Below are 144,179 nucleotides of genomic sequence, written 5' to 3' on the forward strand. Positions count from 1 at the left end.
TTCTACGGTTACTATTCAGGAAATTCATTCTCACACTGTGGCAGCAAAAGTAATTTTCAACTTTAAGGAACAGGCAGAGTGGAGATCTAGGAAAGGGTGATAAAACAACAAATCCTCGTTATCAAGTAAATGGTCTTTTAAAGACCTGTGAAATACTTGGCTGCGGCTGTGATAAGACGCCAGACTCAGAGGCGCAACTAGAGCCACATTTCGGGGGGGGGGGGGCTAAGAAAAAATTTCGGGGTGGGGCTGAAACTTTAAGCAGTAGGTAGAGTGGTGCTGCAGGGGCTCTTACAAGAGGTGAAACATCAACAAAGCCTCTTTAACATGCACATGGTCTTTTAAAGACCTGTGAAGTGCTCGGGTGTGGCTGTGTGTGTGCCCGGGAGCTGTCTGAGCCCGGGCTGCCACACACAACGGGGGGGGCTGAAGCCCTTTGATTACAATGGGTGTTGCGCGCCTGGCCAGACCAGCCAGCTCAAAGCAGCTCAAGAACTGTCTGTGTGCAGGGGAAGCTGTCTCAACCCGGGCTGACACAGACGACGGAGGTGGGGGCTGAAGTCCTTTGAGCCCTATGGGCGTTGCCCGTCTGGCCTCGAGTACAAGCACTAGATATCTCTGGCATGCATGCCTACCATAGAACAACGCTAAGCAACAAGTTCAACGGCCTCACTTTTACTGTAATCTCCACCAATGCTGGAGAAAGTAGGTATGAGCGTATGAGCAGGGGCGTAGCTTAATCAGTAAGATTGGGGGGAAGCAACAGATTTCCCGACCTTCACGCTGGTATATAATGATATAATACATTATATGACAAGCAGGGTGCATGAGAGCAGCTTAAGAGGCAGTAGAAAAGGAGAGCAATACAGATTAATAGGAGTACTAAATGAGAGAAACACAATATTTTGTCAAATAACATTTTTTAGGACTTTCAAAACAGAGATGAGAGAGAGTGTGTGTGTGTTTTTGTCAGTGTGTCTATGCAAACATCCCAGGTGAAATCTGACAGATACCTCACCATACCCGACTTAGAGCACCTGTACCCAACTATTCATCTGAAAATGCATTTCTTAGAAGGAGTGTAACACCCCAACCCCCCCCGAAGTTACACCCCTGGGCAGGGCCGGCTTTAGCCCGGTGCAATAATGTTCTTTGCCCCACTCCCCATTTGTGGTGTAGGCACGGATTCCCTCACCACCACCCTTTAACAGTGCCACTCAAGGTTTCATAACCACACTCTTTCAGATGCTTTTAAGTAGTATATGTGTTACAGCAAACAAATGATGGATGGAATGCTGACAATGCAAACATTCTCCCCAGTCAAAAGATCTGGGTTGAATCCATTGTTCTTTTGCCCGCCACCCCAGTTTGGACCCAGCCATATGTAAATCAGTCTTGACCCTGTGCCCTATGGGAACGGTCCAGACTGAACTGGCAGGCCAGGTCCTCCCTGGACCGGAAACAAGCATCCTGGGACGGGTTTCAGGGTATGTCACCCTTCATCAACCAGTCTAGCTTGAATCCAGTGACACAGTGAGCAAGGGTCCCACGTCTGGGCATACCCATCCCACTTAGGGTGAAAGTGTTACAGCCAACAAATGATGGACAGAATGCTGACAATGCAAACATTCTCTCCCAGTCAAAAGATCTGGGTTGAATACGTTGTTCTTTTGCCCACTACGCCACCCCAGTTTGGATCCAGCCATATGCAAATCAGTCTTGACCCTGTGCCCCAAGGGAACAGTCCAGACTGCACTGCCAGGCCAGGTCCTCCCTGGACCGGAAACAGGCATCCTGGGACCTGTTTCAGGATATGTCATCCTTCATCGGCTAGGCTAGCTTGAATTCAGTGACACAGTGAGCAAGGGACCCATGTCTGGGCATACCCATCCCACTTAGGGTGAAAAGTGTTACAGCAAACAAATGATGGACGGAATGCTGACAATGCAAACATTCTTCCCCACTCAAAAGATCTGCGTTGAATCCATCATTCTTTTGCCCACTACCCCACCCCGGTTGGGACCAAGCCATATGCAAATCAGTCTTGACCCTGTGCTCCATGGAAACAGTCCACACTGAATTGCCAGGCCAGGTCCGGAGCGGACCGTGCACAACTAGGCACCCGGCGAGATCCTGTCTTGTGGGAAAACTCCCAGACGGGCCCCGGTTTCAGCTCCATGGAGCATTTTCCTTGTTTACCACAAGTTTTGACTGATTAAAGAACTATCAACATGGTAAAACCGTGAGTTCCCATCTTTTAGAATTGACCATAGGTTAGGGTACGCCTTAGCGCGCGTATACCGCCATGGTCCCACTTTACACTTAGGTCCTGATGAATGCTTAGCAGACATTGCTATTGATAAGCAGAAACATGTTCATGTTGACCATTTCTTTTACTTTACCAGATCTCCTAACCCCATTGTCCAGTTAGTATTGGTCCGTCACCTGTTTTTACTAGTACCCAAATCACCTAGAAATAAAGTTTTGAAGGGAGTATTTGGCTACTTGTACTTTTAACTTGCACTTATTCACTTGCACAAATTTCACAACCCGCTCCGCTGCAATTGCAGGCGTCGTAGCACACCGGAACGGCATTAGGCTGATCCGGTGGGGACCCAATGATGAAGCATGTCACCAACCAGGTTGGTGAGTGAGGGTCCTTTTAACAACTTCTGAGTGTTTCTTTCATTGTGTATTTTGCTTATGTAGTCACTCTTTTGTTGCTATTGTTCAGGGAGTAAGGGACCCACGTCTGGGCATACCCATCCCACTTAGGGCAAAAGTATTACAGCAAGCAAATGATGGACGGAATGCCGACAATGCAAACATTCTCCCCAGTCAAAAGATCTGGGATTAATCTATTGTTCTTTTGCCCACTACGCCACCGCAGTTTAGACCCAGCCATCTGCAAATCAGTCTTGACCCTGTGCCTCATGGGAACAGTCCAGACCGAACTGCCAAATCCAGGTCCGCCCTGGACCGGAAACAAGCATCCTGGGACCGGGTTCTGTGTATTACCCTTCATCAGCCAGGCTAGCGTGAATCCAGTGGCACAGTGCTATGTGTGTAAATCAGTGTATATATAATGTTACATAAGCCACAGGACCACAAGGTGTAGGGGTGACATGTCATTCATACTGGTAGGCAGTGTAGTTTAGGAGTGCTTGCTCTAGAAAAGCACAAACTCTGAACTGAAAATGGAACACCATAGTTGGGGGTATTCTTTAATTTTTTGTTTTTTTATTTGCAGATTTCTATAGAGTGAGCTGGACCCGAAGGTATTGGAGCACTTTACATGAGCACGGTTACGTTACACAAGGACACATTTGTATTATTTATTTTTTTGGGTAGGCACGGGGAGATTACGTGATTTGCCCAGAATCACAGGATGTGGACGCGACCCTAAGCTCGAACCTTGGTTTCCCAGCTCTAAAGTCGGCAGTCTAGCCGTCAGACCACATCCAAGAATCGAGTCCTACCCAAACGAATCCTTTTTGCAACATTGATCTATGCTCTAATCAATACTTTGCACTGCGCATGCAGTTCTTTGATGACAGTTAATAATTCATTGTTCTATATTAGGATTTTAATTTATAAACTGCAAGCAACATAAGGATGTCTCTTAGAAAAGCAGAAACCCACTGACCAATTTACATTATATGCACTTTGTAATCTGCATTGTGCACATTCATTGCAGCAGGCATATTAACCCTCTGTGTTATTTTATGATCAGGCAAAACCTCAACTAGACAAAACTCTGATCTCTCTCTAGGATAAACAGTAATCACAGGAGTTAGCTTGACATTTTTATTGTGTCTGGTAATTGCTGGAGGCAAGGAACACGGCAGCAGGTGCTTTGAAAACCAAAACAAACTTTCAAACTCGGCGCCCCCTGAAGTCACGCCCCGGTGCGGTGGCACACCTCGCACCGCACTAGAGCACCTGGGAATAGGCAACGGAAAAGGCGAAATCAACAAATTTCGCAGTACGAGATTTTCACTCTCTTTCGCATGGACTACACACACCGAATCATACACTCTCAGCAGGGCTCTCTCTTTCGTGTTCACACACTCGTCACTTTCAAGGCGGAAGGCCAGGGAGAGGCGACTCGCCACTGTGGGATTCAAGCAACCCTCTGTCTCTCACTCCACGCGCACAAGGTTTATTTATGCGTTTTTATATAGCGCGGACTTTACCCGAAGGCATCAGAGCGCTTCACAAAAGGAACAGAAAATTACAAGTGAACAAATTACAAAAGCAGATGATAAGTTACATGAGGTAAAAGTCACAATTGTGAGCAAACAAAATACATGAGGTAGCAAACAGTGCAATACAGGAGTAGAGAGTGACAAGTGTGCAGGTTACAAGAGAAAACAAAGTACATTTAGAGGTAATATACTGCAATATATGCTAGACACAGAGGTCACTCGCGTTCTCTCTCTATTTTTTTCTATCCCTTTCTGTGAGTCTGTGTCGCTCTTTCTCCGTTTATTTCCCTTTCGTTATTTCTCTCACTCTCTTTTTTTCACACTCACCGGTCTTTCCGCGCTAGAAGCAGGGAACGGGGCGTCCAATCCGCTGATGGCGCCCTCCACTCAGGGCCGGCTCTAGGATCACGGAAGCCCTGAGCAGGGAGTGTAGGTAGGGGGCCCGAGGCCGCCAAATCGCTGCCAGGGGCCGCCACGCAAATATGTATCTAAGGATATATATTGGCATGGCGGCCCCTGGGTTTTGGTCGGCCCTGTGCAGGTGCACAGCTTGCACATGCCTTAGGCCAGCCCTGCTCCACTCTCAGTGGGCAAGAAAGTGACGACCAGCTAGATACCAGTGCTCAAGGGGGCTGCGGGGCCCCACAGCCTTATATTCCTGCTGCTGGAGTACCTGGGATTTTTTCACTGTTTCTTGGCCACATCAGCACTTCTGTGGAACAGATGTGGGGGCCCCTGCTCCCTCCCCGGATAACATGGTCTTGGACTGCCGGCCACCTCCCCCTTGAACACTGACCGAATTACCCAATTCAACCAGTCAACACATGGGGGTCTTTGGAAGTCAAGGGGGGGTACGGGGCCCCCCCCCTGGCCGTATTTATTAAAATATAAAACAAATCAAAAATTTTAATCAAATAAACATTTCTGATAATTATTAAAATGCACACTTTTCAGAATATTAGATTGACATCCGTTTCGACATGGTATGATGGGCTAACCTTAACAAATAGCTAATACAGCGTGTCTCCTAACGTAATCTAATCATCCTGAAAATTAAACTGCATTCTAATATTTCCAATACTTTTTAATAACTTTTTAATAACTTTAATAAAGGCCTACGGCAAGGTCGCCAACCGGTGTCAGATCCTTTTACAGCTGCGCTCTCGCGTTGAAGATGCGCATGCGCAACCCAGGGCACGTTACACCCACGTGCGCTCCCCGAACTCCATTTAACCATAACAGGAGGGCCCAGACACTCGCGCACCTTAATGACGTCATAGTGTTGTGAGGGGTGGCTACCAGCCTGAGGAAAGCGTAGACTCCCTCCCCCGCACCCTTTAAATTAATGGAGACCATCTCCTGCCCCTGAAGTTCTGAGAGAGACCAAATGGCCCCTCCCGCGGGCGGCCCCTTTCGTGAATGGGTCCGCCCCCCCCGTAAGGACCTTAAAATGCTGCCCACGGTGGGGCGAGGAGCGAGCCCGGGGAGCGCGGGCACAAAGAGGCCGCTTCCCGCGCTCCCCAGGCTCTTAACCCCTTCGCCGCCGCGACCCCGCCCCCTCGCCCCGGAAGCACACCAGTACTTCCGGGGCGAGGGGGCGGGGAACGCGGCCCCGAAGGGGACGGGTTGTGGGAGGGACCGGGCCCCGCCATGCTTGCGTGGGGGCCTATTGGCCCCCCCTTGTATCTCTCCGCCTGCACGAGTCTGTGAGGAGGCCCTGGGTATTGTTACATTTCCAGTTCTCTTCTCTGTTTGAAACTCAAGCAGCAAAATTGTCGTGGTGTCTCCAGGGCTTTAAGTGGAAGCTTTTTCAATATTATATACAAGCCAAAGTTGCCGCTTATTTATCTTATGCAACTAATTATCATTGACAAAACAAAACCAATAGTCCTGACTTGTTGCAGTTATGATGTTACTTGTTGTATCATGTATCTGGATGCAATGACAGAACCAGCAAAATACAAGACGGGCGATACACTATGCTAAGTACAGAATTTTAGCTTATGTGTTTCACGCCACGCCCCCAGTTAAATTGGCCACATCCCCCAATTAAATTGGGGGTGGTGTGGCCGACCTTTGCTCTTCATGCCAGATCACACTCGGCTTTAGGAGAATTGGGGTACTTCCATGACGCTGGAGTGATTACAAGTATTTCTATAAACACTTTTCCAGGAACCCTCAACCGCTCTATACAGATCCTAAAGAAACGTACTATTAGCTTATGGATCAATTTTTTTTTTCGTGAAGACAACTAATGGGTAGCCTAACTTTAGCCCTGAAGAAGTCTGTGGTCGATACCACTATAGACGAAACACGTGTTGGTGGCTAGACTGTTTGAGAAGATCTATATTTGAATAAATGAAGAGACGAAGACTACTCGACTTGTGATTGATTTAACAAACTTTATGTGTTGTTTTTAGCTCAGGATATATTTTGATTTTGCATTATACATGGTACTGATTCTTCATTACCAGTTTGGTTGTTGGTGGATGGCCATCACCTTATCCTTTGAGCTTACCATACTGTACTTATAGATTTTTGTCACAACTCAGCGCAACTATCACCCAGCCATCCGACTTGTTGTGTACTGGCATTATCTAGTAATACTGGTGACAAGCACTGCTGGGAAATGTAGCAGAATTCCGAATTGGGTTCATGCCTTCCATACCCAATGAGTCACAGGTCCCTCTGCTGAAACAGCTCCTGTCCCAGAAGTATTTTCAGCAGTGACTGAGGGGTCACTGGAGAGGACAAGCCATGCTGTGGAGGTTGCTGAAGAGACTGGATACACACCAGATCCATCTGAGGGGGTCACACTACACAAGACCCCGGTATAGACCCTGAGAGAGGCGTTAATGTTACGAGTGGAATAGTGTCTGACTCAGCAGAAGAGACTGCTATGACAAATGGTCATATGCAGTTAAGAAAGAAAGATGCTTCTGGGAAAGCCAAACACCTGTCGCAACACACGCTCACAGTTATAAAGGCATGGAACACGGCCCAAAAGTATGTAGGGTGGAAAGGGGAACTAATGGAGATGACACCACTTTGATAAAGCAAACAACTTGAGGGGTTAGGCAGCCTACAGAGCTTCCACAAATGGAGGTTGCTGGGCTTAGAAAGACTGGGGGACGTGTGGAGAGGTAGAGCCTACATAACATTTGCAGACTTGCAAAGAGATTACGAACTAAGACATGGAGAGTGGCTGAGATATTTACAGCTGGGACATGCCGTAAAAACCCATATACAGCAGCGGATTGCCCTGGCAGAGTAATCTCCATTTAAAGACAGGCTGCTGACAGATCCACTGACCAATAAAGCCATATAGTGCATATATCGAAAACTCAATAATAACCCTTTGGTGACACTGAAAGCTCAATGGGAGAATGATATAGGGCAAATAGATGAGGAGGAATGATGGAGGTGATACAGGGACCACGATAGGTAGCGATCCATGCTCGATTCCGACTCATCCAATTAAAAACTCTGCTCATGCATGGCTATACACCATATGGAACATGCAGAGAATGATCAGTGCCCGAGGCGGTGTAGGGAAGTGGGATTGTTTTTCACATGTTGTGGTATTGCCCAGTGTTACAAACATACTGGCAAAACGTGGAGAGCATTATGACAGAAGTGATGGGGTCAGAGGTTTTATTAGACCCCAGATGGTTCCTACTGCTTATATCAAATGAACAGTCATGGCCCAGCTACACGGAAACATGGTTAAAATTAGCGGCAGTGGTTGCTAAACGGAATATTGCTAAACACTGGAGAGCAGCGGCTCCATAAGGGGGATCAAAGTGGATCGCAGACCTCTACTGGTGTCAGCAAGCAGAAAATACGGGCTATCAGCGCAGGGGGGGGGGCCTGAAGAAATGGGAAAAAATATGGGAGTCCTGGCGTGCATACCGAGGCAGGTGATGACCAACACATGTAATAGGGATAGGTAGGGGGGTGGGCTGAAACTGATGTTGTATGTCTAAATGTATGTTTTTAATAACATTTGTAAAAAAAGAAGACATGTAACTAGTACTATTCTGCAATGTAACATAAGTGAATTGCAGAATACTGAGCATGTTTATAATAAAGATTTAAAAAAGAAAAAAGATGCTGTGGGTGAGATGTGGCCTGTGAGACAGATGAGGAGAAACCTGAGACTTGCATCCGAAAGAGAACTTGCATCGCTAAGTGTATCTTCAGAGTCTGATCTGAGTGAACCTGAGCAAGCCACAGGAAGTGCTAGGAGGTCTGGGAGAGCTTGAGTGCCGTGTTGGAGATATTCCTCTCCCAAGTCGACTTATATGGTTACAAATGCCAGGGAGAGTGAGGTCTGAGATTTCAAAACTGATTGTCGAGATCTTGCTGAGAGTTCCTGGAATCTAGGCTCATGAACTTCTGTCATTGACAATGCATTTCCCACCAAAGCTGAGTGGCTTATCGATTCGGATTCTGGAAGACATCGAAATACCAAGCCTCGGCGCTCCACAGTCTCCTTAAGAGATTGCATCATTGAGAGCTGAACTGTTACAGAGAGTCATTGAGGAGATTGGCCCTGATCTCATAACAGATGTAAATCAAACTGTTTGAACTGTAAATATATTGCTTAAAAGAAGATTACCTAGGCCCAAGTGGAAGAAGAATAAAAATAGGGGGTTTCTTATAGAAGAGGAAAGAGGGATAGGGAAGTCTTCAAAGCAGTGTAAAGTCTAAGGTTTCAAGGAAAAGTTGCTCAAACACTCTGTTGCATGTGAATAAGAGGCAGATAAAAAGAGACTGTATGTTGATCCTCTTACAACCTAAAATCTGAGCTACTTTGAAAATGGAGTCTGGAAACTGGAACTGTAGGCACAAATATATGATAGGTATACTCATTGTAGGAGTCATTACTTAGTCCATTTTGAGCGCATGCCAAAGTGAGGTACATGGAGTGGGGGTACAGGGGACATCCTCACCCACCACTGTCACTTCAAAAGAGGGTACACTAGGATCCGCCAAAGGCTTGATAGAGCAAACTAGTCATTTTCTACATGTAGATTTATCTAAAGGTGATTACATGCTGAATTCGTATGCTAAGCTGCTGCATGAGTCTGTTTATACTATGGAAGTGAGAGACTGCTATGTGTGTATGCAATTGCCTGCTTTGGTTGACTGAATACCATCACCTACCCTTGACATATGGCATTAGTTGTACTTTACTTCTTAGAATGTTTATGGAAAGAGGCATTACAAGTACTGCTTCTCAAATTAGGATGTGGTACTCCCAGTAATACCATTCCATAAACATTTGAACAAATATGATTACTATAAGCAAATAGAGAGAATGGAAAAACAGTTCGCACCCACAGTAACATTAGATACTGCTTACGCACATAAACGTAATCTAACATGCATATTAACAGACATAGAAAAGAAAATTATAGATGAAGTAGAGGATAGAAGTAGGGGATTCGTTGTTAAATCTAACAATAAGGATAATAATCTTGAATGGACCAAGGAGGAGTTAGCTCACAAGGCTAAAAGAAGTTCTGATCCTACAGATTTGAATTGGGAACAAGGAGGCAATGCTTAAGTAGGGAAGCCTCTTCATTCTGTCCTCAGTGGTCTATTAAATTGCCTCTTTTGCCTGTCCTGCATGGTTGGTTTGTTGCCCTTACCTTCCATAGTTCGTTTTGCTGCCACTGTCCCTCCCACATGCCCAGCACGGTTTACTTGTGCATCTGCATCCCTCTCCCTGCCCTCCATTATCCAAGCCCGTGCCCCTGACCCCAGCGTCCCAATAGTATTCTAATGAACAACTAGATTGCTAACATTGTATGTTTATTACAAATGTGTGCCACGCCTGACATAATCTCAATTTAATCAAAACTATAATTCCTAAAGGATTTCCTTTAGAAATTTAAAAAATGACAGGGTCTATTCCCATAGAAATTTTTGTTAGTGCTCTAAAAAACTAAAATGAGGACATATTTTCTTAGTTCCTAAATAGCGACAAAGCACTTTTACATTAGTTGCCATCTTTATGTTGTTTTTGTATCCAGGTAATCACTTGATTATATGTTACACTTAGGGGATCAATCAATCAATCAAGGCATTTGTATAGCGCGCTACTCACCCGGAGGGTCTCAAGGCGCTTGGGGGGGGGGTCCGCTACTGCTCTAACAGCCATGTCTTGAGTTGCTTCCTGAAGGAGAGGTGGTCTTGGGTCAGGCGGAGGTGGATGTGGAGGGAGTTCCACGTCTTGGCCGCCAGGTAGGGGAGTGGATGTGGCGTTACAGCCAGAGCTGCAGACTTTGAGTTTTGGTGTCAGCTTGACATCCTGTAATTCTGGGCAAATCACTTAATCTCTCCATTCCTAAACCAAAATGAATGTATTGTAATGTAACTGATGCTCATGTAAAGCACTCCAATACCTTCGGGTCACGTATGCCCTACATGCAACTGCTAAAAAACGAACAAATTAGGGGCCTGATTACATCATTACAGGGGCTTTTTCTTTTTTTTTTTACCTCAGAGACTGCTGCAGCTGAACGTTGCTTCGTTATATAAATCTAATCAGTTGGATATCTCCTTCATCCGAAGGCTGTCTGCGGAAATTTGAGACAGTGTTTGGTTTGCACAGTATCACAGGAACGCTGGAGGTGCGGGTGCGGGGAGCAGACGTGTGATACACATCGCTCCAGAGACCGCACTGGTGCGAATCATGAGGCAAAAGACGCTGAGGTGGGCGCATCCTGCACCGGCTGGCGAGACCTGCCTCAGGTGAAGAGCCAAACGCTTAGAAGATGTAATGGGGGAGAGCGGTCTTTCACTGATGAGCAGGAGTGGCAGAGGGGAGCAGTGGGAGGAATCAGTGTTGCGGAGAGAGCGGGCACCCACGTGGGGCCTCGCGGCCGGCTGGAGTTTTGGGTTTGCCAGCGTGAGCGGCCCCCTTGCAGTGAGGAGGTCAGCCCTGGGGGACTGAGATTTGTACCGGAGGAGCCCTGGCGGGACTTGACTGACTTCAATATGGTGTCCAGACAGGACTTGCCTGGCCTTAACATGGTGCCCACTGCGTACGGAGGCAGCATGCAGGATTGAGACTGACTGCCACACTGGGAATCTTCATACAGGATTGCTCGGATTTGTTGACCAGCGGCAAGTTGAAGCTTTGAGTTCTCCACCCCCAACGGTGGAAATGGGTGCCGGCTTTGGATTTTGCTAGTGCTAAAGCTCGTCCCCAGTGTTGGGGAAGGGCACAGGATTATTTCTTTTGAAGAAGTAAGAACACCCCCTGGGAAGCAGTTGAGCGGCATCACTATGGAGGTGCCTGGGGTCTCCCTACACACTTTATTGTCAGCCATAATATTCCTTACAGAGCCCTCTCAGGACAGTGCCTGACCTCAAGATGGCGTCTGGATTTTGTTCGGACTGCGGTATCTCATCTCTCCAACTCCCCCACTTTATTATGACATTCTCTGATTGCACCTGATCATTATCCTGACAGCAGAGTCCGAGCACTTTGTCCGATGCCCGGTGGAGCTGCTCGGTTCAGCTATAGAGGAGATCGGCCCTGGTTCATCCCCTCAGCCGTCACCTATCCAGCCGGACAATGGGCACGATTTCTTCCAGTCTCCCTGTTTTTCTCCCATTCCTCCCCCTCCCCTGACAAATTTCCATAACTTTGCTTTCTTTTTTCCTATGTTTGATTTTTGCTCTTTGAACAAATGTAACTTGTAACCTTTAACTCTGATCCTCATGTAAAGCGCTCCGATACCTCCGGGTCTACCCAGCGCTATATAAAACTCAAATAAAAAAAGAAATGTTGATTGGAAAGCATTTCGACCAAGGATTCTCCACGAGTGGAGGAGGTAAGATGGCGGCCGCTAGGCGAGTGGTGTGAGCTGCTCTCTCCCCTACTCCCGACTTGGGGGAAGGAAAGGCATGGCAGTAACCGTTTAATCATCGCGATTTTGATTTGGGTTTGGCTTTGATTCCCACCTGAAAAACAGACTGCAATGTAAACAATTCTCCTGCGCTGGATGTTCTCACCGTTATTCTTACTGACTGCATGATTTACGGCATTTCATTTCTGCCGGCTGCCGTTTGAGATTTTCTCCGCGTCTCCAGCATTGGGCTCTGTGACTGATTAACAACCGATGCTGCTGCTCCTCCTGCTTTGCCCCCGGCAGTTTCCCCGGCACGTATACCAATCCTGGCGTTTTCTATCTCGGCGTTTTGATCGTTCACTCCAGGGCATTTTCTTTCGTTCAGTAGCTATGCCGCCAAAGAACGCCAACGCTAACGCTCAGGTGAGGCTCCCTAACACTAGGAGCGGTAAATTGAAACCTGCAGCAACCGACGTAGATGGAGCCGAGGAAACGGCAGCCGCTGGCTCAGCGCGGGGTGCTTCAAAAACCGGTGAGTTGGCAGCCGCTTCATTAACAAAAAAGGGAGTAGAGCATTCCAGCAAGAATTTAGCACAAACTTTGCCTGTTTTATTTGAAAAACAAGCGGCTAGAAATGCTTTGGTGCAGTGCTCACCGGTAATCTCATCAGCAACTTCGTCGGTTCATTCTCAACCTGATTTAGAATGCCCTTCTCAGATCAGTGGCGTGAATAACCTATTATTGTCAGCTTCAGAGGGCTCAGAAGGTCTAGCTGGGCCGCTTCAAGCTACTGGGGATACCGGGGATAATGAATTTGGAACTGAAACTATATTAGAATCAGAAACAGCCCCAGTTCAAATTCTGGAATCAGAGTCCCGGCCAGAATCTGATGCATCAACAAGTGGCATTCTGGGACATGTAGTGCCCATCGAGCTTACTGGAGTTGCTGGAACAGAAATTCCCTCCAAAAACTTTCCTATATCTGAGGGGAATTTAACTAATCCAACGCTAGAACCTAGTGAACTTAATGAACCTAATGAAACCTCTAACCAAGATACCATACTGGAGGCTAACGAGAAATTCTTTTCCATGTCTGATTTACCATCTGATGGGAGCTTGGATAAAGACTGGGCTGATTATCCTGTAGAAGATAGTAGTCTGGAAGAGGAAGATGAAGGGGCCAGTGGATCTCGCCTGGTTCAATTATTACAGTCAAGAAACACCGGTTGAGAAAATCACTGGCTTCTAGGAATAAATCTAGCAGTTTGGAGGACCACCAACCGGGACGACCATGCTCTACAAATGAACAAGTATTCCCCGAAACAACTGATTCTAATTCCGGCCCTGAGGTGACCCTTTCTATGATATACCAAACCATGCTTATACATCGGTCTGACACTAAAACTGAGATCGCACGTGCCCAAGCTACCTGTCAAAAAGTAAAAAATGCTGTTCGACGTGTCACTAAAATATGCACTGATATGTCGGTAAGGGTCTTAGAGGCTGAAACCAGGATATCCACCCTAGAAGATGAAGTTGCTGCTCAAAAAAACAAACTTTCGCAAGTCAAAGCACAACGAGATGACATCAGCTTTAAACTCATTGAACTTGAAAATCAATTGCGGAGGAATAATTTATGAGTTTTAGGGGTACCAGAAAATCTAGGTGGATCAGATGTTCGGAAATTTGTTTGTGAACTCTTTTCTACAGCATTTCCTGAACTCACTTCCTAGGACTGGCCCTTGGTAATTGAACGTGCTCATCGTTTTCCTTTTTCTATTAAATCAAGACCAAAAGAAGGAGATTACCCGTGAGTGATTTTGGTCAGATTTAATAACTTTTTGGCTAGAGAAGCTCTCTTTGATTTAGCTAGACCTGATAAAAAACGTTCCGCTAAAGGATGCAGCTTTTTTGTTAGACCCGATTTTTGTCAGGCAACTGTGTCCAAACGATGGCATCTTAGGCAGCTGATTGCTGGATTTCAAGAAAAGGGTGCTAAAGTCTATCTTCAGAACCCAGCCAAACTTAAAGTTACAGTGAAAGGTCAAACGAGATTTTTTGTATCGGAAATTGTTGCTAAAGAATACCTAGCTTCTTTATGATTATATGTAAAAAAATGTATAAGCTTTATTTCTAGTGTAACTAAGTATACTTAAATTGTTAGTTGGCTGGTTTAGGCTGTAAAGTCTTTCCTTTTCTTATCGTTTCTTTTCTTCAAGTCATTTGGGAGGCGGGGGGAGACACTCGGTGTTCCCAGGGACTGTCTGTCCCTGTGCCTCATAAGGTGGGTTGGGGTGTGGGTGGGGAAGTAGGGAGGGGGGGGTGGGGTGTGGGGGTGGTGGTGGGGGTATAAATCAACAACAGCCGGAACTGAGCAAAATGTGTATATTATGGCATCTACTTGTACGTTTTTTTTTCTCTAGTTAGTCTAGATTGCCTTATCAAAGGTTTTGATTAGAATAAGGCAAGGAGATTCTTATTGAATAAATTTACACATTGCAGGAATAAGAAATGCCTGGACCTTGGTTATAATTCTCCGATGTTTAACCTTTATTTTCTCTGATGGGTAGAGAAATTAGAATTTGTACCTTTAATGTTAACGGTCTTAATGATGGCAAGAAAAGAGGAATTTTGGCCAACATGATATATTTGTTACAAATTGATATTATTTGTCTTCAAGAAACGCATGTTTCCTGGGAAAAAAGAGACCTTTTAAAGAATCTGGGATTAGATGTATTAATTTGTTCTAAACAGACAGGAATTAAACGAGGAGTAGCTATACTTATGAGGCGGAATTTAGGTAGCGCCCTTAAGACATCAGCTGATAAGTGGGGCAGGTGGGCCTTGGCCGAAATTCTAGTATCTCAGAACAAGATTATGATTTATTCTGTCTATGGCCCTAATCTGGATGATTCTGAGCGGTTTAATTCTTTAAATCAGGAGCTTGCATTATGTAATATTCCTATTATCTTTAGTGGTGATTTAAATATTCATATGGAACCTAGCTTTGATATTAGAAAAAATGAAAGATACATAGGCCTCAAACCACGGACGTTTAAGGCCCTGAGGTCCTTGGTAATAGATAATGGCCTGTTGGATGCCTGGCATATTTTACATTCTGCGGTTCCTGGTTATAGTTTTTTCTCTGCCCCACACAGGAAATGTGTCCGCCTTGATTATTTTTTTCTATCCCAGTTCTTCTCTGATAAAATAAAAATACAAGTTCTTCTTAAACTGTTATCAGATCATAACCCTGTTCTTTTAAATCTCAACCTGCCATCTATTGGGTTACGCCCGCAGTCAACTTGGTCGTTTCAGAGGAACCTGTTATCACAACAAGATTATATACTTCTCATGACTAATATCATCCAAGATTTTTTTCAGATTAATAATGAGACGGCATCGGTCCCAATAGTTTGGGATACATTTAAATCTATTATAAGAGGAGAAACGCTAAAGTATTTGAATTATCAACAGAAAAGTAATCGTGATAAATTTAAAAAAGACTGTGATATGGTTTTAAAAGCAGAAATAAGATTAGCTGAAAATATTAAAATTAATAAAAATATAGAAGAATCTCAAATCGATTTATCTATTAAACGTAGTATAGTTTATTCTCATATTGCTGATCAGGTAGCTTTACGGTTCTCTCAATATCGGACAGAAAGTTATGAGCTGAGTGAACAAACCGGGAAAGTGCTGGCCCAAAGACTTCGTCAGCGTGCAATGACCAACAAGATTTTTAAAATTCTTGATCTCAATGGAGAAGGGAAAACTTCTAAGGGTGATATACTGGTAGCATTTAATGAATTCTATAAAACATTATATCAGCAAGTCGATCAACCATTAGATTCAGATATAAAACAATACTTTGAAGATATTCATAAAACTGAATTGTCGATAGAACAAAAAGAGCTACTTAGGGCCCCAGTTATTTGGGAAGAAATTGAAACAGCTATTGTTGGCCTAGCTGCCGGTAAAGCAATGGGACCGGATCAAATTCCTCTAGAATTTTATCGTGTCTTTATGAAAGTCTTGAAGCCTGAACATATTAAGATCTTTCAGTCTGCCTGTGCGGGCCACCCACCAGCCTCATGGTCACTGGCCACAATAGTCATCTTTAAAAAGAAAGGCAAAAACAGTGAAGAGTTAGGTTCATATAGACCTATTTCTCTCATAACGGCAGACAGCAAAATCTTCTCTAAGATTCTGGCTAATAGATTAAATACATTAATGCCATCACTTGTTTCTATTAGACAACATGGTTTCATTTTTAAAAGAGACACTACTGATCATGTTAAGAAAATAATAGCTCTGTTGGATTGGGCACAGGCCTCGGAATTTCCTGTTGCGGTGGACGCAGAAAAAGCGTTCGACAGGGTCACCTGGGGGTTTCTATGGTCGGTACTAGTCTGGATGGGATTTCCACATTTATATATTAACGCAGTAAAAGCTCTTTACTTTCATCCAAAAGCTGTTATTAGGATAACAGATTCTCATTCTGAAGGATGTTCGATAACGAGGGAGACAAGGCAAGGCTGTCCTTGCTCCCCCCTATTGTTTGCCCTATATCTAGAACCTCATCTCCGTAAATTATCTATCGCAGCTGACATTACTCCTGTAATAATTGGTACGAACCATTTTAAAGTATTCGCCTATGCAGACGATGTCGCTATTACGACCACAGATATAAGACGGGCACTCCCAAAAATAATATGTTTAGCTGAAGAATTGGGAGTACTTTCCGGCTACAAATTAAATATATCCAAAACTCAATTGATCCACTCTAAATGGGGGCGACCTAATGAAATAGCTTTTGTTCCAGAAGCCCAATATCTCGGGATAACTATATCCTCTAGGATTGATGACATTATATGTTTGAATGTTGAGCCCGTCTTAAAATCTTCGAATAAGGTTCTAGAAAGGTTAAATAATCTACACCTTTCTTTGTATGGCCGTGTCAATATTATTAAAATGCTAATCTTTCCAAAGTTTTTATATTTATTTCGAACAATACCTCTTCTATTTTCTTCATTTCATTTTATCAAAATCGATAGAATGGTATCTAGGTTCCTCTGGGGCTATCACCATTCCAGGCGTGCCTTAAAATGGTGCACCTTGCCAAGAACAAAAGGCGGTTGGGGAGTCCCTAATTTCCGGTTGTATTACTGGCTTATCTTTTTAAGACATATGGGTATATTACTTTTTAGGGATGTCATCATTGAAGAATCAGTATATCCGACAGTCTATGAATTACTGCTAGGTGAAGAAGCAACCCAATGTTTAGTAAAAATCATAGAACCCAGGTATTATAAAAAAACTACATTTAAAATTGTAATAGTGGCATTTGCCGTTTGGCGGCAAATAAAAAAAAAATAGTATGTTTAAAGGAAATTCATTATTATTCTCCTGTTCTAAACAATCATATGTTACCAGCAATTTTTCATGACTAAATTATTAAAAGATGGTATCATTCTGGAATTTACGTACTAGGAGACTTATACCAAGATACTCAATTTGCCTCATTTTCTGACCTTCAAATAAGATATGGTTTATTCAAAAATGACTTTTTTAAATACCTTCAGATACGGAGCTTTTTAGAATCTAAAGGCCTTCTAGATCATAGCTGTATGAGTAAAAATTATATTCTAGAAATTAGCAGGAAAGTTAAAAAAATAGGCTTAGTTTATGTTACTGCTATTAATCAAATTGAAGACGATCTTTTGCTAGTAGAGAGCAAATGGCAAAGGAAATATTCGAACTCAAGAATGTTGATATGGGAAGATCTATCGAATTATCAATCAAGATTTTGTTTAATGGCTCACTTCAAAGTCAACACTACATGTCAATCTTTGACCTTTATTATTCCCCTATTAAAATAGCGAAATGGAAAACAGGTAATGGAGATAGATGTAACCGATGTGATTGATGCTGATTCTATTCACATGTTTTTCAAATGTATGAAACTATCCCGTTTTATTGCTGATATAGAATCATTTATAAATAATAGTTTAGGGATTGTTGTAAATCTAACTCCTGAATTAGTCATTTTAGGCATTCAAAGGGATCACATCGGAATTAGATCTACAGCCGTAGAAGCCTTTTTGTTTATTTGCATGTCAGTCTTTCGTTTCTGCATTACTTCTCGGTGGATTGATATTGAGCCCCCAGTTTTTCACCACTAGCAACTTAAATTGCTCTCTATATATCAATTAGAAATGGCAATGTACAAACTCAAAGGGACTAAAGAAAAGACACAAGGACAAAAAATATGGGATCCGATATCTAAATGGATTTTATATGATTTATTTATTTTATGGGATGTCATTTGCTCTCTAGGAAGGATTATATATCTGTTACTTTGATCTTTTTTTTCTCTTTCTTTTTGTGATTTTGATATGTATTTTGCTCTTTGTTTGGCTGATTGTTGAAATAAAAGCTAAATAAAATAAAAAAAATTAAAAAGGAAATCATTTCGACCAACGCGGCGACACAATGGTTTCCGACTGACTCGGATTCGGGGAGTCCAACTAACCGATTACGATGCTTCCGACTACTGTTCAATCGGACTCCCTTTGGCTGCAATTGGAGCCTGTGTTCCAACCGACAACACAGGCTCCCATCGAAGAAAGAAAGGGATGGTTGCGGAAAACCTTGCACCCTGTGTCGGGCGCCTCTTGGTGCCTGCCACAGCATGCATGGTTCAAAAGAGGGGACCCATGGGTACTCCCACGGGCCCCAATTGGAGGACCTCGGGTGAAGTGGGGCCTATTATGGGTGCCCCAAATCGGTTTCTGACAGCCGATCTGTGTCGGAACAACCGATTCGGAAAGGCTGTCCTAATCGAACATCATAATACATCGGTCAGAAACGTGGTCCGTAGACCTGTATGAGTCGCTCTGACCGACTCAGTTTCTCTGAATGCCGTTTGGAAGCGAGTTGTTACCGAGTCGGAAAGTCAGAACGGTTTCCGACCATCGCAATCGGTCAGTCGGATATGTTTCAGAGTCGGTCGGAAATGCGGGTTCTGACATTGATTCGGTCAAACCGAATGCCGTTCGGAGTCTTTCCCACAAACATCGTAATGAGGCCCTAAGTGTTTTGCACACTTCTGTCATTGGGCAATACTTGGGCTACATTTAGGTGATATTTGTGATATATGGTGGCTATCTTGGGAGACTTATTTGTTATGCAGGTCCCTAATGTCCTCATTTACTGCAGTATCCTCAGTAAAAAATGCTTTCAATTTTCCACTTTGATTACATCAAGATGACGTTTAGACGTGCTTCACTTTTTTCATAAATTCAGAATGCTAGCACTGTAGTTGCAGATTAGAACACTGCAGTAAAGCTGCTGATCACCAGGGAGTTAACAGGCAGTCTGCTGCTGGTGTTGAAAGTGCATGTTTCACTCTGCATTGTTGGAATGTTTTAATGAAATAGAAGAGGAAGATATTTGAGGACTCACTTAAAATGTGTCCCAATTTCATTCTTCGGCACTAACCATAATTTCTATGACAATGTGAAACCCCTCATTCTGTTCCTTTCTAAAGTACATGTTTTAAGTTTTGCCAGTTTCATTCAATCAAGATGGCTTCAGGTGTGCCATACTTTTGTCATAAGTTAGACTGTTAGCCCTCTAGTTGTGCTTTAGAATACTCTGATAAGCTGCAGTAGAACAGAACGAATTCAACTGATAGGCTGCTCTTGTTGGAAGTACATGTTTTACTGAGACTGTCGGACTTCATATTCATATGCCCGAGAAAGCTGGTGGGAACTTACAGAAAATATGCTCTCATTTTAGCTTCTGGAGCATCTTCCACAACCTCTATAGGAAAATCATGAGAAAACAGTAATCTCTCAAACTTGATTAATGAAATCCCAGCAGAAGGCTTTTTCACAGGGGGGAATCACCTTGGAACACACCACAAGCCCTAAAATTAGTATGGTAATATCAACAAATGATTTATATTGTAACTAAAATCTGTTATCACGCTTATATGTTCTCCTTTTTGTAACCCTCAAACTTGCCATTTCACTGCAATGCATTTAAATTGGCTGCTATCATGTATATTGGTCCCAAGATGACTGCCAGAAATATCTGGTTGAAATGCTGACAGACAATCATGTCTCATCATGAGATCTGTGCTTAGGCTCTGCCCAGCTATACAAATTTATTTTTCCTTGAATAGCTCAAAAACTACCGAACGGATTTACACCAATTAAAAATAAAGGCTTTTTCTGGTCCAAGAACTAGCTTTCTTCCAAATTGTATTTAATTCTGTTTTGAAGTTCGGACTGTTCAAAATCCCTATGCGAATTAACATGAGAAACAGACTTTTTTTTACCTCGCCTTTTTTTCCGCCCCCCTCTTGACAGATCACTCCGAAACTTTCCATGGACAGCTAGAATTAGGAGAGCACTTTTTTGGGACAATTTCGTGAAGATTCGTCAAACGACACCAAAGTGATAAGCAAGCCAAAAAAAGGTTTTTCCTATGAAAAAAAGTCTTATACATATATAAAAGGGTGCCAGCATTAAATTACAGTGCAAGGAGTGTATAATGCATTTTCGGCCCATTCACAAAATTCTGTGGGATCTCCATGAGTTTCTTTTGCAACTCCGCAGAATTCCACTGAGTAAAATTCCTTAAGTTCTTCCCAGGCCTAATCAAAACTACTAGTTTCACCCAGAAAGCCATTTGAGGCATCCAGGTTCAAATCCTTTTTGCCTTCAAGGACCTCTACATTGAAATGCACTTCCACCAGCTGCTTGTGCTGTAAATCAGTCCTGAAGACGGGTGCTCGAGGATAAACACCGAAGACCTCATCACAAATTTGCAAAATTTGTTAATATGGAAATCAGTGTGTCTTTATGTTTAGGTAGTGAATTGTATTGTCTGTCTTCATTGTCAATTTTGCATCATTTCCCTACACTCACTTGTAAAGCGCCACCATACTCCCCACTTAAATTTGTAGTGCATAATGAACATACTTAGGTTATCAATCCCATGTGTCAGTTACGATAGTTGGTACATTTATTGTTCTTATATTCAGTTCTGCTCAAAATGTTATAATCCCCAAGCAAATAAAGAAGCTTCAACAGATCTATACACAGACAGATGAGACGAGCCAAAGATGCACTGTATTCATCTTGTGAAACCGGAAACAGTTGTGTAGAGCAAAATGAGAGACAACCCCTGCAGAATGCGAATACTCCCTTCCCTCCCCTCGGAGTCTCCCATATCTCACAGACATTACTGAGGGGCCCTGGAGAGTTGGGGACCCCAATGCTTCGAACTGGGAATTGAGTTGACAATATCATCAAGCTTCTCCTAGAATCATTCAAAATACATCATGGCCAGCTATGGACAGAAGCCTCTCTGTTTGTCACCTCATATACAGCCATGAACTTATAAAAAACAATAAATGCAGCATCTGTGCCGCGTATGCCTGTCTTCCATCTGTACCCCAATTGGTAGAAGCAAACAAAATTACCTAGGTTTTAGGATATGCTTTTAAGTAATTTTTCCCAATAATTCCTGATCAAAAACAAATTCAGCAGGGTTTTATGAGTTTTCAATTGTTCTGAAGTACCTAGGGCTTGTGGTGCGCCAACAAACTACATCCAGCTTTCAGTGTATTTCCTGAGTGGTGTTTGGGGCCATTGTAGTTGGGGCGAAAAGAACAAGAAATATGGAAAATAGGTTTTAAGGCTAAGCAAGAAGGTGACATGCCTTGTGCTTGTAGCATAAGCATTTTACATCTCACTTGTATGTCAGGTACACATTCAAAAGGACACTTTATTGGTACAGCCACTTGTTTGATTATCACTAGCAGGCATAATTGAAAGTCAGGCTCATTATGTTCTCAAGTACGTGCGTCGGTGGGTGAATACTCTCAGTGGCCAGGGCGCAAGTCATGTCCAATGCATCCACAAAACCAGCATCCATGTTCTTAAAAACCTCTCTCGACACTAGATAATGACAATAGCCATGAAATTCACTAAATTTTTCCACCGCTTTGTTGGTGTCCCTGGTGTTCTCAGTCTTTATGATGACTTTGGTGTCAGGGCTCCGGGTCAGCAGTCGCTCGATGGCCTTGCGTATGTTGAGTGCTCGGCGGATGTACAGCTGGAGAGGGAATTGTCGGAAGTGCTGACCCATCGTGATGGCGAAGATGGTGTTGCGACCTCCGCCAATTTTGTCAATTTGTCGACTGGTGTATTTGTCTTCTTTAAAAAAATAGAACCTAAAGCTTTCAAGTGGAAATCCATGCCTTTTGTATGATACCATAATGTCCTTGTACATGTGGATGGCTAGGAGTGTCTTCTGCCAGGAAGACCAACCGGATTCATGGTGGTCGAAGTAGGTCATTACTGAGAAGAAAAATACAGAATGTAACAAACATCAGAAGGTTAGTCATGAAATAAATTAGCATTATCATAACACAATGCATGTAATACTTTCTCAACATATGCTTTTAATTTGTTTTGTTGTGTGTTTTAGATTTTAAGGAATCAAAAACTTTCAGCTTTCCCTACATACCGAGGGTTGTCAAAATGTTCTTTTCCAAAACGACATTTTTCAGATTGCACACATATTACATATGTTACAATGGCAAGCAAAAAATAGCTGAATTCTTTTATTATGTAAATAAATATGTTTCACCATAAAAGCCCCTATTAAAACCTATTGCCACACTAGGATTCAGAGACACAAGGTCAGGTAGACTACTGTTCTGAATGCCGGAAGAATTTGAGTTCCCTAAAGAAGCCAGACCACACAGCTACTTCCAGATCTAAATAACGATCATGCCACTCTGCTAAAAAGGCAACTCTCAGCTCAGCCGAAGATCTACACAAGGTCTTGTATCAAATGTACCTTTCCAATCTATCCCCAGAGCCATAAGAAACTAAGAGCAGCAGTAACAAATATATGCAGTATTTGAACCAGTGAGACCCCAATGGCTACACTATACATCTGACTCTGGTTGGGCGTAGCGCCAGGAAATCCATGCCCTCTCAGCAACATATCCCACAGTGACAACACAATCCTTTATCCAATGCACATGGTTTTGAAAAGAAGGAATTTTAAAAGGGGGCCTCCCATTTCAACTTTTCTATCATACACTTCTATTACGAAAAAACCTTCACTCACTCCACACTTACTCATTAAGCCAGCGAATAAAAACATGGAACCTATGATTCAAAATGAAATCTACATTAGAAGGCAGTCTGTTTGTCATTAATTACTTTACCACTACTGTAGCAGGTAGCAGATGTCTGAGGGAAAGTGTTTGCATTACATTTGAGTCTTTACTTTCAGCAAAGTAGGATTTTGTTGGGCATCTGCCCTTTCTGCAGGCTCACCATGAATTTATTTTGTTGCTTTTTTGCTAAACCCTATTTTTACTGTGTTGTGTTCCTTCATTCCAGGAAACAAACAGCCGTTCTGCCACAACACACTTTTCAAAGCAAAGTAACTTCAAAGTTTTTATCCTGTTCTACGCTGGGATATCAGTAAATGTTATACATATCTGTCTAAACACATACTGGACTAAACACATACTGGACTGAATGTAGTTACACATGTTACTAGATCTTTTACTGGTTCCTTCATTGTGGTTTTGAGTAGGCATTCCCTTGGTTGGTACTTTGCTCTTTTTTGGCATTTTCGTATTGATTTGATTGGGTAATCTCTACTTTGTAGTTTTAGACTCAGCTCTCTAGCTTGCTCTGTATAATCTTGGGTCTTACTACAGTTCCTTTTCAGCCTTAAAAATTGGCTATAAGGAAGAATGTCTTTCAAGGGCTTTGGGTGAAAACTTTTATAGGACAGCAGGCTATTTTTAGATGTAGGTTTGTAGTAAGTTTTTGTTTCTATCTGTCCATTCTCCACAAAGATTGTAATATCCAAGTAATCCAGCTTGTTTTTGTTTGATGTGAAAGTAAACTTTGGTCTCTCAGATTAAGCCACTCAATGAATTTGTCTAGGTTTGTACTGTTCTCTTCCCAGAGCATTATGACATCGTCAATATATCGTTTCCCAAAAATTATTTTGGAGATGAATGGATTGGATCATTGAGGAAGTGTCAGGACTCGAATTCGCTCACATATAGTCCTGCCAGCGAAGGAGCAAACGCACTGCCCATCGATGTCCCATGACAATGTACGTAGAGGGCACCGTTGTTTTCGAAAAAAATTCTGTCAGCGCTAATCAGCAACATTCTAAAAAAAAGTGGCGTGGAGTTCGGTAATTCCATTGTTCTGCAAAGAGGATGTTTTCCAATGTTTGTAACATTCCTTTTTGGGGGAGACTGGTGTAGAGGGACTCTACATCTAGTCCCACCAGATGCATTGAGTCTTCATTGAATACCATGTCTGTCAGTTGGTTCAGTAAATCCCTGGTATCTTTTAAATAAGTAGGCGTCTTTTGTATCAAAGGTTTTAAAAACTGGTCTGGGAACTTGGACAAAGGTTCGAGTACTGAACCTAAACCCGATACTATCGGGCGTCCTTTTGGGGGCGATCTATTTTTGTGCGTCTTTGGGAGTGAATAAAAGTATTGTATCTTAGGTTCACGTGCCACTAAAAAATCTGCTTCATGTTTAGTTATCCATGCATTCATTTCTGCTTCATGCACCATTATTTTTATAGTGTTCTGCAGTCTTGAGGTTGGGTCAATAACGATCCTTTTGTAAAATTTGGTATCAGAGAGGAGGGCGAGGCATTGTTGATTGGAGGCTTCTTTTTCTAAAATCACAATGCCCCCCCTTTATCTGCTGGCTTTATGATGACATTATCATTCTTTTGTAGTGTGCCTAGGGCCTTTTGTTCTTTCTTCGTTATGTTTTGAAAGGTTTTCTTGTTAGTATGTCTTAATTCGTCTGCTTCTTTCATTATCGCCTGTTCAAAAGTTTGGATTTATATAGGTACCATACTGTTTGGAGGGTTGAAGGTCGATTTCCTTCTTAGATTAGTATCACTCTCTTGGCTTGGTAATTCTTTTCCTTCAAAAACTGCTTTCAATTTAAGTTTTCTACAGAATTCTGCTAATTCGTATTTTAGTTTGAAGGTGTCGAGTGACGGCGTTGGGACGAATCCTAGACCCTTATTCAAAACTTTGATCTGATCCTCTGACAAGATTATATCTGTGAGGTTCACAATTAGTGATTCATTGTGCTGGTTCCAGGTTTCTCCTTCGACATGCTCCGTGTCATCATGTTGCGTTGTTGGTCTTGCCAAGTTATGTTTTTCCTTCGTCCTCTCTGTTGATTCTGGCCTCTTCCTAAAAAAGGTTGCTGTTGTTGTATCCCTTCTGGGCCTGGCATTTGTTGTCCCATCATGTGTGGCATTGGTGGTATTCCTTGGTTGTATGGATTCATCCAGCCTTGATAGTGTGGCATGTATGGTTGAAAGAATGGCATTTGGTGACCATGAAAATTTGGTCTTTGCCATCTGTTGGCTCTCCGTGGACGTTGACCGTGGTAGTTATTTCTTCCCCTCTTGGGTGTTTGATCATCACTACTCCCGTCCGAATTTTCTGATGAGTTCCATCCTGTTGACTCGTTATCAGACCATGGTTCCGGTACTGTGTATTCTTCCTTCGAGTAGGGGTGCATCTTCTCATGGCTGAAGCGTTAAAGATCTTTGCCCAATTTTTGTAATTTGTTCTGCATTAAGAATTCTTTTGTTTCATTCATTTCTTTATGTATTTCTTCTAGTCTTTTTCTATAGACTGAGATATGTGCAACTTTTTTTAGGTCTATTTCACTTGTTTGAATTTTCACAAGTAATTCGTCCGACAGTCTCTTCGCTGTTTTGACTATCAGTACTAGATAATCGAGTGTACATTTCCAAGATATGGAAGACCAGTCTCTTCTAAATACTAAGTCATGTAAGAAGATTCGAGGGGCATTGCGTACCCATAAGCCTCTTGGTGCTGTTTTAGATCTTAAATATTCGGTCATTATTATCCTGTGAATGGCTGTTTTTATCTGTTCCCTTTTCATTTCTGTCAGAGCATCCCAATGATCCGTTTGTGCCTAGGTTTGTGTTAGTTCTGTGTTCTGCAATAGCGGTTGCGCTGATTAGATTTCATTGATGTCACTTTCAGTGTAACTTAAACCAAAATTGTCCTCCATATTCCGTGTTCCAGTGATACTTAGTAAAAGTACCAGTAAAAGATCTAGTAACATGTGTAACTACATCCAGTCCAGCGTCATACGAAGTGAAGAAAATTGTGAACAAAAATTGGAGAATTCTGACGTCGGGAAAACTAAACTGGCCTTATCCCCGTTTCGCCAACAAACGAACAAGGAATATCAAGGACATGCTTGTCCACACAAGACCGCAACAAAGAAATAAGATTGAAATAATAAGAAACGTGGGCATGGCCCCATACCAGGACATTACCCATGCGGAACCTGTCTGGTCTGTAAACTTACAACAGTTTCAAGAACACTCAACTTGTCAGATACTCTAGTTTGGACACAAAGACAGCATACAAATTGCAAATCGACACATAACTTGCTCGGTTTGAGATCGTAAAACAGTGTCCTACAAATCAAAGTTGTCCTAACTTTTCCTGAGCACTTTCCAGTTATGTGAGAGGCCAACAGCAACCTCACAAAAACAGCTTAAATACAGCGTGTATATATGTTTAATTACATGTTGTATGTATATATTGTATTTGTATCTTTATTTTTTGTGTTTCCACAAACTACAGGTATAATTTAACCTTGCAAAGAAACACAGTGAAACACAAGACCCACTTTATTTACTACACAAATAGTGTAAGTACTATCTTTTTTGTCCTGATGAATGCCCCTTAGACCCGCTGGGCATAATGGGGCAGAAACATGTCGACCTAATTTGAACAGAGGTATAGAGGTCCAAGTAACATGGTCCACATATATACCCTTTATTTTTAACAACACTCCTCATCCATATTTCAATTAAAGTGTTTTCATTTTGGATGAGAGTTTTTTACCCACTTTTTATCTGTATGTGGTACAACATCTATCCCTGGACACTACTGCGTCTTCCAGTGGTTGCCTCAGGCTTGAGGCTTGCATACAACAAAATAAAAACTTAATGATGATGCAACAACGCATTAGTGAAGGCGGAGAACCAAGATATAGCGCCACCGTTCCCACAATGCATGTATGAGGGTTTTTTAAGAAGGAGAGAGAACCTTGGTAACGCAGTTACAAGTTGTCCACTCCCCGCCCTTCTCTTTGATTTTAAAGAAATAGAAGAACTTAGGAAGGAGATCACAGACAACAGAGCACTGACGAATGCAAAGGAAGCCTTAGACAGATTAGATAAGACCATTGGAGAGTTTAACACTGTTACACTAAATAGAAAGTTATACAAACTTGCCAAAGATATAAGAACTTATGACAAAAAAAATCACATATCCCTATATATCTGACGAGTACTATGAACAGGTGAACCAGGGTCAATTTGTAAATAGAGGGAGACAAGGTGGTCGTAAACACAAAACCTTCTCTGAGTCATCTTACTCCAGTGGCCCTGACAGTGACTACGAACACACTGGTTCTAACCCAAACAGACAACATCCCCAACCAGGTCCAAGTTACCAGGGTCCCAACTACTCTGAGATAACACAAGGTCCTTTTTTAGAGAAAGCAGATGGACTACACACAGAGGGGGAGGACCACAACAGGGTTGGTCAAAGGTCAGAGCAGGGGGTGGAACTACAGAGGACCAGAAACAGGAGAGGTGTGAAGTTTTACCCTCAGACACATGGAGAGATACGAACAAGAAGACAAACTTACCATTGGTAAATAATCAGGAGCCTGCTAATGTTCCCACGATAGTGAATTGGAATCGGAATTCACTAATAGACCAGGCAATGAGAATAGAAATATTGAGCTCTGCTAAACAAACTGAAATACGAGGCACTGACCAGACAATAAGAGGGGAAACTCCTAACTCTACAGCAATTGAAATACAAGATACTGATCAGATAGTGAGAACAGAGACAGTGAATACACAGTGAACCAACCCAGTGATCAATCTGTCAGATTATAGTCTATCCACCACTGAATTGTCAGTCCTAGCCAAAGGTTTGAGCTAAGTACCCACGGCCCCCTCTAACAGCTTCAACACCAAAATGGAGTTGCGCCGTTTTTTCATAAATAGAAGGCTAAAGCACTACTTTCACAAAAATCCCAATCCGACTTATGCAAGTAAATGCCCCGCAACACTGCTACGTACACCTTCAACATTTTCACCACCCACGCATATGATGTCCAACAAAATTCTTGCATTTGAACAAGTGGTAATGCGTGATGTACTGAAACTGTACAACACAAAGAAATATATCAAACATAGCATCTGTAAAGAAGAGAAGTTGAGCTTGGAATCACTTAGACAGAATCAAGAAGTAGTGATTAAGTCAAAAGGAGTTCTACTATCAAACCAAGGGAGTAGCCATGGGGGCTGGGTTTGCCCCGGACACAGTGAATCTGTATATGGATCGCTATGAGGACAAATACATCTACAATTCCGATAATCCTTTCTTAGAGAATATTACTCTATGGAAGAGGTATATCGATGAAGTCCTCCTGATCTGGACAGGTAACTCGATTAACTTAGAGGAATTTTGTGGGTGGCTCAATGACAAATCTCAAGATATACAACTAACAACCCATGAAAAATTACGAAGACACGATCACTCTTCTCTTTTTGTGATTGCTTCAGCAGGAGGGGTGTCACAAAGTGTCCTTTCGCGATTCTTCCATGCCTTCCTAGATGCCATGGTTCAGAGGATGCAACATCACATTTACTTCCCCAGCACACCTCAGGCAATAGCACAGACAAAGCAGGACTTTTATCAAATTGCGCATTTCCCACACGTGATAGGATGTATTGATGGCACACATGTTGCTATATCCCCACAGTGGGATATATCGTAGACTCTCAAGAGGGGAGTTTGGCGAGGGATACCTACTCGGTAAATACCTTCAGACATAGGGGTCATTAGTACCAACTACCATGTGCATGTCACAGACTAACATATTTTCTTCTACCCACAGGTGACAGTGCTTATGCAGTACGGGATTTCATCTTGTCTCCCTACCTCATGCCCAACAATGCTAGTGAACGCAGGTACAACAGGGCACACATTGCAACCAGAGGCACCATTGAACGGACATTTGGGATCCTGAAAAGCAGATTGTGGTGCCTCCATAAAAGTGGAGGTGCACTCCAATACAGCCCCAATACGTGTTGTAAAATAGTGGTGGCTTGTGCCATGCTCCATAATATTGCCACACGAAAAGGGACACGAGTGGAGCTGAGTGACTCAGGATCCTCTGACGTAGAGGGGCCTGGACCAGGACGTATTGTAGATGGTAGAGCTGTTGCAGCGGCTGGGCGCCAGAGGCGTGATGAGATTACGCGCAACTATTTTTAGGTAAGGAAAAACGACACAATGGCAATGAATGTAAGTGTGAATGTTGTTGTTAATCCTTAATAGCAGGATATGAATTAACTGAAAACGTACAGTAGTCATACAAGATATATTTGGCACATGTTTCATTCACAGTGCTCAGAAAAGTGAAGTAGTGACTCACAAGTTAAATGCTGCGCAGCCTAATGTTCATTTGCAGGTGTAGCCCTATTGGTCCTGCCACTACAGCGTCTCTCTAAGGTGGGCGGTGGGGTGGTGCTGCTCCGACCTGACTGCATATCTTCTTCACTTGGAGTCAGGACTCCCGGCCCTGTTGTGCGTACTTGGCGCAACTCATCCACAGCAGTGGTCACTTGCAAAAGCGCATTTGCAATGTCTTGTGCAGCATGTGTGAATTGCCGCTGCATCTCAATGCTGCGCCTGGCCTGGATGCTTGATGTAACCGCCAAGCGGTTGATGGCCCGGGTGTACCTATCTTGGCGTTGCCAACCTCTGCGCCTAGCAGTACCCTCTGTACGTATTTCGTCGCATACCGCCTGTAGGCCATCCTTCAGGTCATTCCTAAGTCCACGGAAGCCCTCCCTCATCTCCCTTTGTAATAGTTTAATGTTTTTTGCCTGCAGGTGCTGCACCTGCAACATGTTGAGTTCCAGTCCAGCAAAAACTGAATCCTCTCCTTGCCCTTCAACATTGTTGGCCGTGCGTCGTCTGCGCCTGGCCGCACTTCGTGGGACATTCTGGTCTGTTGCAGGTCCCTCTTGCTGTGTCTATGTGTCCACATTTTTTACATGTTCACCACTTGCATCTGCGTCATCCTGAATTGGCGCAAGTGGTCTGACACTGTGTCTCCTTCTTTGTCTGTGTGTGGTCACGGGGCTGTCCTCCAGATCCGTGTTCACATCTTGGCCGGCATCTCCTGACTCAATACTCTCAACGACTATCCCACTGCCTGAGGGCTGTGTTGAAGATGCTGTGGACAGAACAGCACACATTAATTGACTATACTAACTTGCACTGTATAAATACATTTTCACACCTATTTGATTTACATTGGTCTCTTGTTTCACTGTCATGACCTGCAGGATATATGTTTGACTATTTTAGCTGCAATTTTAACACTTTGATTTACATGTGACGACATCTCCCATGATGCATTGCTATGTCTGGCTGTGTGCCTGCTCTGGACTACCTATCTTGTTTCATGACCCTTGCTCACTGCTGGGGGTGTTGGGGGGTGTAAGGGGTGTGAGGGCATGGTTCTTACCATTTCCAGATGCTGTCTGGTCAGAGCTGTCGAGATCAACCAGTCCTCCCACACTCTCTGGTTGTAGGGTCCCCTCAACCAGTTCCTCCAGGGGTGTGGAATCAGAAACAGATGAGGTCCCACCACCTGTTATCCTGGACTGCTCCAGCCTGGTAGCTAGTTTTTCCTTGGAGCGCAGGCGCAGGTCGGACCAGCGCTTTCCGAGGTCCTCCACACTCCGGGGTGTCACACCCACAGCATTAACCTTGTGCTGGATTTCCTCCCAGGTCCTCCTTTTGCGGCTCTCTGGCACCTCCCTGGATTTCCTTCCAAATAGTAATTCATGGTTTGACACCATTTCATGATTTAGAGCCTCCAGTTCAGCCTCAGAAAACGTTTGTTTTCTTTTCCTTGAGCTTTCACTCTCCTGCTGCTGAGATTCCTGCCTGGGCATGACTCCACTCTTAGCCATGCTTCTCCAGGTACACACTGCACTGTCCCAAACACACCTTCACTCTGCCTCTGATTCAGGAACTCAGGTGCAGCATGGGTAGTCAATCACTTCCTGATTGTGATGTCATCATGCTGCACCAGAGTTCCTGATTGGCTTAAATGCGAAATTAGCAAAATTGCGATCTTTCTCAATAATTGCGATTTGTTTTAAAAAATAGCGATTTTTTATAGCGATTTCGCAACTTGAGCGATTCCTACAGGTTAAGGAATCGCATTTGGAGAAATCGCAAATAAATAGCGATTTTTAAGGAATCGCTGATTATTTGCGATTTCTTTCATACATACCGATTTGCGATTCTGAATGTGCGATTCGGTAAAAATCGCAAATTCTGAATCGCAATTCGGTACTTTCATACATATGGCCCTAACTGATATCCCAACGAAGAAGGAGATAAAAACTTTGAAGTTACTTTGCTCTGAAAAGTGTGTTGTGGCAGAACTGCTGTTCGTTTCTTGAATTCGTCCCCAGGTTCTGCACGTTACTGGGTGTCCCCATTGAGTAATACTGTGTGCCTTCATTCAGCATGATAAAATTAATGTACACCTAATTGGCATGTTTAACTTACCTAACAGTTCCTGGTATATGGTATAATGTGTGCCCAGGGCCTGTAAGTTAAATGTCACCGATAGACTGCAGCACCCATTGTACATGACTGCATTAGCCTAGCTGTGCAGTTTTAACTGCAAATTTGACCCATCAAAGTAACCTTTTTTGACAGGCCTTAACCTTCTTTTTAAATATACGTCACTCTTGTAGGAAAGTGTCTCTTTTTGCATGATTAGCCCCCATTTTTGCCCAATGCCTGATGTGATTTCAAACTGTAAGTGCACTGGGTCCCTGCTAACCAGGTTCCCAGTGCCAGATCTCTTTCCCAAAACACTGCACCATGATGGGCACTACTTCAGCTACTCCTATAAGTCCCTAGGACGTGGTACCCCTGGTACTTAGGACATGTTAACTGTAGAGGGTCCTCTGGCGCTGCAGCACTGTTTGTGCCACCCCAGGGCCCCATCACCAAGGCTATGCACTCTGTCATTGCAGGCTTTGGGTCTTGGTGTAGGAAAATCTGAAGTGTCGACACGGCACACAACCCTGTGTGCAATGCCTTCCATGTGTCAGGGACTGTCCGGGACTATGTGGGGAACACAGTCAGGGACTTGGACAAGGACTGAGAACTGGGTAGAAGACATACACAGAAAGGAGGAGTACAGTGCTGCCCAGGATCATACAGGGAGTCAGAGGAGAAAAAGGGATCCAAAGGTGAAGCCTGTACAAGTGAACTAGATGGGTAAGACACAGAAAGGAAGGGCACTCACAAGGCAATTTAGCATTCAGACTAACTACACCCAGGACGGATGTGCAAGACATATATATAATACAAAACAGTCACTTTCAAAAACTGGTTCCAATTGTCACCTTCCTTTTAAATACCAGATACTTTAGTCCTCTACACAAGTGTTTGGAAGTTGAAGATATGCATGCAGGGGAGTATCAGGAAGCATATTAGAACACTGGAGAATCCCACAGTTCAGCCCCCTGGTGGTGGACACGAGAACACAGGGAGCGAATCGTGACACCATGCACAGTATAAGATAAGGTAAGTCACCCCTATTGCATGCCTTTAGCCCTAAAGCAGGGTGCACTATATCCTATGTGTGGGCATATCAGCATAAGCAGATATGCTCCTACAATGCCCAGTCCATTGGGTGATGTTATAAGTGTATAGAGAATCCATAAAGAGTTTACAGGCTGAATACTTGTCAACACGATTTTCCCAGCTCCATGATGGCTTAACTGATTTGTGTCAAACATCTTGTCTTAATACATCCTCACTGATGCCAGTGTTGGATGTAATAATACATTCACACAGGAGACCATTTAAGAGGGTCCCCTGAAACTGACCCAAACACTAGTGGGGTCTCTGGCCAATTTCCACCAGCCTGCCACCACCAGATATGTTTCTGACCCTATGGGGTGAGAGGATCGAAACAAAACCTGCTCTGGGAGGGGTTGTCTAACACCTCCTTCAGGACTGGATGACCATCCCAGGTGCGAAGCTTTAAAGGCCATGCCACCTCTCATATCCAACCCCAGACCACTAGATAGTGGGGAGGCCAGGTCCCATTTCCTGCTCCACTTTTGGCTGGAGGAGAGGCGGGAAGATTAGATGAGGAGGAGGGTCCCCCTCTTAGCCTCCACCACCCCTAGGGTGGGACAGGTGAGGTGAACCCCTCTCCTGAAATTCCACCATCTAATGATGGGAAGAACACCTATAATCAGGGCTAGGGTAGTGCCTCTTCCCACAAAAAGTGGTCGCTAAATGGTTTAGACACTCTAAAGGTAGATAGCTCATTGCCTATCTCCTTTGTAATGCCCCTAAATTCAGTATTTAGGTGGCTCCCCGTGGCCTGAAACTCAGATTCATCAAACCAAAGAAAACCAGAAAAAAGAAGACCCGCTGCACGAGAACTGAAGCCCTACTGCCGAAAAAAAGGCCCCAAAACCTGCCAGCTGCTCCAAGGAGTCGACAATCACTGCCTGCTGTGTCGTCCTGAAACGGCAAGTATTCCAAGAACCTTTGGAACACCAACAACCTTTGAGTAGTCACTGAGAAGCAGCCTTGGAGTGAAGTTATCACAACCCTGAACACCACAGACACCAATCCCATGAAGTCTGGTTTATTGGCTTGCTTCTCTCCGACAACCTTGATGCAGAAATGAAGCACGAAGAGATACAACAGCTCCGAGGGTCGATCTGCCTCTCCACCAAGGTTGGATGCACCAGGACCTACTGGTGCCACTGTGTACCAATAACCGGAGTACAGGACCCCCAATGGTAAAAACCAAGAAGAATAGTCCACTCTGGACTCCCAAAGCCTCAGAAGCAAGCACCCATTGATGGGTGTTGATACACCTAACACCCACTTCCTGAGTGGTACAGCTGACCCAAGATTGCCTCTCCAAGTTGCCTGCTCCTGACCGTGAGCATCTAAAGGTGCAAAACACCCGGCTGACCTGTTTGCTCTGCACCCAGCCCCACTGGCCCCAATACCGTCCAACCAGCTCTGCTCCCATGGTCCACAGGCCCTTCTGACCTTCTCCATGCAAGGAGACCCACCCGATTTACCTGTAAGTCCATCTGTGCAGTGCATTTTCAATTCAACCATTACTATGGTACGTAATTGCGCACAAAAGTGATATCTTTTCCGAACTTATAAAAACCGTAACTCCAAAAGTACTTACATTAGAACTGCATTCCTGGTCTTACAAAATACATAAAAATCAACTGTAGTTTTATAAATTGGTCTGGAATATATTCTTGAGTGTGTGTCTCATTTATTGCCTCTGTGAGTACAACAAATGCTTAGCATACACTCTGATAATCCCAACTACTCGCTCACACTACCGCAAAAAGAGCATTAGAATTATCTGATTTTAACTCTGTGTGTCATTTGGGGATTATCTGGACTCTCTGCACAGTGTACTTCTTTTTAGCACACTATATAGAGAGCCAGCTTCCTACATTTGGTGGCTCAGAGGAGGGATAGAAGAGTTTGCATTTGCTGGAACTACTTTGTAAATATTTGACCACATGAGCAAATCCAAAAATTGTTTTTAACCAGTCAAAGTTTTCATTGGTCAATTTTTACCAAATTTCTAAAATTAACTGCTAGGGCCTTGGTTAAGTCCCTGAAAAACTGTTGAGAAGCTTAAAAATCTGTACTTTAGTTAGGACAAAGGATTTAGGGCCAGATGTAGGTAATCTCAATTTACCTATTCTTAAATACCGAATCATACCGATTCGGTATTTAAGAATAGGTAAATGGGATGAAGGTAATTTTTAGTTAAAAATTACTGAATCGGTAAGTTTCGGTAATTACCAAATCGGTATTTACCGATTCGGTATTTGCCATTCATTCCTATGGGACTGGAGGACCATTGGAATGAATGGCAATTACCGAATCAGTAAATACTGATTCGGTAAAAGGGGGAAAACATTGAAGGGTGGCAGGGTGTCACTATGACACCCTGTTGCACCCCTCAATTGTGTAGGGGTGCACATGTGGCACACATACATGCCCTAAGGGCATGTATGTCTGCCACATTGCACTGTTGGAAAAGCAAAAAAAAATGCTTTTGCAAAGATTTTCATTATTTACCACCAACTTGTAGTTGGTAGTAAATAACGAATCCTTAACTGAGGAATGCACCAACTTGAGTGCTCCCTACATCCTGGATTTGGTAATTTGCCAAATTGGTATGTTAAGAATTCGGTATTTTACCGAATCCTTAAATTACCGATTCGGTAAAATACCGAATCCTAAAAAAATGCCACCTACATCTGAAAAGCCCAATACCGGTCGGTAACGGCCGAAATTCGGTAATTTTGGGCGTTACCGACCGGTATTGGGTGACCTACATCTGGCCCTTAGTGTCTAGTTATTTTTTCAACTTCATAAAAAGGTCCCAACTTTAGAAAAATAATGCCTGAAACCAGTAGCCAGGATCAGGAGCTCGACCGACCCCTTACATAGACCTGAGCCATGCTAGAAGCAGGGCCCTCTGGAAAGGCTATGATATCAAAACAGGCAAAATCCAAAAAAGGAATATCTTTAAAAACTGATAACTCAGTTTGGGAAAGAACACCCAGATCTGGTAGCCGAGTCTGAGGTTGATGATAATGGCAATGAAGATAATACTGAGGATGGACATGAGTCAGTCAACTCAGATACAGCTGAGACCCTCCAGATGAGGACCCCATGTTGGAAAGAATGACCAGGAGATTGAACTTAGAAGCTCATCTCCTGGAAATAAAAAGACAAAGGGAAGAGGTGAGCATAGGACCTATCTCTGGTGGCAGCATACAAAAAGATAGGGAGAGTGAAGAGTTTTATGATTCCAAACTCCCCAAATATTCCGATGGTGATGATATCACGAAATGGTGCACAGCATTTGAGAGGGCCTGTATAGGAGGTAAAGTAGCTAGAAAACATTGATCTACTCTCTTGTGGGAACTATTCTCAGGGAAATGCAGGCATAGAATCTTGACATTGCCTGAAAAAAATGCTGAATCTTATGATCTGATGAAGGGTACCCTGATTGAGGGCTTTGCACTCACCACTGAAGAGTATAGAATAACATTCAGGGAGACTCGTAAAACCCAGAGTCGGTCATGGGTAGAATTTCTTGACTTTTCAGTGAAAACACTAGGTGGTTGGTTAACAGGTAACAACGTGAATCATTTTGAAGGGCTTTACAATTTAATTACGAAGGAGCATCTTTTGAGTAATTGTTACAATGAGAAGTTACATCAGCATCTGGTAGACCTAGGTCCACATTTTTTCTCTAGATTTGGGGAAGAAGGCAGACCACTGGGTCAAAACAAGGGTGACTAAAACTACCACTTGTGGGGGTAACCAAAATAAAGAGGCCAAAAAGCCCCCCAAGGGAAAGTTGGTGACCAAAAAGACAAAAACAAAAACGAGTCTTCTTCAGGTACGCAACAGCCTGCTCAGGAGGGTGGGCCCAGAAACTTATCACACCCCAAGGGAGGGTACCTGGGTAAAAACTGAGATCCCAGGAAGGGTTGGTATTTTGAATGGAAGACAACTAGACACCGAACTGGAGACCCTAGCTTTAACAACAAATAGAATGCCTCTAGTCCACCTGCAGCAAATGGAGTTGTGAGTCTCCAGATGGGATCACAGATGCGCTGTGACTTGGTCAAATTGTTCACTGAGGCAACTCTAGTCTCAGAGGGAGGGGTGGATTTAGCTACTCTGGCTGTCTGGCCCAGTAACCTTGAGTGACACAGACAAGAGCCAACTATTAATGAGATTAGGGTGGAAGGCCTGAGGGTCACTGGTGCTAGTATACCCATAGTGGTTGGTCCACTGGTCTCCCCAGATCAAGATCTCCTAGGGTAGACCTATATAGTCCTCAACATTGACAATCAGGCTACGGAACATCCAATGGCCTTGTTGACCTTAGGTTGGGTAGGGGTTAGTGGCCTCAAAAGGGTAGTGGTGTCTTCTGCTATCCCTGTACAGTGTCTGCTTGGAAACGATTTGGTGTACTCAGCATGGGCTGAGGTAGAAAAGAAAACTCATGCAGCAATACTGGGAATACTTGAATGAGTATGTATGCAAACAAGGGCACAAAGCAAAACCCACGGTGAAAAAAAAGTGTTGGAGCCTGAAATGATTGACAAACCTTCCAAGAGAAAGAGCAGGATGTCTGGGAAAACAGTTTCAAAGCAGACACCAAACCAAGTCTCCTCTCCTCAGGGAGAAGACTGGTCAGCCCCAGAGGCAACTGAGCCTCATCAGCATGGGCCTTACACAGCAGAGCTTTTAGGACCAGGGGGGCCTCTAGGGAAGATCTGTACCAGGGGTAGAGAATCTATCCCATTCTTGAAAGCCTGTGACAGCAAGCTGCTGATCAGCAAAAGGGAAGTGTCAGAGACCCCAAACCTGCTGCCACTAGGAGATTGGTAGTGCATCAGCAGTTTAGAGTTTCTCCTAACATTTGCCTATGACATTCCCCTAATTGGGCATTGTGCCCAGGCAAACACCTGGAGTCGGTTAGTCAACTACTTCAACTGGCCAGGAATGTCTCAGTAGGTGAAGGATTTTTGCAACTCCTGTGCACCTGTCAGGTTAGTGGCAAGACAGGTAGCCACCTGAAGGTCCCTTAATTCCACTTCCAGTGGTCGACGTCCCCTTTGAAAGGGTATAGATTGACATTGTTTGTCCCCTTGACCCTCTACCAGCACCAGGGAACAAATTCATCTTGATAGTAGTGGATCATGCCACCAGGTACGCTGAGGCACTTCTCCTAAGGATCACCACTGCACCTACAGTGGGCCAAGGCCCTCCTTGGAATTTTTGTGCCTTTCTGCCCCTTTAGACTAGTTTTTTGTGCCCTTCTGCCCTCTGTTAGACTCGTTTTTCTGCCCTTCTGCCCTTTGTTAGACTGATTTTTGTGCCTTTTTGCCCTCTGCATCACCACATCATCACTCAGCGCTACCCCAGCATCACTCAGCACCACCACATTATCACTCAGCACCACCACATTATCACTCAGCACCACCACAGCACCACTCAGCACCACCACAGCATCACTCAGCACCACCACAGCATCACTCAGCACCACCACAGCAGCACTCAGCACCACCACAGCACCACTCAGCGCCACCACAGCATCACTCAGCGCCACCACAGCATCACTCAGCGCCACCACATTATCACTCAGCACCACCACAGCACCACTCAGCACCACCACAGCATCACTCAGCACCACCACAGCACCAATCAGCACCACCACAGCACCACTCAGCGCCACAACAGCATCACTCAGCACCACCACAACATCATTCAGCACCACCACATTATCACTCAGCACCACCACAGCACCACTCAGCACCACCACAGCATCACTCAGCACCACCACAGCATCACTCAGCACCACCACAGTACCACTCAGCACCACCCCAGCATCACTCAGCACCATCCCAGTATCACTCAGCACCACCACAGCACCACTCAGCATCACCACAGCACCGCTCAGCACCACTCAGCGCCACCCCAGCATCAATCTGCGCAACCATTCAACAACAACTGGTTCAAATATGTTCTCTCAATGTTTCAAACTTTATTACAAATGTCACAAAAAGATGTTAATATTTCACTTCTGTTCTTGGATTTTCGTCACAATAAAATACACTGAACATAATCTTCACAAAAGTTATTTACAAAAGTTTAAGCTATTGCCATTATAAGTTAAAATCACTTTTATTTAAGTATTAATTATTTAAAAAAATTAAAAGCCAATGTAATTTGTAATATCATTACAGCTAAGTCACGTAAATACAAAACATGTTGCATTACAAATGCTATAGGTGTCACATTTGCGAAAGTTATAACTATTGGCATTGTAAATGACAAAGCTATTAATTTAGCTATTTTCAAAACCAACACATAAATGAAAAAATGATCATTTACAAGACCAATAGCTCAAACTTTCCTAATGCGAGACCTATTGCATTGCAAATGTTTGTTTTTATATCTGTCAGTGCTTCCTGTTGAGGTTTAATTTTCGTGACAGGCGCCTCATTGCCTACTTGTAACTATTCTCTGACCCTGCTTCAAGGGTCAGAGCAGGGTCAGAGAATAGTTGCAAGTAGGCAACGAGGCGCCAAGAAGCACTTACAGGCTTACAGCAGCAGGTGCACAAGTTGAAGTTAATTTCTTTGTAACCCTTTTGTAAAAGGTTACAAAAAATTAGCTTCAACTTTTGCACCTGCTGCTGTAACCCTGTAAGTGCTTGGCTGAAAATTCATCCCCGATGATTCGCAGATTTTACCGCGATTTCGCGAGATTCGCGGATCGCGAAATCGGGGAAAATCCGCAAATTCCGCGAGCGGAACGAATTTTCAGCCCATGCTTAGAAATTGAACTCAGTCAACCCTTCCATCCAACGCTTGATTCTTGGAGAAAGATTATCGACCTCCCTGCAAGTAAAAATTTGACACAAAGGAAAATGATCATACCTGATAACCACAGGTAAACCCTGGAGATAAAATTTGAAATGGTGAATAGCCCAGAAAACTGCTAATGCTTCTCATTCAATCACAGAATATCGCTCTTCTGCACCCCTGAGAGAACGGGAAGCAAAAGCTATAATCCTGGATTCACCATCCACAACCCGTGAGAGGACCGCACCCAACCCAAGCATGCATGAATCAGTGGACAGCACAGTTTTCTTACAAGCATCAAAATGTCCCAAAGTAGGCATGCGACCAATGACATCCTTGATAGTGTTGAAGGCAAGAGTACAATCATCAGACCATGTAAATTTGGCACTCTTCTTGAGCAATAGCCTCAACGGAGAAGTCACACAAGCAAAATTGGGAACAAACTTAGAGCAGAATTCAGCTAACACCAGTAAGGATTGAACTTGGTCTCTGTTTACAGGTACTGGTGCCTTTACAATGCTCTCAAAAAGATCTAATTTGGGGATGGTCCCTTCCCCAGAAATCGTGTGACCAAAATAATTCACAGATGACACCCGAAATTAGCATTTTTCTTTCTTGATAACAAGTCCAGCATCCTGGAGTCGCTGAAAAACCTCCCACAATTTTTTGTCATGTTCATGTTGATCCTTCCCATAAACAAGAGTTCACAAATGGGTCAACTCGTCGCTAGTGTTAAAAAGTCCAGGTGATGTTCAGCAATTCTTTAGTAGTTTTATTCAGGAGCACAGATATAGACCACCAGCCCAAGAAACAGCTCAAATCCAACTACCAAAGGTGCAGCTGGACAAAATAGACCATTGTGATAGACCATTGTGTTGCCATGGACGACACATGGAATGCAGAGGTGCTGCCCAGCAACAGGAATAGGAGGTAAATGGAAATAAAACATAACTAGCCACATAACCGATCAGAAGATGAGTAATAAAAACACAGCTGAAAATGGCAAAATAAAACCCACAGCACCCATGAATTTCCCTTTCTCTTCTGAAAAATGAACTTGCCCCTTATAACTACTTTTCCCATTTGCTTTGGTAACACTTGTCACAGAACTCTGTCCTGCTCCCCCAGTGTCAGCACATGAACCATGATGCATTCACAGCATTTAGATTCTCAAATATAATTTGTTAATCTGTGGAACACTGAAGATGAGAAAAGCAAGACGGAATATTATTCTCAGCAATCTAAAGGCACCCTCAAATACTATGAAAGCTGTAGTATCTCTAGGTTTCTCTTTCAAGGTCACCTGTCGGTAAGCTATCATACATCCCCAAATGGTAAAATATATTTCACAAACTCTGATGTGGACATCCATTGATGTATTTTCTGGTATGCCTGTTAATTCACCATTTGTATTACATGTGCAAGTCACAATGTCCATAATTGTTAGACCTGGCTTTTTCAGCGGGTTTATCCCCCAGCGTTTCGCTATTTGGACTTCTGTTTTTGACCCTGTTTTGGCTGGGTTTTATGACTCTGGGCACTTTACCACTGCTGATCAGTGCTAAAGTGCTCTGTGTACATTGTTCTAATGGATTGGTGTTTCTAAGATTGCTCTATTTGATTTATTACTAATCCCCCAGTACAGTGCACTATGTGCCCATGGTCTATAAGTCAAATGCTGCTAATGGGCCTGCAGCACTGATTGTGCCGCCCATACAATCAGTCTTAAAAAAGGATCTCCGACCTGACACTGCAGTGTCTGTGTGCAGTCTGGCACTGCAATGTCGACCTGACAAGTGCAACACTTTCCAGGCCCTAACCTTCCCTTTTCTTACATGTGAATCACCCCTAAGGTAGGCCCAAGGTACCCCTGTGGGCAGGCTGCAGTGTTTGTGAAAGGTAGAACATGCCCTGATGTCTGTGACATGTCCTGATAGTAAACTACAGTGTATTTTGTTTTTCAATGTTGAAAGGCTATCTGTCCCATAGGATAGATTGGGAGTTTATTTATAACATCTTATAAGTATAACTTCCATTGGGACAAGATGGAAAGGTGGAGTTTAGTATGCCTGAACTCAGAATATAACAATGCATCTTTTAGTAAAGAATATTTTTATATTGTGTGTTTGAAAATACCTCTTTTAAAAGTGGGTATTTTCTTGCTTAGCTATCCTGTGTGCCTCTAGCTGGTTTGTGGTTTGACTGGCTTTGGAGGGACAGGGGCTGGGGATGTGCATTATTTGTAGACAGCCACTCGGGGATGAGGTGTGTCCTGTCTTTCCTGGATGAGTCAAGGCTGGGCTGAATAGACCTGAGCATTTAGAGCAGGGGGAGGAGATTTACTTGCACCTGAATGAGTCTGGTCTGCCTCCTGCCGAGAAGCTGGACCAGAAAGGACAAAACTGGTTTTGACAGAGCACAGAGCCTTTCTGCCACAATAGAACAAAGAGAAATGCAGTATAAATATTGGGGCCCAGACTCAAGAACTTTAGAATACTTCTGGACTCAAGAGGAACCTCTGCCAAGGTGAAGAAGGAAAGCTGAAGGAGAAGTACTGCTCCTGTGCTGTATGCGTTCTGTGGTCGGCCAGCAGTGACTGTTTCCGCCAAGGAGAGGACAAAGACTTTGCTCTGTGCTGTGTAACCTGCTTGAAGAAGAGCTCCAACGGATTGAAATAGAGCTTGCCTCCTGTTCTGCAGTCTCAGGAACACAAAGACTTCACCACCATCTGCCCTGAGCTTCCTTGCTGGGAATTCTGACCTGCCAAGAGGTGTCTGTTGCTGTGTTGGGCCTCTGGAGGTTGTTTCTGCTGTTGGGAGCTGGAAAAGAGACTCAACAAAGAGAAGCACGATGCATCTGCTCCAGTTTCTGACACATCACCGCTGTGCCGCTGAAGAAAGCAATGCAGCACCTTACCACAGCTGGAGAAATCGCTTGCACGCCAAATCCCGTGCACCGATCACGAAAATCCGAGATCAGCACACCGATTCCGATGCAGGCCCTGCAGTGTGGCTGCAAGAAGCAACGTACCTTGGGACCGAGGCTGGAGAGACCAAAGCAGCGCAGTTGCCACTGCCACCACATCGATGACCAACGCATCCCTGATCCCAACGTATCACACCGGGGTGCCAAGTCTACAAGAACGCCGGGGTGCAGTAAGAAACCAACACATCACTTACCCTTCAGTAAGAAACCAACGCAATACCTCCCTGGCAGTAAAGAACCAACGCATCACCCCCCCTGGAGTAAAGAACCAACGCATCACCTCCCCTGGAGTAAGGAAGTGATGCATAACCTTCCCTGGGCCTATGGAACCGATGCATCACCTTCCCAGCGGCTGTTTTTGTTTATGATTTTGATGCATCCAAGGTACATTGTGTTGAAAGTGTTCCATTTATAACTTATTATGGGCAGAACTCGTTTTGCCTTTTAAGGATTACATTTTAATTACTGTATTGTGGATTTTTGATGTTTTGGTCTTGTTTGGTTTAGATAAAGATTACTTATTTTTATTAACTGGTGTGGTGTCCATTTGTAGTGTTTTCACTGCATTACTCTATGTGTTCACAAATGCTTTATGCACTGCCTCTGAGATAAGCCTGTCTGCTTGTGCCAAGCTCCCAAGGGGGTGAGCAGGGGATATTTTGGAAGGGTATTCCCCTTACTCTGACTGGGAAGAAGGGTCCCTACTTGGACAAAAAAGTGCAAACCATTGACAAAGAGAGACCCCCATTTCTATCAATGATCTTCCAATTAGCCTTCTTTGAATCCATTATAGGTGACAATCAAGGCTGTGATTGTTCATCTCAGTTTTTAAGTTAATCAGCATTTCGAACATTTTACTTTAGCCAACTCACCAGCCTATATTTGTACTTCCCCACAACCTTTGGCAATATCTATTGAGCTGTATACAAATTTAGGACATTCTAAAGAGGAGGGGTGCAGCTGACCATGCAACAAGATGGCCGCACACCTGTAGTCGCTGCAGCGTCGCCTGCTGATTCCCGTTTATCCTGAAAACTGGAGGAGATGCTGGCAGAATACCTGTGACGAAGCAAAGCTTCGCATATTTTGCGACTTGCCGAAGTCATGAACCTCGTTTATGTGTAATAAGGTAATAAGTTGTGCGTCTTACTAACGTTTATTTTAAGTTTCCATGAAGCTTGTTTATGTGTTTTACTAAAATAATTTACTCGAGTCACTTAACATGGCCGCCGCTTGTATTTAGTTACTGCGCATGCGTCAGTCACACTCACGTGTCCTGACGTGTCTGCAGGTTTGGAGGGAAATTTATGCGCATGCGTAATACCTAGCTTTGCCAGTAACGTGGTACTGCTCGTGCCACTGCTCTTGTGTCTGTTATATGTAGCTAACATTTAGGTTGCATAAGTATATTTTATAGTGATAAGTTGAAAGTACAATCCCTGTGATGTGTTTTCATAATGTTATTTCTATGTATTAATTTGTTTTCGCTTACTTTTCATGTACCGCGGGGAATGGGGGTCTAACTGCACCAAAAGCCATCTTGGAGGTCCCTTCTACGCATGTGCGACTTTCTGGGGCACCGACAACCTTGGCTGATGGAACACCGCCAGTTGGCAGTGATGGGCAAGATGCTCCTGAGAACTGACCTGCAACCCTAGCAGGACGGAATCACATGTTCTTATTCCGAAACAATGTAATATATCTATTGTATTTCTATGCAGTTTCTCATGGGAACCCCAATCTCGCTAGGCGGTACCCAGATATGTAAATGAAGCATCCAAATAGTGTGTTATGATTGGTGTATTACCCAAATCCTACCTTAGGACCAATTGAAATTGGGGATTCTGACACTTTGCAACATTTGGGGGGTGGTACCCTGTCCCAAAACAGTATATCTACCCTGGGTTCACCTAGGGAATTTGTCCGACTTGTCTGGTTTAGCTGACCTGTCACTGACCCATCATATTCAATAGGTGACTGAAGATACAGAGCGCTGCGGAGCACTCTGTCCGAAATTGACCATAGACTAAGGTTCTACTGAACCTTAAAGTGCTGGCGAAGCACTTTGCTGGGAGTTCGCTGATCCAATCGGGGTCTTGATCGATAGCTGCAGAGAGGGTGGAGCGCAGGCGTTGCTTCCAAACTGCGGGTGCGGTCCTGTCCTGAGCGGTCCTGTCCTGAGGGTTTGCTGTCCTGTCCTGAGGTCCTGTCCTGATTCCTAATCTGAGGGTATCCTGTCCTGTCCTGGGTGTCCATTCTGCACCTGCTGTCCTTTGAGGGGTATCCTTCCTTGAGGGTTTCCTGTCCTTAAACTGACCCGTGGCCAGGGTTTGGTTTTCACACCAGTCTAGGTAAATATTGCTCTAAGTTCTTTAAACTTGCACCTTTCTATTTTTCTGTCTTTGCTTTAATAAAGACACACCTTTGCACATGTTGATTTTTCCATGCTTTGCCGCAAACTATTGAATCATAAAGTCAATTGCATATTTTCATAACGTTTTCCCATGTTATCTTACCTTTTAGAAATCATATTTTGCATTGCAGTTTGTCATTTCCTAATATGGTCTAGAACAGCCTTACTTAAATTTTCTAAAGAGTTTTTGCCTTGAATGCATAGCATATTTCCCTTGCCTCTCATATTTGCATTTGAATGATTACCCTGACTTTATTTCTCTATAGTTATGTACTTTTTATTATCTTGGTTATTGATTGCCTTATTCTTGTAAGTTTGATGCTTGAAGAAAACGAACTTTAGATAAACATTTTAAAACTTCCAGTTGTCCGTGGTCATTTTACAACAGTATTGAATGTCATTTGAATTTGCATTTGCTGCCTTTCCTTTTACAGATAGGCCCCTGATCCGTTGAGGTCATAGGTACCCGTGTCGGTGGATGGTAAGTCGGGTACACTGAGTGATAACAGTAGGGAACACACACAATTGGTAGCAGCCCGTGAAGTCGCCCTGTCAATGAATAGTGTGAATTGAAAGTATATGGGCCCTGAAGCCGGAAACGGCGGAATCATTGGCTGGGTGACCTCGCACGCTCTATCAGTTTTCTGGTAGATCAGAGGATGGTTAGGGACTAGCTAAAGGTTAGGCAGGATTAGTTAGGCTAGTTAAGTCGGTAGCTGCTAGTACATTAATGCTGCTATAAGAGCGGCTGTTCAGAGGGACCCTATCACTCTTTTATGAATACGCTGCTGAAATCAATGAATTGTTTTTTCATTATTATTCTTGTTCTTATATTGTTATATGTATTAATCCATGCATTTGTAAACCGTCTCGTATTGTGTTGTCCGAACTCCCCGGGGAATTGAAAGGGCAAGTGGTGAATAGAATCCATTGTCCTGAGGTCACAGGCTTAAGGAAAGTTAGGTGCAGGTTAGGATAACCGGGAAGCACTAACTAGGGTTTTTCTGAATACGTGTGTGAATAAATGTCAGTAACGAGGTTCATTGGCAAATTCCCATAGTGGCGTAACCTAGTAAGGGTCACATCGGAAGAGTAGCAGGTTCCTCGGAGCTAGGGTGAAAGCAGAGGGGTCCGCTGGGAAACCTTAGACTCGGATATATCCCGGAGAAGTGGATGAGTTTAGGGGAATAACAGGTTCACCGATGCTAGAGTGAAGGGTAGGCGGAAGAGATCTACCCGCAGCGCGTGAAAAGTAAATGGAAGTAGTTTACTTGCAGTAAAACAAAGCTATCCTGTCTAGACACTTGAGCACTGTGGCGAATGTGTATTTGTTGTAAAATAACCAAGCACTGAGCACTTTAAAAGGAAAGAAAGTTTCCGTTACCTTGTGAAGGGAGGGAGTCAGTCGCGATGCGCCTCTGACGTCACTCCGTGCCGCGCTGGGATTGGTAGAAGCAGTGGGCGGGTAGCGGGGCTGGAATTGTAAAGGAGGGGTGAAGCGCCGGAGCGTGAGAACAGTCTCACGAAGGGGCCGCGCACCCATTGGCCGAAAATATTTGAACGCGTGCACCTCATTGGTCGCACGGAATTGCAAGACGCGTTCTGATTGGAAGTGATTTTGTAAACAGAGTTAAGCGTAAAAATTGTATGTGGCACTCGTATTGTCCAGAGACTAGACCCGATCCAAGAAACCAAGGGTTTGAAAGGGATCAGTGGAAAGCTAATAGATACGATATTATGTACGGAGCTAAGAGAAAGATGTCCCTTGTAAATAGGGTAAAGAATTATTTCAAAACGGACAAACCGATTAAATCTAGAGAGGGCGTTACTATCCCGCCACCGAATACTCCTGCCTCATTCATGATGTTTGACCGAGGGTACAATACCTGTGTGTGGTTGGAGAATTGGGTAAGGTACACAAAAGATGACGGAATATTGGCGTTTCCGTTAGACGGTACTTTCAATGGCAGGATTTTATTTAATTTAAGAACCCGCATGAATGAATTGCATCCCAGACCGAGACTAACGCAGTATGAGGCATTAGAGGAATGGGAGATTGAGGCTTTTGAAAGAGAGAAACCCCGGATGGACAAAGGTCTGACCAAGTGGTACCCAAGGCTGAAACAGGAGACTAGGGACAAGAGGATGAAACAGTGGAGACAGAGCATGATTGTTGAGGGTCTGTTTCCCATGATGCCAGCAGGTAACCCTCCTGTGGGAGAGAAAAGGACAGAAAAGAGTAAGCATTGGGGGGCCCTTGGGGAGTCGGACGATGACGATGACATCTTTACGAGAAGTCCGCCCCCTTATAATGAGGGAGCCCGACCTTCCAGTGCAGGAGACCATCCCCAGCGTCCATCTATCAAAGAGGAGGACAGATCCCTATGTAGGGGGGGAGGTGGCCAGGTGTTGCCCTATTTTGAGAATCCCGGACCCGCAGAGGTACGCGATATATATCCTAGAATGCCCGTGAGCTCAGAGGAAAAATATTCCCGTGAAAGAACGTTTTTCCCCAGACCTCTGTATGAAAACGAAGAAAAGCCAGTAGGTTCAGGAGTACCCTTTTTGCAGCCTCCATATGGGGAAGAGCGCAGGTCATTTGGTGCAGGAATTTTGTTCCCAAAACCAAATTATGGTGGAGGACCAAGTGAAACGCATCCTACTGCCCCGAGTCTTACCCCTCACCTGACCCCACAGATGATACCTGACCGGACATTAGGAAGAGTACTAGATGAAAGGGAGCAAGAGGCCCTAGCTAGACAGAGGACAGAAATAATTGAGAAGATCTCCCAGTTAAATACCAGTCCTGAAGCTTTGACTATTCCGGTAACGATCGGACCAGTAGTCCCGTTGTATGGGAATAGTCAAGGAAGTTCGAACCCTCCAGTTATGAACCCGATAATGGCCCCGCCGAGGCAAGAGCCCCTACTGATAGACGATCAGTCCAGTGAGTGCGAGTCCGAAGTGGTGTTCTTGGATCTACCAAACAAACAGACCGGAAAGGGAGAGCAGAAGAGGCATAATCCTTTTGATGCGAAAGAAATTAAATTAGAATCAGCAACAGGGACTAGGAGTGTTTCCTTGGTAACGCCGGAAGAGATTGAAAATTGGAGTCGTGATTTAGAAAAACAGGCTCCGCAAACGAAACCTTTAGACCTCTATAAGCTGAGGGTAGAAATAGAGGAATTGATGGCAGGAAATGTGGGGTTAGACAGATTAAACACCTATTCTGAAGAAGAATTGCTGTTCATGTGTAAAAGCCTTACCAGAAGTACCAGGGTGCTCCACGAAAAGCTGACAGACACCGCAGCTAGTATGGGGGTAGATATTTCAAGATCCAAGCCCTTACAAAAGCCTTACAGAGCTGAATTCTCAGACAAGGATTTAGAGAACCTGAATGTGTCAGGGAAAAAGTTGCAGATTAAAGAGTTGCTTGCAGTTTTGCAAAAATGGGGAGACGTGGAAAAATGGAGAAGCAGGTGGGCACGAAAGAAAGATGAGGCTCGATCCAGACAAGCTACCCCTGAGTTCCCTTTAAGAGAAGTAGACAAGCCTGAAACATTATGCCCCATGCGTGAAGTGCCAGGTGGGAGGTATGTGCACGTTCCATGGTCCAGACAGGATATTGTGTCCTTTACTAACGATTTTCCGAAACTGCGCGAAAAGCCGGTTGAATGGTACCGGCAAGTGGAAAGGTTCGTAAAGGTGCAAAAATGCCTGTGGAAAGACCTGGATGGGTTTTTCGATATTGTGGTCCCGGTCGACCTATGGACCGAGTGTAAAATAGGCATAGGCTGGCCTAGTGAGGAGTACCCAAGGGACTCCGCCACAGGGGAGCCGTCAATTGAAGTGATGAAAAAATATGAACAAGTGATTCAGCATTTGAAAAATAAGGTACCAGCAAAGGAAACTGATTGGACCAGGATAGATAGAACAACGCAGGAAAGAGAGGAGACGGTCCACTCCTATTATGAAAGGCTGTTGCAGGTGTTTAAAACATACAGTGGAATAGATAACATCGAGATGAAGGATATGACGCATTTCATTTACAGGTTTGTAAACGGTTTAAGGCCTGAAATTTGTCAGTGGATAAAAGATAATAAAATCTGTTGGCATACCAAAAAGGTAGACGAGGTCCTGCGGTACGCAAAGTACTGCGAGGACGAAATGGCAGAAAAGAAAAAGGCTCTCAAGGAGAAAGTGATGTGGGCTCAGGTGAAGCTCGCAGAACAGCAGGAAAAGCAGTTGAGTACAATGGTCAAAATGCTAAGAACGAAGGTCCTGGGGGTGGGGGAGGAAGTAAGCCCCGGCCCAGAATGAGCAGGGAGGAGGCTATGAAGAAATTTCCCTGCCATCAGTGCGGCGAAATTGGACACTGGCGTAACGAGTGTCCTTACTTGCCCGATGATAACCCCAAAACACCTGATTTAACTCCACAGACGCAGAAAGAAAGACCAAGAAAGACTCAACCACAGGTAAAGACAGTGCAGGTGCCTCGCGCACCAAAGCAGGTATACAAGGGAAAACAAGCAGAGGGAGATGAGATAGAAGTCTGGGAAAGCAATGAGAACAGAAATGCAGCAACTTCGCAGTATCTATTAAATGATACCTTCCTTTGTGATGACCAGTACTGACGGGGCCTCAGAGGGGAGGACGAGGAGTGCGTACTTGGCGCCTCCTTGCCGGTAGACCAGTCCGGACCATACATTGAAGGAAAGGTTGACGGAAATGATGTCACCTTTCTGTTGGACACTGGTGCTACCCGTTCTACTGTGAGAACAGTGGACGTTCCAAACCTACCCCTCTCGGGAGAAGCCATCCAAGTAGTGGGTGTATCTAATCAATTGATTAGTACTCCTGTTACCAAGCCCATGGAGATCTCAATTGGAAACTTTAAGGAAATGCATAGATTTGTCGTTTGCGACACCAGTCCAGTGAACTTGCTGGGACGTGATTTGCTGTGCAAAATGAACTGTACCATCTTTTGCACACCAAAGGGTGTTGAAATTCAGACCCCAGATGAAGACGGCATTTATAAAATAATGTTAGTCCGCCCTGACTCGGAAATTAAACGAATGACCATGCAGGATTTACCGAAAGAACTCCAAGAAGCAGTGAAGCCAGAGGTGTGGGACTTTACTGGGAAAGATGTAGGGTTAATGAAAAATGTGGACCCCATACAGATAGCCATCAAGGACAATGCAGTATACCCCAATACTAAACCCTACAGAATGAATGCAGAAGTGAAAGCTGGTGTTACTCTGGAAATACAGAAATTGCTAGAAGGAAACATCATACAGGAAGTAATGAGTAGCCCATGTAACTCCCCGATTATGGGCATTAAGAAGCCTAGTGGCAAGTACAGGGTAGTGCAGGACCTACGAAAAGTCAATAAGATAGTGGTCCCCTGTTGCCCTATTGTCCCGAACCCAGCAGTGATTCTGTATCAGATTCCCTGGGATGCTGAGTGGTTCACTGTGATAGACCTGTGTCATGCATTCTTTTCCATTCCCTTGCATCCAGATAGCAAATTTCTTTTCTCATTTGCCTTCAATGGTCACGTGTATTGCTGGAACAGGGTCCCTCAAGGGTACACAGAGAGCCCCTCTATCTTTAATCAGATCTTGAAAAAATGGTTGGAAACTTTGGTCTTACCTGGGAAATCTGTCTTAGTACAATACATAGACGACCTCTTGGTGGCGTCTAAAAGTCATAGGGATTGTGTGATTGACACCATTGCCTTACTGAATCACCTGTGTGAGAAGGGACATAAAGTGGCCCCTGACAAATTGCAGTTCTGTGCAAAATCAGTGAAATATCTGGGGCACCAGATAGAGAAAGGGGTCAGGAAAGTGACATCAGAAAGAGTGAGAATAATTCAAAAGATGCAGTTACCCCGTACTCAGAAAGAGATCAGAATGTTCCTGGGTGTGATAGGATACTGCAGGCAGTGGATTCTGGGATTTGCAGTCCTAGCTAGGCCCTTGATAAAAATGACCAAGAGAGGAACACCAGATGTTGTAGAATGGGATGATGAAAGCTTAACAGCCTTCACCAAACTGCGAGATTGTCTGTGTACAGCCCCTGCATTGGGAATGCCAGACTATTCCAAAGAGTTTGCCCTATTCTGTGACACTCGCGATAATTGCGCGTTGTCAGTCCTGACACAAGATCATGGCACAACGAGAAGGCCTGTGGCATATTTCTCTGCCACCCTGGATCCAGTGGCTGCTGGATTACCAGGTTGTCTGAAAGCAGTAGCTGCTACCTGCGCAAGTTTAGAGCAGAGTGAGTCCATTGTCATGGGACATCCGGTAACTGTGTATGTTCCACATGGAGTGGTAATTTTACTGACCAGAACAAAAACTCAGTATCTCACCCCTAGTCGGCCGACTAAATACGAGAGGATTCTGGTGGGTGCTGCAAACGTAAACATTGTTAGGTGCAGTATTTTGAACCCTGCCACCTTACTTCCCGACCCAATGGATATGGAAGGTGGGGTGGATGATGAGCATGATTGCATCGATTTAACAGAATTCAATACCAAGCCACGTCCAGACATTAAAGAAACACCATTGCCTGTGCATGATAAGGAATTATTTGTGGATGGTTCATGTCTGAGACATGAACAAGGAGGCCTGAGTGCTGCCTATGCGGTAGTCTCCTTAACCAAAATTGAAGAAGCAGGTTATTTATATCACATAAAGTCTGCACAAGTAGCTGAATTGATTGCTATGATAAAAGCTTGCCAAATTGGGAAGAACCTACGCATAACAGTGTATACTGACAGTCAGTACTGTTATGGGGTTGTGCATGACTTTGGCCAGTTGTGGCTACAGAGGGAGTTCCTGACTTCATCAGGTACCCCAATTCGAAATGGAAAAGTTGTTCAAGACCTTTTAGAGGCAATCCAGTTACCCAAGGAACTGGCTGTGGTAAAGTGTGTCGCCCATAAGAAGGACCTGGACACTGTATCACTGGGAAATGATTTTGCTGATCGAGTGGCCCAATGGTGCGCCAGAGATCGGTATATCGTAAATCCAAAACGAGGGGGGCCAGGAACCAGCTGCCAACTTCAGGTGTTTGAAGAAGTGCCTACATGGGATGAAGTGAAAGAGTGGCAGCAGGCGGCACCTTGGCAAGAGAGAGAGAAGTGGAAGGACGATGGGTGTAGACCAAGACGTGTGGATGGTGTCATCATAGGTCCAACTGGTATGCCTGTGTTACCTAGACACTTACTTAGCACAATGGCGAGGTTGATACATGAAGGATCACACATTGGTAGGGACGCCATGATTCTAGTGTTCCAACAGACTTGGTACAGTAAAAAGTTCAGGAAAGTAGCAGAGTCCCTCTGCCAGAGGTGCCTGACATGTCAAAAGATGAACCCAGGGAAGAAGACGGTGGTTGAACTGGGAAAAATTGGGAGGTCAGGGGGTCCCTTTGTGAGAATACAGGTTGATTTCATCACCATGCCCTGTTGTGAAGGGAAGCGGTATGTCCTTGTCATGGTCTGTTTATTTTCAAAGTGGGTGGAAGCTTTCCCTACTCCCCAAAATGACGCGAAAACAGTAGCTAAGTGTTTATTAAAAGAACTGATACCTAGGTTCGGGGTTCCAGTCACTATTGAATCAGATCAAGGCTCACATTTTCATAATGAAGTGATCGACGAACTCTGTAAGGCCTTTGGAATTTCACAAAAGCTTCACTGTGCCTACCGTCCAGAGGCTTCTGGAGTAGTGGAACAAATAAATGGAACTATCAAAAACAGACTAGCAAAACTGTGTGATGCATCTAAATTGACCTGGGTGAAGGCCCTGCCTCTGGTCTTGATGGGACTAAGAAGTGTTCCTGATCGCAAAACAGGCCTAAGTCCCCATGAAATCATTATGGGAAGAGTGATGAGACAAGCATGGGTGCCTGGAAGCAAACTGTTGAGTATTACTGATGATTTGGTACTTGAATACTGCAAGAGATTGGGTGACCAAGTGCGTTCTATCTCTCGCCAGATCGGAGAAGACGCCATCCTCAATCCAACGACTCCTCTCCACAAACTGGTCCCGGGGGACTGGGTGAAGATAAAGAAGCATACTCGGAAGAGCTGCCTGGAGCCAAGGTGGGGAGAAAAACGTCAGGTGATCTTGGTAACTACCACAGCAGTAAAGTGTGCAGGAGTTCCACGCTGGGTACACGCCAGCCACACCCAGAAGGTACCACCAGACGAGGTGCCTGAAGCAGAAGGACGTCCCGCAGAGGACGCTGCAGGAGCCAGACCAGAAGTAGCTGACGACGTACAGCCCAGTACCAGTCGAGCTACAGAATCAGCAGACGTTGGCCCAAGAATAGTTGACAATGAACTACCAGGAGCCCAGCCTGCTGAAGGGGTCAAAGAAGCTGAGCCAGAAGTAGCTGAAGACGAGCTGCCGAGCATATGGCCAGAGGAGTGGATTCCCTTGATTGATCTCACCGAAGACCCCATTCGAACAAGTGAACGACTTTGGGAAGGTAGAGAGTGGACTAGAGAGGAAAAGCAAAGCACAGGCGAAGAACCTCAGACTCTTGAGATTCACATCAAAACTGAGGAAGGAGAAGGTCAGACAGGGACAGAGCACGTGGTTGATACAGAACAAGTGAATGCTGCAGAGCCGGTGCCCGATACTGAACAAGTGAAGGATCCTGAACAAGTGAGGAATACAGAACAAGTGATTGATACTCCTCCACTGACACCTGATATCGGGAAGGGACAGACTAGACATAGTGTAATAGTTCGAGCAGAAGAAAGTCCAGAGATCGAAGTGCTTGAACAGGATCAGATAGAATTAGAAGAACGTGTTCAGGAAACAGAGTCAGAGACACTTGAAGAGCAAACACTCAATTTACCTGAACAAGGCCAGATTAGTACCCAGGCAGAAGAAACAGATGCTAGCCCTGGAATTAGTCAGATAGAAGAAGAAGAAACTGAGACAGAATTGCCAACAGTTAATGAGAACAAAAGGGCAAGAGAAGGGAACGAAGTTCAAGTACCAACCAAAAGACTTAAGAAAAGAAAGCATCTTGAGCCTAGATACATAAAGAAATTGAGACTGAGAATAAAAACAGTAGAAGAAAAACGTGCAGAAGAAAGGAGAAGTGCTCGCATAGCAGAACAACCAGAAGACACTTCTAAAAGAAGGAGTGATCGGATAAAGAGACAAAACAAAAAGTACAAGTCACCTGAATAGACACTTGTGTTGGAAGAACTTGAAGATCTCGATATCACTGACGTAAGCGACGGAGAGCCCGTCCCTGAGTACTCTGACGAAGAGGAAGAAGAGCCACCGTGAATTTGCACAAAGTAAGATACTTGTGTAGAGACACAAAGAGGGGTTGAGAAACTTCTTCTGAAGCCAAAATGTCTGATTCAAACGTGAATGGTAGACCTAGTCGCAGCGGTTGCAAAACTTGCTGCAAGGTATGTGTCTGTAGTATAGTTGTCCTGATATTACTCTGGATAGGACTAACAATTTTCATTCCCTTTGCTGTAAGCAAAGATACTAATATTGTCCCTACTGAAATTGTAAATACTGACAGTGAGGAGCTGACAACACAGAGTGTAGCTAGACATGAGAGAACACTGAGACAAACAAAACAAAACTTAGAAGCATCAGAAGAGGGAGAACTACATTATCATGGAATTAAAAATAGGACACGCTTAAATGTTTTCGCAAACTTATTAATACACTATGTAGAGACTATGGAAATTGAAGATTGCTATGTCTGCATGAAGCTACCTACCTCTGTAGCTGAAGGCGTGACATACCATCACTTGCCGCTGACATACGGAATTTCCTGTAGCATTTTAGCTAGTTTATTTTACAAAAGAGGACCGTTACAGTACTATTATTCTAATAATGACGTGATCTTTTCTGAGCTTCCTATACGTGGGAACTTGAATCCTGTACATACCAAAAGTGACGTGATACGATATATGGGAGACTATTTCCTGACTATTGGTGATATTGACATAGGTGAAGCACACAGAGATAACTTGACTTGTTCTTTGCGTGAGCAGGAAAAGATGTTCCTGAACATGGCAGAGAAAAGGAGAATTAAAATACAAAAGAAGGCTAATGACGAAAGTCAGAAAAGACCAAGGTGGGCAAAGAACATGGAAGGCACCTCAACTGGTGGGGCGGGTCCTGCTCTGTTGCTGGATTTTGAAAAGAAAGGCAAGCTATGTCTTCACCGCGAGAAGACTAGCTATTATAATAACATTTTCATTGGTTCCAGTGAATGCGAACATAATTACAAGGTAATTGGAGGTTAGGGTTTCAAAAATGGGTCAGAGCCTGTGTTTCCTGGAATTTATTATATATGTGGGGACAAGGCTTATTTCAAATTGCCGGATCACTGGTATGGAAGCTGCTATTTTGGCATTGTCTTCCCGAAAATATACCATGTGAATGGAGTTGCTGGAAGCAGTGAAAATACTAATGGCTTAGTGCGTAGTAAAAGAGAAAGCATAGGTGAAATAATGGGTAGTATTTTCAGTGCACTGATACCTGGAGTGGGAGTGGTTCTGAACACTCACAGAATTTGCAAATTGTCCACTATAGTGGATGTGTTGTCGACTGAGACAGCTCATGGATTTCTGCTGGTCAATACCGAAATGGTTGCGATCAGATCAATGGTTTTGCAGAATCGACTTGCTCTTGATACCTTATTGGCGAAAGAGGGCGGAGTCTGCCGGATGTTGAAGGCGCAACATTGTTGCACTTATATTCCGGACAAAAGTGTGCAGCTCAAAAGATATGTGAGAAACATTACTAATTTGGCAAAGGAACTCAGACCACTCGAGGTTGATAGTGCCTGGAAGAGACTGGTAGATGGTCTCTCAAATGTAGGTCATTGCTTCGCTAGTATAGGTAAAGGCTTATTGTTTAAAGTACTGATGCCAATTGGAATTATAGGTCTCATCCTATTTTTCATATTTGTCTGTTGCAAATGCCGTAAGCACACCAGAAAGCATGAAGTGAATGCAAGAGGGGTGAAACGAAGTGTGGATGAGCTCGAATTGGAGGAAGTAAATAATCAGATCTATAAAAAGGTGAAGAATTCTCACCCTACCAAAACTGAAAGGGAAAAACTGGAGAAATTGCTGAAAGAGATAGAGTTGTACAAAGTGTGAAAGAAAGTTGGCATCTGGTTCCATTAAAATTTTGTGATGATAGTAAATATCATCAAAGAGGGGATTGATGAAGCAAAGCTTCGCATATTTTGCGACTTGCCGAAGTCATGAACCTCGTTTATGTGTAATAAGGTAATAAGTTGTGCGTCTTACTAACGTTTATTTTAAGTTTCCATGAAGCTTGTTTATGTGTTTTACTAAAATAATTTACTCGAGTCACTTAACATGGCCGCCGCTTGTATTTAGTTACTGCGCATGCGTCAGTCACACTCACGTGTCCTGACGTGTCTGCAGGTTTGGAGGGAAATTTATGCGCATGCGTAATACCTAGCTTTGCCAGTAACGTGGTACTGCTCGTGCCACTGCTCTTGTGTCTGTTATATGTAGCTAACATTTAGGTTGCATAAGTATATTTTATAGTGATAAGTTGAAAGTACAATCCCTGTGATGTGTTTTCATAATGTTATTTCTATGTATTAATTTGTTTTCGCTTACTTTTCATGTACCGCGGGGAATGGGGGTCTAACTGCACCAAAAGCCATCTTGGAGGTCCCTTCTACGCATGTGCGACTTTCTGGGGCACCGACAACCTTGGCTGATGGAACACCGCCAGTTGGCAGTGATGGGCAAGATGCTCCTGAGAACTGACCTGCAACCCTAGCAGGACGGAATCACATGTTCTTATTCCGAAACAATGTAATATATCTATTGTATTTCTATGCAGTTTCTCATGGGAACCCCAATCTCGCTAGGCGGTACCCAGATATGTAAATGAAGCATCCAAATAGTGTGTTATGATTGGTGTATTACCCAAATCCTACCTTAGGACCAATTGAAATTGGGGATTCTGACACTTTGCAACATTTGGGGGGTGGTACCCTGTCCCAAAACAGTATATCTACCCTGGGTTCACCTAGGGAATTTGTCCGACTTGTCTGGTTTAGCTGACCTGTCACTGACCCATCATACTCAATAGGTGACTGAAGATACAGAGCGCTGCGGAGCACTCTGTCCGAAATTGACCATAGACTAAGGTTCTACTGAACCTTAAAGTGCTGGCGAAGCACTTTGCTGGGAGTTCGCTGATCCAATCGGGGTCTTGATCGATAGCTGCAGAGAGGGTGGAGCGCAGGCGTTGCTTCCAAACTGCGGGTGCGGTCCTGTCCTGAGCGGTCCTGTCCTGAGGGTTTGCTGTCCTGTCCTGAGGTCCTGTCCTGATTCCTAATCTGAGGGTATCCTGTCCTGTCCTGGGTGTCCATTCTGCACCTGCTGTCCTTTGAGGGGTATCCTTCCTTGAGGGTTTCCTGTCCTTAAACTGACCCGTGGCCAGGGTTTGGTTTTCACACCAGTCTAGGTAAATATTGCTCTAAGTTCTTTAAACTTGCACCTTTCTATTTTTCTGTCTTTGCTTTAATAAAGACACACCTTTGCACATGTTGATTTTTCCATGCTTTGCCGCAAACTATTGAATCATAAAGTCAATTGCATATTTTCATAACGTTTTCCCATGTTATCTTACCTTTTAGAAATCATATTTTGCATTGCAGTTTGTCATTTCCTAATATGGTCTAGAACAGCCTTACTTAAATTTTCTAAAGAGTTTTTGCCTTGAATGCATAGCATATTTCCCTTGCCTCTCATATTTGCATTTGAATGATTACCCTGACTTTATTTCTCTATAGTTATGTACTTTTTATTATCTTGGTTATTGATTGCCTTATTCTTGTAAGTTTGATGCTTGAAGAAAACGAACTTTAGATAAACATTTTAAAACTTCCAGTTGTCCGTGGTCATTTTACAACAGTATTGAATGTCATTTGAATTTGCATTTGCTGCCTTTCCTTTTACAGCTAGGCCCCTGATCCGTTGAGGTCATAGGTACCCGTGTCGGTGGATGGTAAGTCGGGTACACTGAGTGATAACAGTAGGGAACACACACAATTGGTAGCAGCCCGTGAAGTCGCCCTGTCAATGAATAGTGTGAATTGAAAGTATATGGGCCCTGAAGCCGGAAACGGCGGAATCATTGGCTGGGTGACCTCGCGCGCTCTATCACCTGGCAGCAGAGTTCGGACAGGCATGGAGGGGCTACTGATGAAAACAGAGGGCCCAGGGTGAATTGCAGACGGATGAGGATGCTGATGGCTGCGGAGAGCAAGATGGCACCTGTGAAATGAACCTGGCCTGCTGCAACCTTCAAGCGTTGCCAGGACCCCCTATCTTAGCACTGGCAGGCAGGGACAACTTCAGACAACCCTGATGGGTAGGAGGGATGGAATCCTGTGCGGCGGCAAGCGGGATGACCTGCATTCCTACCTGGAGCACTAAACACTGCTTGGTAAAGGCAATGCTCACTTTTGCAGCTGCAGAGGAAGAAGTTGGATGCTGCGGACAGGGCAGCTGGATGCCTACTGATTCTACAGAGGTAGAAGGGCCTTGCAGGTATGCCCCAAGGGACCATGCGCTATGACCCAGGGGGAGGCACACCATAGCACAGCAGAGATAGCAGGCACCTACTGAAGAAAGAGCTGCAGGGGGCCCCCCATAATATGTGGATGCTGGTGACAGTGCTGAGCAAAATAAAGTGATTCAGAGGATGACTGATGGGCAGGCTGGCCAGCACCAAGCCCAGCGTGGTCTGCCTAACTGGAACAGAGATACCCCCACCAAACAGACTGAGACTCACGATATGGGGTTGCACAAAGCAGAGCTCCATGGAGCCAAGGACACCAGAACACCCCTCCCTTATTCGCTCACTCCCTGGATAGGATGTAGAAGCCCCGTTATGTTAAGGAAATGTCAGTGACTTAGCAGCAGGAACCGGGGACACCCTCCCCACCATGTGGGAACCAATGCAAGCAGCCTACTGAGCATACCCTCCACTCTAGACTGAGACATGCCATTTGCCAATAAGTACTGGCCCTGCTAGTATGGGAACAGCCATTCCATAATTGCCAGGCAATGCCTCCTCCAGAAGGGAACACAAGCATGTGTCAACTGGTTTCAGCCCTATTTGGCCTGGTGAGTGATGTATAGATTGAATGCTGAGGCACTGTGAGCAAGGAAACCCCATTGTGGCATGCCCTTGGTCATTTGGAGCATTACATCATACACACTAAAGGTGATCAGAAGAATGCTTCCAAACAGGCTGAACCAGTGGTAGTTAACCTGTGGTCCTGGGACCACTGGGAGTCTGTAAAGCCTACTCAGGGGAGTCCATGACTGCCTATAAAATTAAATAACAATAACAGTTAAATTGTATATAAATGGAGAAGCAAAATGTGCAATCAAAAATTTAAAAAAGTTCTATAAATGTGAAGGAATCTGAAATTGGAGGCTAAGAATTAAGTTAGGATCCACAGATTGATTTATGGGTGCAGTGCCTGTGCATTAAAAAGAGCATATTTTGCATGATGAGTGGCCTCAAGTGGATTTTGATAAGCTCTAAACTTCCTATTAAAATGTTGATTTGTTTTATATTTGCTTCTTCTTTAAATAATACATGTAGTCATTTGTGTATGTGAATGATAAATGTTTGCTTCTGTTTATGTGTGTATTGTATATTATTTAAAGTTTAAATCATCTAAAATGATTAGGATGGGATCCCCAGCTTCCAGTAATGACGCAGTGGCCGGTGTCTCTAGGTTCCAGTAATGATTCAGTGGGGGTCCACAAAAGTTGAAAGGTTAAGAACCACTGATTTAAACCAATGACAATAGCTATGGATATCATTAGAATCCATCATTTTCTGGCCCAATATACCACTTTAAACATTATTCTACAACTGGTTTTGTCGGGTGGAAAAATGTCTTTACAATTTCATCAATAAGGGTCCGATTCCGATCTGGGTCGGAAAGCATTCCGACCGAGCCGGGTCCAGGGTGTTTTCCGACCGATCCGGACTCCTGCAGTCCGACAGAGCGAGTACGATGCGGCCGTATGCTGTCGGACTCCCGTAGAAGTCAATGGAATCCGGTCGTACGACGCGTACATGGGCTCCCATTGACTGAATGGGTACGTCACGGACAAGTGCACTCCCTGCAGTGGGTACACGTCGGTGCCATCTGCACTGTACATGCCTGTGTTGGAGAGACCCATGGGTCTCCCCCTGTGTCCGAGTTGTAAGGCTGCGGCTAACAGGGGGTCCGACGGGGACCTCCAAAGTCCAACTCCGGAGAGCTATTGTGAGCCAGACACTCCGACTTGATCCGGCTGTCCAAATTGAGCATCGTACTAGCTCGTTCGTGAAATGTCTCCATTGCGCGCCATGGTTTGCTTGTGACCGAGTCGTATGGAGCGGTTCGGACCCCGAAACGCTTCGGACTGTGATTTCACGCTTGTTCGCATCATACTTCGACATCCGAAAACGTGTTCGACTCGGATGGAAATTCAGCCTTCGAATCGCATCTAATCGGAGCTAATGTCAAACCCGATTCGGTGCCCTTCTGACCGAGATCGGAATCGGCCCCTAAGTGTACAGAAATAAAACAGAAACACACATGGATAAAGTCAATCAAAGTTGGTATGTTGTAATCTTTTTCCTTTTTTGTTTTTACGTTTTTTTTTTACAAAATTGTTTGGCTGTCATGAAAAATTATTCATAGTTGATGAAGGCGCAAGGGCGACTTATAAGTAAATAAGTGATCGAAAAGTGACAAGGTGTTTTGAGTGAACGTACAGTGCTATACAAAATGGTATATAAAATGTTGAAATCAATGGACATCCGACCCTAGACATATAAATCTCCAATAAGCCTCCTATGGATTCTGTTATTTTGTGTGGGATGCAGAACGTAGGATATGGATTGTTGGGGTACGTCGACATTTTGACCCAGGATAGGGCGTGATTGCAACGAAGTGGCAGTGGGTCCTCTTCAGGACACAAAAAGGACAGCCTATCAGTAGAAGTGGTGTGGGGTACCACTTGGAGTCTTTATTGGAATATAAGGAAGCGTAATCCACCCTCGGGTTGGATTATTTAGGGGAGCAAAGACGGTAATGAGTCACATTGCTCCAGCTAGAATCTGATCCGTAGATCAAAGCTTCAGTATGGCAAACCGCAGATGTTTGGGGAGCAAGAATCCAAACGGAGGGTGGTTTACGCTATGAATAATTTTTCATGACAGCCATAAAATTTTGTAAAAAAAAATGGAAAAACAAAAAAGGAAAGAGATTACAATATACCAGCTTTGATTGACTGCATCCGTGTGTGTTTCCGTTTTATTTATGTACACTTATTGATGAAATTGTAAAGACATTGTTTCAACCGACAGAACCAGTTGTAGTGTAATTTCTAGACGCCCAGGTTCTGAGGGACACTGGGTCACCCCATTATATTTTATGATCAATATGCCACTTTAGGCAGAGGTCTCCCTTATGGAAATCAGTACTTACCATGCTCCTTATAAAAACAGTCATGCTAAACTGCCAGGCCAGGCCAGGCCCCCTCTAGAAGCAGGACTATGAGGTAATGACAGACTGAGTGAACAGGAAACTTTACATTGATTTAATTTATTCCAAATACATAAACTGTCAACCTAATACTTTCTATTGATTTTGGAAGATGGCGGATGGGTAATTAGCTCTGACAAGGAACTCCCCTTGGAATACTTTTTTGTCTTGCCCCAAATCACTTTTGGCCCCCTTAGATACCAAGCACACTACAAACAACATGCCTCTGATCTGAGTTGCCAGGTGGCACTTATTTTTGGGGACAGGCACTTATTTTCCAAAATCATTTATTTACTGAGAGCAAGGGATGGACGTTACACATTTCGGAAAGACTGATGAAGAGAGACTACAAACTATTGCAAAGAGAGAAAGCAAGAACCTGCAGGAGTGAGAAAAAGAGGCATGGAGTGTCTGGTGGTAGATTAAGGAGGCATGAGGTGGTTTTAAGGCTACCAGCCTTGGTATTCCACCCGCCGACATGTAATTGCACTGGTCCCGTTCTTTTGAGCAGAGTTTTGGGCGCTGGTACTTATTCTTTCTCAAATTAAGCACTATTCCATTAAAGCAAAATCTTTAACAAAGGCATGGGCAACTCAAATCATCTTTAATGTGGACACTCATGTTTGCTGCTGACAGACGTTTTCTGACTCTATCCCCATACTAGTCAACTGAAGGAAGATAAGGAGTTATGACTGGTTGAAACTCTGCTTAACCCCAGGCTCACTCCCATTTCCATTAATAGGGTGTCATATAATGACCTTAGAATACCTCACACAGAACACCTTCGACCATACTCACCCATACTGCTTTTCAAAGGCTGTAATTACACTAAGCACCATTACCTGCCTCCTCGCTTATCTCACTACCAGAGATTGAGACTGATCTCAAGTTTCTCTCCCACCATTGGCTCTGTGTGTATCACAGTACCCACCTCACAAAACAGGTGATGCTGACAATAGATTTCTCATTTTCCTTACTCTATATTGATTCACCTACACCAATCCTGACCGCCACCTGCTGTCCACAGCAAGCAGCTAGTTCAACCAAAAACATTGTGATAACATTTCTCAGCTTCATCAAAGCCTTGCACAATCCAGTAAGTGCTCATCACACCATAAATGGACCATGGAGTTATAAAATACATTCTAATCCTTCAGCATGCTCGAGCAAGGAAACAAAATGAACTAACATGCTCATTGCCTATCCAGAGACTTTGACTGCAAATAGCAAATTTAATACAGTAAAAGCAGATACAAAAATGTACCTAATTTGTTTTATAACACAGACCTTCCAGCATATGAGCCAACTTTCAGTCAAAGCTGTTATTCCACCTCAAAAACAGTGATCCATGGTGGCCTAAAGCTCAGTCTCTCATGATGCTTGTGAGTACTATATAACCATACATTTCTAAAATAATGGAAATATAATGATCCAGGCAAATAGGCTCAGCCTCTGTCTCCTCAATAGGAGCTTCGCCAAGCTTAAAGCTATTACAGATGTCCAATCCTCTCCTCTGGATCTGCCTGCCCCATTTGATCTTGCCACAATCACTTTCTTATTTTCCTTTAAGTCCCATGTTCCTTGCTCCACTGACCACCACCACAATCCTTTGGGCTGAAGTTTCCTTACTACCCATTACCATGCCAGTGCCCATTAATATGTCCTCAATAATGGGTGGTCTGCTCTCTAAAGTGCCTGAAACATTTTTGACCTCATCTTTGAAAATTGATTCCAAGCCCTTTCCATCAGAGAGAGAGTGTTCAACAAAGCTTCAGCATAAGATTTCTTCAATCACATCTTGTTTAAAAATATAGATGCGGAATAGAGAAGGCGTGCTACTCTTGTTTACAGGTATTATTACCCAAGCAACATCAGGACCTATGTTGTAATTTATTCAAACATCTCCTTTCCAAAGTGTTAATGATCCAAAGTATCTCCCTGGTATTGGCCCTCATCTACCACCCTCCCAACATACGTCTTGCTTCGTTCCATTCTGACCTCCTTGTTCTTACCATCTTTCACAGAGCCCTCACTGTAGTAGACCTGGAAGTGTGTCATTTGATATTTATAGCTAAAGTATTACTGAAGACATGGATTCCTTTAACTCCAACCAGTTGGTGTAAGAAGCCACTCATGGTCCACAGTCTAGATCTGCTGTTCTCCCTGGTTCTCAAGCTCCATTTCCAAGAATACCATCAACTCCTAAGTACATACTACTGTCTAATCAAATTCTATATTGATTCCTAACTGCAATCTCCCAATAACATTCTTGTCCACTGCAACACATTTTTTTTTAGAGGGATAAAAACACTAGTCAAGCAACAACCACATTCTATGCCAGGGTGAACCACAAAATGTCACTAAATTAACCTTTGCTTAATCCTCTGGTAGCTTGGTACAAAAGCAGTTAGGCTCAACTTAGAGGCACTCAGGCAGGTCCAGTTGCAGACCCAGGCAGGGCCAATTTGCAGGTCTAGTTGCAAGTCGAGGCAGGGGCCAGTTACAGTAAGGCCAGCTGGGCAGTTACAGGGAGGCCTCTGGAGTGTGTTGAGTCGCTGTAGCTGGATAACAGAATGATCCAATAATATCACTCACATCAAGACAGCCAAGACCAAAAGACCAATTCAAAGAGTAGGCTTGTTATCTGAGGAACTGCACATTAACAACAGCTACTGCCGGCAGCTGGAAAGGAAATGGCGCATCAGCAAAAAGAAGGAAGACTGCACCGCCTTCAAGACCGCTCTTAGCCAGTACCACTGCCTTCTGAAAGAAGCCAAAAAAGAATAACCTGGCAGATCACATTGAGTCAGCACAAACTACAGCAAAGAACTCTTCAACATTGTAAAGGAGATCTTCAATCCCGCAGAAACCAAGAACGAGATCACACACTCCCAGGAATTGTACAACAACCTTGCCAACTTCTTCAATGACATGATCTCAGCCATTTACGAAAACTTAGAATGCCAACTCTCCACAACTGAGAGCATCAATCAGCTCTCGCCCACGAACACAAACCCTGAACACCTGCTCACCCACTGGGATCTCCTTACCGCACAAAACATCTCCATCATGAACTCTGAACTTGGAACACTAGGTCCTAAACCTCAGAAACAGGACAATTGGTGAAGAGCTCAGCAAGGTCCTGAAAACCTTAATCACCGCTGCCTTCTTCCCTGGGGACTGAAAACACACTGAAGTGAGGCCCCTCCTGAAAAAACCCTCACCGACCCAGCCAAACTAAATAACTACTGGCCCATCTCGCTGCTCCCCTATCCAGCAAAGAGGTGAGGTCAAGATGCGGGTTGCTGGAAATATAAATTACAGACAATAAATTCTTAGATTATACATAGGGTGATGAAGATCTTTGTCTAAACCACCATTGCAGACACATTCCTTTCATTCCACAATAAAGATGTTGGATGGCAGTGTTTTTCTAATCTGTGAAACAATATGTTGGGTGTGTGTTCTCCGGCTGTCAGGTGTACCCTCCCTAAAGACAAGAATAGCATATCGGGATTGCAGTTGTCTCAACTGTTAAGAAAAATCCTACTGGAGAGCTACACCATAGTCATATATCCAAGGTTTGAAAAGTGAGGTGTAATTACTACAAAATACGTGGGGACTAGGAAGAAACATTCATCAACCCACAAAAGAGTAAGTCCTTCCTTAAACCCCATCTATTTTTCATTTTTCACCCACTCCCCTTACTCCCTTCTCACATTACCTACTAAGTAGCTAACTTACAAGTGTCCTCTTCCCATAGAAACTATCGGAGTTGTGGAGGTGGAGATTTACACCTGTAGGTTTGTGAATAGCATTTTGTTGTACTTTAATAGTACTATCATAGTACTACTATTAAATGTACTACAAAATGCAGTTTGTGAATGGGCCTCTCACAGTGAACACAAATAGTGTTAAAATTATTTTGATGCATTTTTATCTTGTTTTTGGTTTAAGTTTCTATTTTAAAGGTGGGAAATACCAGATGTAATGATTTTTTTAACAGCTTTACACACACCATTAAGGATCACAATTTACTTCTGGCACTCCCTTTCCTAGCTGGAACAATATCAGGGGTAGTCCTGGTGTTCAGCAAATGGTTAACTTCAATCAAGAAGAAGGTATGTTGTTATAACTGTGGGAACGTTCTTAGGGTCCCTGGAAAATCAGGGTCTACTGGGCTGAGTGTGTCATTTGGAGATGTTTACCACTGGTGTTGTGGGTCTTAACATTACTATTGGACCCAACACTGAGCACAAAGTACTTCTGATTAGCACATAGTGAAATTAAGCAGTCCAAGGTTTACTTAGGGAGGTGTTGTGATGTTAGAGGCTTAGAATTCAATAAACTATCGCAAAACAATAAGTAAATTAGTGCTGTAGGAAATTGGATTATAATTTGGGTGGGTGACTACCCACTTTAAGGATTAATCACAGCTCTTGTCAGGGTGACACCTTCAAAGTCGCTAAGCTAACCGAGCTCAGCCTCCTAGTAGCTGTGAAACAGAGCATACTGCATTAACTTAGGGCAAACTTTAAAGTATTTATGCAGTACCAAAACAACAATAAAGTCAAATTTCAAACCAAGAACATTGAAAAAACGAATTAGTTCAAATAAAGTAAAATCTAATAAATAAAATGACAAAAACCGAATGGAGGAACCAGAGATATACGGTTTTAAGGTTTTAAGTAGTAATAGTGCCAAGAAGCACAAAGTGCCAATGATAGTCATTAGTTTTGATGGACCCAGATTTAGGTGCAATTTGAGGCTGATCGCAATGGAGTGTGGCTCGTATACACCACCGAAGCTTGTCATAATCAAAGATTTTACTTTCTGATTTAGGGCCTAAATTATATGTTGGGGAGAGGGAACTCCGTCGCAATGGTGACAGAGTCCCCTCCCTGCCAACATGTGGTCCGCCAGCCTGATTTAGATCCAGGCTGAACTTAAGTTTAACAACGGTGGAGATTATTCTGTCTCTGCCGTGGTCAAACTTCTCAGAAGAAGTAAAGTCTGTCAGAGAATTGTCTATATGTCCGTCCACCAAATTAGGATGGGCAGACATTTAGTTGTGTTTTTTACTGCCTCTCACTGTCAGACAAACTCTGGGAGTAAGGAACAATAAAAAAAAATATGCCCCCCACGCCATGGGTGATGACACACATGGTGAGGGGGTCATTAATTATCTTTTTATTTTCAAAAGAAAATCCCACGTCAAGATTTTCTTTTTGAAAATTAAAGAGAAAGAGAAAAGCATTGACAAGAACTGCAGTAACGGTGGCTCCTGCCAATGCTTTTGAAATGACCGCTAGCTGAGCAATCATTCAGGGGCAGCATCTCCTACAGGGCGATGGAGTAATTTATGCCATTGTCCTGGCAGAGAAATGGGCCATTTGCTGAAATATAAATCTTGCTCACAGTCCTATAGGTCCCCAAGACAACAGGAGTACACTTCTAATGCCCCCAGGACCTTAGAGGAGTTACTTAGAGACTAACAGTGTGTCAGGCAGACAGCACGATCCAGACCAGGTTGACCTGCCACTGGTCAGCTGGGCAGTTGCAACAAAGTACTCTTGTAGCTGGTTGCATTGCTTTTAGCTCAAACAATTAACCCTTGTGGTCCATTTCTTCATGCTAGGTACAAGAGGGAGCAAGTCCAGTCATCCAGAGTACCTCTCAGGTCACAGAGAACTATTCAATCCCCTTCTGTTCCTCCTCAGGTCCAGCAGTGTTCTCAATTGGTTGCCTGGAGATGTCACATTAATGCAAAACCAAAAGGGATGATGGACGGAGTGTTGAACATTGTAAGCACTCACCCCCAGTCAACTGATCTGGGTTTAATCCATGATCATTGTTGGACCCGGCCTCGTGGCGTGGTCCTACTCCCCCCCATGACAGGCCCGGGACGACATCGGCTCTCCATCGACCCGCGGCAGCCCCCCTGGCAGCCCACGGCTCTCCCCCCTGGAACCCAGCGAACCCTGCTCGCCCCAACCCTGCCGGTCCGGCCACCACCCCGGGCCGCCATTCCAAGCCCGACTCCATCTTGGGCCCATCACGTCCCGAGCACGTGGCCTCGGGCCGACCCCGGCCGCGGCCCCAGCAAAGCCCCGACATCGAGGCACCAAGATCCGCCCAGGTGGTAGAGTGGCCACTTGACGAATCCAGGAGGAGGGGAGTTCTGATGGCCCTCCAGCCGTCCCCGGACGCCTGGTATCAATCGCCCTCCGGCCTCCCTGGGCGCTGGCTCCACCCCCCTGCTGGGTGTCTGGACACTCTCATCCCGGCCCCTCTGACCCCCAGGCGCGAGGGTCCGGACATCAAAGGACTCCAGTCCTATATCTGGGCCAGCCCTGGATAAGGACTCCAGTTGTATCTTGGAGTCAAAGCCCTGCTGACCTCGTCGCGGCTGATCCTGATAAGAACTCGTGTGCTTAGAACCTAGAACCTCGGAGCCCTGCTGACACCGTCGTGGCCCGACCTCGCTGAACCATCTTCGGAGCCCTGCTGACGCCGTCGCGGCCTGACCTCGCTGAACCATCTTCGGAGCCCTGCTGACGCTGTCGCGGCCCGACCTCGCTGAACCATCCTCGGAGCCCTGCTGACGCCGTCGCGGCCCGACCTCGCTGAACCATCTTTGAAGCCCTGCTGACGCCGTCGCGGCCCGACCTCGCTGAACCATCTTCGGAGCCCTGCTGACGCTGTCGCGGCCCGACCCCGCTGAACCCTTCTCAGAGCCCTGCTGACGACGTCGCGGCTCCTGGCACCCCCCAGCTCGAGGATTGAGAGTCGTGCGCCGGGTATCCTAGTACCAGTGGGTACCAAGACTGTCCCGCTACCCCCTTTTCCCCTGATACCGAGACTTTACGGATCCGTCGATCCTCCCGTACATATTGCTGCGAAAACTTGCCTTTATTCTTTATATAAAGACTCTTAAGAATCTACTCTCGGGTGGTGTCCCTTTGTAGTGGTGTGATTGCTCGGCTGTTACGATTGTAGGAGAGGAGCCTCGCCAAGGAGGCCTCTCGACGACGCTCGGCCAATTCCATACGAAGTGGTGGGTCTCGGGGGGGGTCAGTCAGACATCTTCTGTCTCCCCTGGGATCGCCTTTCTAACAATCATTCTTTATCTCACTCCCCCATCCCAGTTCAGAAGTGCCATATGCAAACCAGTCTGACCCTGTGCCTCATGGGAACAGTCCAGCCCGAACTGACAAGCCATGTCTTCCCTGGACTAGAAACAAGCATCCTGGGACAGGTTTCTGGCTAATCAGCCGTCATCAGCCAGGCTACCTTGAATCCAGTGGCAAAGTGAGCAAGGGACCCACGTCTGGGCATACCCTGCCAACTCAGGGCAAACAAAGCAAAACCAAAGGGGATGATGGACGGAGTGTTGAACATTGCAAGCACTGACCTCAAGTCAACTGATCTGGGGATAATCCATCATCATTCTTTAGCTCACTCCGCCACCCCAGTTCAGACAATGCCATATGCAAATCAGTCTGACCCTGTGCCTCATGGGAACAGTCCAGCCCAAACTGCCAAGCCATGTCTTCCCTGGACCGGAAACAAGCATCCTGGGACCGCTTTCTGGCTAATCAGCTGTCATCAGCCAGGCTAGCTTAAATCCAGTGGCAAAGTGAGCAAGGGGCCCACGTCTGGGCATACCCTGCCAACTTAGGGCAAAAAAAGCAAACCCAAAGGGAATGATGGATGGAGTGTTGAAAATTGCAAGCACTCACCCCGAGACTGATTTGCATATGGCCATGTCTGAACTGGGGTGGCAGAGTGAGCTAAAGAATGATGATGGATTAAACCCAGATCAGTTGACTGGGGGTGAGTGCTTGCAATGTTCAACACTCCGTCCATCATCCCTTTTGGTTTTGCTTTGGCTGCCGCATTAATGTCTGGTACAAGCTAGTGGGTGGGGATGACTTTTAGAAACACCCTACTCAATGGGTTAAAATATTCCCAGGGCCAACCCTACACACTTTGGGCATTTTCAAGAAGGCGAAAATCTTTTGTCACACTACACATGGACTTTCAGGGCTAGGTGTATGTGGGAGTGGAGTGTACTATAGTAATCCTAGTGTGTAGAGTGTACTATAGTACTCCTACATCTTACACTAAGACAAGTGTACTATAGTAATCCTAGTGTGTAGAGTGTACTATAGTAATCCTACATCTTACACTAAGACAAGTTTGGAGCAGCAACTATATTCCCAACACACCCAATGACAGAAATCTAGTCAAATAAAAACAGAGGCTTCAACAACCAGACATTGGATACACAATAAATGTCTTGTCACACTGGTTCCTTGCCTTTCAAGTCTGCCCCAAGTGGTATATACTGCACTCTAAGGGGGGTGTACTATAGTAATCCTATTGTCCTCCATTTATCACTAAACTAAGTTTGAGGCATCCATTTCACCCCCAATACAACCAAAGACAGAAGTATAGGAAAACTAAAGCAGGGGATACAGCAACCACGCAGTGGATACAAAAGATGTATCTTGGCATACTGTTTCAATTTCTTCCAAGTGCACCCCATTGTTATATAAAAACCCATCAGACCTGCAATATCAGGATTTGACACTCAAGCAGGATTCTCACAGCTCCCATCCTTTATTTTCTGTGAAGTTCAGAGAAGTCACCTCTGCCCATTAAGGTCAGCCTAGTGTGTGTTCCTGGGAGGCATTTCACACCTATTCAAAAGCTTATCCATGAGTGGGAGAATTTTGAGAGCAAATGGAAATTATCCTTCAGGCAAAATTAGTTTTCATTAATATTCATTGTAATTTGACTTTACCATTGAACTGGGTTTTAATAGTTGTTTAATTGTTTTTCTAGCTAGTCACATTCAGTACAGTACTAGGATTTAAATCTGTACTCTGGTTTTGTAAATAGGACAGCTAGAACTGTCTGAATGAAAAACAACTTTTGGAGGCTACTCACTGTAAGGACATGCTAGCATTAAATGTCTACATGTCCTACTTTTAAAAACCACGCACCCTGCTTTGTAGGCTACAACGTCTATAAAGGGGCTATCTATTATTTAAAAAAGAGGTTTTGACCTATCAAAAGGGTGTACTTTGACAGATTGAATTGCAATGCTTAAAATGCCACAGTAAGGCTACAATGGTAAGCATGGTGCTTTGTTTTACACTATCACTGTAGTTGATGGCACAATAGGAGCTGCGGCACACAAGTGTCATTTAACTTTCAGACCCTGGGTACATCTTGTACAATATACTAAGAATTTATAGGTAAGTTAAATATACTAATTTGTAATATTCTAAATCAACCATGCTTAAAGGGGGAGAACAGGCACTTTACCAATGATTAACAGGGTTAAATTGCTCATAGTTCGAAAGGAAGCAAAAATATAAGATTCTGCCACAGGCAAAAAATGGGGGGTAACCGGCAGAAAAGGAGGATTTCTTACAACTGCACAGCCAGTTCTTTAGTTTACAAAAAGGATAGTTTTATGGCTAACATAAAGGTAACCACTGTATTAATGAGAAACAGTACTTGCAATAAATAGGGAGATTTTCGTTGCGGCAATGTGCACTGGCCCTTATCCCTCAGCTCTCAGCCCTATTGAGTTATCAAGGCAGGTGGACTCCTGCAGCTCGATTAGTTACAAATGCAATATCACAGTTCCCTCTATGATGTGTTTCTCCTTCCCTTCTGGAGATTAAATATCACTGTGTCTTTCTGTCCTTCTGCATGTAAATTCAGGCAGACGGGACCTGCTGTTCTCTGATGGTCAGCGGCCCTGCCACTCCAGATGGTTTGCAACATACATTGCTCTGCTCACTGAGTGCAATCTGACTTCTGTAAGAAATTGGGTTAGTAGTTGCAAGGGGTGGATGCCCCACTTAAATAATAAACACAATCCTTGTAAAGATAAACCACAAAAGTCACTAAATTAACCTGTGCTTAACCATCGGGTAGCTTGGCACAAAAGCAACTTAAACACAATGTGTAAAGTCTTTATGCCGACCTTAAACAGTAATAAAGTAAAAACATGAAACAAAAAGAATCCCAAAACAATTTAGAAAAGTAGAGTATACTTTAGTAAATAAAATAACATCAAGAGAACGCATATTCAATCATTGGAACCTGAGATATGAGTTTTTAAAGTTTAGGTGAAAATAGTGCCCAAAGGCACAATGCGCAACTTGTGGTTATCTGGTTAGGTCCAGTTATAAGTTCAGGCGTGATTGGGCGTGAGTTGGATATAGGGATCAGGTTCATCCTGCTGGAGAGTTACCTTCTCAAGCTTGTGTGACTAGCTCCCATTTACGTTGGCGGGCACTGTGAGGAAGTCATTGACAGCACAAGGAGCAGGTTGGGCATGGCAGACAAGGCTAGTCGGCAATTGTCCTGGGTTGTCACTGTGAGCAAGAAGTGCAGGTCTCACTGGAGCTTTGCTTTGGAGGTTGATTCAGAAAAGGGGGTGGTGATGAACAGAGTGCCTGAATTAAGCAGACCACTCTTACCCAGTCCAAAGATCAGGGCTTGATCCATCACCGTTTTTTAGCTCACTGCACCATCCCAGCTCAGAACTTGGCTATATGCAAATTAGTCTGTTCCTGTCCCAGTGCATGATGGGAACAGGGCAAACCAAACTACCAAGCCAATTCTTATACTGGGAAGGAAACAAGCTTCCGGGGACCGGTTTCTGCCATTTCAGGCGTCGTCGGCCCGGCTTGCTTGAATCCTGATGGTGCAATGAGCAAGGGACTCACATCTGAGTATACCCTTCCACGCTTATGGTGGACAAAATGATTCAGAAAAGGGGGTGGTGATGAACAGAGTGCCTGAATTAAGCAGACCACTCTTACCCAGTCCAAAGATCAGGGCTTGATCCATCACCGTTTTTTAGCTCACTACACCATCCCAGCTCAGAACTTGGCTATATGCAAATTAGTCTGTTCCTGTCCCAGTGCATGATGGGAACAGGGCAAACCAAACTACCAAGCCAATTCTTATACTGGGAAGGAAACAAGCTTCCGGGGACCGGTTTCTGCCATTTCAGGCGTCGTCGGCCCGGCTTGCTTGAATCCTGATGGTGCAATGAGCAAGGGACTCACATCTGAGTATACCCTTCCACGCTTATGGTGGACAAAATGATTCAGAAAAGGGGGTGGTGATGAACAGAGTGCCTGAATTAAGCAGACCACTCTTACCCAGTCCAAAGATCAGGGCTTGATCCATCACCGTTTTTTAGCTCACTGCACCATCCCAGCTCAGAACTTGGCTATATGCAAATTAGTCTGTTCCTGTCCCAGTGCATGATGGGAACAGGGCAAACCAAACTACCAAGCCAATTCTTATACTGGGAAGGAAACAAGCTTCCGGGGACCGGTTTCTGCCATTTCAGGTGTCGTCGGCCCGGCTTGCTTGAATCCTGATGGTGCAATGAGCAAGGGACTCACATCTGAGTATACCCTTACACGCTTATGGTGGACAAAATGATTCAGAAAAGGGGGTGGTGATGAACAGAGTGCCTGAATTAAGCAGACCACTCTTACCCAGTCCAAAGATCAGGGCTTGATCCATCACCGTTTTTTAGCTCACTGCACCATCCCAGCTCAGAACTTGGCTATATGCAAATTAGTCTGTTCCTGTCCCAGTGCATGATAGGAACAGGGCAAACCAAACTACCAAGCCAATTCTTATACTGGGAAGGAAACAAGCTTCCGGGGACCGGTTTCTGCCATTTCAGGCGTCGTCGGCCCGGCTTGCTTGAATCCTGATGGTGCAATGAGCAAGGGACTCACATCTGAGTATACCCTTCCACGCTTATGGTGGACAAAATGATTCAGAAAAGGGGGTGGTGATGAACAGAGTGCCTGAATTAAGCAGACCACTCTTACCCAGTCCAAAGATCAGGGCTTGATCCATCACCGTTTTTTAGCTCACTGCACCATCCCAGCTCAGAACTTGGCTATATGCAAATTAGTCTGTTGCTGTCCCAGTGCATGATGGGAATAGGGCAAACCAAACTACCAAGCCAATTCTTATACTGGGAAGGAAACAAGCTTCCGGGGACCGGTTTCTGCCATTTCAGGCGTCGTCGGCCCGGCTTGCTTGAATCCTGATGGTGCAATGAGCTGCTTTGGAGGTTGTCGTGGACACTCACTGTCAGTGTGAAGTGCAGGTCCACTGGTGCTTTCCATTGACAGTCATTGATGGAGGTTGTTTCTTGGCACAAGGAGCCCGCTTCGCAGTCAGGACCAGCCCAACAATTCTGTATCTGTACTGTGAGTCCAAGAGTATTAAAATGGTGCCAGCCAAGGGTCCTGAACACGGGGGGCACCGCTTGTGGATCAGGATTCACTCCAACAAAGACTAGCAGCAGGCCTCAGTCAGTTGGTGCTGGTCAGCTGGGCAGTTGCAGGGAAGGTCTCTGGTAGTTTGCTGTGTCTCAATAGCTCAAGCAGGTCAGCCAATTTCCCATTTGAGTCACTTCTTGTGATCCTGGGTTCAAGGCAAACAGGTCCAGTCTTTCTTCTTCAAATAACAGGAAAGTCCCTCTTCTGGATGAGGGGTTTTCTAATGAAAGGTTCTGAGGGTGCCACTTTTATCCCAAGTGCTAGCCTGCAGGTGGGTGATGCCTCCTTTGCTTATCCTTAGCCCCTTTCCTGGGTTTGGCTCCATACTGTCGAGGGTAACAAAGGGCAGGCAGGCCTAGGTGTAAGCTGCATTTGTTGTGGCAGGGTAGGCAGTCATTATAAGTCAGGATTGGGGTGGGCTTACCCTCCGGCTACCCTTTAAACTCTAGAAGGCGCGGAGTACAACACTTCAGGATATACTACTCAGGAGAGAAACACCCTGCCTCACACACAAGGCCCTTTTGTCCCTATGTCTGAAGGGAATACAAAAAATACCACAGTAGAGCCTTTCACAGTCATGTGACTGTTAATGTTGCTGAATGCGATGTTAATGTACACCATAATATATGTACACATCATATGGTCACTACCAGTAAATAATATGTTGATGTATGCCACAACAAATGTACACATAATAATGAGAACGTCTGTAAATGCGATATCAGTGACCGCCATTCTATGTGTACACATAATAATGAACTCGTATCATTGCTGTTGAATCCACTTGAGATGACCACCCCCCATCAACTCTGAGTCAGAGATATGTGGTCAGACAGGCCCTGAGACCCAAACCCAAGCCTACCCATTGATAGGTCACAGGTAGGGGTTACACTCAGCCCAAAGACAAATGTGCGAACAGGGAAAACCCAAATAGATCCCACAGATAGGCAGCTACACCACAAAAGCTTCAAGGAGATTGGCCCCAATAAAACATGTTTGGCCAAATGTGCACATTCCCCAAATACCACAAAGTGAGATGCCACATGTAGTTAGGAAAACTCAGCTAATCATAACACAGCATACACACTAAACGCAGTGATCACACACTCCCAATTCCGACATCTGGACACTTATACACTGGCCCATATTAGGACTCCACAAAGTCGAGAGCCACCTGTACCCCCTTATCAGATGGTTACATTTATGTTTCATGGCTAGGCCCAGATTTAGGTGCTCTACAAGAATGTGTAATGTTTATTGTACTTCAAGAACTGTATATAATGCCAGTCAAAACTTCTGTACATTGAGATAACCTTCAGACACGGCTCTGTTGCTGTTTTCCTGGTCGCTGCGTTTAATTAAACCAACTTGTTCCTGTTTAGCAAAACGTCTCTTGTCTTTTCCTTTTTTCAAGGTAAATTCATATCCAAGCAACATGACTCTGGCAGAAAGGCTCATTTTGGTTAGACAGAAAAATGACAACTTTCTAAAAGTAACATATGAAAAATGTTCTGGAGGAATTATTTACACATCATTTCAATAGTTAGACTCGTCATAACAATGATCCGATTATATCCCATCAATCAGTCGCTCATGTATTCAAAAACACAGGCGTATTGTTTTTCAGAAAATATACTATTCTTATAAATCTTTTGTTTTATGACTGCATCAATTTTTAAACATACATTTTGAACACACAGGTGGTGAAAAAACATTATATATAGATTATATAAAAAGCAGTACATTAATATATCAACACTGGTGCAGCCACAAAATACCTCAAAAATGAATAGTATAATGAATTGTATGCATGTAATGCAGGGATATTAGAAAGATAAATCCACAGTCGCAGTAGTTAAATCCTGATCTTTTAACTTGGTCAAAAAGACTTAAATGTGATTAATGATGTTAAAGAGGATAGTGTGTTGACGTTTCGGTCTCAGGTGGTCACAAAGTGCCACGAGACCATCAGCAGGACTCAGTGTTGGAAATGAATCAATCCGCCAGACACTTGTCTTCAAAGCATATATTGCCCACATAGTGCCAACATTCCTTAACAAATGGGTAAATAACAGGAGAGCAACTTTGGACTGGGTAAGTCAATCAGTACTCCGTACAGGACCGTCCTGACCGTATCCAGGTCTGTGGGGAAGGTTGGGTTGCCCTGTGGTATAAAAAACGTTCTAAATGTTGCATTTTCAGAATAGTAGTGATGGAGAGGTAATTTCTTCTGGTAATTTCTCAATGTAAAACCCTCATGCTACCTCTAATTTACCGCTCAAAAGGTGTTGGGCCCTTCACACCATGTATTACCTTCAGGAGATTTTAAATAAAGATGAACAGCCAAAATACAATTATTATTGTAAGCCAATAAAGAGAGTTGTTGAGTATTTAAAGGGTTTTATTTTCTAGTCAAAAGTAAATTTTTCTCTGACCCTTTATTCATTAGTAAAATATCAATCAGGTTACATAATTTGGAAAACAGGAAAAATATCAATAATACAGAACACATTACAGTCTGCATATAAGCATTACATGTAGTTATGAAAATGTGGCGCAAAATATCAGTCAAAATTCTTAAAGGGTTTCTAAGAAAAATAGTCTTGCAAAGCTAATCAATAATTAAATAGTTGGCAAAAATCTCCCATCAAGAGAAATAAATGCATAAGTCAAATAAATCATTTCAGACCTAATTATTAGTCATAGCATAAACTTAAAGTTTAGCATCTAAATCTATAGAGCCTTTCTATCTGTTGCTGCTCACGTGCATCTCTGTGTCTAAAGAGCAAAAAGGAGGGAGACAGCCCGCCCTTCTCCAGACCTCAAAGGAATGTGCCTGATGTGCCAAGATATGATGTGGAAGCAAGAAACCTCCCCCTAACTCTCCTCGGACGCCCAAGGCTGCACCCGTGACGATCCCGTTCCTAACCCATAGAATGAAGCAAAGCCTAAGCAAAATGAGCAAGAAGCCAGCTGAGCTGAAAAAGCCAGCCCCCATCCAGAGAGGACAGTATTTATACTCTAAACCTTGGCAGTCTACACAAAGATGTAGCATCTTTCAGGAAAACCTGTACGTGATTGGTCAGTCATGATGGCATGAGTTCTCAATACCCTGACTCATTCTAAAATCCTGACTTTACCAGTTTTAACAAAAAAAAGCATACATGAATAACTACATTTATAAACATTTGCAACATTTACTAGGAAAAATGTTTCATTCTAATTCTCCTTCCTTACTTCCTTCCACAGAGTAGTCAGATGGGCAGTTTTAACTAACACTGGTACATTGGCAGAATCTCAAGAATGTACAGTTGAAGATGTCCTTCACTTCTTGTCATGAGGAAAGCTGCCACAGTCTGTGCATGCTCCCTTCTCCTTAAATTGCAAGCCATAGCCTTGATGGATTCACAGGCAGCCATGTTTTGTGTAGGCCCCAAAAATAAAACAAACACAAAGATAATATTAATTTCATGTAAATCAGCCCATTAGGTTTCCCTCCCTCATACTAATACCCCTTATAAATGTTTACCTAGCCAAGCTATTAGTGAAAAGCAGCTTTCTATTATTTATGACAACATGCAAAATAAATGTGCAACATAGCATTTTCATGCATTTAGTGTAAAATTTAAAAGCACACACACAGTTAATACAGCGCACACAGCAACATGCATTAGTGTTTTAGATAACATTTCATGCAAAAAAGCATTTAGTCCCCTGTGTAGTGTTTGGTGCATTTGTTAATTCACACACATTATAAAAAGAGGTGTTATTAACTGAAAATATTTATCAAAATATGCAACAAGTCAAAGTCCTTTAAGGCAGAAATAGTGAATTTAGTATACATGGGATGGGCTGGGAAGAGAAAAACACATTCTATTAATCTTCAAAGCTAAAAAAGGCCACTTTTCTCTACACTGTAATAACACATGTTAATTCAGCACAAGCATTTCAGACTGAATAGGCCTCACTTTCATGTTTTTCATGTGCCATGTTTTAACTTGCACCAAAATGTGCGTGGCAATTTAAATGCAGTCTGTCTGTAGCACAAAAATAAAACAATGCCTGACTGCAGATGAAATCTGCTCCATCAATCCACCCTTCTGATGATTCAAATCATAATAACGATTTATAATTCATCACACATATTTAATTTCACTAGTGACATTTCTTATTGCAAAAGCTGAGCATACAACAATGTTACTTCTATTTCTAAGGCAAACACAAGTTTGGTCTGTAATCAGATCATATATAGCCAAGCTCAAATGTTTTAGTGCAGAGATCTGTGAATAGCTTCTTGGAACAGTTAGTCTTCTTTAAAACAAGTAACTAAAATAAAAAAAAAGGAGAATTCAACAGGACAGTTTCAGCATTTCTTTGCTCTTTGTCATCAGCTTGCCATCAGAATGGCTCATACAGTGTGGCATTCTGTACTTTTTCCATGCAAATTAGACTACTTAGGTGCTGAGAAACTCTGACAGAGCACCATCAATCCTTTGCACTTTTTCAACCAAGGCCTTTCACTCTTATTTTCACTTTGATCAGATTCAGATGTTTCACAACCGCATCTCTCAGACCAAAGCCGTTGCACCATCCATTATGCAGATCTTGTGTAGCAGCTGAAATCTGGTGAGAAACTGCACACTGTACATCAACCAGACCTACACAGCAATGGCTAGTGTTCTCATCAGTGTTTTCCACAAGTGCATTTGCATATGCTTTTTCAAGCCACTTTGGTGATGCTGAAAAACAGTCTTTTACAAAAGGTAACTCAGTGCTGCCATTGTGTTGCTTTATTATGCTTGACACTTCAGGCAGATAGCTACAATCCATTCCTTGTCCATTCTGTTGTTCTGCACTCATTATCTTTAAGCCCACATTATGATCTGATTTCAGAGAAACGGGCAATCTATACCTGGGCATCAGTCTTTGCAATAACACATTTGCCACTTTGCAACTGTCATTTTTCTCAAAAACAGTTCTGATACAACCCTGTTGTGCTGCTTTAAAAACATTTTCTTGAGCCTCTTTTAATTCAACTGTGAAGATTCCATCGAATGTATATGCTAACAGAACACAAATTTGTGCAACTGAATTAGCATTTCTCTCTCCCATGACAACAGTGACTCTCATTTGAGCAGATATACTGCATGTTATGGTAAGGGCAATCAATTTCGAATTTTGGGCTGGGGTAATTACTAAAAGCCATGAAGCTTTGACAACATAATGTATAAGAAGCACAGCATGTGCTGCTTTTAATGTGTCACCTTTCAAACATGGGCCATCTACAAAATGGACATTGTTGGGCTGACTCAGACATTCATCCTTAAAGTCTGAATTTGACTTTATGCATATTTTCATGATATTTAGACACTCATATTCAGTTTCATCATAATCCAATTCATTTGCTGACATTTCTGTGAAGCTAGGGTCAAAGGACATTGGGCAATACATCACAGACCTTTGAACACAGTCATCTTTTTCAATAGGCAATGAGAGAGCGCAGCCCTCCCTCTCACTGCAAATTAGTGTATTTTCTTTTAAATAAACCTTCATTCCTAGTGCTGGGGCGCGAAATTTTTTTCTCTTTCAACTCTAGGAATGCTTTTGTGCAATTGTTGTCCAATGGAAGCGGATCAGACACACCCTTGTGTGTCAGCCTCAGTAAAGGCTTAGCCACTAGGGAAAGGTTTAGTAACCACTCTCTACAGCAGCTAACCATTCCCAAAAATGTCCTGACTTCTTTCTGAATTTGAGGTGTATTCATCTTGGAAATTATTTCCACCTTCTCTGGTGACACCTTTCTACCTCCCTTTCCAATTTTGTGTCCCAGACATTCATCTTCTTTTTGACAGTACTTCTGACTATTCTCATGCAATGGCACTGTAACATGAACTTGGCAAAAATCAATAAAAATAAGCCATTCTTCACCACATGGAATGTGAAAAAATATATTGGCTGGATTCGGTACCACAGGACAACATGGAAAAAATAGGCTTTTAATCTCCTGCACTATTCTGTTCTTTTCATTTATTTTCTGCGAACCTGTGATCAGAAAGTTACACAAATTTCTAATCAATTCCATCAAAAATCCTTTTATTGGTAACATTCCTGCAACTGATTGTGTTCCTGAATACATGTCCTCTGGTTCAAATTTTAATAAGACATGTTCTGCACATTTTATTAATCTGGCATCCTTCTCTGTGAACTCTCTTATTTCTGTGTTTATTATTTTTTCCAAAGCAGAAGGTAATTTTTCAACTGTCTTTTCTGAAAATAATGCTACAGCTGTCTCTTGTTGGGCCATTTTAAAATGTACATCCTCATCAGGAATCTGAAAAATAACATTATCTGGTGTACAGTAATCTGTGCTGCTTAATTTGCAAAACAATTGTTTTGCTGCTAGGCCTGAGTCACAGACAACAGTTTTGCAATTTTTCTCAAATGGGCCTAATTTTGGTCCACATTCTTTTAAAACTGGGTTTGTAATTTCTCTGTTTAAAACTCCTGCAACTAAATCTGGACCTTCCACTGTCTTCACAATGGACTTGGTAAATTCAGAATTGTGATGGTTAAAACTCTCATTTTCAAACACAGTAACCTGTTGGACTGGGATCTGTTTTTGTCTCTGGAAATAATTCACATTTGCTCTGGACACCTTATTTAAATTAACTTTAGCATTTTCCATATTTTGTGGGGCCATCTGTGCTTGAAACATTCCTGCCATTGGTACCTGTTTCTGAACTGACATTTGCATTTGCTTAGCTGGCATAATTTGCATCTGCAATTCTCCATGTTTTTGTGCATCATGTTTAAATTTATTTTTCTTCTTCCAATGCTCAAATCTTTTATAAAGATGGCAAAAGGACACATTTTCCAGCAGTACAACATCCATACCTGAATTTGCACTAACCAAAACACCTTTACTTCCATCCTGTGTTCTTTTAATCTGTACCCAATCAACATCATTTGCTAGCACTCTGCCCTTTAGGAAATAAATCACTGCTATATTTTCCTCCATAACAACAGAAAATGATGGTGCATTCATGCAAACCCTTTTCACTGTCTCCTCACCTGGCCCTTGAACAACAACTTTAGATTCAAACCACAATTTAGTCAGCAAGGCAATATAAAAGAACATTTCAAAATTAATGCACAACTCTTTCAATATGTCATCAAATCCATCAACTTGTGGGTACCACAGCATAAATGTGTCTCTCAATTGTGGGATTGTGTTCAGAAATGCTGCAAGTTCACTTTTATCCTGTGGCATATGCACATACATTTCTCCCACCTTTTCTCTCAATGAGTAAGCAAAAGCTTCTCCCTCATTCTGCTTATTATTTTTCTCAACTAGGTCTGGTGGCTTCTTTTCCTTATCCATTTTCCTTGCTAGGTCTGGTGGTTTCTTTTTCTTCTCATGTTTTCTTGCCCACTTGTCTCCTAATTTCTCAAGCTCATTGCATTTAAAACCATATTTTATTTCTGCAATGTGCAAATGCATTCCTGAAGAACACATTTTCTCATTTGCCTCATTATCCATGTGTACCCTGAAACCTTTCTGAAATAGAAAACTTCCTGAAACATCAGTTTCATATTTTTGAACCAAATTTGTCAGTCCATTATGTGTAGTTAATGCACATGCAGCTATTTCCTTACTCAGGGAAATTAATTCTTTTTCCTGACACTGGTTCACATTTTCATTATTTAAACAGCAAGGACTGTTATTTTCCCCATGTTCACATGTTGAATTTAAAACACTAAGCTGTCTCTCTTTTTCAGGGCCTGTGTTAATATGTTCTTCCATGTTCTCTATCTTTTTAATTACTGCTGCTTCCTCAGAGCAGGTTTGAAAAATCCCATTTTCAATTACATTTATATTATCCTGGACTGCAGATGTTGTAAATACCATTTTTCCCTCACCTTTTAGTGCTTGGGGTAATTTCTGTTCAATAATCTGTGTATTCTGAGTTTCTGAAATAAACCCTGCCTTAATCACTGATTCTGCAGCTCTTTGAACTTTTCAGTAGGGACCATATTAATTGGGACAGTCATAATTTTTCTAGGCATTATCTGTGCATCTGCAGTTTGTAATTCTTGAACTGAATCAAGCACATTTGAAGCAGTAATACCTGGAGGTATCACTGTCAGTACTGAATCAACAGGTAGTGGGTCAATATAAAATGTTTGCACAGTTTTCTCAATCTGTGTTTTTCTCTGTTCAACAGAAGCAGTAGCCCCTTTAGTATTTACTGGTGCACTATTTTCAGTATTTTTCATGGGAACCACATAAAGTGATGGACACTCAGTTAACAATGCATCCATTATTTCATCCCCTGAATCATTATTTATTTGAATCTCTTTATCATCACTAATTCCCTTCTCCTGCATCTGGTGCTTTACCTTTTTATCCTCACTTGCTTTCTCTCTTGCTGTCTTAACCCACAGGCTTAAGGCCTCAAATTGTGCAGCTTTAGATGGTGTCTTTCTTTCACATAACACTTCCCTTAATTTGTCAATAATTTGCAATTCAAAAGTACCATCTTTTGGAAACCTCAAAGCACCTTCTTTTTCAGTAATCTTGCACCATTGGTGAACCCACATACATGTATTTTGTCCCAAATTGGTAGACATAAAATGCACAGGTGTTCCTTCAGGAGCATCACCAATAAAAAACAAATTTTTCACTTTACCTCCTAACAGCTTCTTTAAACCTTCAAACATTTTCATTTTTGCAATAGTTCAATGCAATTTCTTTTCTCCAAAGCTGTCAGTCTCAATTTCAGTCAGTTTTACTCCTACCACTGACCCTCCACAAAATCTTACTGCAATATTTCTCTTAAACAATAACTCTGTTAGTAACAACATAAATACATTCGCTACTCTGTCTGTTGTGCTAAATAAAGGATAGATTTATATTCACTGCGAGTAACACATTCCGCTTACCCTTCACAAAGTAAGACTTTCCGTTTACTCTTCAAACACTACAGGTAAATCCCTTCCGCTTACCTTTCACACAAGCTCAGAAGAACCTACTACTCCTTTGGACTTATCCTTCAGGATATATCTTAGGCCAAAGTTTCACCAGCGAACCCTTTTGCTGTCAATCAAGCTCAGAAGAACCTGCTACTCCTTCGGTGTGACCCTTTCTAGGTGATATCAGACCAAAGTTTCACCAGCAAACTCTTTGCTATCAATCAGTCACACAGAAAATAGTCCCTAATTTAACACTGCCAGCCCTACCTAGCTTCTCAGTGTTATTCCAACAGACGAGTAACCTCAGTGCAGTGTGGCTTCCATTTACCACCCGCTATTCCTTCCCGGGATTCCACAGGTGTGCATACCTGCGTGTTCCAGACAACATAGAACAAGACACTAACTTAACATGAAGAGTTAAAACATGTAATCAATAACCAAAAAAGTATGTCCTATGAAATTACCAATATAATCAATAACACCATCAATTCAAAATGAGCAAAATGTCACCAACAGTAAAAAAAACGTAATATTTTCAACACTTCAAAGATACATGCTAGCATATTAACAACATTTCACAACCCTATTGATACTCACACCACTTCTTGCATCACCTGCCAGTACTGCTTTGCCAGTCTTCAGGTTCTGAGCATTGGAGTCAGGAATCAGGACTTGGACATTTATCTAACTTGGGCAATTATTTTACTTTCCTCCTAAGGTCAATGATCCATTAGTTGAATAGTTGATGGTGAAATCAATAATCATTAATCACCAAACTAATCAATAATGACCATCCTCTGCTTACCAAAAACTGATGGAGCGGTAATTTCTTCTGGTAATTTCTCAAAGTAAAACCCTCATGCTACCTCTAATTTACCGCTCAAAAGGTGTTGGGCCCTTCACACCATGTATTACCTTCAGGAGATTTTAAATAAAGATGAACAGTCAAAATACAATTATTATTGTAAGCCAATAAAGAGAGTTGTTAAATATTTAAAGGGTTTTATTTTCTAGTCAAAAGTTAATTTTTCTCTGACCCTTTATTCATTAGTAAAATATCAATCAGGTTACATAATTTGGAAAACAGGAAAAATATCAATAATACAGAACACATTACAGTCTGCATATAAGCATTACATGTAGTTATGAAAATGTGGCGCAAAATATCGGTCAAAATTCTTAAAGGGTTTCTAAGAAAAATAGTCTTGCAAAGCTAATCAATAATTAAATAGTTGGCAAAAATCTCCCATTAAGAGAAATAAATGCATAAGTCAAATAAATCTTTTCAGACCTAATTATTAGTCATAGCATAAACTTAAAGTTTAGCATCTAAATCTATAGAGCCTTTCTATCTGTTGCTGCTCATGTGCATCTCTGTGTCTAAAGAGCAAAAAGGAGGGAGACAGCCCGCCCTTCTCCAGACCTCAAAGGAATGTGGCCTGATGTTCCAAGATATGACGTGGAAGCAAGAAACCTCCCCCTGACTCTCCTCGGACGCCCAAGGCTGCACCCGTGACGATCTCGTTCCTAACCCATAGAATGAAGCAAAGCCTAAGCCAAAATGAGCAAGAAGCCAGCTGAGCTGAAAAAGCCAGCCCCCATCCAGAGAGGACAGTATTTATACTCTAAACCTTGGCAGTCTACACAAAGATGTAGCATCTTTCAGGAAAACCTGTACGTGATTGGTCAGTCATGATGGCATGAGTTCTCAATACCCTGACTCATTCTAAAATCCTGACTTTACCAGTTTTAACAAAAAAAAGCATACATGAATAACTACATTTATAAACATTTGCAACATTTACTAGGAAAAATGTTTCATTCTAATTCTCCTTCCTTCCTTTCACAGCGTAGTCAGATGGGCACTTTTAACTAACACTGGTACATTGGCAGAATCTCAAGAATGTACAGTTGAAGATGTCCTTCACTTCTTGTCATGAGGAAAGCTGCCACAGTCTGCGCATGCTCCCTTCTCATTAAATTGCAAGCCATAGCCTTGATGGATTCACAGGCAGCCATGTTTTGTGTAGGCCCCAAAAATAAAACAAACACAAAGATAATATTAATTTCATGTAAATCAGCCCATTAGGTTTCCCTCCCTCATACTAATACCCCTTATAAATGTTTACCTAGCCAAGCTATTAGTGAAAAGCAGCTTTCTATTATTTATGACAACATGCAAAATAAATGTGCAACATAGCATTTTCATGCATTTAGTGTAAAATTTAAAAGCACACACACAGTTAATACAGCGCACACAGCAAGATGCATTAGTGTTTTAGATAACATTGTTAATGTTAATGTTAATGTTAGGCTGAATTTATAGAGCGCACTGACACCGGAGGTTTCCTGGCGCTGAGGTTGGAATTGAGGTAGAACTGAGAGCTAATGGGAGTTCGAGAAGAGCCAGGTCTTTAGGCTCTTTCTAAAGCTCAGCAAGGTGTCAGAGGTTTTGATGTGTAGGGGAATGGAGTTCCACAGCTTGGGTGCCAGGAAACTAAATCTCCGACCACCCTGTTTTTTTAACTTGATCGCTGGAACGGTGAGAAGGTGGAGATGGGCAGAGCGGAGATTGCGAATGGGGCAGTGTGGGTTAATGAGGGATTTCAGAAAGGCCGGGCATTTGGTATGCCGGGCTTTATAGATTAGGCATCCAATTTTGAAGGCAGCCCTTTGTTCGATGGGCAGCCAGTGCAGCTTGGCCAGGAGGGGTCTAGCCGATTGCCATTTGGGGACTTTACAAATGAGTCTTGCTGCCTGGTTCTGCACCATCTGGAGGCGGTGCAGCAGGGACCTGGATAGGCCCCAGAAGAGGGAGTTGGAGAAGTCGAGGCGGGAAAGGACGAGGGAAATGACGATTTGAACCAAGGCCTCGTGGGAAAGCAGGTGAGAGATCTTTCGGATTTTACGTAGCTGGAACATGCTAGCAGAGATGATAGCTCCGACATGGGTTTTGAGAGTGAGGTCCCTGTCAATGGTGACACCTAGGCTTTTTACTGCACTCGACGGAATAGGGGCAGTGCCCAGCTCAGCTGGCCAGAATTGAGGTCCCCAGTGTGCTGAGCTGGTACCAGGCAGGATAAGTTCCGTTTTTTCCGGATTTAATTTAAGCTGGTTAGAAATCATCCATTGTTGGATGTGCAGCATTACTGCCTGGAAGTTAGATGCGGCATCCGGGGTGTCTAAGGGAAAGATGATCTGCATATCATCTGCGTAGTTGAGAACAGTGCAGTTCCAGTTACTGAGTGAATGAATTAGCGGGCGGAGGTATAAATTAAAAAGGAGGGGTGAAAGGGAGGATCCCTGGGGGACTCCACAGGTGGTGGATACCTGGGTCGCAGTGAAGGGGCCTAGATGGACAGTTTGCACTCTGCCAGAAAGGAAGGACTTGATCCAATCCTGTGCAGGGCCCTGGATGCCTGCTTGTCCGACACGGTGGAGAAGAATGTCATGGTCCACCGTGTCGAACGCGGCCGAGAGATCCAAAAGGACAAGTGCCTGTGGGGACCCTCTGTCAGCATTCCCCCGAAGAGTATCGATGACTTTTAAGATAACTGCCTCGGTAGAATGGGCTGGCCTAAAGCCTGCCTGGTTAGGTACCAGGAAGTCAGAGCTTGCTATGAATGCCGATAGACAAGTAGTCACATGGGCCTCCAACAGTTTGGAAGAATAGGGTAAAAGGGAGATAGGCCTGTAATTAGCAGGATTGGCAGGGTCGGCTCCGGCTTTTTTTAGGAGGGGAACCAATATGGCCTGTTTAAACGCAGAGGGGACCGTGCCAGTACTTAGGGAGGTGTTCAGGAGGGGGAGTATGCTGTCAGGTAGAGCTGAGAAAACTGCCCTGAGGACCGGGGGGGGACAACAGTCCTTGGGAGAACCTGATTTAATACGGGTTGTGAGCTCAGTAAGGGCACTGGGAGTAATAGCTGGGAACTGAGTGAAGGTATAGGGATTGAGAGGGGAGGAGTCTGAGGGAGTAAAGGGAGTGGGGGGGGAGATGGCGTTCTTGATGTCAACGATTTTCTGAATAAAATAAGTATTGAGCGCATTGCAAGTGTCTTGGGTTGGAGCCTGGGAGGGGAGGATTCTTTGATCAGAGGAGAAATCATTCATGATTTTAAAGATTTCTTTGGATTTATTAGAGGCTGAGTTGATTCTTTCAGAGATATGTGAGGTCTTAGCTTTAATGATGGCACTTTTATATTCATAACGGGCCTTCACATACTCAGCACGGTCCTCCGTAGAGTAACCCCGTCTCCATTTGCGTTCAAGCTGGCGTAGTTGCAATTTTTGTATTTTAAGTTCCTCAGAGAACCAGCGATGGGAATTGCCACACCTTGTGTGAGCAAATCTAGTGAGAGGGGCAAATTTGTCACTGGCCGCTTGCAGCCAGGTGGTAATAACACCTTCCATAGAGTCGATACCGGATGCTAGGTTGATGGTGGGACATGTGTTACCTGCAAAGTCGAGAAACCCCTGGGAATCATAAGAGTTCCATTTGCGACATTGTCCGCCAGGAAGGGTAGGGGCCTTAATGCTCCCTGTAATGGTAATAGTAACCTCTATCAGGTGATGATCTGACCAGAGGCAGGGAGAAATGTTAGGGCGGGACAAGGCGAGATTGTGGGTCCAGACGTGATCAAGAATATGGCCTTTGGAGTGGGTAGGTGAGGAGATGTGTTGTGTAAGGTTCAGGCAGGTCAGTGTTTCAAAGAGTTCTGTGGCATGAGGCCCTGCAAGGTCGTTGTCGTACCAATAATTGAAATCGCCGAATATGGCGATTCTCGAGTTGTGCGTAAGCAGGTCAGCCACCTGTTCACTCAAGGATAGAGGGAAAGATGGCATCGACAAGGGGGGACGATAAAGTAGTACAATTGCAAGGGCGCCACCTCCGGTATCCAGACTGATGACTAAATTATCTGTCCCGGGTAGGGTGAGTGAAGCGGAGGTGAGAAATCTGAATTTTTTGTGAATAATAGCCGCTACTCCGCCTCCAGGGCGGTTCAGAGGGCGATTGACATTGAGGATATAATAGTCAGGGGGTAGTGCAGCTAAGATGTCAGGATGAGAGTCCGGAGTGAGCCAGGTCTCGGTGAGTAGCAATACGTCAGGTCTATCCGTGGTGAGCAAAAGGAATAGATCAAGCTGGTGTTTCACCATGGAGCGAGTGTTAAGATAGAATACTCGGAGATGTGTATCAGTGCTTGACGCCTGTAGAGGTGCATGAGAAAAAAAAGCATGCAAAAAAGCATTTAGTCCCCTGTGTAGTGTTTGGTGCATTTGTTAATTCACACACATTATAAAAAGAGGTGTTATTAACTGAAAATATTTATCAAAATATGCAACAAGTCAAGGTCCTTTAAGACAGATAAAGTGAATTTAGTATACATGGGATGGGCTGGGAAGAGAAAAACACATTCTATTAATCTTCAAAGCTAAAAAGGCCACTTTTCTCTACACTGTAAAAACACATGTTAATTCAGCACAAGCATTTCAGACTGAATAGGCCTCACTTTCATGTTTTTCATGTGCCATGTTTTAACTTGCACCAAAATGTGCGTGGCAATTTAAATGCAGTCTGTCTGTAGCACAAAAATAAAACAATGCCTGACTGCAGATGAAATCTGCTCCATCAGTAGCTTACAATCCGACTTCATCATTGAGGAATAATTTCAAATGCAATACATTTGAGTGGAAGAAGCATTCTCTATTTTTCACAAACTGAAGTTATCACTAATTAAGTGTAATAAGGTAACCCACTGTTAGTTTATGGCAGAGTCTTACAGCAGTGGAAAACGTCTTTAGGAGTTTTTTCCTGCCAGGACATATAAACGTTAAGTACACATGTCCTACTTTTTAAACACCAATCTCCCTGCCCTATGAACTTTTAGGGCCTACCTTAGGAGTGACTAACAAATATTAAAAAGGAATGTTTATGCTTGGTAAAAGGTTGATTTTGCCAGGTCGAAATTACAGTTTAAACTGCACTAGAGGCTGCAATGGGATGCATGAGACATTCTTTACAATGCTACTTTAGTGGGTGGCCCAGGAGGTGCTGCAGCCCACTAGTAGAATTTAATGTATAGGCCCTGGGTACATGTAGTACCAATCCCTAAGGACTCATAAGTAAATCAAATGTACCAATTAGGTGTTTGCCAATTTTCCCATGTTTATGGGAGACAGCACAAGTTTTTCCCATTTGTTAGCCGAAGTAAACACACAGAGTCCTATTAGCCAACAAAAACGGGTTCAGCAGAGGAAGGAAAAAATCTAGCATGGCCATGCAGAGAGTGCCAGGTCAAATACCTGCTCTCCTCCCTGGCCTGGCTGGCCATGAATGCAGTCGGTGGCAGAGGAGATGGCTTACACTCGGTTGGCTGTGTGGGTCAAGCAGCTCTTATTCAGTTGAGTCTTGCTCCTTGATTTTTTTCTTGTGCCCAGACACAAGTCCAACATGCAAACATGATAACAGACCATAGGTGAGTTAGACAAGGTCTGACGACCTTCTCCTTAGCACTGTCCAGTGCAACTGCTGACTGTGCTTGCAAGATAAGGAGCATTTCACACTTCTTGGTATCAATAGTAGTTTGACTCTCAAAGCACTGTCTCAACCTTCAGGCAGACCTCTCACTCTCTGATACCTCCATGGAACAGCACTCACTAAAGGCACACTCAGCTTTCCTGGACCTCACCCATCATCGTGAGCGGTGCAGGTTCAACCAAGTCAACACTGCCCATAGCATCTCACCACCTCCTCAGCACATTCATTGTCCTCAGGCAGCATCTTCTTCATGCAAGTGCACATCCAGTGCCCTATCCTCAGTGGTTAGTCAGATCCTTCCTTCAAGACAGGATCCAAGGCAGATTCTTCTCCTGCCAGGCTTCAAACATTCACAAGTTCTGTTCCTGAATCAAGCATGGGGAGTTGGCAGTGAGTACACCTACCCTGAAGCATTAGAGTTTCTTAGTTCCCTCTGGTGTGTAAATGGTGGATTCTGGTAGAAAAATCTCAACACCCTGGCAAGAAGTCTCTGCTCAATCTTTATAGGAAAGTGGAAGACAATAGTTTTGTGTTCCAGGCTCAAGTGTGCTTCTGGGCAGTACTGCCCTGTTTCTCTTTCCACTCTACTGACGAAGCAAATGTCTTTGGCATGAAGTGTCAGCAAGAAGGCAGGGTGGCACATGCTCCATATGTGCATCCTATATGCACAGAACAATAAACACATACAAAATACATGTCCCACATTGATGTGTAAAGTACTCAGTTGCAGAGGAATAGTAGACAACTTTAAAAGTAGGCTCTTAGCACAGGCCGGTTTTGTCATGATAAACTATAGCTACTACCACTACCAATCGTCTATAGGTCTGCAAGCTGATGGTTATCACGCTCAGTATAGAAGGCGCACTAGATCGGAGAGCCCCACTCTGGCTCTCAATCTAATGAAAAAACTACATTCTTGATGATCATGTGTGGTGTTGAAATAGCAGTAGCTTGCGATGGTGAATTCAAGGTTGGATTGCATGTGCTTCAGAGCCACCCAATGGTCATTTTGCTGTTCCAACAATGCCCCAGTGACTGGAGCATCTTTAGCTGGTCAGGTTTGTTGAATGCATGTTTAGATCTGAGAATGTAAGGCATTTGTTTTTCATAATGGATTTTGTAAGTACTGTAATGCAAACACAAAATAATTGACAGGCTCTCGTCACACCTAAACAAAATTATGCTTGAGCTGTATTAAAGATGTTGGATTATTATCAGCATTCTTTAATTCCAGACAAAGTAAGTTTCTCTGAAACTATACCCAGATTTGTAAATGGTTGTGACAATAATATCGAACCGTTACTCTGTCTAATCCGAGGTGCAATGGTGGACAAAAGAACAATGTTTTGCAATGCTACCCTGGGCGAGTTCCAGTGGTTATACTATTTGCAAGTATCCCTTTCATCATCGTTTGATGTAATGCCCAGCATGGCCAATGGTATGCCCAGCCATAGGGTCCAGTGCTGACTGTGCCACAGGATTCAAAACTGCACTGGACCGAAGATGCCCAACGAGGCCGAAACCAGTTTTCGTTTCCTTGTGTTCATGATCAGAGAGAACCTGGCTTGGCAGTTCATGCTTAACTGCTTCTATTGGAGAATGGCTGAGTCTGATGTAAATTTGATGGAGTCTAATCTGAGGTGGCATTTTGGGCAAAGGAATGGTGGGTTGAAATGCTACCTGAGTGATTGCTAGTGGTTGGACTATCAGCAAGCATTCCTCCCATCACCTTTTGTGTTTTTAAGCGTGGTTCTTCCCAGGTTTTGAGAGGCCAATTGTATGAGATATGATATTGTAAATTGGATCCTAAATCTCAGCAAAAAACTTGGAGCCACAAGAATTCCACTTGGCCTGTTAGTCTGCCAAACTGTAAAAACTGATAAAATGCTGTTACCATGTAACCTCATTAGGAGGCGAGCCATGTTTTCTGCATCCTTAAGGCACTATGTTCCAGAAACCACAGGAGTATATTTAGGTCTGGGGTTTGACTGACAGCACAGCTGTGAATCAGACCTATTGCTAACACCATACAGGGAGTAGATTTTCGATCTGCCACTCCAGTCACTGTCGTTCTTTGATAAGCCTGGTTCAGCCTTTGGCTTGAGCCTTTGTCAATCATGTGTTGGCTCAGTCCACTGGAGACTTTATCTCTGACTGAATACCATTGACTGTTTGGCTGTATCCTTTCTCCTCCACTCAGGTGTTTGCACCGACCTGCTAGAGGGTCTTATTTACAGCTATTGCCCTCTGTTTTCCGCTTCTGCGGGCTCCCTTCTGTGACTGTCGCTTCAATGTGCTAATGCTCACTGTGTTAACACATTAAACCCATACATGTTGACTTTACCAATACTTAATCACATTTAGTGCCCTGGCAATTATCACAGTAAGCTTAGTAAAAGGTCTGCATAAAATGATCCTGGGATATAAAGTATGCTACCGCAGCAGGTCTAGTGCCTTTATTAAACCAAGTCACCTGATTGTTTAACACATGCTTTTCCTGTCTTTAGATTCTGCAGATACTGGTATGGGGAGACACTAGAGTACAGTAATCATCATTTTGATAGTTTCAGCTCGAATGTAGCCAGGTTCATACATTTTAATCAGGCATAATCTAGGGTGGTCTTTTCATGCATTTTTCAAACTTCTGCTTGTGGGTATATTTACTAAGATTTTACACCGTTGTAACGCAAATCGGCACCAAATCTTTTCTCAAATTTACTTTCCAGTGCTAAACTTGCTTACCGTTTGAAATACCGTGAAAGTGAGTCGGAGCAGCACACAGAGCTGCTTTGTATTACTTAGCGCCACGGGGCATACGTTGGGTGGTGCATGGGCAGTCCCAAGCTACCACCAAAGGGTTCTGATGCTAAACCTAATTTACTAAACTTTGTAGACGAGTTGGCATCAGAAAACTGCACCCTTTTAAAGTAGGCACAAGGAAGGGGTAATGCTTTCATTTCTCCTTCCTTTTCTGACTTTGAACATGTGCTGCACTGTACAGCACACATACAAAGAAATGGTATTTTGTACTGTAAGGGTACCCTTCCAGTACAAAACCTATGCTAGACTCACAGAGACACCCTTGCACCATGGCGCAACAGTGTCTCTGTGGCGCAAGGCAGCTGATTTCAACCCAGCCCTCGGGAGATGGGAGGAGAGAGTCACATTTCAATGTATTTGACGCTCTCCTGCTCTCTCCATCTCATGCAGCACAGCATTTATGGCTGAAACACTGCACTGCGTGAGAACTTAGTAAACATGGCCTTAGTGAGTTAGGCATTATTTTGTCACAGTATTGCATAATAGGTCTACATGGTAGAACTTTAAAGGGAAGTACGTGATCTTTCGTGAAACTGGGTGGGAGATATCAGCAAGTTTCTTAGGATACAAGCTTGCTCCCTTTTGAACTAAAATATTTTTTAAAATATGAAAAATTGGAATTAAAAACCTGTTTTCCCACAGGCATGTAGTGAAGACTTATCAAGGGGGTGGCCTTTCCAACAGGTTTGCCGGATGTATTCCTCTCTGACTCTGCCATTTAGGCATGGCAATCCTGGGCAGGAAAATTGGAAAAATGTTCCTGGATGAGAGAAAACTTCCAGGAGATATATGAAATTATCTTTCCGTTTTGTGAGAACAGATCCCACTTTCGGGACTGACCTGTAAGAATACAGAAATATTAACCAAGCCTCCATGCCACCATGACAATGGGAACAGTTAGCACTGTTTTTATGTCTCTCACTAGAAGAAAGCCTCTTGTGGACCATACCAAAAGCCTACAATAGGCTTAGAGCCCATCAATTACTTACTATTGATTGGCTTTATTGTTACTCAATTTCTTATTTCTTATTCGATTGATCAATTTAGTCTTCTTGCATTTGTCCCTAACCAGGAGCATAACCTCGTTACCATCTTTTGATTACTCATGTGTATCCTTTCCATGCTTACTCTTAGGGGGCTGATAATTTTATTTCACTTTCAGCACCCCATGATAGTGCATGGGTGTTCTCTCTCTCTCTCTTAAGTGCAGCTTCCCTCCCAAAGAACTACTTTGCCAACCCATGTGCTTCCTGTTGCTCCCTCGTCCCTCCTCCCAAGGTTGTCCACTACTTTCCCAACCCCTCCCTTGCTTTTTTAATATTATTTTGGGAGTTTTCTTGCCCAGCCTCAAGCACCGCCATAGGTCCCTTGGCCTTGCACACTCTCAGTGGCTTTCCTCCACATGGTCCTCCCTTGCTTCCTGAATCCCTCATGGTTCATTACATTTTTTTTAATTCATTTTATTTTAAAAGATTTTTATGGCATGATAGCTGCCATTTGCTGCTAGGCCTCTCTCTACTACAACAAAGCCAATTTGCACTAATAAAATGACTTATTTTGTATTTATTGATCCACATGGGATCAGCCATCTTGGTTTGTTAAATATACAATTTGCTCACATTATTCACTAAGCCTGCGTCTATATCATCATGCAGGCACGCGCCTAGGGAGTGACATGGCCGAATCATCACACCTTTTTTTCACCTGATGCTATACGGCATCGATAAAAAGCCTGTGGCTTTTACGGATGTTGCATAGCATCAGCAAAAACATTGATAAAACCAATAGGTCACAAAAACGAGACCTACTAACTTAATTATTTACTATTTTTTCTTTCCACAAAGTGGCTGCCGCATGGATGCCTGGAGCCGCTCACCCAGCAGCCAGTACTAGATTTAGAGTGATGGCGAGGGCTGGGGATGTCACCGCAGCTGTTTGACAGCCAGTACACCAAACTCTAGATAAGCCCTTCTTCTTGTACATCCTTTATAATTACAGCCAGTATAAATCTGAAGAACTTTGTGTCATCTCCCACTATAAGTTCACTATATTAAATGTATTAGTTGCTAAATAGCTCAATTATCTAAGAGATACAACTTGGAATGAAATTAAGCTCATCTTTTACAAAAAACAATAAATTATTGACTTTAACTTTGTAAACATGTGTAAAAGCTCTTAACAGAAGCTGAAAAGGTTGCTCCTCTTTCTTACAATTTTAAATAACTACTATGAAACTTCCATTCAAAGAATCAAGATCAGAAACCATGTACACTTACCATTACATTCCTGAACAACTACAAATTCGAAGTTCTTGGGTATTTCCATGCCAATATTGGACCTAAGAATACATATTTGGAGTAAACAAAACATCTATTGAGTGAAATTGCAAGAATCAAAAACTTGGTAACCTCTGTCATTGACAGCACCTGTAAATCTGAAAAACCTTTATGATATGACCAACTTCAGTGCCATTATGAACTTTAAGATTAATTTTCAGTACTTTATTGAGAGGAACTGATGACTACCAATTAAATATAAGAAGAAATCTTTAAACATCACCTGAGAGAATTCATATTTTACAAGATTTCTCAAAAGTCCTGCAATTAAATCTTTGTTTTAAAAATCTATCTCATTCATAGATTTTTCGGTCATACTCCACGTCATGAATAAACCGTCTGACTAATCTATGTTTCACAGGGTTGGATTGGGATTAAAAATCGGCTCAGGCATGCTTAGAAAAAGTGGCCCATATTTGCATATTGCTTTTCCGCAAAACACTGCTTCTGTGAAGTTTTATAAAAAGAAGGGGGAGAGTCTCCGACAGAGACATGTTTTTTTTAATTTTACTTAGATAAAAAACAAATGCACTGATTAGTTCACACTGGTGAAACACACCTGAAAACAAGTGAGGTCACTTCTGCTCAGGCCCCCTTCCCCCGCATAATCTGCATACCTTAATGGGGCGGACCAGCAAGAGAAAGGGAGTGACACCTCTGCCCATTGATAAAAGGGAGGTAATGGACGCCCATCTGCCGCCAGAAAGGCCACTCAGGCACCTACTGGGCTGCTGGCGGCATTCGAACAACACAGACACTGCCCAAATTGACCTCCCAGGCTGCCCAAAAAAGCAGCCCACAGCTGGAACATGGATACTGGCCCCGTGGCCATTACCCCAGTGCCCGCCTTACCAATACAACCCTGATGTTTCAAGAACAAAGCTCTTCCTCAGGGCTTACAAAGTAGCGTTATATGGTACATGTCCGGGTGAGTAATGTCTCCTATTATTTAGTGATTGATGTCTCCACACAAGAAGCCTTCTTGCCAGATGAATTTGGTATTTAACTGTTAAAAACATCTTGTAACTCAATGATGAGAATATTTGTATTAGCCACGCAGTATTATGTTGGAATTGTAGCGTACCCACAATTATGAATCAAAAATAAATGTTGGTGTGTGACTTGTAGGATGGTGAATTAAATGTATCATTGACTGACTACACCAATGGTGCATACCAATTTTACGATGGACCTGCTAAAAGCGGCATCGGTGCAGCGGCGTCACCGGGGGGGCGGGGGGTGCGGACCGCACCGGGTGTCACCGATCTGGGGGTGACACCAATCTAGTAGTTAGTTAGGCTGGCCAGGCCACGCACGCACCGCACCTCACCAGACCAGATCATGTTGTGATGACGATCGTCACTGGTGTCTGGTGGTGCGATGCGGATGCGCGCGCCGGACCCACTGGACAAGCTGGCTGGCAGAATTGAATTGAGTGGAGAGACTGCTGCACATCGTCAAAGTTGACATTTTAATGAACGATGCAGTACTTTACCTTGGAGTTACCAAACACTGCTCGTGGCGCATTTATTTCCGATACCAGGCAGGCAGGTTCATTTTTGTGCGCCTAGGCTAGCTGAGGCCATATTTGTATAATAGCACATCAGCTAAGGAGCAAGCCGATCTGTGTGATTGTTGTGAAAAACATTTATTGTAAACTGTGAAAATAGTTCAAGAATCGATGGCTTTGAAAAAAGCTTTATGACATGTCTCTGAATGACATTTGAAGCCCTAGGTAGTTGAAGTTTGCGGTTTGATTATCTAGCAAGCATGAGTAGCCTCTAGAAATCGTTGTTCCACCCGTTCGTTACTTTCACGAATTTGCGATGCAGCACGCCGGCTACTCAAATCCTTTCTACTAGTACTACCCAGCAGTTTGGGTCCCAGGGCCGTCAATCTTAGCGCTACCAATGACGGCCCTGGGACAGCCCCCGCGAGCTGTGCGCAGTGCGCACCTGCTGCACTAACGCGTCACTGCGGTCAGGCGCCCGCCAGGGAGAGTGTGTGCTCGGTGCGTCCGACGTCGCGAGACTAAAGAATTAATACCGATGACAATAGAGACCACCGGCACTATCTTTTGATGATATCGCGATTCGCGAGCGCCGTCGTGGTCTCGTCTCCCCTTCAAATTTGGAACGGTGAGAGAAATAATATAATTTATTTATTTATATATGAATACTGCATGAACTAAGTTAAAAATGTGGCAGTGCAGTGGCCTGATTCAGTACATGCTTTCAGTTTTTTTTACTGGCACAAACGAAAACACAGCCCGCTTCTCTGATGCTAACCTAGTGTTTTGAGGCTCAGACCAATAAGATGCCCTTGCCCTTTAGCCCTGGAAAGAGCTTGTGCACAGAGGATATTGCTGTAGAACAAATACATGGTAACATAGCTGGGCCTTAAAGCTTGCCTTTCTTCCTTCCAGTTGGGCAGTGACCGTCACGATAGGCCTGAGCCCGGGCCCCCCCCCACCACACCTCATGTGATGTGGCCTCTGCTGTACCCTGCCAGCCGGTCAGAGTCTGTTAATACCAAACACCAGGAGCGGGGGTGGTTATTTAGACAGACTGTGTTCTGTCTGGATGTGTACAGTGGGCGTTTTGTTTCACAAAAGGTGTAACCCATACTCCTTCTAGCACAATAGGAATGCAGGCCCAATGGGGGTGATGCTCTACAGAAAGACTATCAGATTTTGTGCACTTGAACCTCTTCAGATTAACACAGTGGGCGTGTGTGGACAAATCTACCTGGCTGGGTGGGAATATAACGATGCTCTCCAGTTGACAAAAAGGGAACCTTGGCAGATCTTTCTAGTGAGTGTTGCCGGGGACTGCGCGGTAATGCCATTTTGTTTGCTTTGATACTGGCACAAGTGCCACCATTGCCTACGAACGTAACGTTTGTTCTTGTGCTCAAGTGTCTACCATATATTGCGGCGGTCCATGCGGTAAGTCGTGAGGGGGTGACACCATGAGTTACCCGCACCGGGTGACACCAACCCTAGTGACGCCACTGCATCGGTGGCAACCAATACATAAAAGTCGACTATTTAATCCAGACAAATGTATAGGATGTAATTGAGTTATTGCCATGGTATATATAAGTATTCTTAACTCTGAATGTTGAGACTGATTGAACCGTTAGATACACACACTTGTGGCCGACTAACAGCGGTTTGTGCTATCCCAAGGGTGTCCACTAGCTCTTCATTTCCCAGATAAGTTGTTTCTTGATGTTTTCTTCTTTCTTTTTTCAGTATACAACTTCGTTAATTTCTTCCTCCTATTTCATTTTCTACTCTCTTTTCTGGCGATTCTCTCAGTCAGTTAACTATGAACTTGGCTACATCTTAATGTACAGTTTGATTTGTTTACTCATATGTCTTTTTTTCCCTGTGGATTATTTTTATTTAGGTTTTACTGTGATGAGTTATGGACCTGTCATTGTACCTCAGATATCGCTTTTCTGTTATTCGTGGCAATGATTGCTACTGTAAACTTCTAAATGTTCAGATTGTAGATTTTGTATAAAGATGTTCATAAAACCCAATAAAGAAATGTTAAAAAAAAGTGTGCTTAGTGTGTGAAGAAGTAACTAATCGCACCTAACTTGGAACAAACCCAAATATTCTCTTACTTTATAACTTTATGTAGTAATTAACAGGATGGACTTTGTTCACAAAACAAGTATTGAAAAGATATATGTCTTTCATGCCTATGTGATTTAATGGAAAACATGGAAGGAAAGCACATTGTTTAGCAATAAAGACAATTTCTCTTTAATGTGCTCTACCTGAGTAATAGGCACGACCTGCAAGTTAGACCCAGTTACAAGGATGTGGCCTTTAATGACAAATATAGACTGGGACAGTGGGGCTATACAAGACTACTGGAAAACTTCACTTGGTAATTTTAGAATGGTCTAAATTAAAAAGGGAGAAAAAAAACACAAGCATTGGAATGTTGGAGCAGATACACTATGCCAGTTCTCATCCATGGAACTCACACAATATTACCAAATCATGTACAAGGTCCTGATTACTATTTCTTTTGTAATGTCTAAACTCGATTACACCCGTAGCCTCTACCACAAATCATCTTTAACAACTATGAAAAGACTACAACTGATTCAGAACTCTGCTGCCAGACTACTCCTATATGTAAAGCAACATGCCCTAATCTCCCCTGTTTTGAAGACTCTACATTGGTTACCCGTTGCCAGAAGATCCACATTCAAGCTGATTTGTATCCCCACAAAGCGATACATGAACCAGGGCTGCTCTGCATCAGGAATAAAATCACCAAATACATTCAACGAAGCAACCTCTGCACTAGATTGGCACCTTGCCTAAAAATCCCACCTTGCAAGAAAAAAAACATAAGTGGCACATCCTTCTCTGTTCAAGCAGCCAAACTATGGAACTCTTTACCCCCAAACATAAGATCTACGGATAACTATCTAATCTTCAGAAGACTACTCAGGAGTTGGCTCTTCCCCACACAACTACCATACTCAAACATAAATTCAGAGCAGGTCCCTGTGAATATAAACATTTATTTGGATTCTATGTATGTATCTAGATATGTGCATTCCTTTATATAAATGTGTATAATAAACATGTTTATGAATATATAGATATTCATTAGGTCTGCTTAACAAATGTACACATTACCTATTGGTTATATTATTCTATGTTTAACTTGTATATAGGTCGCCTACACTATTGAATTATTTAAAGGGAAAAAACAATTATAAAAACAAATAAATTAGCTTAAAGTACAGCAACACTTGACAGTCTAATCATATTAAATACAACTTAAATCTAGATATGTTACCTTCCTTATACATTTACACCTTTCATGTACTTATGTATCTTTGTATTTATCACTCTACTCCTATTCAGCATCTCTAATGCACTAACCTGTATCTCACCCTATGCCTCTTTTAATTCATCCTCTACCTCCACTTTGACTCGTTTCAAACCCCTTTCTACTATTATGATCCCCAAAATAGCCCTTTCTAGGCTCTTCCCTCCCCTACTGCTCCTTTCATCATCTTGATCCTCTTTTACTATTCAGATCTCCAAAATAAGCCATTCTAAACTCTTCTCTCATGTATCCCTCATAGAATCATCCAATACCTCATCATTCTCCCTAATCCACTTCTAGAGACTCTCTACCCTCCATCTCTCCTTTACTCATCCCAAACCTCCTCCTGCTGCTATGATCTCCAAATAAACACTTTCTAGACCCTTCCCACCTTCTATTCTTCCACTATCCTTTTCAATCCAACTAACAGACTGGCATATCCACCATTCAAATTAATTTCTATTTCCCTAAACAATTTCACCACTAATCCTTTTTGGGTTCCGGAGTACTATGCTACTCGCCAAAAAGAGCTACAATGCCTCATCAGAGGTAGTAAGCGATATATAAATGCAATGACAATTACAAAATCGGTCCTTTTACTAGTCTATGTCTAACCATCTATGCTAATATTTAAGTGGTGTCAAAATAACAAAAGTGACAATTATCCTAACACTAGAAGTATTGTTTAACAGAGCTCAGAATGGTTACCTTTCAAAAAGGTGCCGCTCCTCAGCAGTGTGGTAAGAGCTGTGTAAGTCTACCGACCTCATGTCATTCAAGGAGCCACAGGGCAGGTTTGGAGGTTTGATGCAGTAGAAGGCCTCTTCGTCTCGTTCATCGATGTACTCACACACCTCACTGTCAGTCTTGAGCTTAAATCCACATTCAGTGATGGCTTCAGTATTCGTATTTACATTTTGAAAACAACCCTGGTAGGCAAGGACCCCTAGACTTGAATGCCTCGACCGCCACAGAGCAGCAACACCCTCACTGGGATGAAACAGGTGAGTGGAAACCTTTACATTGCCTTCCCAGAATAGGGTAAAATGGATATGGTAGGTACCATTGTGAAAATCTTCAATTCTTCCACTGGCGCCAGCATTGAGTTCAGGTGAAAATATTCTTGGCCTGAGGAAGTCTCCTCCATAGGTCTTCCTGTTTCCCAAGTGGCGGAACATGTCAAACTGAACCGTCAGAACCTTGCCTACGCAATACTGGTCTTTGCGGTTAACTATGGTGCCTTTGCTGTTTCTGCCACTGGTAGAAGTTTTCCAATTGCTGCCGACTGTGGCGTTGGGTAGGGACTGCTCAATTTTCTGGAAGATTTAATTGATTTTTAACTGAAGTTCAGAAGGTGGCTTTTGGCCAGCCGCATGGGTGGTTTCTTCAACATGACTTCGGCAAAAGTGAAGCTTTTCACTAAGGTTGGAAAACTGAAATGGATGAAAAAGTGGTGAGTTGGCAGCCTTACTATATAAGACTATTATATTTTTAACGAGAGAGAGGGCGAGAGAGAGGGAGAGAGAGACTTCAGTTATCTAACCAGAACAATTTTTATCGCCCATTAACTGTGGCAAGCTTCAAATAAAGACTGAAAAACAACCAATAGCAATGGTTCAAGAGGTGGTGTATGATTGGTGTGTTATGGGATACTCTCATGTAGTGTTTATTTTGTTATGCCAACCATGCTTCTCAGAAGTATATAATTTCATCACTCTACAGAGGTATTGTGAAGACCCTGTAGGCCTTTGCAAAGGGAACCCTCCAAAACTAGGAACTATGAAGTTGAGCTGCCTGCTACATGCGGACGACGCCATTTTGTTAGCCCTAACTCCAATTGGACTCCAAAGGCGACTTATCGAGTTAGCAAGTTATTCAGATGATTACATCTTAAAAATAAATATTACAAAAAGTAAAATGATGGTCATTAGTTATCGGGGATACTGAGTCAGGCAAAATAAGCACTGGTTCTTGGGAAATGCTGTGTGAAGTTTTACCTATACCTTGGCAGAATTTTCACAGGTAAGTGCTCCAGTAGTGAACACATTGACCAATGTGGAGGTAAGGCAATCTCTCAGGCTTCCGCAATTAGTAGACTTTATAAGCATTGCGGGAAAAGACACTTTGCACATTTTTATCAGTTTATAAAAAATAAAATTCCCCCATCGTTGAGTTATGCCTGCAAAACATTAGACGAACAGCAGTGGGATAATTTTGAGAATGTAGAGGGGAGTATTTTGCACTAAATGTTTAATCTGAATCACGCAGCACCCATAGCAGCGAATCGGCTCACATTCGGGCCACTTTCCACTTATGTGTTCTCTATGGCTGCGGCCTTAAGATGGAGCAATGCACTATTGAACAGTGTTGAGAATCCTTTACGGGTAGCAATGCGTGAGGAATTTTTTTATATCCTGAAGGGAAAAAGTGTTGTCTTTAGGAATAATCAGAAAGCAGCAAATTTGTTTGATTTTGAGAATAACTGTATGGGCGTTCTTCCTAAACAAGTTTTGAGAACTAGAATTTATAAACTATTTACGACGTATCTCGTAAAAGAGATAAGGCACTGTGCGCTGAGCATTCCTATAATGACTTTATAGTGAGGAGTAGTTTTTATAATAAGCCACAACCCTATTTGATCTGGAATCTCCCTCATTGAGTACACAGAACAATCTTGTTGCTTTGGCTGAATTTACTCCCCTTAACAATTTTAACAGGAGCTTGGGAGGGTCTCCCTAGGCAGGAAAGACTGTCACCTATGTGGTACCTGTGTGCAGGACTTAAATCACATCCTATTTGTCTGTCCCCTGCTACTACCTTCACAACATAGATAACTAAGATCTTTTTTCCTAAAGTATAATATTGCCACAGCTGAGCAGGCCCGAAATTGTTTTATCCCCCCCCCACTCCCCTCTGTAGCAGTCTGTTTTTTAAAAAATATAAACAATTTTAAAATATATTTTAGAGAAGGAACAGGTAGCCCCCTTAGCCGCAGTAGGAGGCATAGGGTCCCTTCAGAGAAAAATGTAATTAATTTTTATAAGTAGTATTTTTGGGTTGTTTTTATTAGGAGGTTGTAACTGTTAAAGAGTTATTGGTATGATATGTTTTAAATTTATTACGTTATGGTCACATTTTAAATGTTTTTTTGAAATTGGTACTATAGTTGTGCGCTTGCACTTTTATCTCCTTGCATGCTGCTACGATAACTGTCATGTACAATTGACTATCAGCCAAGACTATCAGATTTTGGTATCTGTTATTATGTTCGAGCACTTGCATTTTTTTGCTACCCTTTATGCTGCTAGTTACTGCGAACTGAACAGTGAACCTTAGAATCTTGTAATCCCTTTGTACTTCAATCCTTAATGCGTGTTGAATCAATTGTATTATTACAAATATATTATTTTTAGCATCCTCGCAAATACACAGTCAAAGTCGTCGAATGATCTAATGGTAAAACTTGCCTTGTCCAGCCCTTGCTCGCTTTGTATTTGAAAAGACTCTAATATTGATCTCATGCTCATATCGCACCTCTCTGCAAATAACACGCAATTAAGAATTCTGTATCATTTTATGAAAACTGCTTTTTTGATGCTTTGTAATTTTATTAGCTTGTTTTTTAAGTCTTGATTGATTTGATTAATTGGATATGTGTTTTTATGTGGAACTCTTCGAAGCTCCAAATCATAATAATATAAAAATGTAATTGTATTGTGAAGGTCTGGTGCACTAGTATCCAGAGTCAAACTGGGGCAAAAAAATAGGCCTGGGCACCAAAATAATAGTGACCGCCCATTAGTGAAGCAGACACCTAAAATAAATGGTAATATCAGTGACATCAATAGTAAAAACCGGCACACACGCTGATCTGTCAAATCAGCTCACTTGATTGCACTAAATGCTAGTCCGACCCTGCCAGTGCCCATTGAAACACAGAGGACAATAGAGCAATATTCAAGTACCCACGAACATGGTACTTTCCTAAATGCATAAAGGTTCCATACCTCTTTTACATTCCGGTGCCAGAAAAAACCCAGCATAAATACAATAGTGATCGCCAGCAACCCGTGTAATGTATTTCTCGTAGCCGAAGCCATGTTCAATTACCTGCAAAGTAAAGCGAGCAATGTTAGTGGTCAATTTCAGAAACATGATTTGTCAATGACAATGCAGAAATTAGCCAATGGTTAGCCTGATGTCTACCTTGGAAGCGATCTGGAACTTTTTTTCTAAAGATTCTTCACATGGCATAAAATTCAGTTTTTAGGAAATTTTGTCCATAGAAGCATACTTCTATTACCTCAAGATATAGTATTCTGCGACATTATAATTTCATCAATCCAATACACATCATTCATTTTTATGATATTATTGGCAAAATGAATTGAGTGTCCGAGTTTAGTACTCGGCATTTACTTTACTTTTTAAGACACTTATTATACTGAGTTTTTTGACTGGATGTAGTATCCTGTAGTCTTTTACTGAACAGTGGTGTCTTGGCATTTTGGAGATAGTTACTGTAAAGTTCTTAGTATTTTATTTAATGTTCATTCCAAATGTGTTTGCCTTGATGCCATAATAGCACATTGCTCTCCAGTCTCCTTTTTGGCATAATATCATATGTTTGGCAGTAGCATATGAAAGATCTTTGTTTTTGACTGCTCTGATGTGCTCCAGAATGCGCTTCCGCAAGGTGCAGATCGTGCTGCCGATTTTGCTGCCACAATTGCATTCAAAGATTTATATCACATATTGTGAGGTGCACGTGATTTTTTTGGTTTAGGATAATCGTGTTTCCGTTAGGTTCCACAATGATTTTTTGTTTTTTGCCAATCTAACATGCCTTCCCTGAATTGCATTTTGTAAAGCCATTTTATTGTTCCATTAGCCAGTTTGTGTCTAATCGCTGTTTGAAATGGCTTTTTACTAGCATGTCCTTTAGAGATTTTTTTTTCTGTAGGTCACAGTTGGTTTTGGTCCAATAAGTTGTCCTATCTCAGGATCTTTTTTTAATAAATGCCAGTATTTTTTAATCTTTCCCATGATCTTTCCACTTTCTTTACTATATGTAGTTATGAAGCGTGGCACTTGTTGTTCTTCACATTATTCTGTTTTTTTCTTTGGTATCAATGTGTCCTCTTTCGATGTTTGATCAAATTTTCTCTTGCTTTTTTCAGTGTTGATTCTTTGTATCCTCTTACTTTTAATCTTTCCATGGTTTCTTAGATTTTTTCTTCAGCATCCTCTGGTTTGGAACAGTTCTGCTTCATTCACATGGATTCTCCACATGGTATATTGTCAATTAATGATTTTGGGTGGAAGCTTGTCCCATGTAATATGCTGTTGGTAGCTGTTTCTTTTCTGTAGAGTGTATCTTGTCATCCTATATATATATTAGGGTGTCAAGAAAGGCAATCTGCATTCTGTTTGTATTGCATGTAAAAGACAGACCAATTTGGTTGCTATTCAGTTTTTGAAAATATCTTTGAAAATCTTGTTCTGTCCCGTTCCATATTAGAAATAAGTCGTCTATGAAACAGACCCATAGTATTATTTTGTCTAGGTCTTCTTGATTCTTCACATCCCATGCCACCAATTTCTCCCAGCACCCCATTGTAATCTTGGCATAGTTTGGAGAGAAAGAAATGCCAATGGCAGTACTACAGTGTTGTTTGAAAAGTTCTTTATTGAAGTAAAAGATATTGTTGGTGAGACACAGTTCGATCATGGTGAGTAGCATTTCGGTATGTTTCATCTCTGATATTTTTCTTTGTCGTAGAAAATATCTGCTTGCATTTATGCCTATTTCATGTCGGATAGACGTGTATAGCGATACCACATCTATTGTTTTCAACAGGAGTTGACTGTTCCACGTGATGCCTGTGAGTATCCTTAAAAAGTCGCCCGTATATCTGGTATAAGAGCTCATGCTCTGCGCAATTGGCGCCAAAAATTGGTCTACATACTCAGAGAGGTTCTTGTATAGAGAGTCACACGCCTTCCTGGTGGGTGGTGGAGCATCTTGTGAAAGAAGCATATCGTCGGGATAACTGGGAAATCTTTTGTCAGAAAACGCAGCTCATCATCATTGATAAAATTCTCATTGTGCCATTTTTTTAGATTAGTATTTAATTCCATTATCACCAGAGAGATGGCCAAAGGCTACCGCCAGAGTCTTAATTGCTGCAAACGAAGGTGATACATTACTAGTAAGAACTACAATATCGTCAGCGTATGCCAACGCTTTGAAGTCAACCGCATTGTTCTTAACCGACTCAATGTTCCGGGAGAGCTCTAGCTTACTAATAAAGGGGCCGATATATAGGGCAAATAGAAGGGGCGAGCAGGGACACCCCTGCCTTGTACCCCCGCCAATGTCAATAGATTTTGAGACACCCCCTGAGATTGACAGGGTTGCTTGGGGGGCGATATACAATGACTGTAAGGCTTGAATGAGATTTGGAGAAAAGCCCTTCCAATGTAAAACCTTCCACAAAAAAGCCCAAGCAACCCTGTCAAACGCTTTCTCAGCGTCTAGGAAGATTGCTCCAAGCGGGGACCGTGTGACTTGGGCCCAATCAAAAAGAGCTATGACCCGTCGAACGTGGTCCGCAGTGTCCCTACCAGCGATGAACCCATGTTGGTGAATAGAGACCAACGAGGAAACTACCAATGCTAATCTAGAAGCCAAGATTTTAGAGAAGATTTTAGAATCGGTATTAATTAATGAAATTGGGCGGAAAGAAGCTGGATCGAAATCGGGCTTTCCCTTTTTTTTTAACAAGACAATAGTTGTTGAGCGCCAAGAGTCTGGGATCCTAAAAAGCTGGGCTTCTCTAAGAATCAATAAGAGGTCCTGCGTAATCTCAGCCCGGAATGTGGTATAGAATTCCAGAGGAATAGAATCAGGGCCAGCTGCTTTCCCACTAGCCAAAGAATTTAGCGCTAAATCTAGCTCTTCACATGTAATAGGAGCAGAGAGAGCCTCGTTATCGTAATCCGAAATTTTCGAAGTAGTAAGCCCCTCTATGTAGGCACTAAACCCAAGGTCAATTACTTGATCACTTACCTCCTCAGTATATAAAGACTGATAAAAATCTGAAAAGACTAAGACCACTCCTTCCGGAGTATCCTGGACAGTCCCCTGAGAATCCCGAATACTGCCAATACGGTTAGCCAGGCCACGCTGCTGGAGTCTCCTGGCGAGGACCCTGCCCGACCTTTCACCGTACTCGAACATCATCAAGCGATATTGCAGATACTTGGAAGCAAGATCCTGGCCAAAGAACTCCAGCAACGAAGCCTTTATTCGGGCAGCACGCGACTGACTGGGGAGTATGTCACTACCCTCTCTAATCATATTGGTCAACTGAACCTCTGTACATCGCAGTTCCTCCATCCGCCCACTTATTTGATCTTGAATTTGCTTCTGGCGAAAAAAGGAAAAGCTTTTGGTCTCGCCACGAACTGCGGCCTTAAGTGAGTCCCAGACGATGTTAGTAGAAGCAGAGCCCCTATTAATATTCAAGAATTCTCTCAACCAGGGTTTCATATGATCTATGTAGGTTATAAACTTAATGTCCAAAAAACCCAGGTTATTCAGTCATCTGCTATGGGAATATCTGATGTCCCAACTGTTCAAAGTGCTATGTATCTGGGTATTAAGATCACCGCTGCAGTTGAACAACTACCGGAAATGAATATTTTGCCCATTATATATACAGTGAATTCTACCCTGCAAAGGCTTGACAACCTCCATTTGTCCTTATTTGGCAGTAGGAATGTATTGAAGATGTTGGTTCGGCCAAAATTTTTATATATATTCAGGACAATACCGCTGGAATTTGCTCAGGCTAGTCTTTCTAGTGCGCAAAGATGCTGTAATCGTTTTCTGTGGAGCTATCACTCTCCGAGGAGGGCTGATAAATGGATGTGTCTTCCACTAGGTGGGGGTGGGTGGTCAGTCCCTAATTTACTGTTTTATAATTGGGCCGCTCTGCTACAGCACTTGGCTGTCCCTTTATTTGCCGCACAAGCGCTACTCCCACTTGCATGTACTCCTTCTATTTTTGAGATCGGCCTAGGGGCAGCTGCTAATGGGACTCTTCGCTCAGTTTTAGAGCCTAGTTACTATAAAAAAACAAAGTTTAAGATTATTTTAACAATGTTTTCAGTTTGGAGGAAGGTGCGCCGATATTGTTCTATTCCCAATACCAATTTTTACACACCCCTGACTGCCGCTAGGCTCTTGCCACCTATTTTTCAAGATTCGGTTACATTTAGGTGGAACTCTTGGGTATTAATGGACTGGGCGATCTAGCTCATGATGGTAATGTAGCCTCGTTTCCATTTATAAATGATAAATATGGATTGGATGCTCATGAATTTTTTAAGTACCTTCAGGTTCGTAGCTACCTAACTCAGCTTCTCCATACTGCTCCAGCTGCGTTATCTAGAACTTCACTGATGGACTTGATCTTAAAGAGGGCTCGCATTGGTGACCTGTATCAAAATTTAATGTTGGCCCTTCCGGATGACCTGGCTGTACAGAACGCAAAATTAGAAGCTAAGTTAGGGAAGGGTGATTTGGATATCGTTTATGCATTAGAGCTTTCCAATTCTGTGTTAATTTCTGGGAGCTTACGCTCTCAAAGCTATATGGCCCTATTTGATTTGTATTTTACTCCCGCTAAAATTTCAAAATGGGGATGTGTCACATTCCATGGATGTCCGCGATGTGGTTCTGTGTCAGCTAATGATATACATATGTTTTTTTCATGTGCTAATCTACATTCGTTTTTACAAGATGTACAATCATTTATTAATATATCTCTTAAATTACCGGTGGTATTATCTGCAGAATTGGTTATCATGGGCTGTGAGTCAGATATGTCTGCGTCTAGGTGCTCCTATGAGGTAGCGCTTCTGTGTATTTTTATGCCTTTAATTCGATTATGTATAACCTCGGAATGGATTAACCCGGTTCCGTCTACTTTTTTAAATTGGAAGGCAAGGATATTAGCCCATTATAATTTAGAATCAGCAGAGTTTTTGAAAGGGGGTAAGAGGCGGCGTGAAAAAGGTTTGAAAATTTGGGGGCCATTTAGGCTTTGGCTAAATAATTAATTGTTTTTAGTCCCACTATTGCAAATTGGTCTCTATCACCTGTATATACATTTTTGCTAGTTTAACGCACACTTATTTTTCCCAATGCATTTTTTCTTCTTATTTCTTTTATATTCTGTTTTATACATTCTGATTTCTCTGTTCACAATGATTTGTAATTGGATTTTACTATGTTTGCCGGGGTTTAATCACCAGCTACTGTATTTCCTTTGAGTATCTTCAAGCTGACCAATATAAAAAAAAAATTAAAAATAAATACAAGTATTTAATTCCATTATCATTTTGTTGATTGGATTGTTTGGCATTTTGCAATAGTTTGTGGTGTCCTCTAGTTGTCTATATGCCTCTTGCAGGTAATCGTTTGTATCCATGAGCACAATGCTTCCCCCTTTATCGGCGGGTTTTATTATGTGCTCCTTGTTTCCCATTCGTTTTCTGATTGCTTCCCGTTCCTTTTTACTTAGATTCTCTTTTTGATTTTCATTTCTGGTATTTGTTATTTTTTGTAGATCCTCTATTATTGCCTCACTAAATTGATCAATTCTGTTTCCAGGAGGTAACACAGGGCAGTATTTCAAATTTTTTCTTTTAGTCCGCTCCCCACTCTTTGGTTTGTTTTAATTTCAAGATGTTTAAGGACTTGTTCTTCCAACATTTCATCCTCTTTTAAATTGTACAGTAGGTCACACATGTTTTTCAGATCCTGTGTTTGGTCAATGCTGATCATTGGGTCAGTGCTAGCTGTTGGAATTTGTCCTTGCAATTCAAGAGGTTTATTTTCGTTTTTATTTGCATGTATCTGAGCCAATTTTAGTTTCCAAACACATTTGTATAAGTCAATTCTTACTTCTGTGTAATTGAAGTGACTCTCCGGGCAGAAAGATAACCCTTTATTCAATGCTGTCTTTTCGTCCAATGATAGTATATGCTTTGAAAGATTCACAAGGAGATTGTTATCTATTTGTGACTGCGCAATGGATAGTGCCTTTTTGCATTTTACCCGTCTGGTTTTTCTGGTACTTGTGAGACAATTTCCCCTCTTCCTCGGCCTCTGTTTATATTTCTGCCGCGCCCCTTCCTCGTGCCATGGTTTGATCCACATGCATTAGGTGCATTTCTTTTTTTTTAAATTGACTTTTGGGATGCCTCCTGCCCCACTTGCCATCTCTGGTTCACTTAAATCAGATTCACTTGCGCGCTTGCTGTTTGGTGTTGTCTTAGACATTTGCAAAGGATAATTCTTTTTCAGTGTGTCAAAGCGCTTTGCAAAGGTCAATATTCTGCCATGTTTGTAGTCCTGCTCATCTCTCTTGAATTTGTGTTTCTTGCGTTCCTGAATTTCGATCTCATATTTCTCCAATCTTGCATCCATCTCCTTTTGTAATTTTGCTATTGCTTCCTGGTCAGTGTGGCTTTGTACTTTTGCTTCCATTTCTTCCAATTGCTTGGTTATCTCTATCACATCAATCTTTGCGTGTTTTATTAATATGCGCATCAGGTTCAAAGAGCATTGTGCATTGTTATCTGCCCATTCCTTTAATAATTCTGTTTTCGTGCCTGGGTGAGTAGGCATGGTGAAAATGCGTAGTCCCCTTGGAATTCGTTTGACTTCAATGTAGTTTTCCAGAGCTAATATATACCAGCTTTTATTTATTTCCTTTTTATACAGTTTTTCCATTTGGTTGAACTGCTGTTTTATCATAAAGTCTGCCACGTTACCATTGCTCGTTTCCCTTAAGTGAATGTCCTCTGTCTCTGTGCTCGCCAGAAACAATGTTGCCGCTGTTATTCGTTTCCCTTTACGAGACTCCATTTTCACAACACAGTGATTCTCACTGTGAGTTAGTGCTGCTGTGATGTTAACCAAACAAATTACCACAGTTTGCACATTTCTCTTCACTCCTGGCCGCTTGTTTGAGAAAGACCGGCCGTATTGTGTACGTACCCGGTACCCTCCGTCTCAAGCATGCAATGGCCGCTTCGAGTTGCTTGCTGCCTTCGATAAATGCAATTCACCTCTGGGGAGATTCCTGTACGGGCGGCGTCCTCCGACCCAGTCCAGCGGCACTCAAACTTGTCAAATGAGTTTCTTTCTCGGTCAATCCGGCCGCGTTTCCTTGGGCGTCACTGGTTACCTGCATATATCCACAATGTGATCCCTTTGATCAGTGCGCTCTCACAGAGGGTACTCAGCATGGATTCCGGATCCTGGCCCCTAATTTGATTTTGGACACAAAGGACGAGGCACTCTGGAGTAAGATTATTCAAATGAGATTATTGGCAGAACTCAACCAACACATTTCAGCCCTCTCACAGCTTTGCTCACGGTTAGTGAGTCCTTTCTTTATTGCACTATTAATACCCAGCTGGCCTCAATATGGCATTCTGGGACATGTAGTGTGTTACATTTAACAATACACTATTTACAGAAAGGAAAGTAGCTGTTATTGTTATTTTCAATGGAGGAAAATGTATCCTTAGAGGCATACTTCTATTATCTCATGATATAGTATCCTGCGACATTATAATTTACTTTTTAAGACACTTATTATCTACAAAATACCAATACACCACTGTTCGGTAAAAGGCTACACGATACTATATCCAGTGAAAAAACTCGGTATCATAAGTAAAAAGTAAATACTGAGTACTAAGCTCGGAAACTCAATTTATTTTGCCAATAATATCATAAAAATTAATGATGTGTATTGGATTGATGAAATTATAAAGTCGCAATACCCCTCCCGTAGTAATTTAAAAAAAACAAAAATTACGAGGCAATGCCCCGGGGGATGGGGTCCCCCTCCTTTGAAAATAATTACAAAAATATTAATATTTGGCCATGCCCTGGGGGATTTTGTCCCGGGGCCGCGAAATCGGCCTCGGGAGGGGGGCCGCACGGCACCCTTCCTGTTTAAAAAAATAAAATCAAATAAAATGTGGCAGGCCCGAGGGGATGGGTTTCCCCAGAGCCCAGAAAATATTAAGAGAAGGGGGCCACACAGCCTCCCTTCTAGCCCCAAAAAACGGAAAGAAAAGCCAGCATCTCACCAGAGGTCCCGCCCCCTACCTGGAGCACAATGCAAACGCACCTCCTGGCACGTTTTGGGTTGGGGGATTAAGTCTCCTAGATCCTAAAGGGTCCTTAGGAGCCAACTAGCCCACCAGGTACTTCCAGTAAGCCCCACACAGTGTGATTGTGGAGAGGTGGTCTGAGGCCACGCCCCTATTTACAACACTCTGTAAATGTGCCTTGTGGTGCACTGCTGGTGGGGCGATGAGGTCTCCTGGTGTCCTGAGGACCTCAAGACTAAGTTGGACTACATCCACTGAGCAGCAGGGTCCCAGGAGGTGCGTTTGCAGAGTGGTGTAAAAAGGGGGTGTAGCCTGGACCTCTCTCAGCAATCCAGCTGTGTGGGGCTTACTAGAGATCACAGGAGGGCTAGTTTGTCCCAAGGACCCTCAGGAGGCAAGGGGACTTCATCCCCCATCCAAGAGCATGCTAAGAGGTGTATTTACAGAGTGGTGGGGATAGGGTATGTGGCTTGTGTCCACCTTTCAGCAATCCCACTATCTGGGGCTTACTGGACGTGTCAGGTAGGCTAGTTAGCCCTAACGACCCCCAGCAGCGAGGGGGACTTTAATCCTCATCCAAAAGCGCTCCAGGGAGCACATTTGCAGACTGGTGGGCAAAAGGGGTGTGGCCTGCTTTAAGAACTTAGCAAAGCTGTTGTGTGGGACTTGATGGAGGAAATAGGAGGGGTAGTTGGCCCTCAATGTTGTCCTTGAAGGCCAACTACCCCTCCTGTTACCTCAAGTAAGTCCCACACAGTGGTATTGCTAAGAAGTCTTCGGAGGCCATGCCCCCCTTTCTCCACCACTCTGCAAAAGTGCCTCCTGGCACACTACGGGTTGGGGGATGTAGTCCACTTTACTCTAGAGGGACTTTGAGGGCCAAGTAGACCTCCTGGAAACTCCTGTGAGTCCAACATGGCGGAATTCCTGAATGCTGGTCAGAGGCCCAGTCCCCTTTCTGCACCACCCTGCAAATGCGACTACTATGTTATAGTTAGAAAGTAGCATCTAAAAAACCTTAGAAATTCACTGAAAAAACCATAGGTTTCAGGGACGTTATAGTTAGTTGGACATTTCACTCGTACAAAACCAGAAAAATGTCACTGTTATACTTAGTTTAGTTAACTATAACTTGAGCTCCCGCAATGCACTGCTGATGATGTCACATAGTACATCACTCATGATACGGTCAGTGACATCACTGATGACATCTCAAATGCTCAGATGCTCAAGGATACTTGAGCATCAAAGAGCAATCAAAAATCGTAATCTTTTTTCTTTCTTTGGCATTGACAGAGTGGAAGCTAGCCCGAGAGGGGGAGACAAGGAGAAACGACTGAGAGTGAGGGAGTCGAGTTACATTCTCCTTCTTGGCAGCATGTCTCCTGCGGGGATGAACAAGGATGAGGAAGTGCTTGTCCATATTGGAGGAGTAGCAGTTGATCCCCTTGATTAATTGGTATACAGCTCCTTTTGTGATTTTGATTCCCCTTTGATATATTGGACCTCGGTGGGGCTCCAATCCGGGTGTAATGTTCACTTTTGGAAGACCTTCACAGGTGCCTAGTGAACCAGGGCTCTGGTAGCTAGTAAGTGTGATATTCATAAGTGTAGGGTTGATTTAGGAGTGTTGGTGGAACAAGGGGGTCACTACGTGTCATCCCCTGAGGTTCCCTGGTTTAAAAAAAATAAAAAATTGTGGAGAGCGCGTGACGCGGCAGACAAAATGGCCACCACCTACCTGAGCTCTGCGATTTCGGCGGCGCTATTAGGAGAAGGACGCTCTTATTTCCGGCGTTTTGGGTGCACTTTCGGCGGATTCTATAGTCGGAGATGGTTCCCTTCACATTGGTATGTTTTTTGGGGCTCTAAACGCATTTTCTTATATGGATATCGTTGAAAATGCCCCCCACTCGAAAACGGCCGCCATTTTGTTTTTTTCACTCGTTTTTTTTAAAACAATGATTGTTTTTTCCTCTGCTCGTGCTTCTGGCCCCCCGGTTCTCTTTCCAATAACTGCTTTTTTACTGCAAATGTTGGTTACCTTTCAAAATTGCTGGTTTTAGCAGCCTCTTAGTGCTGTTTTTCCCTCAGCATTATTCTTGAAGTGCGTCACTGGAGCAAGTGACTTATCCTTTGGTTCCATAATACAACGCTACCTGTTTATTGAAGTCTGTTATATTGCTGAGAGCTTATTTCTCTTTGCGTGCTTCCCACTTGTCTACTGCTGCCTTTTTGGTAAGTTCATCACCTCTGTGCCTTGGGGGTGTCTTCTTCCATCTACATCCACCATGCTCCTCTCAGCTTTGGTCAACATGGAGCATGCACATAACTCAAAAGCTTCCAACACAGCTACTTCTACACGCAAAGACTCTGCTTCTTCTGGTAAGCGTCTCAAAAAAGATCCCCCCTCACCCTCCAAGTCTCCACTTCCTGTCACCCTAGAGGATATTATGGAGGAGCTATGTCTTATCCGCCCTTTCATTGCTGATACCACCTCTACCTTACAGAGACTAGACGAAAAGTGGTCCAACTTGGATAGGAGGGTCTCAGATGTTGAACAACAGATCAGTGATGCTCAAGATGTTGTTGCAAAGGTTGCTAGTCTTACGAAAGAAGTCGCTATTCTCAAGAAGTCTTCTGAGGATTTGGAAAATCGCAATAGGCGCAATAACCTGCGTATTTATGGTATTCCGGAGAATTCGGAGGGGTCAGACATCATCCAATTTTTAAAAGCACAAGTCCTACCCATTACTGGCCTTCCTAAGCACCTGGATGTGAATATTCAAAGGGCGCACCGTCTTGGACCAAAGATTTCTTCTGCACCTTCCAAACCTAGAGGCATTATTGCTTATTTCCTTCTCTACTCTGATCTAATGACTATTCTTCACTCTGCTAAACAGCACAAACAGTTACTTTGGTCTGGCCATAACATTTTTCTTACTCAGGATGTTTCTAAGCTGACTGCTGCGCGACGCATGGGTTTTCTGGACTTACGTCCTACATTACGATCCATGAATGCCAGATACGGCCTCATTCACCCTTGCTTTTTTAAAGTAACTTATAAAGAAAGAACTTTCAACTTCGATGACCCAGCGGACCTTCGGAAGTTTATCAACACTCATAAAGAAGACTCCATGGAACACAGCAGTTCTTAATGTTTCTGTGTTTTTTCTTGTTGTTTCATAACTTCATGTTATATGGTTCTTCATGGTAACCTGTTCTTGTTTTTCTCATCATGTTTCTTTTAGGTCTCCCTTTTCTGTGTTACGGCTGCATCATCCCTACATTGTGCTATCCCGTTGTCTATTTTTGCATCCTAGTACGCTGCCTTCCCTCCCCAATTGTTTGGTAAGTCTCCTTCATTTGTTTTATATTGTCGTGTTTGGTCTCATGACCCTATTGTACTGTTCTCCTTCCCTCTCCTCTAACTAATGTTTTTTAGAACATTTATTTGTTTGTTTTCTTTTATTGTACGGCTGTTTGTCCTTTGCAGCTCCCGCTCTCACCCTATTGTTCTTCGTGCTTTTGATTTGCATGGCTGAAGCCCCATGGCTTTTCACCATTTTCTTTCTTTTACCTTATCTTAAGGGAGTTTTGGTCTCCCATTCCTCTCTTTTCTCCCCTATTGATTTCCTACCTCTCTCTTTCTCCTTTCACTCTCTTTCTTATTCTTTTCTTCTTCGTATGGCATCCGTTATTCATTTCTGCTCTCTTCTTTTCATTACCCCATGGCTTTTAATTTTAGACTTAGCTTCCTCCTTTCCACTTTCTTTATTTCTCACCTATTCTTTATTTTTTATTTGTGGTATTTATGCCTTCCATTTCCTCATGATCGTTGATCTTTTTGAAATCATTTCTCTTTCCTCTCCTAAGCTTTATTTCCCTGGTTGGAGCGCATTTTCTCCTTCCCTATTTTCCTCAACTTTTATGTTTACTTTCTCTCTAATCTTTAAATGACTGGTCTTCGAGTAATAACATGGAATGTTAAGGGTCTCCGCAACCCGGTGAAAAAGCAAAGACTTTTATCTCACTTAGCAAGATTGAAATGTCAGGTTGCTATGTTGCAGGAACGCACCTTTCCCACAAAGACCTATCCTCTTTACGCAAGCAGTGGGTGGGAGAAATTTTCTGTTCACCTTCAGTTAATAATAAGAATGGCGTTGTTATTTTGTTCCACAAGTCATTTGTTCAACTTACCAACTAGATCTCTGATTCCGACTGTAGATGGTTGTACTTAGATGTTATAGTCAATAAATCTGAATTATCTTTCTGCAATGTTTATGGGCCCAATGGTATAGACCTTACTTTTTGGAATGATTTTTCTAAGTTTTTATCCTCTCACTCAAATGTTGACCTAATTGTTGGTGGTGATTGCAATCAATTAATGGACCCTTTCCTGGTCCGTAAGTCTCAGACCAGATACATTCCTAACAAGATGCAAAAGTCTTTTTCTAAAGCAATTTCTTCTAGAGGTCTAATTGACTCCTGGAGGTTGTCTCACCCTGATACCTTGGAATTTTCTTTTTTTCCCCTGTCCATGCATCACACTCCTGGATCGATAATATTTTCCTTACTCAACATATTTTCCAATCCATGTCAAATATTGAAATCGGTTCGATTCTTATTTCCGACCATGCCCCTGTCATTCTTGATATTGATCTACCTTCACATAATCCTAGCTTCCGTCGCTGGCGTTTTAACAATTCTCTCCTTCTGGATCCCCACTTTATAGATCAATTTACTTTCTTTATGGATGAATTTTTTCATAATAATCTTAACTCCTCTTCCCAATTTCATTTTGTTTGGGATGCTTTTAAAGCTTCAGCTAGAGGTTTTATTATTGATTTTGTTTCCGGTAAAAAGAAGCAAGCCCTATCCAAGTCCTCCAATATACTTAAACAGATTAAAGATTTGGAGCACCTCTTTTACACATCTAATTCCCCAGATGCCCTTGCGTCCCTTATTAAAGCAAAACTCCAATTTAATACATTTTCTTGTGAAGCGGCCTGTAACCACCTTTTAAAGTTTAATTCTAAAATGTATGGTGGGCGCAACAAAGCTGGTAGATCTCTTGTCAATTATTTAAAAATCAAGAAACAAAAATCCAGCATAGCTATTATTACTGATTCACATGGTAATCGTCATAGTACGGATGATAAGATTCTCTCTTGTTTTGTTCAATACTACTCCTCTTTATATACCCCAGAATCTATTCCATCCCGCTCTCTTAAATAGATTGCTTCTTTCTTGATATTCCCAAGTCTCTATCCACAGGTCTTGATTTCTCCTCATTAGATGCCCCTATCACTGAACAAGAGATTTTGCAAGCAATTACTCTTTTACCCAAAGATAAGTCTCCTGGCTCCGACGGCTTTACCGTTCGCTTTTACTTCCAATTTAAAAAAACATCTCATACCTCACCTTTCCTCCTTGATAGCTTCCTTTCTCGCTATGGGAGAATCTAAAGGATCCTTTACTCAAGCCATGTTATGTTTACTCCCTAAAAAAGATAAAGATAAAGATCCTTCACTCTGCAAAAATTATAGACCCATTTCTTTAATCAATACAGACTGCAAGATATATGCAAACATTTTGGCCTCTCGTTTAAATACTGTAGTTCCAGATCTAATTAATGTTTATCAATCCGGTTTTGTCAAAGGTAGATCCATTACAGACAATTCTAGAACACTCCTCAATATAATTCATCTTGCTTCTAAGATGACTGACCCCCTTGCGGCCATCACCCTTGATGCTGAGAAAGCTTTAGATAGGGTTAAATGGGATTTCATGTTTGGGGCTTTAAGATGGCACGGCTTCAGTCCACATTTCATTGATCTTATTCAACTCCTCTATTCAGTCCCCTCCACTTCTATATGGGTTAATGGTGCTCAGTCTTCTTATTTCCCCTTGCATAGGGGCACCAGACAAGGCTGTCCTCTATCTCCCCTCCTTTTTATTTTGGCATTAGAAACCTTCCTTGAAAAGATCCGGTGCTCCACTTCTTACTCTGGTTTTGTTTATTAAATCACTGGACATTAAGTTCACTGCTTATGCCGATGATATTTTACTTTATATTTCTAATCCTTCTACTTCCCTACCTACCCTTTTTTCCTTACTCAATGAGTATTCCTCTGTTTCTGGGTATAAGCTAAATATTGATAAGTCTGACGTTTTACCCCTAAATAAGCATTGTCTTCCACATATGTTTCCGGACTCGGGCTTTGAATGGAATCCTATTGGCATCAAATGTTTGGGTGTCCTGTACGCTAATTTGATTAAAGACACTATTAAACTCAATCACAAAGATATTCTTTCCAAGCTCTTTTCTCTTATAGAACGTTGGTCTCCTTTATTTTTATCCTGGTGGGGTAGACTGTCCACTATTAAGATGATGCTTCTTCCCATTGTTAATTTCTATCTTTCTATGTTACCCATTTCTCTTCCCGCCTACTTTTTTACACAAATTAATCGTATTTTTGTTTGTTTCCTTTGGAACAATCGCAAATCCAGGATATCTCTTTCCCGTCTTCAACACCCAAAGCACTTGGGAGGGGTAAATTTTCCGAATATTGTTCGTTTTCATTCTTCTTTCACTTTAAAACAAATTTGGCCATTTCTATCTGATTCATCCTCTCCTCCTATCACTGCATGGAGTGCCTTGGAGCTGGCACAACTCTCTCCTTTCCCTTTCCTCACTGCCACTCACCTATCTCAACCTCCTAAACGCTTCCTTTCACCCACTTTCAAACTCTCCAGAGCGCTTTCCCTCTCACTGTTTCGCTCCTCTTTCTCTCCAACTCATTTGCATTCACTCACACCGTTATAGAATAATAACTCCCTTAAAATTAATAATAATGCTCTCTTTTGGAAGGAATGGATTGATAAAGGTATTATGCTTGCTGATAAGCTTTTATCCCATGGTTCTTTACTGGACTTCTCAGATATTTGCTCGTCCTTTCATATATCTAATAAGCATTCTTCCCAATTCCCAGATTTTAAGCTAGCTTTTTCTTCCCTTATCTCATACCGCAATTCCCTCTCGGTTGGCATTCCATAAGACTCTCTTCATTTAGATTTCACCACCCCACTCAAAGCTGCTACCATTTATAAAATCCTCTCTCGCTCTATCCCTGATCGTCTAAAATCAAAAACAGAACTTGCTTGAGAAAAGGATCTAGCACAAGATTTTTCTATTTCTGTCTGGGAGTCCATCTGGTCTAAGATTCACACTGTGTCTCGTTCAGCTAGCACTACTCAGACTCTGTATTTCTTTTATAACCGACTTTTCCTTACCCCTTCTGACCTTCTCAAGTTTAATGCCTCTGATTCTAGCCAATGCTGATCCTGTACTCACCCTGATAGTAATATTTTTCATATGTATTTTCAATGCCCCCTGGTTAATTCACTATGGAAAAGTATATGGCGCAAGCTGAATGATATTTTGGGATCCAATCACTCTTTTGATATTGTTTTTGGTGGTTCTTCTCCTATATGGAATGTTTCTAAGATTGTTCGTCAATTTATAGACTTGTTTATAGCCCTCTCTCTGCAGATTACCACTACAAACTGGAAAGATACTTCAAATATCTCCTATGCTGCATGGTGGAACCTGTTATGTCATCATCATAGACTTGATTGTGCCCATGCTACAACTACCTCTCTTTTGATTAAAAGAGATTTGTTATGGTTACCTCTAACTGATTTTCTTTCCAAACGTGTAACATAATATGCCTTACTGATATTAATATGTCATTTTCACTTTTCATCTCTGTTCTCTATTCTTTCTCCCCTGTTTCTTCTTCTCTTTTCTCTCTCTCCCTCTTTTCCTTTCCTTTTCTTTCTTTCCTTTTTTCCTTTCTTTCTTACCCATAAAATTTACAAAAAAGCATTTTCTCTTAGTACAGATATTAGGTTCTCTCCTTTTTTTGGGGGGGGGATTTCTTGTACTTTGCAATTCGCACTTTTATTGTACTTAACAGGTTTTTTCATCTATTTATATCTTTTTACTTTCTTGTATTTCTTATTGCATTGTGAATTGTACTTTGTACTGATGTTTTACTTGGTATATTTGCTCTAATAAAGCTTTTTTGAACTTAAAAAAATATAAAATTGTGTTAATTGGTTTAAATTATTTGCACGGTATCCACGAGTCACGAAGGATAGCATTCTGTCTTTCTTGTAAATATCATTCCTTATTTTAAATGTACTTTGCATTACTTTTTTATATTATTAGACATATGTTCTATTGGTACCTGTCTGTGGTGGGCTGGCGGTTGATAAAAAGGCCACTTGGCTGGAATCTTTGATTATTATGAGACCAAGCAGTGAAGACGGTCTCGTACTGCTTATATCCCACAATGTGGTATCATATACAGGCTTGTAGTAATTGTTGTATGAATTGCTGTTTCATTTTAAATTGACACAGTAAAATATCAGTAATATTCAAAAGATTATGAATTTTTATTTAGACATGATGGGCGTGAGTACCTATTAATCATGTTATTCAATATTAAACAAAATGCTCACCCTGTGAAAGTTACAACAGGTTGGGCAGTGAGTTTGTTTTCTATGCCTAGCATCAAATGGAAATGCGGTGTCTGTCTTCTATGTCACTTATTGTCAACACTTTAAAATAGTGGTTTGTTGTCTGTGCAAACTGGCTTTGATAAAGACCTTGTGGTCAAAACCGTTGCAGTTGATTAAAAAAGAATAATTACTAGACCACAATCCTGGAGTGCGAGTTTTTCTTTGTTGACTAAGCATGATACGAAGATTTCTCAAATACGTATATCGGGTTCCAACGCCAGATCCTCGCACCGGCCCGACTGGCAGAAGTAGTCAGTCACTGTTGGAGTCTTTATATATATATATTTATATCTTGTAACGCTCCCCTGCGTGTATACCGCCGCCTGCCTCGAGAGTCGGGTTGTCAATCCAGACCCCACAGGGGTAGGTCCATAGTATTTACCCCACGCTACCTCTGTTTTGGTAAAAGGATAACGACGACGCCTTGTGTAGCTGGCTCAAAATGACTTTATTTCGGCCTCACTCGAACGCGTTTCAGCTGTCTTTGCAGCCTTGCTCTCCGATAGTTTACAAAAGTCAAGACCAGCCATTTTAAACACATCACAGTGCGTGTCACGTGAAAACTACAAACACATTAACAGTGTAGACAGACTCGTAGTTTTTTGGGGTATCACCTCACAATGCAATAAATTCATTCATTTACAATAAAGTTATATTGAAAACCTTGAAATCACTTTTTTGTAATCATAATTCCATTGAATAAATAAGCAGCATAAAACCTGTTTTTTGCACAGTTTCCTACAACGCACGCATTTTTGGTGCACTGCTTCGCCTTTATCACGAAGCACCGCCCGCTTTGTCCTATTTACCAAGTCACAATAACACATTGCCTTCAAGCCCATGTGGGCATAATGCCTTACTTCAATAAGGGCTATATTGGAAGAGATGCTGTCCGACTTCTTTCGTACCAAAATTATGGACATTTACTCCTTGCTTGAAACCTCCAACGCAGGGCTACCTGCTCAGTCTATCTCCCTTCGGTGGTGGTTTTAGACGATTCCTCCAGGCTACTCACTTTTTATCGTTTATCGCCTGATGCTACTGATCGGCTTCTATAAGGAGTTAAATCTGGTTCTCCACTGGATCCCTGCCCCCTTAAGGTGCTTAAAATTGTTTGTGAAGCCATTGTTCCTCACCTAACTGTGGAATTAAATGTAGCTATCTCAGAGGGACAGTACCCCACCTTGTGGAAGAAGGCAGTGGTAAAGCCACTTTTAAAGAAGCCTTCCTTGGACCCATCAGAACCGATCTCATTGCTTCCTGTTCCAGCTAAAATCTTGGAAACCCATCTAAATTCCGATCTGAGTGCCTATCTGAAGGAGCACCAACTTCTTGATAGTTGGGTTGCCGCTCGTGGCAAGAGGAGTGAGGAGACTTTCCTTTGGGTGAACTACAGAGCCCAGGAGACCCTGCAGCCTGCACACCTGTGCTGCCATGCCCACGCCGCTGCCGCTACTTGACTTCTCACGGCCCCAGCAATGCGGGATGCGCGCGGGTGCATGCCGGGCGAAGCCCGGGCCAAGGGCGGGCCCGTTTAAGCCCGTTGTAGCCCGGAGGAGACCGGACCGGGCCAGCTCTCTAACGTCTTCTTTTACTAGGTAGGACGTATTGCTTTGTGTAAATACCTGTACCCACTTTTATATCTGTACCAGTGTAATGGCGGGGCGTGAAAGTAGGAGTAAAAAAACTACAACTGGAGGTCATGTTGCTGGGACCCTGGACCATTTTATTTTGAGGGCAAAATACTGGATTACTGGATCATGAGATAACCTTGTTTGAGCGACGGATTTCGCAAGATATTGTTCTCGCGAAAAGATCTTCGTTGGGTCACCTTGCGAAAGCTCGCACACCAGAACGCTGCCCCCCAATATCTGTTAGGGATGAGCCGGATATCAGTTCAAACAGTGATGCTATCCAGGCTCTCGGAAGATCCACCCCAAACATGGAAACACAGCCACTGCCAGTAGCTGAGCCTAATACTCCAATGACGGTTGAACTTAACCAGGGAGTAGGTGGACTGGACGACCCTACTATCCGACAGCTAAGAGGGAGAACGGAAGGGGCTATACCCAAAAGGAAGCACGGTGGCGCAGCCACCTGTGGCAGAAAGCCTAAAATTGCTAAATGTTCTGAGAATGCTGCTCCAGGGGCATCGGTCCAGGCTTCGAAGACTGCAAAAGCAAGAAGTAGTGGGACAGTGCCACCGTTACTGCCCCTGGCTATAGCACCGACCCAAGAGGAGACAAACATAGCAATAATATCGCCGACAATGGAGGACTCGCTCTTGGCAAAACTGGGCATCTTACTCCAAACCTGACTTCAACCGTTTGAACTGAGACTTTCACGGATAGAGCACCAACTGACAAACATTGAAAAAGCTACAATAAAGGCCATGGACTATGTTAAGTTGCACAATGTGAGTTCCGCCCAAGCTCCAGCTGGAAAGGGGGGCCCCACGCCGCAAAATCCTGTAATGCCTTCTGACTCACCCCCTGAACATGTGTCAGGCCCAACGAATGTAGTTCATGTTGTTCCACCGGCCAGCTTGCCCTCTGTGGCTATTCATGGGAACACAAGTAATATTCTAAGTACATCAATCAGAATTGATTTACCCCCAGAATCGAGCCCGTATGTGGTGGTCCTAGCCGGAGTACCCGAACACCACAACACCAGAGAGGAATCCAACCAGTCTTTAAAAAACAAAGTTATAGACTGGTTGAGTAGAAACAGACCGCTCCCGGCCCATACCAGCAGCGAAATCTTGCTAGTTCGAAGGGTAGCCTGGGTAGGGCATAGAGCAAAGAATATAAAGGGAGACTGTGTGCCCGTACGGTTTCTCATATTTGTGGGGGGTTACAGTCAAATTGTGGGTCAGTAATACAATCCCTGCCATTGTCATACTACTATCCCCCAGGCCCCTTCCGTCCAAGGACAGACATTGATCGGGGCTGGAAGACGGTGGTATCCTGTGTAGGGGTGGGCTGCAATAGGGAGAGGCATGGAGTACCACCTGTACCCTTTAATATTTGCACCCAAAATAGATATAGCTGCCTGGACACGGTTGACTGACTGGACCACAGGGATGCAGATTTTGTTGGGTCACCTAGAGGGAGTGAGTGGGTTGAAGGACGTAGGGGGACAAGAGGGATTTGCCCAAGTACCTCTAGTAACACAAGCATAGGGCTAAGTATGTTGAAGATAGTTTCCCTCACCCCCATACTATTGATCAAACTCCTATTGCAAGCGACCCCAACCGTGTACTAAATATACCACCTAAGCCTCTGTTGTCCATACTGGCTGAAGGTATCCCGCCGGGCCCCGTGCTCTCTGGCATAGGAACTTCACAAGGTGGTCAGACGAATTGACCCTGAGTACAGCCTGGATTACATCTTGGCAGAAACACGGTTATGGCCACTAGTTATAGATCTTAATGTAGTTACGCATGCAGAGAGCGACCACAATCCCTTGATCCTTGAGTTGGGCCCGCTTGGTATTGGTGGGAGCAGCACTTTGGCCCCTGGGGATCCTGCCGACAGACTCATTCTTACCAATGACAGGCGCAGAGTCAGATGGAACAAACTTGCTGATCACGCGGAAGAACTGTGCAAACTTTATAGCAGGATTGTCCCTATATTTACTGAGGTAGAGGTGTTAATTACGCAACCAGTACTTTCAGACCATTTTACCAAAATGCAGGCGCTTCATTCGGACCTAGTATCCAACTTGGTGGAGGTATTCAATCCTCTGCGAACAAAGAAGAGTATAAGGGTTAGGCAGCACTCATAGTATAACGCAGCTTGTAGGAGGGCTAAGTCTGAATTAGTACAGGCTCTAAAAGACAATACTGATAACATTGAAATTAAAGCCAGGAGAACACATTATAAGGACAGGATAAAATGTGCAAAGGAGGAGTGGGACTATGAGAAGTGGGCCAACCTATCTATTGCGCTAAGAAATAAAAATCCCCGGGAATTTTGGTCAATAGTAAATAATGGTTCTGGAGAACCAAAACCGGCCATTGAATCGAATATAGCACCTGAAGCCTGGGGAAACCACTTTCGGGCTTTGTACCAAAACGAGGATCAGCTAGATGTTCATGAATCTATAACAGATGTGAAAAACAAGGACCCCCTGAATAGGGAATATAATTCCTAGGACAGGGAAAATAATGTATGTACAACAATTCCTAGGCAATTATAATAATAACAGAGGGAGCTAGTAAAATTAGGAGGACATAAGAAATAAGCATAATAATAAAATCATATACTATTTAATATACAACAATAAATTATACAAACACCTCTACTATGGACCAAATCTTTTGTCTTTCTTTATTGTTTTGGAAAACAGTAAATATAGAGGGTGGCAGCCTCTATATGGTGTTTGTCGACCTCCGCTCAGCTTTTGATCTAGTCCCACGGACGAAACTGTGGATTGTCCTCCTCGAATTGGGTATACCAGTCCCACTCCTGACAATACTGATAAGGCACCATGACGCGAATTTCGCCCAAGTCAGATGTGGGAAAAATGGTGCATTGTCGTTGAGATTTCCCGTTGGCAGGGGGGGTAAGGCAGGGCTGCGTGTTCGCACCGACCCTGTTTTGCATCTATGTCAACGGGGTAATCTCGTACTTGAATGGACTACAGAATAATGATGCCCCAAAGTTGGCTGGCAGTAGGGTCCCCGCCATTATGTTTGCTGACGACAACCTCTTGCTTTCTAAGTCCCCCATGGGGATCCAGCGCATTTTGGACGGTTTTGAGGACTTTTGTAGACTGAGGGGTTTGGAGATCAACTCGCTTAAAACGAAGTTTATGATCTTCAACCCCCCAGTAACCACCCGTCCAAATCCAAGACTAGGCACATCAGGCCTGGAAAGGGTTTCGACTTTTAATTATCTGGGGGTTACCCTCAATGAGAATCTAACGTGGGGCCCCCAGCTAGTCAAGTCTCAACTAAAATTGTCCCAACTCACTGGCGGTATTTTGAAACTAGCTAATACTTCCTCTAATGAACCGGTTGCCCCACCTTTGGAGGTATATAAGACGCAAGCGAGGGGTGCGATTGTCTACGGAGGGGAACTATAGGGATATTCATGCAGGACCGAAATGATAAGGACAGAAAACAAATTTATAAGACACCTGTTGGCCCTACCTTCTAGCACTCCTCTCCTGCCTTTAAGGCTTGATTTAGGACTCAGGCCTATTGATGAGGTGCCAGCACTCAAACCGCTAAGGTTCTGGCGCAGGCTTTGGGTGACTCCAGAGCTTGCAAACTATAGACAGGAACTAGCAGAACTACTGACCCTCCCTGGGGTAGGGAAAATTCCCTGGCTCAGATTCATAAAGAATGAATGTCTAAGGCTAGGATTACATGCCCTATGGTCTGACCCAGAGAAAGGCTCTAAAATGATCACCCGAGAAAACCTCACGAAGATATACTATGAAAACAAACATACTGCTGCTTTGTCTAACTCTGAAATCGGCACCTTAACTGCTTCCTTTTTAACCGTTAAAGATTTCTATTACTTTGAAGAAGTAATGGATGAAATGTACCCTATTTTAGCCAGGAAATTATATATACAGTGGCGATACGGGGTTTTACCCCTGTGAGCTTTGACTAATAGGTGGTCCCCAGTAACGAACGAAAAATGCCCTAGGTGTAACTGTGACAGGGAAAATGATTTGCACGTTCTCTTCTTCTGTCCAGCTTACAGTAAGCCCAGGAACTACTGGCTTGTACCCCTGTGTAAGAATTTGGGTTTTAATCACTGTATGCATGCTTTTAGAGTTTTTAAAACAAGCACAACTAGAACAATTGTTTTTGCCGTCTCGCAATTCTTGGTAGCAATGTGGCGCAAGCAAAGGTTTTTAATTAATGTAACCCATACATGAATGTGATATGTAGCTACCACCTCATGGATAAGTTGGGCTCTTTTATATTTGTAGCAATCTTTGCTTGTCACACTGTATCCCTTTGTTACTATTGAGATTGCTTGTTCTTTCTTTTCTGCTGTATTGAATGAAATTGTCAACTATGAATTATTGTTTTTATATGTTATGTATCTTTTATGGCACATCGCCGAAATAAAGATTTTATGATGATGATAGTTCACAACATGGCTTTACAAGCCATCACAGTAAGGAAACTGCCTTAACTGTTGTATTTAACAACATCCGTACTCAAGTGGACTTAGGGCACACCACATTGCTAGTCCTACTTGACCTAACTGCAGCTTTTGATACCTTGTCTCCTCTGAGACTGGTTGATAGGGATCAGGGGCTTTGCTCTGGGGCTTCTTGCCTCCTTCCTCAGTAACTGGGTTCAGACTGTGAAATTTGGCCAATTCCACTCGGTCTCTAATTCCATGTCTTGTGGGGTTCCTCAGATCTCTTCCCTGAGCCCTACACTTTTTAATATTTATGTGGCCCCGCTTGCTAAAGTGGTGAGGTCCTTTGGGTTGGAGGTGTTTTCCTATGCGGACGACACCCAAATCATGGTGTCCCTCACTCGGAATATCAAAGACTCTGCCCATAACTTCAGGAATTGTATGCAGGCAGTATCCTCTTGAATGACGGCCAATTCTTGAAACTGAATGGGGAGAAGACCGAGGTCTTGATTTTCGGCAGCCAGCTGGACATTTGGTCCAGCGACTGGTGGCCGGACTCACTTGGCGTCTGCCCGGTATCCCATGGGAAAAACCTAGGGATTTTAGTGGACACTTCACTTTCCTTAAGCAGGTAGGTCAATAGGACAGTGTCCACCTGGGATTATTAGAATCGTCCGAAAAATCTCCCATTTTCTTTCTTTTGACTCACGCAAACAGGCTGTCATTGCCCTGATTATGTCCAGGCTGGACTATTGTAATGCCCTGTATTTGGGCATTAATAAAGGTCAGGTGCGATGTTTGTAGCTGGCGCAGAATGCTGCGGCTAGACTGGTGATGAGTCTTCCAATATTTCACTCAGTTTTGGCCTCTCTCAGTATGTTACACTGGCTTCCTTTGGACCGTAGGATCCTCTTCAAAACGCTCTGCTTAACTAATAATGCCTTTTATGACGCAGGCCCTAAGGGTATCAAATTCAAAAAGAACAATCTATCGTTTTTTTGCTCACCATGCCACTCCAGTTTGGACCCAGCAATATGCAAATCAGTCTTGACCCTGCGCTGAAAGGGAACAGTTCAGCCCGAACTGCCAGGCCAGGTCCACCCTGGACTGGAAACAAGTATCCTAGGACCGGTTTGGGCTTTCAGCCGTCATCAGCCAGGATAGCTTGACTTCAGTGGCATGGAGAGCAAGGGACACAGGTCTGGGCATACCGTCCCACTCAGGGTGACAAATGCAAAAAGAACAATTGAGGGACAGAATGCAGAACAATGTCATACATTTACCCCAGTATAGAGATCTGGGCCTAAATACATCGTTTTTTTGTTCACCATGCCATTCCAGTTTGGAGCCCGCCATATGCAAATCAGTATTGACCCTGCGCCCAAAGGGAACAGTCTAGCCCGAACTGCAAGGCCAGGTCATCCCTGGACTGGAAACAAGCATTCTTGGACTGCTTTCGGGCTTTCAGCCTTCATCAGCCAGGATTGTAGTGTAGTTCCTATATTCCTAATAGGCTCTGCTCATTGGAATAATATACACTATAGATTTGACATAGGGCTGAGGTCAGTATGTCTCTTTCGAGTACATTACCCTTAATTGTGTGTGTCAGCTAACTCAGAGGTCACTAGAAACTTTCTCGAATAAACAAGAAGGGAAAGTCTCTGGCAACCGCATAAACATGACAAATTTGTTTCCCATAGAGGCGGAACAATATCTTCAGAGTCGTGGAAACAATAGATAACTATTTCACTCAGTCAATCGTGCATGCTTCGTTTCTACAGAGTTTGCACAGAAATAGAGAGACGGGCGTTTCAACAAAAGGGTTTATTGAACAGTCTTCTTTCTCATGCAAGAGAGGTGAACTGCTACAATCGTTAGAGAGAATGCGAAGTATAATGTGTACAACGTGAACAGTAATATAAAATAATACTGTAATAGCATTGTATGTTGCTATGACATATATAAAAATACATACATAAATAACACAGGCTAAAATACTCAACTGGTGCTTCTAAAATACACTTACCCCAGTGTACCTAACCTAGGTCTAGTATGAGGGAAGAAGTAGGTGCTGTCTTAGCTATAGTTTAGTTTTGCCAAGAATTGCCAAAGGTTTCTCTAGGTTCTAATCAGCTCCATACCTTAGAATGAGAGAGGTTGGTATCTCTTTCCCGGGATTCGATTTCCTAACACCCCTCAAGGGGAGTCAGAAACACTAGACCTGGATTCTCTGCAGGAGGATGACAGCTTCTGGTCTGTGCTTCAGCTGGGGAGTTGGCTTCCTTCGGTACATGCTGTGGCGAGCTGCGTCGTGCAAGTATGTAGTCGAACTGCACCGAACCACACCGTGCTTTGCCATAGAAAGTGAGTGTATATTTATACCTTGAAGTTGTTTAGGAATGCCAGCATTGACGTAAAAGTAGGGCATATGAACGTCATGAATGAACCCCTAAGGGATAGATGTTCATGCATAATAAATGAGTTCTTGGAGAAATCAATATCCAGGCAAGGGGAAGTCCCTAAAGCTTAAGAGTCTGGTTTTCCAAGAAATCGTAGTGACGTAGATGAACGGATGTAAGTAGCCATGCCTGTATTTGGGTAGCATGGGCTATGCCTAGATAAGGACTGGATATCTATGCCTATATAAGGGCAATGTGAATTATACCTATATAAGGGCATGAATCTGGAAATCGATACGGAATCTAAATCAAAACACAACACCCACTCCACTTTCGTATGAACAACATTACTAAATTTCTAAACTTGATAACATATCTAAAATGTATCTACACACAAAGTGCTAAAATCATGTTTCAAACACATTGTAAATAATGTATCAAAACTAGTTGTAAGCATAAAATTGCATTGCTGCTGTACACATTAAAGCAATGTTTCATTCTAAGAAAATGTAGACATTTGAAATGCAAATTGAACGAATCATAAAAATTGACATTTGTGAAATGGCTCGTAAACACAGAAGAAAAAGGCTGAAACCATTTCATGTCAGATTACATAAAACTGTTTGTTTGTGGACAAGGTCATATATTGTCTCTGGAAGTATTCAAAGAATTCTTGTTCTCTATTAATAGTTCTACTATAAGCAGATTACTTTTGCCAAACAGGAAAAAATACAAATTTGGAAAAAAAAGAGTAATCATAGGAAAAAGTTCTTTGTTTTGTATAACATGAAGGTCAAATTCAAAGTCTCTCAGAACACTGTGTGCCAAAATCAAAAGTCAGTGTTAGGGCTTGGAGAAAACATGAAATCTTCTAAGTCTGTAGACAAAAAATCGTCTATCATTGTAGGCGAATGTTGGATTACCTCATTTAGAAGATTAACCACACATAGATGTGAAGCATTGCCTTCAGCATTGGTCGTATCAGCAATGTTCGTATCGGATGTTACCTGCGCGCCTGTTGTTTCCTCTCGTACCTCAATAGTAGCAATTTGCATCTGTGAGATCTCAATAAATGCCGTTATCAGAATTGGTAGCTGCTGGGGACAACACAGAGCATGGGCCTTTGTCGGTTCAAGCAAAGTATCAACATCCATTGGTATGACTGATGGGAGTATTAGGCAGATGTCTAGCACGCATTCTTCTCCTCATAGCAGGCAGCGTAGTACAGGTAAGATGCAATCTTGGCAGATTGGTCTGAATGACAGAAACCATGTGGTATTTAATTCTCGTAGACGAGGTAATCCCAAAATTTGGACGATTCGCTCACGACACTTCATCTCCAATAGAGCTCTCTCTATGGTGCTTGGAGTGGCACTGGTGATTTGGCTTGCCACACCGTAGCAGAAGGAGCAAAAATAGTATCCCTGCAACGAGTCCTAAAATGAGGGGCAGTCCGCCAAACACAGAGTCCACGAAGTTTGGAAATATTCCGAGGACTGCTTGAAAAGGTGCTAACGATCCGGATTGCACGTTCTTAAATAGATGTACAATACCGCTCGTATCAGGCATGTTTAAGATACGACTTAACATTTCTGAGAAATGTATAGGGCAGTTTGTATTCAAAAGGGCATGTATCTCAGCAGAAGTCCTTGCGACTTGTAGATCATAGGTCTCTTTGGCCGAGGTCAGTGGCACAGTCTTCTGCAAAAGAATGGCTTTCATTCTGCATAGAGTATCAATTCATATAGAAGAGATGTTCAGTGAAGGCCATAGAGGCGACTCCCTGACTGTCTTGGTTTGTGGAAACAATACATGCATACAGCAAGTGACACTGGATGACCCAGTTACTAGATATGGTACACCTGGCAACATGCCACAGCAGCTGTCATCGTTCAACATAAGGTAACTCCCATTCGAAAAGTTGTCCAAAAATGTGATCAATCACTGCAGCTGGCGAACCTTGCAGGTTACAGGATAAGTTGTTAGAGGAACCATCGCAGGCCCGTGTAAATGAATATCCTGACAAAAAAGAGAACCGCTTAGTGCATTTTCACAGTTTTTACCGCTAAGAAACACTTCACGTCCCCCACTCCAACATCTGTGTGTTTATGGTAAATCCCAGGATGTCTTGATGTATTCTTTACCCAACCTTTAATATGTGCCTGCTGGTATATGTTTTAGGCAATACTGAAAATGAAAAATTATTATAGAAAGAGTGATTGTTCCATGTATTATCCATTCAGTAGCTGTTTTTTCTGCTACCATAAATGGCAATCTTTCCAGCTTTTCAATGCTCAGCACCGTATAGTCTGCTCCTCTTTGTGCCAATTCGAATTGTTTATCAGTGAGATTGAATTCTGAAAACAGTGACGTGGTATTGATTAAATGGCATGGCACATAGCCTGAACAAAGCTTTTTTAACATCCAGCCTAATAGTATGATAGAAGGTAGTTGCGATTGACCATGTTGCAACATGACCAAGTCCTGTTCCATGATGTCTATGGCAGAAGATACTATGCTGTCCAATGAATATATCCTGGATGACAGAGTCGTTAACCCATTGTCAACTACAGAGAGAGATTTCTCTAAATTAATACGATCAATTTCTCATATTCGTTCTGCAGTCTCTGCTTGCGTAATCTTCCATATTTCTTTATATGCCGCATATATAAAATGTTTTTGACGTGGTTATCTCGGTTCTAGAAAGAATTCCCTAAGATCTGCGCCATCTTTAAGTAAAGATAAGTGTTGCTTTACATCCTTAAGTGTAGATCTTTGTAGCCAATCAAGGCAGAGCTTCCCTACACTGTATGTTGTTACTATTCCAGGATGCTGTCTTTGAACATTTCTTGGGTCTGGCCTATTGATTTTAAACCTGTGTGTTTTGTTCAGGAATCTATCTTGACAGTTATTTGTGCCTGTGGGCCAGATTAACATTTTTTTCCAATCTGGATCTGTTCTGTTGTGAAGCAAAATAGTATGTACGTCAACCTCCCCCTCTGAAGTGGTATCACCCTCAGGTGTAGGTGTAGGTATGGACGGGTTGTTCATGTCTTTGATCTTGGCTAACCCAAGACAAGACGTCTGTTGAACAGTGTCATTCAAAAACATCATTTGCTCAGGGATGATACAGGCTCTAAACATAGCTTCTACCCCCTGCACTTGCCAATCTTTTGTACCCCAGACAGTTTTTCTCTCAATTTTGTCTTTCCAAAAGTCGAAACCTAGTCTAGACAGTCGGGCAAAACAGTCTGCAGATAAATCTGTTTGGTGTTTGTTAACATACTCTTCAGTCCTGTTTTGTTTACATTCCTAAAGAAAAATGATTCTGGATTGGATACATTGAACCCTGAAAAGTATGGAAACTTATTCGTAAACATTTTTGAGCTACCCTTTGGTGGTGTAGGACAATGTTCCCATTGGTTATACATAAATATATTTCTAGGACTTGCAGATTTGTGCAAGAAATGATGACCATAATGGTTATAACAATACATTTGTTCATAGTCTGAAGAACCTTCTAAATATTTATGATTTGTGAATACTGCAGACACTTCTAGATCTGACATCATATTATTAACTCGAAGTCATAATCATCAGAAAAGGTACTAGATGAAACAAAGTCACTGAATGAAATTTTGAACTGGTGTGTCATATTCTGTTTTGTCCCATGCTATACCGTCAGGTATAGGAACGGCTGTGATGTCCACTGCTGACAAGTCTCTTTGTTCACGATGAGATGATTTGTGTGGTTTGAGGAGTAAGTTGACGTTCTTACTTGCTGTGTCCATTTTGACATATCTTCCATTCATCAGCATACCCAGAGTTATTACCAGAGCTAACCAAAGTAGAAGAAAAAATATTCCCAACATAATCCAAAGTTCAATCAATGGTGAAACCAGATAAGTTTTTTCCAGGTGATGAAAATAGTCAGTTGCTTGTTCTTTGAAAGTTATTTTTGCTGGCGTTGTTTCAGGTTCGCTGGGATCCTCAGAAAACGTATCAAAGTTAATGAAATAGCCAGAGGCAGTTCTGTCAATGGTTGGAATAGCATCCGAATTCGTTGAAATCGCTGGAACCACTTGATCACTTGTTACTTCGTTGTAGACAGGTGTTTCATGACAAACTGTTATTTGAGTTTCAAGAAGAACGAGTTCCCTAGCTTTATTGCCTAGTCCTTCTTTTCTCACTGCAGATTCATCAATGGTGATAAGTCTCTCAATTTGAACCTCTTAGATTGTAGCAAGAGGAGTGCGTCTGCTACTTGGTCAGAGTCCACTTGGCCTACTGCTTAGTATTGGCCACATAGTGTGGTTTGATTAGGTCGATAGACGCAAACCTGTTCTCCTTTTTACCAGCAAGGGTCGGCAGCAAAACTGTTCTTGATCCTTGTATTGCTAGGACAGGTACTGGCTGGTTGTAAGAAGGCCCAAATTCCTTCTTGTCTGCGATCTTTTCACTGACTAGATCACCAAGCTTTGGGATCCAGACAGGCCTTGCTGGGATGGTTGATTTTTCCCCACTGGTGGTTGGCTTCAGGAACACGTTGCTTTGTTTCATTCTTAGTTCATTTAAGTCGGGTAAAACAGCTAAACGATCTTTGATATCAAATTTCTTTTGTTCCACCACTGATGTGTGACATTCAAGGTCTGAGACCAACTTTTTTGTCCCAAAGAGGACCTCATATGGAGTGATACCCCCTAGAGAACTTCTTGGCAAGTTGTTAAGACTACGTTGGACACTTATTAGATGTTTAACCCATCCGTCACCCGAACCTAATACCCTAGCTGTTATAGACTGCTTTATGTCCCATTTTTTTTTCCCACAAACGAATTTCCCTCAGGATGGAATGGAGAAGAGTACCGCAATGCAACGCCCAAACTGGCCATGGCTTCTTTGTAAGCTCAAGAGCTAATCGCAGGACCCTGGTCAGAATGTAGCGTGCCAATTGCGTTTGTGCCGATAAAGACTCGCAAATCTTTTATAACAGTTCGAGCGTCAGCCGAGCGCTGAGGTCACATCCAAAGGAACCTTGAACACGAGTCCAAAGCTACCATGATATATTTATAGTTACCATCTCTTTGTAAGGGACTGCAGTGGTCCAGGTAAACACAAGCTAATGGTTTATCTGAAATTAACAGGGGCGTCTGTGCAGGACGTATCACAGTTGAGACTTTAATCTTATGGCATATTTCACAGTCAAGACATAGTTTCTGGTCCGTTTCCTCATGCCGGGCCACCAGTATTGTAGTTTTGTTTTAATAATGATACTGTGGCGGAAACACCTGCATGTGCAGAGGCAAGCCCTTCATGTGCTGCTAGGATTAGTCCTAATCTATGTTCCATGTTTGGAATTACCCTATCCCCAACTCCAGGGATTCGAGGAAATGGAACATTGTCTGTATCAGTTATATATGAGTATTTGAGTGGGAACCCTTTAGGTAATGTACTACCGCTGCCTTTGCTTATAGCATTGACAGCCAGCATTATTTCACTGTCTATTTTCGTTTTTGAATGAGTGATTGCAGCTACAGAAGCCGATTGCACAGCCCCTTCGCGGCTTCATCAGCCAATTAATTCACTTCAATGTGAATGTCATCACGTTGATGACTCAGCGTGTGTATCATGTGAGTGTTTTGTAGTCCTTCTCTTAACTGAACTACTTGTTCCAAAGCGTTTTATGCTTAATTGTGCCACCTTTTGCATCTTTGAAACCGTTTTATAGCCAATTCTTTAAATATTCATTATAGGATTGAACATAATAGAAAGAATCGCACACTATGAGCATGGGGAATTCGCGCGATCCGTATTTTCAAGTACCATTTTGAATGCTTGTAGTTCAGCTCGCTGATCTGTACAATCTCCTAGCAATTGCGTTTTTGTCACCATCGGTCTGAATATGCCAATGCACATATGACCTTTAACAGTCGCACATGCTGCACTATAAGCTTGTTTACCCACCGTAGCGGGTTGAGCTGATCCGTCAGTATAAATTATAAATTCATACTGGTCTAGAGGCAGAATTTCAGTAGGCAGAGGACATTCTTGTTCGTATTGCAGGAATGCATGTGTTTTATAATATGGATCAAAAACAAATTCAACATCAGTTGCAGTAAGAGAATTAACCCATTGTATCCATCTCGGATGTAAAGCTTTAGCATTTGGAATGCTTGCTTTTGTCACTGCCTCTAAGGCAGGTACGGGAATTACAACCATAATGCATTTCCTCTGTGCTAGAGCTCTTTCTCTTGCTTTAGCGGTTTGAACAGCTGTCAGAATTTTTCCGATTGAAGTGAATTTCATTTCTGCTTGTGTATAAAAATGTGATTTGTATGTGATTGGTACTTTTTCACCTTCATTAAAAGTTAAATAGGTGAATCTGCATTTTCCCGGAATGATTCGGATCACTAAGTTGCGTACATTTACGCATGTTTGCAAATGTTTTGTTGCTAACGTCTGTTTGGAGTGAATGCAAAATGTCTGTGTGTCCAATTTATTGTTTTAAAATCAGGTTTGATTAATTCGTAGAGAGGTTTAACCCTTTCTGCGTAGTTAGGACTGTAAGTTCTTCTGAAATTTAGGAAACCTAGAATTGACTGTAAGTTTTTCAGCGTTTTTGGAGATTGGAGTAGCGCACACTTTTCTAAAAAGTTGGCTGCCAGGCTTTTACGCCTTCACTTGAAAGTTCATATCCTAGAAAAAGGACGTTTAGATGGGCAATTCTCGATTTCTTAAAATTTAATTTATACCCCTCAGAGGCGAAGCCAAGTATAATGGTGTTCACACTGTTCAAGTGCATATCCAGGTCATCGTCTGTAATGTAGATATCATCGACATAAGACAATGCCTCATCCTCATATGTTTGTAGTAACTCTATTACTCTTGCTGAGAATAACCCAGGACTATTCTTGAATCCTTAGGGAGACGACAGAAGTGACATTGTGTCCCCATTATTGAGAAAGCGGTCAAATACCTACTTTCAGGTGCAATATTTTGACCAAAAAAAACGTTCGAAATATCTAATGCGGTTTTATATTTTTTACGCACAATGTTATTCATTAATACTGTACTGTGTGCATTTTACACTGCAAATGTTTTGCAACAAGAGTTTAGATGTCTGCAATCCAATACTAGACAATATGTATTGTCTGGTTTGGAGACAGGAAACAAAGGATTGTTCATTGATGAGGTGCATGTTTCAATCACCCCTTGGTATTCAAGTTGATCTAAGATCTCCCTGACCTGTTTTTTTAGCTTCTTGCCTAACTGGGTACTGCCTTTGTGCTGTTGCTTGATTTTTCAACTGGATTTTATGGTGAGGCGAGTCCTCATCCCATCCTACATGATTCTTGTATAATGCTGGGGCTTGGGCAACTGCCCATTTCCTGGCATAAGCATATTTTAAATGAACTGGAATATGGTTAGAGAAGGCTGGCATAATGATGTATTTGCCATGTGGGCACTCCCTGACAAATTCTGGTGGCCAGTCTTGTTCAGCCAGAAGTATATAGTAACCCTTAGAAAGTTGCTCCCAAAAGATTGCTTTCACTTTCCTTGGTATGTCTCCCTCCATCCGGAGTGTTATTTCATATAACCTATGTGGAGAACTAACCTTGGTATCTGCAGTTTCAACTTGAATGTCCTCATTCAAGTCCACTGTCTCCAGAAGTCCCTTCAGGTTCTGGCGAGCAATTGTTACTTCTGCTGCGCTGTCCAACATTGTCTGAGTTCATTCTCCGTTTTTGAGTTGTGAACTCAAGATCCTCGGCATGTCTGATTTTTAGACCTGCTACCTTCTTTCTGGTGAATTGAGTTTTTGGTTCACTTTTCTGAACGTGTTAATCGTCTTTGGACTTTACGCATTCTTCTTTGTTTTCTGACCATCATCTTCTTTCGGATTTCTGTGACGAAGTCTGAAAGGTACGAGAGGAACGTGTATCAGTATCTTGATATCTATCAGGTTTTCTCACATTATCCCTATTCCTGAGGTTATACCTCCTTTCAGAGGGTTCCCTTTGAGGAGACCTACCTCGGGAATGAGAACGCTTCTCTTTGAAAGTTTGTTTGCTATTTTCCCACTTCTTTTTAGAAGAGGTAGGAGTGTTTTTAGTAAAGACATTTTCAGGACTTTCAGACAGTTGTGGCTTCACTGGTTTCCCACCCCGACTGTCTCTGCCTAATTCTACATAGGATTTTTCAATTATTATGGCTAGTTCTTGTGGTTGTTCTGTTACATCAAATTCCCTTAATTTCTGGTGGATCGCCACTGATGCTGCTTCTCCTTTAATATTAGATACAATTATTGATGAGACCTGGTTAAAAAATTTCAATAATTTCATACCTAAATTTAGAGCAGGCTCTGCCCTGTATTCATTTTGAATCTGTTTCAGGACATCGGGTATTACAGCCATAGACTGACACCATGTGTTTTAGTGTAGATAGCAGCGGAGACTGTACCCCAAGTGGGGCAGGCCTCCAGATGTGGTGTGATCCCCATCGGTAAACAGATTGCTAAAATTCAGTGTTTTTGATGAGGGCTAGTATTAGGAAATACTGCTTCGATTTGAGCAATTTTTCGAGCTACCAAGAATAAAATTTGTTCACGCTTTGCGGGTAATTTACCCATGACTACGTGTAAAGTCTGTGGTGTAATTTTTTGTGTATTCCCCAGGTGAGAGGTTTGTTGTGGAATAACTATTGGAGGTTGTACTGTAAGAGTCTGCATGACATATTGAACCAATTGTCTGTAGATTTTGGTTAACTCTTTGAGTTGAGCTAGTAACTCTATGTCTGACATTTCTTCCATGTCAGGATGTGGTGTATAGCTAGCTAAAACCGGCCATGTTGCTCCTGGTCTACCTAGTGGACCAGGCCTGGTAATATGATTTAAATGTTTTAGGGCGCCTTTAAACCAGAGCTCATGCTCCTGGTATGTGAGTGGAATTTTAATATCCTCGAAAGGAATATATTCATCCGGTGGTTCATCTTCTTTGTAGAAGTGAAACAAATGTGTTACTGGATTTGATTCTAGGAATACTATCCGTGAATAGAATACCTCTGTCTGGTGATATTCATGTGCCTCTATCACAAAACTGCTCTACCACCTCTTGATGATAGGCCATGTTTTATACATTTTATAGTGATGGCTTTCCTTACATTTAGAGGAATGCAGTAACTGCTGTCAAGGCGGTATCTTCGTCAGCCATTTCAATGAAAGTTTGAAGAGCAAGCTTCAAGGAAACAAAGATAAGGCGCACAATATTTTGGAACACTGTATCCTTCAACGTTGAACAAACCAAAAAGCTAATACATGGGATTTTTCGTCCTCCTCAGCTATGGCGGATATTTATCCCTTACCCACTCCAAAAGTCTATTGGAGTATAATGAGTAGGGGGTCTCCGAGAAAAGCACGACTAAGTTACTTCAGTATCTAGTGTTAAATTAGTGCCTTACAAAACCGTTGGGCGCCTTGTAGTGTAGTTCCTATATCCCTAAAAGGCTCTGCGCATTGGAATAATATACACTATAGATTTGACATAGGAGGACCGAGGTCAGTATGTCTCTATCCAGTACATTAAACTTAATTGTGTGTGCCAGCTAACTCAGAGGTCACTAGAAACTTTCTCGAATAAACAAGAAGGGATTAGTCTCTGACAACCGCATAAACATGACAACTTTGTTTCCCTTAGAGTCGGAACAATATCTTCAGAGTCGTGGAAACAATAGATAACTATTTCACTCAGTGAATCGTGCATGCTTCGTTTCTACTGAGTTTGCACAGAAATAGAGAGACGGGCGTTTCAATAAAAGGGTTTACTGAACAGTCTTCTTTCTCATGCAAGAGAAGTGAACTGCTACAATCGTTAGACAGAATGCGAGGTATAATGCGTACAGTATGAACAGTAATATAAAATAATACTGTAATAGCATTGTCTGTTGTTATGACATATATAAAAATACATACATAAATAACACAGGCTAAAATACTCAACTGGTGCTTTTAAAATAAGCCTACCCCAGTGTACCTAACCCAGGTCTAGTATGAGGGAAGAAGTAGGTGCTGTCGTAGCCATAGTTTAGTTTTGCCAAGAATTGCCTACGGTTTCTCTAGGTCCTAATCAGCTCCACACCTTAGAATGAGAGAGGTTGGTATCTCTTTCCTGGGACTCGATTTACCAACACCTCGCAAGGGGAGTCAGAAACACTGGAGCTGGATTCTCGGCAGGAGGATGACAGCTTCTGGTCAGTGCATCAGCTGGGGAGTTGGCATCCTTCGGTACTTGCTGTGGCGAGCTGCGTCGTGCAAGTAGGTAGTCGAACTGCACCAAACCACACCTTGCTTTGCCATAGCAAATGAGTGTATATGTATACCTTGAAGGTGTTTAGGAATGCCAGTATTGACGTAAAAGTCGGTCATATGAACGTCATGAATGAACCCCTAAGGAATAGTTGTTCATGCATAATAAATGTGTTCTTGAAGAAATCAATATCCAGGCAAGGGGAAGTCCCTAACGCTTAAGAGTCTGGTTTTCCAAGAAGTCGTTGTGACGTAGATGAACGGATGTAAGTAGCCATGCCTGTATTTGGGTAGCATGGGCTATGCCATAAATAAGGACTGGATTTCTATGCCTAAATAAGGGATATGTGAATTATACCTATATAAGGGCATAAATCAGGAAATGCATACGGAATCTAAATCAAAACACAACAGGATAGCATGACTCCAGTGGCATGGAGAGCACGGGACCGGCGTCTAGGCATAGCCGTCCCACTTGGGGTGACAAATGCAAAAAGAACAATTGAGGGACAGAATGCAGAACAATGTCATACATTCACCCCAGTACAGAGATCTGGGCCTAAATCCATCATTTTTTTGCTCACCATGCCATTCCAGTTTGGAGCCCGCCATATGCAAATCAGTCTTGACCCTGCGCCCAAAGGGAACAGTCCAGCCCGAACTGCCAGGCCATGTCCTCCCTGGACTGGATCCACGCCCCTAGGACCGGTTTCGTGCTTTCAACCTTCATCAGCCAGGATAGCTTGACTCCAGTGGCATGGAGAGCACGGGTCCATCATCCCCTTTGGTTTTGCTTTGTTCGCCCTAAGTTGGCAGGGTATGCCCAGACATCGGTCTCTTGCTCACTTTGCCACTGGATTCAAGCTAGCCTGGCCGATGACTACTGATTAGCCAGAAACCGCTCCTGTGATGCTTGTTTCCGGTCCAGGGAAGTCATGGCTTGGCAGTTCAGGCTGGACTGTTCCCATGAGGCACAGGGTCAGACTGATTTGCATATGGCCATGTCTGAACTGGGGTGGCGGAGTGAGCTAAAGAAAGATGATGGATTAAACCCAGATCAGTTGACGGGGTGAGAGGTTGCAATGTTCAACGCTCCATCCATCATCCCCTTTGGTTTGCTTTGTTCGCCCTAAGTTGTCAGGGTATGCCCAGACGTTGGTCCCTTGCTCACTATGCTACTGGATTCAAGCTAGCCTGGCTGATGATGGCTGATTAGCCAGAAACCGGTCCTAGGATGCTTGTTTCCGCTCCAGGGAAGACATGGCTTGGCAGTTCAGGCTGGACTGTTCCCATGAGGCACAGGGTCAGACTAATTTGCATATGACCATGTCTGAACTGGGGTGGTGGAGCCACAGAATGATGGTGGATTAAACCCAGATCAGTTGACTGGGGGTGAGTGCTTGCAATGTTCAACACTCCATCCATAATCCCTTTGGTTTTGCTTTGTTCGCCCTAAGTTGTCAGGGTATGCCCAGACGTGGGTCCCTTGCTCACTTTTCCACTGGATTCAAGCTAGCCTGGCTGATGACGGCTGATTAGCCAGAAACTGGTCCCAGGATGCTTATTTCCGGTCCAGGGAAGACATGGCTCTGGGGTTCGGGCTGGACTGTTCCCATGGGGCACAGGGTCAGACTGATTTGCATATGGCTAAGTCTGAACTGGGGTGGTGGATTGAGCTAAAGAATGATGATGGATTAAACCCAGATCAATTGACTGGAGGTGAGTGCTTGCAATGTTCAACACTCCGTCCATCATCCCCTTTGGTTTTGCTGAGGGTATCAAGGCAATACCTCATCGCTATGTTCCTACTAGACAGATTCGCTCTGGAGTTAAGAATCTGTTAATGGTACACTAGATTTAACAAGGCTAGATGGGGAGGTAGAGCCTTTTTGACTGTTGCTGACAAGCTGTGGAACTCCCTTCCGTAAGAGCTTTCCGGTCAGGTGTCACATTTGCTCTGCCGTAAAGCCTTTAAAACCTGGCTTTTTACGTAGATCTTTGTATAAGCATGCCAGCTTGTCTACCACTAGTTCCATACTAGCGCCTTGACGCCCTTGGGCTAAGTTTAGCGCTTTTTAAATTATAGATGAATTCATTCCTTCATTCACTAGGACTGCAGCACAAATTGTGCCACCCTAGCGACCCAAAACCATGCAAACTGCCAGTCTTGGTGCAGAGTCAACATGGCACACATCCCTGTGTGTCATGAGATATAGGTAAGCCACCCCTACTGCAGGACTTACTGTCCTAATGTAGCGTGCACTATATCATGTGTGATCATTATCTTCCTTAGTAGATATGACCCTACAATATCTAAGTCAATTTTTGGATATTTTAAATGTGTGGGGAAGCCATATAAAGTACATGAGATTGACACCCATCATTACGGATTTCCAAGCACTATGATGGCTTCACTGTACTGAGGAAAATTGAATTTTGCCTTGTCATGTGTGCCTACGTGTTCCCCATCCTATGTTATATGTGCATGATCGATATGCATATATCCCCTTATGATCGATTAAAGACGCAATTATAGTTGTGTCCAACGTTAGTATGTCAGTTATCCGACCCCGTGAAAGCAACGTGAATTAGGCTTCTAGGCCTATGTTGCCAACGTTTTACATTATGCCCGTTAGACTTATCGAATTGTCCCCGTTTCTAGGCCTTAAAGGGCCTGAACACCAGATTCAAGCTCCAGTCTCCTGAAACCACTCCGAGGAGCGATGCAGCCCCTCCCGCATCCCTGACCCTTCGCTTACTTCTTGCCGCGCAGCGCGGTGCCCGGCCTGGCTCTGCCTGCCTGTCTGCCAAGAATATGTTATGCCTACAGTTATCAGTTCAGCTCTCCGTCTTCACATTCCTAAGCTAACGAACCGCATAAACATCTTCAGCTATAGTCTAGTCTTCCTGTCTCCATGCAAGTGAATTACTGTATTAATATCCATAGAAGATTCATAGCACACGCAATACATGAAGAATATATGCATGCACCAGCCTTAGTGTCAAGTAGCCTTTGCTCTGATGACTTTTAGATTCTATCAACATGTACTCCAAACACCAGATACCAGATATGCTATAGGTACATGTCGTCCTGACATCTCAGACTTTAGTCTCCTCTTCTAGTGCAGAAGTCAGAGCCCCCAGCTCTCCCTAGTTACACGTCATGGCCCGTTTGCGCGCACCAGTAGGTTAAAGGTTCCAGCTGCCCAGGTAGCCCCCTCCATGTATCCACCCATTTATGACACTTCTGTGACGTCTTCATCACATGTCTACGTACACGCCTTCTTTGTACGCCCATTTGTTCTTATCTTACGTTTGTCACTTGTTACGCCTACTGTATTCAATGCAATTGTAATATTTTCCTATATATACTATGTAATGTTGATGAAACGTTGCAGCTGCCATTCCATGCCATTCTATTTCAGGCTGTTCCGATCCTGTCCCTTCCCTTATGCCTGATTAAAGCCTGTTCGACTCAGATACCCCGGATCCTGCCTCTTATTTATTGAGCTATCTGTTTTATTTTATGCATAGAAAAATAGTACCGGTAATTAATTATTTATTTACCACAGTACCCACGAACGTTTGGTACGAACCATCTCATCTTAATAAATCCCCCCTGATGCTGGTGTTGGATTTATTTATAAATGCACACAGAGGGCTCCTTATAGATGCCCAATGAAAACCTAACAAATACTGATGTGGTCTCTAACTCGTCTTTGCCAGCCTGCTGCCACTAGACATGTTTCTGACCTCTTGGGGTGCCAGCCTTTGATCTCAGAGACCGGGAACAATGCCTGCTCTGAGCTAAGGTGCTTCACACCTGCTCCAGGCTGGAATGACATCCAAGGCAGGAAGATTCAAAAGTCTTCATTTGAAATGCAACACAGGCATCTCCAGTTATGGGAGGATGGCAACCCCCTATCCTGCTCCACCTTTGGTGAGAGGGTGGCAGAAAAAATAGTTAGTTTAAGAGGTGTGTGCACATTCAGCCAGCATCATCGCTAAGGTGGGGCAGGCGATGCGGATCCCACTTTTCCAATTGCTCCATCTTGTCTTGAAGAGAATTAGCTAACCATGGTCAGGGTTATGCCCACTTCCCAACGGAAGTAGTCATATGAGGTTATAGTCATCCTAGAGGTAGATAGCCCATTGGCTACTACCTGTTACTCACTTTAAAGCCCTTAAAGTTAGTATTTAGGTGGCACCCCAGGACCCTGAACTCTAGAATTGATGGGGTAAAAAGAAAATGGACAAAGAAGAGCTGCTGATACAAGACCAGAGTGCCTGCTACAAACGTTAGGCTCGAAACCTGGCCTGTTGGCTCAAGGACTCGACCATCATGGTGTGCTGTCTCCTCTGCTGCTGTGAGGCCTCCAAGAACCCCAGAGCACCACCAGCCCTTCGACAATTGCCAGAGAACTCCCCTGAAGAAGAGAAACTACTCCCATGCAATCCACAGGCACTAAACCCACAGAGTATGGCTTACCGACTTGCCGCTCCCTAGTGACGCCAACACAGTAACCAAACCAGAAGAGGTACACCAGCTCCAGAGGGTCAGATCTATCTCCCCACTGAGTGTGAAGACACCAGGAACTACTGAAGGTGTGACATACCAATACCTGTACGAAGAGTCCAATCCAGACTCCAAATGCCCAGGAAGCAAGCACCCATCGAGGGACATCAGAACCCCTGAGACCCACTCCGTAAGTGGTCCATCTGCCTGGAAATCATCCCTGCAACCTGCTTGCCCCTGACCCTGAAGACCATCTAGATGCACAGAGTCCGACTGACCTATCTGCTGCCTGGCCATCGTTGAACCATCTGTGCCCCTGTAGTTCTGAGGCCTATGATGGTGAACCCTAGAACAGACTGTACAATTCTATATGCCTTTTTAAATTTTCTCCCGTAAGTACTTACCTGTGAGCGAAGT

General features: G+C 43.0%; 1 pseudogene; it reads right to left on the minus strand.

The window, feature by feature from the left end:
• Nucleotides 1-21,907: 21,907 nt before the first annotated feature.
• Nucleotides 21,908-103,747, minus strand: LOC144824220 (NXPE family member 2-like; annotated as a pseudogene).
• Nucleotides 103,748-144,179: the final 40,432 nt, after the last annotated feature.

The sequence above is a fragment of the Lissotriton helveticus genome, chromosome 3_1, assembly GCF_964261635.1.
Source record: "Lissotriton helveticus chromosome 3_1, aLisHel1.1, whole genome shotgun sequence".
In the NCBI taxonomy this organism is placed as follows: Eukaryota; Metazoa; Chordata; class Amphibia; order Caudata; family Salamandridae; genus Lissotriton; species Lissotriton helveticus.